General features: G+C 35.2%; 3 protein-coding genes and 1 long non-coding RNA gene across 11 annotated transcripts; all 4 read right to left on the minus strand.

Annotated features, from left to right (window-relative positions):
- Positions 1–70,248: 70,248 nt before the first annotated feature.
- LOC131031380 (serine/threonine-protein kinase OXI1) lies at positions 70,249–73,533 on the minus strand. 2 transcript variants are annotated; one of them, XM_057962485.2, is made up of 3 exons: positions 73,097–73,513; positions 72,926–72,986; positions 70,249–71,197 (listed from the first exon to the last, which is right to left on the minus strand). In XM_057962485.2, exons 1-3 carry the CDS (start codon positions 73,146–73,148, stop codon positions 70,381–70,383), a joined length of 930 nt encoding a protein of 309 aa, XP_057818468.2. In that variant the 5' UTR covers positions 73,149–73,513; the 3' UTR covers positions 70,249–70,380. The 2 variants fall into 2 exon arrangements, with proteins under 2 accessions (XP_057818468.2, XP_057818467.2); XM_057962484.2 differs by lacking the exon at positions 72,926–72,986 and having other exon boundaries at positions 73,097–73,533.
- A 12,232-nt stretch (positions 73,534–85,765) lies between these two features.
- On the minus strand, positions 85,766–92,963 carry LOC131859867 (uncharacterized). 7 transcript variants are annotated; one of them, XR_009359421.1, is made up of 16 exons: positions 92,590–92,963; positions 92,408–92,482; positions 91,468–92,199; positions 91,127–91,182; positions 90,880–90,967; positions 90,704–90,773; positions 90,546–90,623; positions 90,324–90,439; positions 90,063–90,152; positions 89,686–89,793; positions 89,099–89,186; positions 88,923–88,990; positions 88,434–88,517; positions 86,506–86,639; positions 86,113–86,186; positions 85,766–86,013 (listed from the first exon to the last, which is right to left on the minus strand). It is a non-coding gene; the product is annotated as an uncharacterized LOC131859867 (long non-coding RNA). The 7 variants fall into 7 exon arrangements; XR_009359420.1 differs by having other exon boundaries at positions 91,468–92,482; XR_009359419.1 differs by having other exon boundaries at positions 91,468–91,561; positions 91,844–92,963.
- Positions 92,964–93,247: 284 nt separating this feature from the next.
- LOC131860117 (uncharacterized) lies at positions 93,248–97,840 on the minus strand. Its single transcript, XM_059214485.1, has one exon. The coding sequence runs from the start codon at positions 97,838–97,840 to the stop codon at positions 93,248–93,250; it is 4,593 nt and encodes a 1,530-aa protein (XP_059070468.1).
- Positions 97,841–100,124: 2,284 nt separating this feature from the next.
- Positions 100,125–110,214, minus strand: LOC131070631 (replication protein A 70 kDa DNA-binding subunit A-like). Its single transcript, XM_059213779.1, has 4 exons — positions 110,076–110,214; positions 109,661–109,751; positions 107,452–107,536; positions 100,125–102,820 (listed from the first exon to the last, which is right to left on the minus strand). Exon 4 carries the CDS (start codon positions 101,832–101,834, stop codon positions 100,416–100,418), a length of 1,419 nt encoding a protein of 472 aa, XP_059069762.1. The 5' UTR covers positions 101,835–102,820; positions 107,452–107,536; positions 109,661–109,751; positions 110,076–110,214; the 3' UTR covers positions 100,125–100,415.
- Between the last annotated feature and the right edge of the window lie 33,965 nt (positions 110,215–144,179).

Here is a 144,179-nt window from a genome sequence, read left to right on the forward strand (position 1 = left end):
CATCCACACCGGCCATCTTGTCTTGACTATCTAGATTATTGACCATTATATTCATAGCATCAACAACCTTCTTGACAATTCTCTAACTATTGGACATAATGGTCATGAGAGTAGCCTGGATTTTCTTGTAATTCTCCTCAACAATGGAGAATCAATATTCAAACCCTTTATTCATACGATCAATGCCAACGATAGCTTTGTTAATACAATCCAAAACATATTTTTTCTCTTCCTCAGTCTACTGACCATCACCATTCTATTTATCTTGACAGGTAGGAGTGGGCATATCTTCCAGCTTGCTCCCCAAAGACCTCTTGTTAAGTTTGACCTCTTTGATTTCATGGAAGAGCCACTTAAAAATGTTGAAAGTATCAATAGCATGGTCTCTAGCCATACCCATGATGTCCACATAGTCATCCCTTTTTTCACTAAGCTCAACACACTTAGGATGAAGGTCCTTTTGAGTTGCAGCTCCAGTAGTATCGTTAATCTTTTGATTAGGAGACGAGGGGGGAATTTCAAAATTCTGACTACCAGGCTTCGGGCTGACTCTCTAATTGGTCACATTATCCTCAAAATTCCCTCTTTGACCATCGAAACCAAAGGCATCATTAAAAGTAGAGGTAGAAGAGGAGGATATAACAGCTTGCTTCATACCCTTCTTTCCCTTACCCTTAAGAGGTTTAGCTTTAGGAGAATTCTCAGTTTTAGCTTTTTTAGGAGGAGAGAAAGTCTCATCCTCCAACTTTGAGGAGGAATCCTCATCCTCAAACTCCCCAACACTAGTATTATCATTAGAAGAAGTGGGGTAGAAAGGGCCCGAACATGCTTATCAATTAACACCAACAACCCTTCATGAAGAATAGGGTATTTAACAGGATTCTTCCTATGATCTCTGAGACTAGCCCGAAGGGAAGACATCAATAAAAAAGGAAAAGAAACCCTAACATTATCATGGAAATTATTTAACAAAACAAATTGATGGCCATAAAATCTGGTGAAATGCCCATGAAGAGTGAAATAATCCATAAGTACCTTAAGGAGTTGGGCCCAGATGTCCTTGAGAACACTGATATCATAAAAACTAGACGTCTTCAACAACTTCCCCTTTTCCTTCTCCGATTTCAGGAATTTCTGCACTACAATATCAGTATAAGTCCTATCTCTGTAATATTTCATGCCATTAGAGGAAAGGCCTGTGACTACACCTATCAAGTTCTCATCCACAATAATTTTATACCCATGCAAGATAATGGTTCCTTCCTTCTCGTGCTTATCAAAATAAGTGGTGACATCCTTGTTAACCCCCTGCAACTTCTCAATGTAGGGAGTGACACCCCCTTTCAGAAGCAACTTCCAAATTTTATGGTTCTTCTTCAACTTCTACTCATAGCTTGGAGGCTCAACCTGCTTCACATCTCCCCCCATGATGCTTAGAAAAATCACATAAAATACATCAATCACCCTGAAACAAAAATAACAAGTAGAAGGGAAAACCACCCACAAATAATGCGACATAATAGCATCATAATTACATCGCTTGCAGCCAACACATACCAAAATAATAAAAAAACAATCTTTCTAGAATCACTATGAGTAATAAAAGCAATATTACTCATTGTCCTTACTACCTCGAATTCTATCATGAAGGATGAGCATGTATAGTTCAATATACACCCTGTCCTCATTGGTCCATGTAACTTGGCTAGCACTACGAACCCCTTTGTTATCTAGGTAGTCAACAACAAAATAGAATCCCTATAAATATGAGATATAATGCAATTTTTGAGAGAGTCAATAATATCCTTTTCTTTATTAATCCATATCTCCACATTCCAAGAAGGCTTAGATATACCTTTGAGGTATTGTATAATATTTTTAGAATCACCCTCAATCCAAACATGTTTAAAGTTATGTCTCTTAGCAAGATTAAGACCTTGGAAGGACCCAATGGCTTCAACTAGGTGGTTAAACTAAGTTCCCAACTTGGGAGTGCCACCGCTGAAATTAACATGCCATTATGATCTCTCAACACACCCCCACAACTAGCTAGCCTAGGGTTACCTTTGGCCACCTCATCAAAGTTAATTTTGACCCATCCCTATTGGGGCCTTCTCCAAGCTTGAATGAACCTTTTCTTAGGATTAGTCTAAAGAGTCAAAGAGATACCAATCTCCATCTCCCAAGACTTAGCAACCCTGAGATCATAGTCATTGTAGACCAGTCTATTATGAGGACTAGGCTTTGGGTTTAAAATAGAGAGCTTATCATTAATAGCCCGATTGATTTTTCTGAAAACAATATCTGGTTGAAGGTAGGCCTCCTTGAAAATGCGGTTGTTACACTCATTCCATATTCCCCAAGCAACATGAGGGAAAAAAAGACCATAGAGACTATAAGATGTGGTTCTTAGTCAGCTCCTTCCATTGGAAAATAAAATCCTTGACCAACTCAGGAAAGATCCAACATAATTCCCATCTTTGAAGCACTTGACTCTAGACCTCAATAGAAAATGGGTCGTGCAAGAATAGATGACCAACAGATTTAGCTTCTTGCATGCACGGATAACACATGTTGGGAATGGAAAAACCTCTCTTACAAATATTTCAATAGTAAGGATCTTGTTCAGGAGAAGGAGCCAGAAGAAAATATTGATCTTCAGAATCAGATGTTTAATCCAAACTTTAGACCACATAGGGGATGGAGAAGAATTCATAGATAACCACAACATAGAAGTTACCAGAAGAAGAGCATTTCCAAACCAACTCATCCTCAGAGTTCTCATTCTCCAAAGAAAAAGAGTTCAAGAAGACTATAGAGGCCCAAGGGTGGGATTGACCAAAGAGAGATTAACCCACCATCCATCAACCTAATAATCTACCACTTTCAAACCAAAAGAAGCAATACAATCATCTTTAAAAGCCCCAAAAGTGGGATCAGAATCCAATGAAGCCTTACCAATCCAATAATTATCCCATAATAGAATACATCTGCCAATTCCCAATTTCCAACAAGACCCTAGAAGAGAAACATCCCTCACCTTGGTGATATTGTTCAAAAGATGAGATCCATTAGGGAGATTTAGGGGATTGAGAAACATCTGAAAGTTCTAACAATCATAAAGGTATTTATTATGCCAAAGGATGTTCCATTCACTTCTACATCCAAAGGTCCTCTAGACTTGCTTAGCAAGAAGAACATAATTGAAAGATTTGATATTCTTGAGCCCCAAACCTCCATACCTCCTAGGTTTACACACACTCTTCCAAGCCACCAAAGGAATTCTTTTTTGCTCCTCCACCCTAGAGAAAAAAAAACATTTTTGGATTTTCTCAATAATATCAACATACTTAGCAAGGATCTTGAATAACCTCAAAGCATACACTGACAAATTTTGAAGAGTGGACTTTAGAAGTTGAACTTTCCCAGCCTGGCTTAGCAAGGCACCTTTCCAGCCTGCCAAATTCCTATTAAACCTATCAATCAGAGAGAGTTAGATAGAATCAGGAAGCTTGGGCCCCAAAGGTAATCCCAAATAGGTCAAAGGGAGAGTTCCAACTCGACAGCCAAGGATATCAACATTCTTTTTTAGTCTAGCCTCTAGGGTATTGATAAAGAATATGGAGTTTTAATTTCTATTCACCATTTGACTTGAAGCACATTTATAAAGACTTAGGGTAGAATTAATACCTCTAGCTTCACCAACAGTTGAGATCCCCATTAAGATAGTACCATCAATGAATTGCTAATGGGAACAAATCAGACTTGTAGAAGAAGGTTTCAAACCTTTTAAGGATCCATTACCCACCTGTTTCTGAATAAATCTTCCCAAGCTCTCCACCATAATAGTATCGCATCTCAATATTCATACTTCCATGCATGCTACAGGGGTTCATTAATGTTTTCTCAAACATATCCAATCATTTATACCTTTTCAAACCATTAAACTTCAATTAAACTTCACCATTTAGCCTGCTAGGGCATCAAATATCTCAACAAATACTTAACAAAATGAAAACAAGACCATACTCAAATGAAAAACCTCTGAGTCTACTTTCAGAATATGCAGGCCATTAATTTTTCAATGGTGAAATCACAAGATAATTACAAACCCTTTCCAGCAACTCCATTTAAGACAACTTAAAACCAGTTTCCACCAAAACCTTGATAACTTTCACAAATCTACATAAAAATGACTCAAACCAAAATAAAATAAAAGGTAATTAACATATATTTCCAATGAATCCACTTATAGGTCTTAACTCTTCCATATGCATTCGTACCAAACACTGCAACATGACTGTTCTCAGGAAACCTGGAAGTTGCAAACAACCACTTTCACCAAAACATGCATATCTTCTTTGTTTCTTTATGAAATTGACCCAAACAAAAAGCATGAGAAAGAGGATTCACCCTTCTATCTAACCATTGCTATATTACAGATTTTCCATGCCGTACATGACCATAAAAGGCTTGGAAACAGAGACTTAACACAAGAAACCTAACAAAATGCAAGATTCAAACACACCCAATTGTTCCAAAACTTTCTCCTCCTTCTCTATATGCTTTTGAATGACCAAATACATTCCTTTTATGCATTTTTTGATAGTTATAAACCATCCAACTACCCCTATGACCTTTCATCTTGCTTTTTACAACTTGTAGTGCATTTTTGCATTGTTTCATTTTATCTAACAACTTTTCATCTTCTTGACAACTTTTGTGACACTTTATAAAAATGACTCTACACTTTGTAAAATCCCCCTAAAAATTTCCAAATAACCTATTTAATACCTTTTACATACTTGATAGCCTTCTCATGGCCTTTTATACAATTTTGACCTTTTGACCAATCTAGGCTTCTAGTGGACAACTTTTGCAAAATGGCTTTATAGCCTTACATATGTTGGTTCAATGACCTTAGTAACATTATAACAATATCAAAAATGACTTGATTGTCTTCCAATATTCCTTTATTTCAAATCGACCTCCTAGTAATGCTCTTTTACCTAGGTGCTCTTGCACCATACTACCAGCCTTCAAAAGTTTCCAAGTCTCTTGGAAATGAGGAATACGACCTGCAAGAAAAATTAGACCAAAAATGTTCATCAGTTTTTTATGTCAACATTGCCTCTTTGTTTCTCTTTGTCTCTTTGGATTCTCTTGATGCCTTTGCTGCTTTTTTTTGTCTTCTACTTCAATCAAAACCCCCATCTATGGAGTTCATGTTGGCTACTCCTCAAGAAGTTGCTCCAAACATAAGTCCACCCTCAATGCTACACCAAACTCGCCAACTACTTTGCCTCACCCAAGAGTCCTTTCCTTGCCTCTCTCCCCAGGTCTTTTGGCAACCCACTGGACCTGTCCTTCTTAGGCCCCTTGGACCATCTCCTATGGCCCCATGATAGACCTTCATGTCTGCCTACTTGTAGCTAGTGGATATACATCTGCAACCATAACCATTAGCAAACCAAAATACCAATCACTTGCTCAACCCAGACCTTTTGCTGAGCTCTGATACCAATTTGATGCAGAGGTTCATGAAAAACCAACCAAGAACCCCAAATCAACCATGGAGTTCAAACTTAAACACAATATATTCAATATCAAAGGCATAAACATATTAAAATTCCTCATATTATCATATTAATTTCATCCAAATCCATTTCAAGTTCATCCAACACTCTTTATTAAGGTACTAAAACATCAAACTCATTACCATACTGATTTCAAGGTAATATATCGCATCTCAATAGTCATACTTCCATGCATGCTACAGGGGTTCATTAATGTTGTCTCAAACATATCCAATCATTTACACCTTTGTAAACAATTAAACTTCATTGTTCATTGAAAGAATCCAATTCACTATCATCAAAGTGATTGTCATTCACATGACATTTTTCTATACCTGAACTCAAACATTAAGAACTTTAAAACCCAAGAACATTTTCAAGATCTCTTTAGTGAGGTTGTAGAAACCTATTTTTCTAAAGCCATATCAAAAAATGAGAACAATCCAATAGTTCATTTTTGAGTTATGCCCCCCGTACTGAGACCTATTTTTATTGTCATAAACAACTCAGAAAAATTCACCATTTAGCCTGCTAGGGCATCAAATATCTCAACAAATACTTAACAAAAGGAAAACAAGACCATAATCAAATTAAAAACCTCTGAGTCTAATTTCAGAATATGCAAGCCATTAATTTTTCAATGGTGAACTCACAAGATAATTACAAACCCTTTCCAGCAACTCCATTTAAGACAACTTAAAACTGGTTTCCACCAAAGCCTTCATAACTTTCACAAATCTGAATAAAAATGACTCAAACCAAAATAAAATGAAAGGTTATTAACATATATTTTCAATGAATCCACTTATAGGTCTTAAATCTTCCATATTCATTTGTACCAAATGCTGCAACATGACTATTCTCAGGAAACCTGGAAGTTGCAAACAACCACTTTCACCAAAACGTGCATATCTTCTTTATTTCTTTATGAAATTGACCCAAACAAAAAACATGAGAAAGAGGATTCACCCTTCTATCTAACCATCACTATATTATAGAGTTTACAGGCCATACATGACCGTACAAGGCATGGAAACAAATACTTAACACAATAAACCTAACAAAATGCAAGATTCAAACACACCGAATTGTTCCAAAACTTTCTCCTCCTTCTCTATATGATTTTGAATGACCAAATACATTCCTTTTATGCATTTTTTGATAGTTATAAACCATCCAAATACCCTTATGACCTTTCATCTTCCTTTTTACAACTTCTAGTGCATTTTTGCATTGTTTCATTTTATCTAACAACTTTTCATCTTCTTGACAACTTTTGTGACACTTTATAAAAATGACTCCACACTTTGTAAAATCCCCCTAAACATGTCCAAATAACCTATTTAATACCTTTTACATACTTTATATCCTTCTCATGGCCTTTTATACAATTTTGACCTTCTTACCAATCGAGGCCTCTAGTGGACAACTTTTGCAAATTGGCTTTATAGCCTTACATATGTTGGTTCAATGACCTTAGTAACATTATAACAATATCAAAAATGACTTGATTGTCTTCCAATCTTCCTTTATTTCAAATGAACCTCATGGTAATGCTCTTGTTCCTAGGTGCTCCTATACCACTAGGATCTATCTCCCAAGAACAAAACCATTCTGTCGAGGAGAAATTAGAAGGTAGAATCCCAAGTAACCTTGTCATCAGCACCTTAGATATGATTTTATAGAAATAATTACACAAGCTAATAGGGCAAAAAGCATCCAAAGAATTGACTCCCTTCTTTTTTGGAATAAGGACAATGAAGGTAGAATTAAGTTCCTTAAGCAAAGACCGAGCCCTAAAGAATTCCTTGACAACACTAGAAACATCATCCTCCACAATATCCCAAAAGCTCTACAAGAAGAACATGGGGAAGCCATCTAATCCAAGAGCCTTATTGCCATCAAAGGAGAAAAGAACCTTCTTAATCTATTCATTAGACAGAATAGCAGCCAACATTCTATTCTGGTTAGTAGTCAAAATATTCAGGATGGAGTCAACAAGACTATTATGAGCCTCCATGTTCAGCACAAGATCAACCTTTAAAAGGTTAGCAAAATACTCAGCAAAAGCTTTGCTAATATCTTCATCAAACTCAAGTTTGACCCCATCATTAAGAATATGATCAATTCTATTTGTAGCTCTATCCTTCAAAGTAGTGATATGAAAGAATCTAGTATTTTTATCTCCAACATGTAACCAAAGAGACCTGGAGCGTTGCTTCCAAAATAACTCCTCTCTAGAGATCACACTATGATATCTTGACAGGATGTCACTTTCCTTAAACAAATAATTCCCTACATATCCTTCTCTTTGAATTTTCTCCTCGATAAGGCTCAGCTCAGACTGGATAGCTAATTTCATAATAAAAATGTCACCAAAGATCTCCTTATTCCATTTTTTGACCTTTTCCTTAACATTTATGAGCTTTTTAGCAACGCAGAATAGTGCAGTCCCATCAATCTCAACATCCCACCAATTCTTTACGTAATCATACAAAATTAGGTGAGAAAGCCACATCTTTTCAAATATAAAAGGGAATTTCCTTCTCCCTTCTTTAGGTTCCACCACAAAACTTATGGGATAGTGATCAGATCCAACTCTATGCATCGCCTTTAGAGAGAAAAGATAATGAAGTAGCCAGTCTGTAGAAATGAGGGACCTATCCAGCCTAACTTGAATAAGCTCATCACCAACCCTTCTGTTGGTCCTGATGCTCTGCAAAAAGGATTAGAAAACCTGTTTGATGGAAACACACACAAGAGCACAAGAAACAAACGTTAGTGTTAGCAACAAAAGATTATCCTAAACAGGCATATCAAGAGAGATATTAAGCATGAAATAGAAAGCATATAAACATAAAATGAAATAGCTAATCAAGATGCTCATAGTTGCTCCTCCCTTGTTCCTCTCCTCTCCAAGTCCCAAATGAGTGTAGCTCTCAGCAGCTTTTTGCACTATGGATGCTTATGGAGGATTGAGATTTAATACTAAGCTTCAAATATGAAATGAAAAGCTAAATACTATGCTAGAGTAGATAGTGATGCTATGAAAAAGCTCTATGCTAATGCCAGTATAACAACAATACTCTAAAATGCTTCTCTTTTGCTTGAGGAGAAGGGTTCTATTTATAGAAGAAATAGGGAAATGAAGGGTTAAGATTGAGCAATCTTAACAAGGGTTAGGATTGAAAGTTGGGGATCCATGTGCACAATTGGCACCAATAAAATGGTGACAAGTTTCAACATAGGATTGGGTTGAGAGAAGAGGTTGGAGGCATTAAAGGCCTGAGAAGACCTCATGGTTATCTAGAAGGTAAGGGTCAAGTCTAAATTAAGATTACCCATTGGATTAAGAGTTAATCCAAGGATAAACCTTTGTGCAAATGTTTAAGAGATAATCATGGTCAAAGCATTAATGGCCTAATGAGACCTTTGGGTTGGGTAGAGGTTGAGTCAAAACAAATGTTTTAACCATGTGGGAGGGTTGAATTAACCATTAATGGTTATTGGAGACTTTGGGGATTAAGTGGTTGAAGGTTGGAAGCCTTCAATGGTTATCAAAGACTTTGAGCCATTTAGTGGTTGAAGGTTGGAAGCTTTCAAAGGTTATCCAAGACTTTTAGGCTTTGAGAAGTGACTCCATTTTGCTTAGGAATGTGACAATAATTAGGGGATGGATTAAGCTAATTAGGAAGGGGTTAGAAGAATCTAGAAGGGGATTAGATTTTGCAAGTGGATTTGGTGGGTGAGGGAAAATAGGATTTTATTAAAATAAAAATTCATTTATTTCAATAAATGTGTGCAAGTTGTATTTGGATAAATGTTCAAATAAATATTAATTTATTTAAATGAGAAAAAGGAAGATAAAGCATTAAAATGCTTGAAGACTTTGAGGGCAACCATTAAAGGCTTGAAGACTTTAAGGAAAACCATTAAAGTCTTAAGAAGACTATAGAAGGAAGCCATCAAGTTTGAAGACTTTAAAGCCATCAAGTTTGAATACTTTAAGGGAAACCATTAAAGGTTTCAAGTGGGTGAGGATAAATAGGATTTTAAATAAATAATTTATTTAAAATAGTTGTGCAACTTGCTTTTGTAGGAAAATACAAGTGGGTGGAGGATAAAGGTGATTTAAATAAATTATTTATTTAAAATAATTGTGCAACTTGCTTTTGTAGGCAAATACAAGTGGGTGGAGGATAAAGGTGATTTAAATAAATGATTTATTTATTTAAATGTGAGAGGTGGGATTTTGGGGGATTTAAATAAATATTAATTTATTTAAATGTGAGAGAAGATTTAATTAAATAAATATGATTTATTTATTTAATTAATGGTCTGAATTTGGTTAAGTGAATTAAATCAAATAAATTGAATAATTTATTTAATTAATAGGAGAATAGGGTTAAGATGAATTAATTAAATATTAATTTAATTAATTATTAATTGATGGTTAAATAATCAAATAAATACTAAGTATTCATTTAATTAAGTGGACAGATTAATGTGACTACATTTGCCCCTCTTTGAGACGGTGCGGTTTATCGCGTCGTTTCAAAGAAAGAAAAATAGGTGTGAAGAAATGCCCCATAAAATGTAAATTTAATGGGTGGTATGCCCCCTCGAGAGATGGGCCAAATTTTGTTTTGAAAAATCGGGCGATCTCTCGAAAAAGAATGCAAAGTGGAGGGGAGGTAAAATAGAAGAAATTAGAACTAATGATGAAAGAATGGGAGAAAATGGAGTGAATATGAAGAAACAACAAGCCAACGAGTACCCTGAGGTCATGCAAGAGATACATAGCAGATGTAGTGTGGGGTTTTGATTGATGCTATACAATTGATCAAAATTGGTTGGACAATCTGGTGCAATCGGTTTAATTGCCCCGGTCAAGTCAAAGCGTGACAGTTGATGTCAGTTGGTCGCTTGGACATGATAAAGTCTGAGTAAGTGAATCAAAGTGACCTGATGGTGACTTAGACAATTGATGTAATTGCCCGATGAAGTCAAGGTATATGAAGCAAAATACTCGTTGAGACGTAGACAATTGATGTAATTGTCCGTTGGATTGTGTTTGATTGGTTGATCAATTGATAGTGTGTGCGTGTGATGGATGGTTGTGGGGAATCATGGCAACTCCGTTGAGACTAGGTCATTGTGATAAATGCCTGATGTAGTCTAGGATTACCATAATCGATTACCTGTTGAGACCCAAAGATACTTGATCAGAGTATCTGTTGATAGTCTAGGTGTGTGTGAGACGATGTATCTGTGCAGATAGAGTAACTTTCTTGACTTATTGGATGACTTAGGATAGGAAACACAATCCCTCCTAGTTAGAGATGGATGGTGATGAACGTGGCTTGATTAGGCTGATTGGGACACGATGTAGGGTATGTGATGCTGATTATTGAGATGGGGAGGGTGGGGGGGGGGTGCAATGTTAGATAGAAGAAATGGAGGACCTATTACATTCCTATGGAAGAAGAGGAAAATAGAGTATCCATTGTCATTACTATGTATGAATGATATGCAGCTATTTATGAATGTATGGATGGATGGAATGCAACGGAATGCAATATATACAAATGAGATGGAATGATGATCCATGGTGCATTATTGTTCATCATTGAGCTTTAAAATGTTGTAAGAAAATACAAGCAACTTGACATAAAGATTCAAGATGACCAGAGTCTTTCTTACATGGATTTTGATATAGCAAGTTAATACAAGCAAATTGATATAATGGATCAAGTTGACCTGAGTATTGCTTGCGGAACAGATAAGGATTATCTCCTTTCATGCATGACTTGGAACGTCCTCCTTGATCTTAGGCTGATCATATCCTGAGACAAGTGCATACCGTAATAAGAGATAAAACCTTTATCCAGTTTGGATGAGGTAGGAGGAACCAAAGAAAGAGCATTGTGCTTGCAAACAAATAGTATATACATAAAGAATAAAGAATATGGATCCTTGGTAATGGTTCATGCTCATATGGTCGAGGTATACGCTGTAGTCAGCAAGCCGTAATGATCTATGACTGCATTTTGCATAAGATCATGTAGCTTGGTGAACTTCCCACGTAGACACCATTAGTACATGCCCCAGTACTTCATCGGAAATAATGCGCAAATGATACAAAACAATGCTGAAAGATCCCGATACAGATAAACAAATGAATTACTCACGAATCAACCAAGTATTTGACAGCCTAACAGAATTTTCTTGTCAAAGAAAACGTCATCTTGTCTTTGTTTTGGTAAGGAAGGATGCATCCTTGTTTAAGACAGTTTGGATTGTTGATGTTGATTGTGTTGGTCGAGTGATAAGTGGTCATTTGTGTGAGTATTTTGTATCTGATCGGATGAATATGTACAAGGTGTTGTCATGTTTTTGTGTGATTTTTGATGGGTTTTCCGATGTTTTTTGGATTTTGTGTAATAGTTTTTGAATGTTTGTGGATTTTGAGAGTCATTTTTGAATGTTTTTGATATTTTCTGATGATTGCCTGAATGAAGAGCGTAATGAATCATATGAGACAATGTAGAATCCACTTCCTTCACGAGGGTAAGGGTATTGCCCCCAGTTTGTAGACCTGACTATGAAAAGGTGGGATGCTAGACGCATGGAGTATTTTCTTAATTGCAGATCAAATAACAAGCCATGGTTTGGATGGATGGATGTATGTGTGCATGAATGTGATCGCAATGAGCCTGAAAGATACTGGAGCCATTGCCTTTACGAGTGGCGCCTATTTGCCAGGTTTTCACCATTGCACTTACCCAAGGTGCCACCGGAGTGGTTGTTCACCGTTTGGATGCATGATTTTTCTTTACTTTTTTTTGTTTTGAATGGTTTTGTATTTTCTTTAGGACATTTTCTGAATGTTTTTGATATTTTCTGATATGTAGGGGAGCCTGATGCTCTGTACAGCTTATGTGTAAAACCGTTTGAGGTGCATGCTGTTGATTGGATCTGCGAGCGGTTCTCCTTCTGATGTAGCCAACTGATATGCCCCGGACCCGAATACAGCAGTGACAACATATGGGCCCAACCAGTTTGATTCAAACTTGCCTTGATGTTCTCTGTTTGGTTGGTTGCGAGGATTCTCTCGAAGAACAAGATCACCTACCTCAAATGTACGAGGTCTAACTCGGTGATTGTAGCTTCTACTCATGCGCTGCTGATAGGCTTTGAGATGGTTGTATGCAGCTTGTCGCTTCTCATCAAGTAGCTCCAAGTCCTGAAGGCGTGAGACTCTGTATGCGTCATCATCAATGAGATTGTGCAAGGAAACCCTTAATGATGGTATCTCGACCTCAATAGGCAAGATAGCTTCTGCACCATAGACCAATGAATAAGGAGTTGCACCTGTAGGGGTTCGAATGCTAGTTCGATATGCCCATAGCACTGGATTCAATTGAACATGCCAATCACGACCGGCATCATTGACTGTCTTCTTTAGGATCCTCAATATGTTTTTATTGGATGCTTCGGCCTGACCATTGCCTTGTGGGTAATAGGGAGTGGAAAAGCGGTGTTGGATATGAAATTTCTCACAAAGCTCACGAACATCCTGATTTTTGAAAGGAAGACCGTTATCTGTGACAATGGACATGGGCACACCATACCGGCAGATGATGTAATTGAGGATGAATGAGGCGATCTGCTTGCCGGTGACTTGGGTAAGTGGAACAGCTTCGATCCACTTGGTGAAATATTCGGTGGCGGTAATAATGAATTTATGGCCATTGGATGAAGATGGATGGATTTTACCCACAAGATCAAGACCCCATTGACAAAAAGGCCATGGTGTTGTGATTGGTTGCAGTTCTTGAGCTAGTGCATGTATTAGGTCGCCATGAACTTGACATTTTTTGCACTTCCTAACAAAGTAGTAGGAATCCTTTTCCATAGATGGCCAATAGTATCCAGCTCGCATGATCTTCTTGGCTAGTGATGGACCACTTGAATGAGTCCCGCAAATTCCTTCATGTACCTCTTCCAAAGCCTTTGTTATCTCACCTTGTTCCAGACATCGAAGGAGAGTACCATCAAGACCGCGTCGGTATAGGGTTTCGGCAATAATGGTATATCGAGCAGTTTGGCGAATGAAGGTTTTACGTTGGTTATTTGATTGGTTGGGAGGAAGGGTGTGATCGCGGAGATAGGTGTAGAACTCACCGTACCATGGGGATTCAGAACCAACAAGGCAACATATCATTTCGGATTCGGGGATATCATAAGCGGGAATCCAAAGCTGTTCTACCAAGAACTCGTAGCGTGTTGAATTCTGTGGAAGATCTAGTAGAGATGCGATGGTAGCCATGGCGTCAGCAGCTCGATTCTGATCTCTTGGTATCTGCTCAAAAGTGATAGTAGTAAATGATGTCTTTAGATTGTCCACCATTTGCTTGTATGGCATGAGTTTATCATCCTTGGTCTGATACTCATCTGTTGCTTGTCGAATGACTAGTTGGGAATCGCCATATACTTGCAGTTCTTTTAATTTCCATTGTATGGCTAATCTGAGTCCTGTGATCAAGGCCTCATACTCTGCTATGTTGTTTGTGCATGGAAATGTGAGCCTGTAAGACTTCGGGATGCTATCACCTTGAGGTGTGATAAACAGAATGCCTGCCCCCGAGCCGTGCCTAGTGTATGAACCATCAAAATATAGCTTCCATGGTTGTACTTCTGTGAGCATGAATATCTCTTCATCTGGAAAATTGGAAATGAGGGGATGATCGCCTATGAGTGGTGCATCGGCCAACTGATCTGCAATAACTTGACCTTTGATAGCTTTACGGTCCACATACTCAATGTCAAATTCACTTAGAATCATCACCCATTTGGCCAAGCGGCCTGTCAATGCTGCTTTGCTGAGTAAATACTTGAGTGGATCAATCTTTGCAATGAGTTGCACCTTGTGTGTTAACAGATAGTGCCTCAGTTTAGTGGCTGCCAAGATTACTGCTAGGCAAGCTCGCTCAATAGGTGTGTAATTGAGTTCATAGCCCACCAGTGTGCGAGAGATGTAGTAAATAGCACACTCTTTTCCTTCTGCATTATGTTGTGCCAGTAATACACCTAATGCTGTACTTGTCGCTGAGATATAAAGTAACAACGGTCTACTTGGATCTGGTGGCATCAGCAATGGTGGATTTATGAGATAGTCTTTAAGCGCCTGAAATGCTTGCTGGCATCTGTCATCCCACTGAAAGCGGATGATCTTGTGTAGCAGGTGTGTGAATGGGTGACACTTATCAGCCAATTGTGCAATGAATCTGCGGATAGATTGAAGCCGTCCTTGTAGTGTTCTTAGCTGACTGATATTCTTTGGAGGTGGCATGTCCATGATTGCCTTAACCTTTGCTGGATCGACCTCAATGCCTTTGCTTGAGACAATGTATCCTAGAAGCTTCCCGGAGGTCACTCCGAAGACACATTTCTTTGGGTTGAGTCGAACATGGTATTGTTCCAGTCTATCAAAGATTTGATCTAAGATATGGAGATGTCCTTCTCTTGTGAGTGATTTTGCTAGTAAATCATCCACATAATCTTCCATCATAGTATGCATCATGTCATGGAAGATGGTGGTCATTGCTCTTTGATAGGTCGCTCCTGCATTCTTTAGACCAAAAGGCATTACATTCCAGCAATATGTGCCCCATGGACATGTGAAGGCTGTCTTATGTTGGTCCTCTGGTGCGATCTTTATTTGATTGTATCCTGAAAAGCCATCCATGAGTGAAAGCATGGCATGTCCTGTTGTCAAATCTACTATGATGTCGATATTTGGTAGAGGGAAGTCATCCTTAGGACATGCCTTATTCAGATCTCTGAAGTCTGTACAAATGCGGATGCCCCCTTTTGGTTTGCCAACTGGTACAATGTTGGAGATCCATTCTGCATAATCAATTGGTCTAATGAAACCAACATCTAGGAGTTTCTTGAGTTCTGTTTTGACTAGTACGGCAATCTGAGGATGCATCTTACGAAGTTTTTGCTTGACAGGTTTGGCTCCTTTTGCTACTGTGAGATGATGCATAACTAAATCCGGATCAAGCCCAGGCATGTCTGCATATGACCATGCAAAGTTGATCTGACGCTGCTGGAAGAACTCTATAAATGTAGGTTGTTCCTCTGGAGTGAGAAGAGATGCCAGATGTATAATATGAGGGTTTTCAGGAGTCCCCACATTGTATTCTTTGGTCTCCTCAATGAGGATCGTTGATCGTTCCTGTTGTGCATTAGCAGGGAGAATGTCAAAACCTTCATCCTCAGGCGCCTCAGAGAGGTTTTCACCGTTGGATACGCTCTTTCTTTTTACTTTTATTGGATCAAACAGTGCCACAGTGTGGTTTTCACTAGAAGATCCATGTTTTAATGTTATATTTTTGCAGCTGAAGGGTTTGGCATCCGCCCCGAAGTATGCTGCGCTATTAAGTTCAATGGCGAATCCAGCTTTGTGATCCCCGCTTGGTAGATTATCCCTTAATTCCAAAAAGTCAATGATAGCCTCATCGTTTTTGGAAGAGATCAAGACATGGGGGATTTGATTGGTTCCATTCGATGAGTTCAGGGTGGATAATGGGCATTACTTCATCGATTAGGTTAAGTTCATTAGAAGTATCAGTGAGGGTTAAGACAGTGTGGTGAAGGTCATTGATGGTACTCTCCCTGTCAGAATCAGGCGTAGGATGAGACGTAGGGTCTGTGGAAGATGTTTCCAGCTCAGGTACCCAAGTGGTCTTTATCTGTGCTTCTCCGTAAACAGGAATGTCTTTGCGTGGCGGAGGTGGTGATGTGTCTTCCTCATCTGAAGTGTTAAGTTGCACTGAATCGAATTCCCACTCATGTGAGTCGGTCTCTGAATCACTTTCCAGCATCCGATTGCTATACCATACTGGGATGTCTTTGGAGTTAAATACTGCAGGCGTGATTGGTTTATGTACTTTTGTGGTGATCAATGCTGCAGGAACCGTGATGGGGTTTAAAGGATTTGTTACTGGAAGTATTGGTAATGGTGACTCAGTGGCTTCTGCTAGAACTACTGGCGCCATAGATGTTGCTGCGGGTTCTGATACAGTTGCTGCTGCTATTGGTGTTATTGACGGGATTACTGGTTCGTTTGATGGGATGAGTGACATTGGTGATGGTGGAGTTGTGAGCCTTGAGGGGGCAGTGGGGATAGTGCTTGATGGTGCTTTGATTATGAAAGGTATCCTCTTTGCAGTAGGTGGGCAAAATGGTTTGCTGGGTTTTCCTTTGAATCTGAGTTTAGGAAGGATCTCTTTTTCAAAGCCAAGGCCTGTATTACCTTTGGGCTTGAATTCTGGTAGTAGAGGTTCGTGTCATCCTTGTTTGCAGTATCCCAAAGCACTCTGACCATCATATCCCATTCTTTTCATAATGAGGAGGCCTTTGCCATATTGTTCCGTAGGAAGTGTAACTTGTGGTTTGTCAGTGGTGATGGGATCTTTATAGATCCAGTCCGCTAGGTCCTCATCTTGTGTTTCTTCCTCTTGACTCTTTCCAAGGATGAAAGGCGTTAAGGCACATGCTGGCGTGATTAGTCGTTGCTGGAGTAACTGCTGTGGTTTACCATGTGTTCTAGGAGAAGTGGGCATTTGTCCCACACAAAAGAGCTGACTCAAGTTATATTCTCCAGGACCTTCCTCTGCTACTTTCATCTTTAGCTTTTCTTGCTTGGGCATAGGGGTGTTTGAACTGGCAAGAGAGGCAGGATTTACATATGATGTGGAAGAAATAGCTTCCCTATTATTAGGAACGGTAATCTCTGGTTGATGGCTGATATTATGGCAAAATGCAAAGGGATTTGCATCTCCCAGGATTGTGATCTCGACCCCGTTATGTGGGAACTTGATACATTGATGGTAGGTAGATGGAACAGCTTGCATGGCATGTATCCAAGGTCTCCCTAATAATAGATTATATGGCAGAGGAAGGTCCAGAACCTGACAAATGATATGCTTTACCACAGGGCCCACTCGGATTGGTAGTACCACAGCTCCTTTGGATGAACGCTCTGCATCATCATAGGCTTTGATGGTGATCTTCTTACGAGGATCCACTGATTCTATTGCATATCCCAATGCTGTGACCAACTGTAGTGTACAAATGTTTAGGCCTGCTCCATTATCAATCAAGACTCGCTTGATCCTGTGTTGGTTGACAAAGCCTTCAATGTGGAGTGAGGCGTTATGAGGTTGTTGGAAAGAAGAGTTGTCGCTTTCAGAAAAAGTGAGACAAGGTGATGACTTTAGATTTCCAACCATGGCTTGAAATTGGTCTGTATTCAAGTTTGCAGGGACTGACGCCTCTTGGAGTGCTTGATCCAAGATAGTTTTATGAGATGGTGACAGGCGTAATAGCTCTAAAATGGATATAAGCGCAGGTGTTTTGTCTAATTGTTCCACAAGGTTATATTGCTTTGGGACGGAGGTGGTGCCTTGTGGAGCTGCCTTGATGGTGACTTTGCCGCGACGCGTAACAACATTGCAATTTGAGGTGGGATTTTTGAAGGTTATAGTTGCAATTTGTTCACTGGCATCATACAGGTGATTTACAGTGTAGTTATACGCAGCCTGTGTATAATCAGTGGTATCAGTGCCTCGCCGGGAAGTGGAAGGACCCCTTTGATCTTGTGATGGAAGTGGATTCTTAAACATTAAATGATCATTATTTGTCATTTTTGGATCATGTCCTTCAATCTCAATTTCTCCTCGATCAATAAGATCTTGAATGAGATCTTTCAATCGGTGACAATTACTTGTCTTGTGTCCTCGTCCTTGATGGAACTCACAGTGTTCAGTATCTCTCCACCATGCTGGTTTGACCTGAGGCTCATAATTTGATAACTTAGGTAGAGTGATCAAATTCTGAGAAATGAGTTGTCGCATCACTGTTTCAATGGGTTCCCCTAAGGGAGTGTATGTGCGTTTTTGTTTTTGTGGATGAGGTCTTGGTTCATCCTGAGATGTGATGCGACCTTGATTAGGAAGAACATTTGTGTTATTTTGAGGTGGAGGATTTTGTCCTGCAAACCGAACCACAGGTTGTGCATTTTGGACAGTCCGAGCATCCACAACTCCATCGTTAACGATATTCTTATTCTTGTTCCAGAAGTTTGGTTTATCACTATTGAATCGCGGGCGAGGACCATCTTTTGGTTCATTAAAGATTTTGATGAGTCCTTTCTTGATGAGTGCCCTTTCACATTTTATACCCTTGGTGATCATATCGTTAAAGGAGTCTGTGTCTTTGACATCCAGGTGAAATTCCATTTCTTCGTTTAAGTTGGAAATGAAAATTTCCACTAGTTCTCGTTCAGGTAACTGAAGAGAACGTCTGCTAGACATTTGGCGCCATCGTTGCAGGAATACTACGAATAATTCACCTGGTTTTTGTTTGGTGTTGCATAGATCAGCCATGGTGATGTCGCGTTCAATATTATAAGAGTAATGAGATAGGAACTTCTGGATGAGTTCCTCAAATGTTCTAATGCCACCTGGAAGTCGGGAAAACCATGATGTGGTTGTTCCTCCCAAGCTTTGGGGAAAAAGGCGCATTAGGTATGTGTCCTCATAAGCTACTTCAAGACAAGCAGAATGAAATTCTCGGACATGATCACGGGGATCCCCCTTTCCTCTATATTTTTCAAATTTGGGTGTTTCAAACCCGCGTGGAAAGGGTGGCATATAAAGATTCCTATCAAACGGATAGGGACAGATGTCGTTAAGTGAAAATTGATTGGTCTTAACACCACTATGAAGTTGTTGGGCGAGATTCGCGACTTGTTGCCGCAACATCTCCATTTCATTTGGAGGAGGAGGTGGTGGGTTACCTCGAGGGATGTTATATCTGATGGGATCTCTACGTCTTTCCTCCTCATGGCGACTTTGTCTTTCTGATGCTTGTCTTAATTGGGCAAGATCAAAGTCTGAGGGGAGTTTGGCTCCTTCTTGAGCAAGTCTTAAGAAGTGAGCATCCGCATTGCTCCTGAGAATTTCATCAAATAATCTGTTAAAGTGAGGGTTATGCTGAACCCTTTCGATTGTTGAAGGAGTGGGACTACTTGGGTTTTCATCATTTACATTTCCTCCAAGTGCTTCTTGAAATTCATTGAGGTTGTCCTCTTCTTCCTCAATTTCTATTTCTCGTTGCCTTGATCGCGATCGGGTTTGAGCCATTTTGTTTGCAAGTTTGTGTTGAAGTTGATTGAAGATGATGATGAGTTGTTCGATGAAAGATGGATGATTAGTGGATTGTAGATCTCTAGCACTCTAAAGGTAAATGTAACCAGAATTCTTTCTTTGAATTGCTTGTTTGTTTTGATGAGTTTGGATGTGATAAGGTGTAGAGAAATCTGAGATGTGTTACAGATTTTGACTACCTAGCAATGAGAGGATTCACTCATGAACTAGTTTTAACCTGCGTAGATGTGTCTCTTAGGATGAGCTTATCCTAGATGTAGAAACAATCTAAAAGTGATGTGATGTGTTTGATTTCAAGCAATATCTAAAAGAGAACTTGGGACAAGAACCTCTTAATGTTTTGAGAGTTTTGGGATGAATTGATGATGGAATAATGATGTATGAATGAGATGATGGATGTTTTGTTTTCAACTTCAATAAAAACTTTGTGTTACAAATGGAACAAACTCTGTTTCTTCTCTTTCAGGTGTTGGTGGCACTTCTCGAGCTGTGTTGTAGGTGATACAGATGTTTGGGAAGAAATTGGGATTAATCTTTCCTCCTTGATTTTTGTGATAACTCAGAGCTCTATATTGCATAAAAGCTCTGCGGTTCAATGATTCTGAATCAAACTCGTTTGTTTTACCTTGAAGGTATAGACGCATGCGATGTAGAAAGACTCTATGTGAGACAAATATTTGTCTATTGAGATAGAAAAAATTTCCTCCTTTTGATCAAAGCCTTTGAGCTTAGTGGTCTCCTTTTCAAGGTGATATTCTGATGACACTTCTTCTTTCGCAAGATGTGAAGAATGGTCATAAAAGTTGTGACTCTTTGTTGTTTGTACTTTGTTTTTGATGTGTTTGGTTGTTTTTGAGAAATGTTGGATGAGTACTTTGTTTTTGAAAGTGATTTGCTGATTTTTCTTTGACAAGAAAACAAAGTAAGCACACAAACACAAGAATGTTGCCCCCAAAGGCACAAATGAGTATGGGTCTAGATCAACCCAATCTTTGGACTTGTATATGACCCTTCCTTTAGATTTATTTTAAAGTGTATTTCCAAAGCCTGAAGTCGGCTCAATTCGCACTAGGTCTGTAAAACGAACACACTTCAAACACTTTTTATCCCTAAGGTCAAATGGCCAGTTGTGATAAATTTAGCCCACATCTTGATATTTCTTCGACTTTGGTACTACATACCTTATGAATCCCGCCGTGGCAGGTAAGGATGTGATATACTAAGTCTTGCACGAGCATAACAAATAGATGATCCCTATGATGGGGGAGTCACCACTTTTATCAAGCCACAAGTGACCTTTCAAAAAGCTATGTTTCTACTCAAGGAAATATGTATGGTGAGTATCTTGGGAGCAAAACCATCTATGCTCTTGCACTAAATTGTATCTCAAATATCCTCAATCAATAGAACGGGTGAGCTACTACTTAAAGGTGTTTAGTCATGTTCGATGGCTTTGGACATAAGTTCATTCTGCAGTGACTCACTTAAGAGCCTTGTAACTGGTGGTGGGGCCCATTTGTCCTTTCGGCCAGTTACACTGTAGGAACAGCTATACCCAAGGCTACAGCTTTCGCTCTCACCTGATTTCTATAGCGGCTCGAAGGATTTACCGCTCGAGGTCGTTCCCAAGAGTATCGATCCCTTGGCAGGCCTCTCTTAAAAAAATAAAATTTTGAGTGTTACTAACACTTTTCTCTTGCACCTAGGACCACGAGAGCCAAGGGAGAGGATAGTGTGTGTTAGAAGTAGGTCCACTCGACTGACTTTTGTGCACAAGCGTGCCAAACATAAAATTCACTTGTTCCTTTTAATTTGTCATCGCAATGATTTTCTATCTATTTGGAGATGTTGCTCCAACAATCATGGTGTTCTTTTTAATTTTCAAAGGCAATTGTTTGAGTAAACTAGAATTTGAAAATCCTGGTCAACTTAATGAAAAACACGTTTGCATGAAGTAAAATTGCTTTGAAAATGAGACAAGTTGATTGTGAATTTTATTTGCACCAAAAATGGAAGTGTGGATTGTGAGTTTTATCTTGATGCAAGAAATAAAATTTGCCTTGTTGATTTTAAGCACCAAAACGAAGTTTGTTTCCTAACTTGCAAAAAAAATAAAGTTGTTTTTGTATAAGTTTGTGGTTCTTTTTACCTTTGAACAATGAAATTCTTTTTAAGAGCCCCAAACAAATGTGTGATTCTTTTTTTAAAAGCCCAAATTTGAAATGTGAGGTTAATTTTAAACTAAAATAAAAAGTGAATTCATTTTTAAAACCAACTTCAAAAAACAAGTTAGTAAAAAATATAAATCTACTTTTTAATCTAATTTAAATCTGCACAAAAGAGAAAAATAGTTAGTAAAATCCGCCTATTTGGTGGGCTTCTACAAGCCTAATTTAATTTTTTTTTTTTTTTTTTTTTTTTTTTGGTTACAAGGTGATTTGTACAACGTTTTGTTACAATAGCGCTAGTCTGCGTTTGAACAGAGGCACTATTTAACACAAACGTATTAAAAGAAAGGGAAAGACAGAGAAGGGAAAAGCACTGAAACAGGGGGAATAGCGCCAAAATAATGCCAAACGCACCAAAACAGTGTCAAAATCGCAACCTGTGTGACATTTTCAACATTCAAACATGTTATTGGTTAAAAAAAAAAAAAATGATCCTTTTGGTGTTTGGATTCACGTCGGGTTCACCAAATGATGCTCTGCAAAAAGGATTAGAAAACCTGTTTGATGGAAACACACACAAGAGCACAAGAAACAAACGTTAGTGTTAGCAACAAAAGATTATCCTAAACAGGCATATCAAGAGAGATATTAAGCATGAAATAGAAAGCATATAAACATAAAATGAAATAGCTAATCAAGATGCTCATAGTTGCTCCTCCCTTGTTCCTCTCCTCTCCAAGTCCCAAATGAGTGTAGCTCTCAGCAGCTTTTTGCACTATGGATGCTTATGGAGGATTGAGATTTAATACTAAGCTTCAAATATGAAATGAAAAGCTAAATACTATGCTAGAGTAGATAGTGATGCTATGAAAAAGCTCTATGCTAATGCCAGTATAACAACAATACTCTAAAATGCTTCTCTTTTGCTTGAGGAGAAGGGTTCTATTTATAGAAGAAATAGGGAAATGAAGGGTTAAGATTGAGCAATCTTAACAAGGGTTAGGATTGAAAGTTGGGGATCCATGTGCACAATTGGCACCAATAAAATGGTGACAAGTTTCAACATAGGATTGGGTTGAGAGAAGAGGTTGGAGGCATTAAAGGCCTGAGAAGACCTCATGGTTATCTAGAAGGTAAGGGTCAAGTCTAAATTAAGATTACCCATTGGATTAAGAGTTAATCCAAGGATAAACCTTTGTGCAAATGTTTAAGAGATAATCATGGTCAAAGCATTAATGGCCTAATGAGACCTTTGGGTTGGGTAGAGGTTGAGTCAAAACAAATGTTTTAACCATGTGGGAGGGTTGAATTAACCATTAATGGTTATTGGAGACTTTGGGGATTAAGTGGTTGAAGGTTGGAAGCCTTCAATGGTTATCAAAGACTTTGAGCCATTTAGTGGTTGAAGGTTGGAAGCTTTCAAAGGTTATCCAAGACTTTTAGGCTTTGAGAAGTGACTCCATTTTGCTTAGGAATGTGACAATAATTAGGGGATGGATTAAGCTAATTAGGAAGGGGTTAGAAGAATCTAGAAGGGGATTAGATTTTGCAAGTGGATTTGGTGGGTGAGGGAAAATAGGATTTTATTAAAATAAAAATTCATTTATTTCAATAAATGTGTGCAAGTTGTATTTGGATAAATGTTCAAATAAATATTAATTTATTTAAATGAGAAAAAGGAAGATAAAGCATTAAAATGCTTGAAGACTTTGAGGGCAACCATTAAAGGCTTGAAGACTTTAAGGAAAACCATTAAAGTCTTAAGAAGACTATAGAAGGAAGCCATCAAGTTTGAAGACTTTAAAGCCATCAAGTTTGAATACTTTAAGGGAAACCATTAAAGGTTTCAAGTGGGTGAGGATAAATAGGATTTTAAATAAATAATTTATTTAAAATAGTTGTGCAACTTGCTTTTGTAGGAAAATACAAGTGGGTGGAGGATAAAGGTGATTTAAATAAATTATTTATTTAAAATAATTGTGCAACTTGCTTTTGTAGGCAAATACAAGTGGGTGGAGGATAAAGGTGATTTAAATAAATGATTTATTTATTTAAATGTGAGAGGTGGGATTTTGGGGGATTTAAATAAATATTAATTTATTTAAATGTGAGAGAAGATTTAATTAAATAAATATGATTTATTTATTTAATTAATGGTCTGAATTTGGTTAAGTGAATTAAATCAAATAAATTGAATAATTTATTTAATTAATAGGAGAATAGGGTTAAGATGAATTAATTAAATATTAATTTAATTAATTATTAATTGATGGTTAAATAATCAAATAAATACTAAGTATTCATTTAATTAAGTGGACAGATTTATGTGACTACATTTGCCCCTCTTTGAGACGGTGCGGTTTATCGCGTCGTTTCAAAGAAAGAAAAATAGGTGTGAAGAAATGCCCCATAAAATGTAAATTTAATGGGTGGTATGCCCCCTCGAGAGATGGGCCAAATTTTGTTTTGAAAAATCGGGCGATCTCTCGAAAAAGAATGCAAAGTGGAGGGGAGGTAAAATAGAAGAAATTAGAACTAATGATGAAAGAATGGGAGAAAATGGAGTGAATATGAAGAAACAACAAGCCAACGAGTACCCTAAGGTCATGCAAGAGATACATAGCAGATGTAGTGTGGGGTTTTGATTGATGCTATACAATTGATCAAAATTTGTTGGACATTTGACCATTTAGAGGGCATCTTTTCACCCAATGTCTAGATTTTTTAAGATTTTTTACATACAAAACAAACAAAAGGCAATGACTCATATTCGATGGCTTGAGAGAGAGATCCCAACTTAGACACTAGGTCTATCGAGGATGAGAGGTCCTTAGATCGACCAACCCCAACACAAATATGAGCATAGACCATCCTTTTCCTAGCCCCTATCATAGGATCAATTGACAATAGTTCCTGAAAGGTAGCAACAATACCTTTGAAGATATCCTCATGCCAATATTCCAATGGAAGTCTAGGGAGCCTGACCCACACATGCATAACTTCAAAGAAAGAGTCAAGCATATCCATATTAGGGGTCCATTTATTTAGGGTAAGAGAGGACCGCCCCATGACCCAATGTCCACCACAAAGAATGGTCAGGATATCCTCATCACAAGAAAAAGTGAAAGAGAGAAACCCCCTTGGAAGGGTCAATGTATCAACCTAACCCTTAACCTTCCATCTCTTACTAACAAACACCATGACCAAGTCAATATTAGGTCTCGGGCCCAAAATTTTTCCCACAAGGGTCATATCCATGACAACTATGTTATGATCAATAACTTGATCAGGAATCTCAAGAGCAACCTTACCGCTATTTTTGTCTGAAATAACAACAACCAGAGGAAAAGAGGATTTACCAGCCAGTTTAACCCCAAACAAAGAGGCCCACCGATTTCCTATTGCACCAGATAGAAAAGCCCGATTAGTTTGACCCAAAAAAAAATTCCATCTGAGGAGCTCGTGACTCACCTAGAAAGATTGCACCTGAATCCTTAGGCCTAGGGGCCCCATCACCCAGGTCCACCTGAAGCCTAGCTATCGGGTCCATGTCATCCTCAGATTCTTCTTCCCCATGTTTTTCCATACCGCTAGCAAGAAGAGGGGACTCAGAACCAACCCCCAACTGTCCCTGAGTTGATCTTTTTGCTGCTAAAATGACCAAAGATTCTCGCCTGCAACCCTCTTGAGACCCCTGCTCCATTCCCTCTCTCCAAATTTTTACATTACTATTTACTGTTACTTGTTTTGGTTAAAATATTTTAAGCACGTGATTACTATGTGAACTAGGTATGGTCATTCAGAGTAATGAATGCACTTGTAGCATTCATGAACTTGATGAATAATGTATTCACAAATTGCTTAGATAAATTTGTGTTGGTCTTTTTGGATGATATTCTTATATATTCCAAGAATGAAGAGGAACATCTAAAACACTTGGGAATTATCCTATAAAGGTTAAGAGAGCATAATTTGTATGAGAAACTCTCCAAGTGTGCATTCTTTCAAAATAAAGTACAATATTTGGGTCATGTAATTTCATCCAAGGGAATAGTAGTTGATCATGCTAAGATTAAAGTCGTACTTGAAATGGCCAATACCAAAGAATGTATCAGAAGTTCGATGTTTTATGGGTTTGGCTAGATATTATCGTAAGTTTGTAGCAAACTTTTCTAGGATAGTTTTTCCCATTACTTCATTACAAAGGAAAGGGAATAAGTTTGAGTGGTCGGAAAATGTCAAGTAGCATTTAACCAACTTAAGGAGAAGTTGACTACAAATCCTATATTAAGAATGCCTAATCCAAACGATGATTTTGTAGTCATCATAGATACATCAGGAGAAGGTTTAGGTAGAGTATTGATGCAAGAAGGGTGAGTCATAGCCTATGAGTCAAGGAAGTTAAAGCTATATGAGTAAAACCATGCTTCACATGATTTGGAATTAACTACAATTATCCATGCATTACAAATGTGGAGACACTATCTTTTGGAGAAACCATTTGAATTGAAAACCGATCATCACAATTTGAAGTATTTATTTACCAATCAAATTTGAATGTTCAATAAAGAAGATGGTTGGAATTAATATCGGATTATGATTTCAACATCTATTACATTAAAGAAAAGGAGAATAGAATTGCAAATTCCCTCAATAGCAAGAAGCATATCTCCTCAATGATATCTATCAAAACTGATTTGAATGGTCAAGTGTTGTAAAATCCAAGGGTAATGAGTATTATGAGAAAGTCAAGAAGGAACTCTCGAATAATCTGCAAGACCAAAGGTATGAGGGATTCCTTTCTGAACCTAATGGGTTATTAAGGTTTAAAGGAAGACTCTGTGTACCTAATTCTGGAGAGTTAAGAGATTTGGTATGGAAAGAAGTTCATACAGCACCTTATTTCGAACATCCTGGAGTAACTAAGTTGTTGGTTGATGTTGAGCTATTATATTTTTGGAAAGGAATGAAAAGGGATGCTACAAGATTTATATCAAGTTGCTTGGAATGTCAGAGGGTAAAAGTGGAACATCACCATTTTGTAGGATTGTTATATCCTCGTGAAATTCCAAAAAGGAAATGGGATTGTTCAAAGTCTTCCCTTGTGAAGGAATAAGCATAATTTCATTCTGGTAGTAGTGGAAAATCTTACCAAGGTAGCAAATTTTATTCTAGGGAATTTAGCTGATAGAGATGTTGTTATAGCACATTTATTTATTTATTCAAGAGGTATTTAGAATACATGGAATCCGTGAAGGATTATTTCTAATAGAGATGCTCATGTGACATATAGGTTTTGGAAAACCTTATTTTCTTCACTTCGAACTCAGTTGAATATGAGTTCTCTTATAATCAAGGAACACTAAGAGGGGGGGTGAATCAATGTTCTACCGGTTATTAAATTTTTTGACTTAATGTTAAACCACTGGAAGCATAAGCATGAAATTGAAATGCAGAAACTCAAAACAATCAACCACAAAATCATGACACCTAGATTTTTACATGGAAACCCAAATGGGAAAAACCATGGTGGGATTTGAACCCACAATATTATTCTACTATGGCCAGTAGCAAAACAATATTACATGAGGGGGAGTGCACAAGCATTTAGGCACACTGCCTAGAGCTCATTGCTCAATTACAATAAGGGCTACAACCCTAGAAGGCTCACTGCCTTACTAATCAATTACAGTGATGAAATACAATGAAAGAACTCCAAAATAGCATCTAAAAATGCCTAAATGAGTTTTGGGTAAGTGCCAAATGTCTGATTGTATTTACTTTGCAACTCTGCTCTATTTTCTGTCTCAGTTAGCTACCGGATCAAGAATGTGCACATGAAACTATGCTACAAAGAATTATCGATCACCACTCCCTCACATACGATCATATCACACACCAAAAAGATATTCTACATCGTTCTTATATATCCGCAATCACAAAATAAACAATTATCAAGTTGGCCTATTGATGTAACGTGTAGAATTGGGTCGGCTTGATCGAATAACAAAAAAAAAAGTGGATGATCAAAAAGATGATAAGATGATGTCTTTATGTTTGCCCTATCATCCCATGCACAATTCATGTCCACCACAATCACTAGAAAGCTTTCAGACCAAAACTGCTATGTCCAACCTGAAATACCAGTTCACTGGTTATTGGTTCACATCCATTTCCGGTTATCAAGATTTGTGATTACCAAATAGGATTCTCATGAAGCTTTGCCATCAATGACAACCCTAAACCAATAATCAAGCACCAAAATTCACCGGGTGAGTGTCAATTGTAAACAATCTCCCCCTTTTGCATTGATGGCAACACTCGTGAAAAATGACTAAGTGTTGAAACCTATACACAAGATCAAAATTGCTATCAATATTTCTAAGGCTCCCCCTTAGATTAAGAACTCAAAAACTAGCTTTACTCTCCCCCTTTGATAGTGATGCCAAAGATGGGGTGTTGCCCAAAACTTATATATAGGGATATCTACCGGAGACTGAGTTCAGTCTGCTAGACTGATAGACCTTGTAACCAATGACAATAGACAAATATTGCATCATGCTCTCAGATATCATCAATATTCATAGATATATTATCAAATTGCTCACTAGTTTCCTTTGTAACAATTGTGTTACCTACCTTCCTTAGATTCAATTTATCACCGGTTTGATGCAGACATGTGACTGCATGAATGGCTTGCTTAGTGATTTTGTTAGGCTTCTCTAACCAGATAAACTCATCATGCACATGACTAAGGATGTATCTAACCCACTCATCTTCATCGAACACAAGGAAATGAATAAACTACATAAAACCCTTCCTCTGCAATTGCACATATTCCAGTTTAAGATTTCCATTCCTATCCCAGAGGTGTTGATTGTAAAGCGCTATGATCACCTCATTACTGGTTTCTTCAATATTGTAGTGAATATAGGCTCTTACATCGTCAACATGCAAAACACCGTAGGACACGAACGAGAAGACACCATTTGGATTATCCTCGACTAACTTAAATGGGTAATTCTTAAGTTATGGCCTTTCTCTCTTAGAAACCTCAACTAACAAAGGAGTATTAACAGAAGATGATGTCATTCTAAGAAATTTAGAGTTAAGAGTGTTCTTCTATAAATACCTCTTGCATCTGTTAGATGCACATATACTCTGTCAAATTTGCTTTAAGCTCTTAGATTGCCTTGATAACTGGTTTGCCTTGCTCCGTTGCTTCAACTCTTCACTCACATTGTGAGAAATGATTCACATTTGCCCTTTTTAACTTCACAAACCCTAATTTCAAGTTGACATAAATGCATTGATAAGGTTCAACCGGATTCCCTGTTCAACATCAATCAACTCACCGGATTATCTAGAGATCTGGATAATCATCTCCAAGCATCTGCAATCTACCATGATCAATCACAGATCTCTTCAAGGGGGTTTTGCAAGATTTTTCTTGAAGATGCTACCCCCTAAGGCCAAATGCCTTAGTTACCGGATAAGGATTATACATCGAATTCAAGTAGAGATCCACTAGCTGATTCATCCTTTCTAATCCACATCTTCTCATGCTTTTCTTTGATCTCCTCTACCTTCACCTTTCCTTTATCATCAATTTTTTTCTTGTCTACTGTAGCACTCTTCTTGCTTCTACAATATTTTTCAATGTGACTTGTTTTATTGCATGCACAACAAACAACATTCTGCATAGGTCTAAATTTCATCTGATTTGGTTTTGTCCTGCACTGGTTAGAGATATGTCCAAACATCACACAAGCATAGCATCTCTTGTTTTGAATTTTATTCATTACTGCTCTACACATATTTGACTTGTGACCAAAATTATTGCAAATGAAACACTAATTGGTAAAGGTAGGACCATTGTTCACATTATTCATTCTATTATTCATCTTACTTTTGCATTGATTCACCATATGACCAAATTTATTGCAAGTAAAACATCTACCATTGAATTTACAAGAATTAGGCTATCTTACTAGAGGGTTCTTTCTTTTAGGTTTTGCATCACCTTGTCCAGATCCAGAGGATTCACCTTTCTAAAATCCAAGTCCTCGCATGTCCTTCCCATGTCTCTGACTTTCCATCATTTGATCAAGCCTTACTGAGCTAGCATTGAATTTGTCTTTGTATTCATTTGTAGTAGCAAGTTCATCTCTTAGGGTAACAATCTGCCTTTCAAGTTCTTGACCATTATTCCTTGATTGTGTCAACTCCAACTTCAACTAATCATTCTCATAGGTAATCTTGAAGCATTTATCTTCTCTATCCTTCAATGATTGAGTCAAACTTTCTTCATTCTTCTTCCGATCTTCAATCTCCTTAGTCAGCTTCATCACAATGGATTGCATCTCATTATTGAACACATCATTCTCTCTCTCAAGCTTGTCAACTTTGCCCTGATTCTCCATGCATTGATCTTCTTTCTCCTTCATCTTGTCCACTAGTTCTTTCCTCTTGTCTCTTGAAGTGTTCACCCGACCTTTCAAATCATTAATAAAGTCTTTTGTTGCATTCAAGTTTCTCTTTTAAGGAACTGATCTTATTTCTTGATGTATCAAGATCCTCAAGTGCCACAAAAAGTTGTTTCTAAAAATTGAAATCCATTGATTCAATCTCCCAGACCTTCCTCAAGTGATTAGGCTTCCTTAGAGGAACTAGGCTCTGATACAAATTGTTGGAATCAAGGAACACTGAGAGGGGGGGTGAATCAGTGTTCTATCGGTTGTTAAATTTTTTGACTTAACCTTAAACCATTGGAAGCATAAGCATGAAACTGAAATGCAGAAACTCAAAACAATCAACCACAAAATCATAACACCAGGATTTTTACGTGGAAAACCAAATGGAAAATACCACGATGGGATTTGAACCCATAATATTATTCTACTATGGCCAGTAGCAAACCAATATTACATGAGGGGGAATGCACAAGCATTCAGGCACATTGCCTAGAGATCACTACTCAATTACAATAAGGGCTACAACCCCAGAAGGCTCACTGCTTTACTGATCAATTACAGCGATGAAATATAATGAAAGAACTCCAAAATAGCATCTAACAATGCTTGAATGAGTTCTGGTTAAGTGCCAAATGTCTGATTGTATCTTCGCTGCAACTTTGCTCTATTTTCTGTCTCAATCAGCTACCGGATCAAGAATGCACACATGAAAATGTGCTAGAAAGGATTCTCGATCTCCACTCGCTTGCATACGATCATATCAGACACCAAAAATATCTTCTACATCAGTCTTATATATCTGCAATCACAAAATAAATAATTATCAAGTTGAAATGTTGATGTAACATGTAGAATTTAGCCGACTTGACTGGATCACCAAAAACAAAAGAAGATCACCAAAAAGATGATAATATGATGTTTCTATGTCGGCCCTATCATCGCATGAACAATTCATAACACCATAATCACCGAAAATCTTCCGGACCAAAATTGCTATGTCCAACTTGAAATACCAGTTCACATCCATTTCTGGTTATCAAGAGCCATGATTACCGGATAGGATTCTCATAAAGTGTTGCCATCAATGACAACCCTAAACCATTAATCAAGCACCAAAATTCACTAGATGAGTGTCAATTGCCAACATTTTCAACATACCATCTAGAAATCGATGGTCAAACTGAGAGGGTAAACAAGCGATCCCACAATATTGGGTTACATTTTTTGGTACATCCTATTTTTTGTTGCAATCAAACATATTTTAGAAAATATTAACAATTTAAGCTTTAAGAGGTCCCATTTGAAGTAATTAATCGACAAGAGTTAGATCAAAGGCTCTTAGATCAAAATTTCTTGGATAGCACCTCTCTACTTTTAAATCATACCTGCAATGGAGTCTCCTTTGCTCCTATCAAAATGATCATAAAAAATCCACTTTTACATTAGCTTTTGGGGGGTCAAATGAATTCATTTAGAAGTTTTGGTTTTTTAAATATTTAGTCCTTATTATAAGCTTTCTAAATAGTATAACTTTTAATATATTTAATTTCATTAATATATTTATTTTTTATTTCTTATGAATGTAGGTTTTTCATCGAACATTAAGGATTGTGTTTAACACGTGGAAAAATTGAAAATAGAGATTTTTTTTTAATAAAAAATATATTTTTTGGCCCAAACTTCAAGAGAGAGAGCTCTGCAACCAAGGCACACAAACTATCCTTGGCTACAGGTCGGCTCTCTGCCCAGGGGCTCCCAGACCTAGTGGGAGGCCCCCGCATTAAACTTTACTCGTGCCTCCATTAATGGAGAGGAAAACTAGTGGTGAAGGGATTAATACCCACAAAACCTCTGCTAATGGCATGAAATCATTTAGTGAAGTTGTTCAAGGGTGCCACACGTCCTTCTTGGACGAGGCGAGGTTCAAACTAGAGACAAACCAAGATGCAGCAGCAAATCCCGAAGAAGGTGAGGTTGCCTCAGCCCCGAGAGTCATCATTAAACCTAATTCCTCTATGACTAAATGTATTTCTAAAGAAATTGCTAGGCTTAGGGATTCTGTGATTTTTTTAGCAGCCCTTGATGTAGATAAAATGCCATCTAGACAATATCTTAATAAATGGTTTCATGATACTTGGTTTGTTAAGTTTAGAATTCAGTTTTCATTCTACAGAATGTTACAAGAAGGTTTATTTCTTATTTTCTTTAATGATAAAGAGATGCAAAAGAAGGTTATTGAAAAATAATTTTGGAGTATAGGCAACGCCTGTTTTAAGGCCATCCCCTGGACTCTGCTTGCTTGTAATGAAGAAATAATGGTACTCTCCAACCCTAAATGGGTAGTTATTAAAAATGTCCCCCCATTTTTATGGAAGTATATTGCTAAAATCACAGAGGCACTTGGAAAGGTTATTAAAATTGGTTCCTCGGCCTCTCTGCTACCTCACATGGATGCGAGGGTTCTAATTGCATTCAACCTTGGAGTAATCCTCCCCTCGGGTATTGACATTTGTATAGAAAAACAACTCTTCTCGTGTCCCTTAGAATACTTAGGAGGGATAAATGCATGTCATAGATGTAGAAGAAGTGGACATTATTTGAAAAACTGCCCTCTGATGGTGAAGAAAAATGGTACCTCCCTCAAGAAGACTTCCAGTAGAAACTGCCTTCACTCGGAGTCAGAAGAAACTAATAAGACTAACCCTATTCCCTCTACATCTCCACCCCTTGACCCCTCCCCCCAACCTAGGGTTGTTGAAACTCTCCCCTCATCTGATCCTTCTCCCCCCCTGTCTCAACCCCAAACCCTCCCTTGTGCATCCACTTCGCCTCCCTCAATTGCAGAAGCTATTCTCAAATATCAGTTGGCATTAAAAGAAGCTAATCAGACTATTAGTGAACCTGATGTACTAGAAATAGATAAGAGCAAAATCTCCATTCCTACTGGTGAACCTAGGAAGCAAAATGCTTAGCAAATTGTCCTTGAAAAGCTGAAGATTGCTGCAGATCATAGAAAACAACTTGAACTAGCATTAAGTAATCAAAAAATGGAAATTGAGTCATGTACCATACCCTTCCTCCAAGAGTTGATCGGAGGGGAAGATGGTGGGACTCATGTTGCCACCAGTTCTATCGAGAAGGTTAGTCACTCCCTTCATGGACCTAAAATTAATATGATTGCCCCCACAGAGGATATGAGCATCCCTCATATGGAAAATATTACAGAAGAGACTAAGACAAGAGGTGAACTAGAATCCAGAAATCAGATTAATATAACCTCTGATAACACTGATGGGGAGGTGGAGCCTACCACTTCTCCTTCTGACCAACCCCTTGAGAAAGGGCATGGTACTGAACCTGGAGTACAATTGGCTGAAACAGTGAATAACAATATTGTGAAGGGAAATTCATTTTCCCCTGGTCCTAGAACCTTTGAGGCTGGAGCCAATGATGGGGGAGAAGACCTAATTGGTAATTAAAAAAAAAAGGAGAAAAAGATCTCCTAAGGTTGGTAAAGACAATTCAGCTAGGAAAGAATCCTTAGGACTTGATCAACTCTCTGAACTCAGGAAAAAAAGAGGGAGACCACTATCAATTGTGGCCTTTGATGCCAGCCACCTCTCTAAATCTGAGGAATGGCCCAAATGTTTTGAAGGGTTTAAAGCCCTAGGGGACAATTCTGAAGCAACCCCTTAATGATGAAAACCATCCCATGGAACATCAGGGGATTAGAGGCCCTTGACAAGAAATATATGGTCAAAACATTCCTAAATATGCACAAGGAAATTGATTGCCTTATGCTCCAAGAACTAAAATCAGTAGGATTTTCTCTAGAAATTGGGCTAAAATCCATCTGGAGGGAAGCCACCCCTTTCTTTACCAAACACCCTAAGGGTAAGGGTGGAGCTGCAATATTGCTAAGTCCTAAATGGAAGAACAAGATTATCCAATGGGGACAATCCCCCTGTGAAAGGGCAGTATGGGTTATAATAAATAATGATAATGAGACATTTGGTCTTTTCTCAATATATGCTTCTAATGACTACCGAGAAAGGGGGGAGATGTGGGAATGGATTGCAAAATTAGAAGACATCCCCTAGCTCTTGGGAGGTGACTTTAATATGGTTCTCGATGCACAAGATAAACAAGGAGGGAACAAGGTGGAATGGAAAGGAGCAGAGAGGATTCACTGGGAGAGGATGGTCAACAAGTTGAGGTTGATTGACCCAATAGCAGGAAAAAAAGGAGGATACAATTCAATATGGTACACCTGGTGTAACCACCAACAATACAATAAGAGAGTGTATTGCAAGCTAGATAGGTTTTACTTCAACAGGGACTATTTTGAAATTATTAAGAATGAGGAGGGTGTTAAGTATGTTGTCATACCATATACACTATCTGATCACCACCCCATTATGATTGGGCTAAAGATAACGAATAGTAAAATGGCCCTACCTAGCCCTAACTTGAATTTTAGAATGAACACTAGCTTGCTAAAAGATGGTGATCTCAAGTGTGCAATATACTTGGTTAGAATGTATAACAAATGTGGAAACAACAAGCTGTCAAACATTGAAAGGTGGAACCAAAATATTGAAACCTGGACCTCACTTTGTCAGGTGGTAGGTAAAAAGAAAGCTAAAGATACCAGAGCAACTGAGATGCAAATGCACAATGCATTACAAGTGGCAGAATCTGAACTACAAGGTGATCCGGAAAGTGCAACACTCACTTGTCAACTCATCAGGGCCAAAAATGATCTTAGAAGGCTACAAAACTAGAAAATTAAAGGTTGGAGAGCAAGAGCTAAGATTAACTGGTTAGATGCTGGGGATCGAGGATCCAAGTTTTTCTTCCAAATTCTCAAAATGAAACAAGCAAGAGAGAATATAGATTCCATATGGGAAGACAATAGAACACCTGAACCAAAGGAAATTCTAGAATGTTTTTCTCAGTACTACAAACAATTATTTTCTGTAGAACCACTTAGGAAGGAGCAGGACAATGCAAGGAAATTAATCATGTCTTTAGTCCCCAAACTCCTTGATAATGAGGATAGCAAGATTCTTGAAGCTGCTATTTCCAAGGAAGAAATCAAAGAAGCTATAGATGCCCTCAGTAATGACAAGTCCCTTGGACCTGATGGATTCCCAGTAGAATTTAACAAGGATACTGTTGAATGGATTGTGGATGATCTCCATGAGTTATACTCAGAGGCTATTCACAAGGGATCCCTGGGAGAAAATATAAACCAAGGTCTGATCAAACTCATTCCCAAAGAGGGTGATAGAACCCTTGTTAAAAATTGGAGACCCATTACATGATTAAATGTATCATATGAGATATTAGCAAAGTTGACAGCAAGCAGATTGGAAAATATTCTACCTAAGATCATCAGTACTACACAAACAAGGTTTGTCAAAGGATGCTATATATTAGAGAACTTAACCACATGTTGGGAGTCACTCCATTGGGCTAAAGAAACAGGTCAAAATGGGGCCATGCTACTCATTGACTTCTAGAAAGCCTATGATAGAATAAAATGGGAATATATTATTCAGATGCTTCAGACTCTAGGATTCCCCCTAGGTTCTATAAACTGGTCAAAACACTATTATGTGATGCTAATGCCTCAATTGAAGTAAATGGAATAAGATCCCCCAAATTTGCACTTTCCAGGTTAATAAGGCAAGGTTGTCCCCTTGCTCCTACCTTATTTGTCATAGCTGTTGATGCAATGGCCTATTTAATCAAAGACTCCTCTGTCACTCCTCCTGTCAGGGGCATATCCTTACCTAATAAAAAGGAAATATGTAATGTCCAATTTGCTGATGATACTGCAATGCTAATTAAACTTGATGAAGAGAACCTTACTGCTCTACTAGAAAATATAAATGTTTTTTGTCTTGCCTCTAGAAGTAAGATTGCTATGCACAAATCTGACCTACTTGGCTGGGATGACAGCCCCCTAGACTGGCTCAAAAAATTCTCTCTCAATTGGTTGGGTCCTTCCCATATGGTTAAATATCTAGGTATCCCCTTCTTTGTTCTTTGAAACCTAAAAGAAATGTGGGAATGGGTAAGGAATAAGATAGAGAAGAAACTCTCCAAATGGAATAGTAACTATTTATCTCTAGCTAGAAGATTTCAGGTCTGTCAAAAGATCTTGGCATCATATAAAATCTATTTCTCCACTGCCTGGCTCTTCAAGAACTATCAGTTTAACCATATCCAAAAGAAGATAAGGGCATTCCTTTGGTCTGATGGGAAAGGCACTAGGAAGAAACATGCAGTGAAATGGGAGTGGTGTACTATGCATAAATTGTATGGTGGGATGGGACTAAAAGATTTTAGAACTCAAGGGATAGCCCTCACCTCCAAATGGATTCTCCAAGCCATAGATGGTGAGGAGCCATGGAAAGTCCTAATAAGAAACAATATATCATCCTCAATTCCAAAAAAAGCTAAGAAGTGGAAAGGCCTCCCCATGATCGACCTTCTTCTTGGACAGATAGATGTAGCCCCAGCTAGATCAGGGGCCTTCAAATCCCTATGGAAAGCTTGGGAGCAGGTAAAACATTTGGTGCAATACAATCTGAAGGGATGTAAACAGGGCCAGTTCACTAGTGATAGATCTATCTAGTGGAATCTAAATTATCATGGAAAACCATTGGCAGCCCTTCAAGGTTGCTGTGCTCTTAAATGGAACAATATGAGAATTAGGCACTTTGAACAGATTCTGGAGAATGGCCAACTAAGAACATGGGAGGATCTGCAACTTGCCTTCGCTATTCGGGTATCCCAGAGCATAACCTTTAACATGCTTAGGTTTGCCTTAACCAACGCTCTTCCCCAACATCACCTTTCTCACTCCCTCTTCTCCTCCTCTACAATTAGTTGGGTTGATGGCACACCTCTTTCCTCTCTTAAAGCCAAAAACATTTATGCATCACTCACTGAGGCATATACCATTTTTCTTCACCTAAATAATTGTTGGGAGTGAAACTGGGACCTTGGGGAATGGAAAGACATATTAGGTAGATTTTGGATGACTCCAAATGAACCAAAACAACAGTTCTTTGGCTGGAGACTGTTGTTAAATAAACTCCCTATTAAGGATAAGGAAGGTAACCACCTAAACTGCAAAATTTGTAGAACTCCCGAGACTGTGAAACATATCTTTTTTTACTCTCATTTTGCAAAGGAAATCTGGAACTTGTTCGGTCTAAATCTGGATGCTAATTGTGTTGAAATCATTAATGTTGTTTTAGGCTACATTAAGGGTTGTAGGAAAACTGCAAATATCTTCTGGTCTTGTTTATCTTTAGAAGTTCTTTGGATCATTTGGAAATATCGTAATGATGATGTCTTTAATAACAACACCAGGCACCTCACTGAGTCTCTTAAGAGACTCATTTTTCATACTATCTCAATGCATGTCACTGTGGTCATAAAGCTAGACTCAGATAAGTTTGACAAATGGATCAAGGAAGGAGCTACCACTGTCTACATCAGAGAGCTATCTCACAGCTTCACATGGGAGAGAGATGAGCCAGGAAAGGTGGCATTTGAGCAAGCACTCATGGCCTTCATGAGACAGATTGACCACAGACATCTACATATGGAAATTTCTCGAGAGGAAGCTAACCTGATTCATCAGAGCACCTCACACCCTCACAGGCAAGACATTCTTGATGGTCGTATGGAAGTATGGCAAGATGGAGATATGGGCTGGGTGGCTTGGATCCCACCAGTGGGAGTCAACTCTTCTCCAGAGTCTCAAATTTCTTTTATATAGGCTGTTATGACTCTTTAGTTTGATCTGTTTTATTCATATAATATGATGTAATTGTTGTTATCATCTCCCCATATGTGGCACTACTCATAGAATATTAATTTTTTGATGACTGCACCCTCCTATGGTGCCTTGATGTGGTTATGCCCAGATAGTTCTTGTGATATGTAATGGATTTTTGATATTTAATCAAAAAAAATAAAAATTCCCTAGGTATTGATATCCTCATTTCAACACAAAAAGAATAAGTTAATTCAAATACATACAAAAAAAGTTATGCATTACAGAATACACCTCTATCCAAATTACAACTACTATGTCTTTAAAAATTAACTAAAAAATATATATGTAACAAATATTGATGAAAAAATATCAATTCAATAGATATTGGTGTGACAATTCTATATTTCTAAAATTAGAATTTCCTTCTTACTATAAAAAATGTTATGCATTACCTAATAAATGTTACTTTTGAAAAATGTTGATTACTACAAATATTGAGTTATGAAAAGTTACATAACAATATGGACAATTAATTTCTAATTATTTAAAAATATATATATTTAGAATCTATATGAAAAATCTCACAAATTAGTAGTTTACATCATCTTCAAATTCTTAATCGTTTAGCTGCTATAGGTTTTAGAAAGTAAAGATCTGATGCAAAATGTTGATTCCAGTGTTAAAGTTGGTCAAAAAGTGTAACCCAGTATTATAGGATCACCAAAACCAAGTATTGGAAGTTTTACTGAGAATGTATTGCATGGATCAACAGTACAAGTGGGAAGATTAGTTTGCTAGAATTTGTATATAACAATTCTTATCATTTTTCTCTATTTGAAGCATTGCACGTTAAATCTTTGACCTAACATGCTAGCAGAAATGAAGAAGCAAATTGGTATAATAAGAAGAGAGGTTTTGCAATGCAAGGTCCAGTGTGATTAGTATGCAATAGATTTTGTTACTTGGGATGATTATTCTACAATGAAGCAAAAATTTTCTCATGTTTTGCTTGAATATGAAAATTCATGAAAACAATGCTACCATGATTATAGTTTATGCTTTATGACATTGTTGATACTTAAAATCATCGAGGACGATGATTCGCAAGGGGGAGGATATGTTACACCCCATTTTGACATTACTATTTACTGTTACTTGTTTTGGTTAAAATATTTTAATCACGTGGATATGCTATTAATATATTTATCTTGATTTGGAAATCAGAGAAATGAATGTGAAATCATTCTTATATTTTGAATATTTAAAGATGAAATATATGATATTTTAATAACAACTGACTACTATTGTAATGTGTTGAGTTGGATGTAGGAAATGAACAAGCCTCCAAAAGGGAGGAAGAGTATCACTTAGGAGAGGAATTTGGTTCGGTAATCTTATATATGTGCCTTATTGAGCTATCATACACTCACAACCTAGTTGGGTAGCGATAAGATGCCTTCTATCATTTGGGTGATGTTTTGTATTGGTGATGATTAGTGAAGTGTTGTAATGTCTTGGTTTGAATATACTTGTTTGTATTGTTGGATTGAATCTCTTTGATAGTTTTTATCTTTGCGCTTTCTTATCTATATATCTATCTATATATTATCGATGAATATATATATATATGATTATTGTATGTATATATCGACCGATAAATATAAGTACTATTTGGATATTGAATAGTAGATTATATATGTATATGATATATGTATATATATAAATATGTATAGACTATATATACATAATTATATATATTTATAATGTTTAATTGTTTTGATTTAATACTTTTTTAATTTGTCATATAAATATATACATATTAATATACCTATATATATATATATATATATGAAATCGGGTTGCATGTTATTTATTTCTGTTTGACTATGTCAAGGGTGCGCATGACCATGCAAAGGTGGTTGACCAAACATCGACCCCATTTATTAGAGCTAGCACCTATGTAAGCCGCCACCTCAAAAAGTACGTAGGGGGAGAGTTATTGCCATGCACACCCTACTCCAAAGGGCGGGTGATGGTAATTAAACCCGCCACCCTCTATAACCAAGCATGGGGGAGTCAATTCCAAAAGGCGCTTGGTCTTTTACTTTGTCAACCCCATGTTATCATGGGAGTAAAGTGTTAGTGCTATCCATGGGGAATCGCATAAGTGTTATTGTATGCCAAGTGTAGGTATCGACCCCTATTTCAAGAGGTGGTCACTTGACCCATTCAATCAGATGTGAATTAAGTATTAAAGATACCCTATATTAAGGGGCCTGCAACTATTCTAGCTTCAAAATGGCACTGTTGTACCATGGAATATTAGTAACACGAACATTTAACATTGTTGATCGCACAAACAATGACTTTGATTTTTCGTTAAAGTCAATAACACATGTTTTATAACCCTGTTTTGGAGCAAGAATAGCTGCGTCCAAGGGAAAAATATTAAGGTAAGTTAGTTAACTAAGCTATTAATGGAAATACTTATATTTTAATAGGAATTTAGAGATAGAGTTCTATTTGTATAGATAAGTGTTGAGTTTGATTAATCATCATATTTTGACTTAGTAAAGGGTGACTCATAGTATTATTTTGGTGGATTGTTATGTGTCGATCATGGAGCTAGAGAGTAGCCACATAGTATTAGTGGTAGTGGTGAGAGAGAGAGTGGTGGAAAAAATAGAGAGCTTAATTGTAGCATTAAGTCTCCCAAATTTTATGTATAAATAGAGGAGCATATCTCATCTTTTGGAGATCATATCATCTCTCGCATTTTTCTCTCATCTCTCACATTTTTCTCTCATCTCATCTCAGCTTTCCATCTCCATAATCTCTTTCCAATTGCTTATTGTTCTTTGTTTCATAGTTCTTCATTGAGAGAAGAGAATAGTTCAAGAGTGGTGAGGGAGTTGGCTAGTTGCTATTATTGAAGGCTTTGGAATTTATGCGTTAGTGCATATGTTGTGAAGCTAGCGTCATTGGACGAAGGAATCGATATTGTGTGGTAGCTATAATCTAGGCATGCGGATTCTACCTTTCTTTTATATCGATATGCTATATATAGATTATGTTGTTGCATAGGCTTAATTGAAGCTATGATAGGAATTGTGTTACTTGGAGTACATGTATTCTTGAGTGATGGAAAATTTTAATCTTATGAATAGATTCATGTATGTGATTGATAGGCTAGAAATATGCTTTATCAAAATAATAATTGGAATTGAGTTTCTTATAGGATATGCATTCTTGAGTTGATAGAAACTTGATAATCCTTAAGATTAGATTTAAATATATGTATGTAATAGCTATGATAATGCTATGCTAGGGTGTGTATCTTTAGTATATAGGAATGATTGATTTAGTTAATCCTAGGGTTAGGATAATCTGTGGATGAGAATAAACCTAGATAGTCATTCTATTATTTGACCTTATGCAAAAGGTATGAGAGTAAGATAAATGGTTAGTTTACTATAATAGTGCTATACTATGGTGTGTATCTTAGTATGCAGGGATGATTGAATTGGTTAATCCTAGGGTTAGGATAATCCGTGGATGGGAATAACCTAGATATTCATTCTATTATTTATTCTTATGGGAAAGGTATGGGAATAGAATTAATGGTCACTTTACCAAATAGAGTAATGAAGTGGGTGGACATACGACTCTCACTCGAAGTATTGGGTGATGTCCTTTGGCCAAAGTAGTGTAGGTCGCCATTGTCTACACTATCAGTTCACTGTGATCTAGGTTTACATATTAGACAAGGAACGTCATACATGTAGGTTATAGCCTATGGTATGGTAGCTCTATTTATGTAGGAAACAACACTATGCTTAAAAGGCTATGTTATATTGTGAGGTTACCAAACCAAACTCTTCGTTGAATGGTCAGGCCGCTTCAGTTAGAAGAGGCATGGGGGATTGCTAAGTCTTGGTTGGGTGGAAAATCACTTGAGTTATGCTCTTCCTCATGCAGTTGGCAACCGATATTTGAGGATGTATGCCAAGAAGGACATCTTGACCACTATGTATTACTTATGTACTCTATAAGCTTAGTTGAAGCTTTATTTGTATTCAAATATTCTTAAAGCAAATGAAAGTTTAAAAAGGATAATGTAAATGCATTCATATGTTTATGAATATGACATTGTATATATTTCATGATGAATGAAAATGAAAAGAGATTTATTTCAATTATGTGTCTTGAATTGAAAAGGAAAAGAGAATTTTTATTACTTGTATTTTGGCAATGTATTTCTTTCACTTGTGGGTTAAAACTTGGTAAATTGAAAGGGTAGAACAATGGTGATGTTACAAAATTAATCTATTATTAGCCTAATCTAAGAAAAGATAAAAGCAAATAAGTTTATCCTAAGTGGATAAATTAATTAAATGACCAAATTAATTAAATAATTAGACAATGTTCTAATTAACCCAACACCCCCCTTAAGTTTAACCTAAGGATAGGTTGAATAGTTAACGATGAATACAAAGATGCAAGTGTGAATGAGTCCCAATAGCAAAGGCCTGATCAAGTACTCATGTACAAACCAATGCAACTCTCACAAATGGAGAAAAGGAGAAAAATCCAATGGGATAAAACTCCTCTCCAAAAGAGAGAAAAATAAATGAAAAAGAGTACATGTGACTAAGCATGAAGGACTCTAACTGTCCCCCCAAGTATTGAATCAGTCACATAAGTATGATCAATATCCTGCTATAGTTGATAGAAAATGAAGCTATGAATTCCCCCAATGAAGAATTAGCTCATGTGCCAATGATGAAAAGCAACTCCGATAAACTAGAAGAAATAGGAATCCAAATCCAAATACTATGTGCCTCTAGAAACTGCTCAAATATTGTTGAACTTGATGATGGATGAGGATGCCACAAACCAATTAGGTACATGCCCAGTCTAGGACTTTACAAAGATTGATGTAGAACAATCTCCATGGGAAATCAAAATGTGTTGACAACAATGATGTGGTTATCAACAAAGAGGAGATGAATGTCCTCCAAATCTGCAATATGAGACTCCACTCAATCAATGGGGGTCATTCAAGATCCAATGCTATTCTGATCAAGAATAATAAAAGATGATGAATATTGAGATGGTGTCTCAATATGACGAGTGAGAACTAAGAGATAAGTCTCTAATCCATCGAGACATGAAAGACTTATGATATACTCAAGCATCTCAAAAGTACCATTATCATAGGGTATGTAATTTGCATGTGCAAGGGGAATTAGAAAATCTACTACATGATCCTCTAGAAATGAAGAGATATGAGGGTCTCCATAGATCTACCAAAGGTGAGTCCAAAGTGTGTGGGGAAATTCAATATCCAATAAAGCACACATAGTGTCAAAATCAACACTAGAAACAATCACTCCTACAACATGGTCATTAATGATTATCCAAGCATGCTTACCCCTCTCTGAGGTCGATTGAGGGATGAGTCCATAGAGATAAGAAAAAAAATCAATCCACTTAAGATGTGTCAAGATGCCCTTTCATCAAGACTCATGATTTCCCTTTGTTAGGCTGATAACATAAGGATGAATAGAAAACCCATGACACTTACACAAATGAAATACTTAGACCCAAAAAATTAGTATATACAAAGAAAATAAAATAAAGCCATCTCCAACAAACTAATCCATTTCAAGCACCAAAACATCCAAGTAATTGACTAGATAGTGAAAAGACCAAAAATTAAATAAAATATACTTGGAGAAAAATCTAGAAAAATTGCATATAGGGATTTGAAGAGCACAAAAGAGGCTTTCCAACACTACAAGAATCACAAAAATTGGAGATATTGGTGAAAAGGTATGAGCTAAGAAGCTAAAACTGAAGATCTAAATTTGACTAAGTGTAGCAAAAGTTTGAAGCTAAATTTGATGATGATACCACCAACATTGGAGAGTGCTCAAAAAGACCTTTTGAACGATATCATGTTTGCACAATTTTGACACTGTATGCAAAAGTTATGACAAAAAAGAAGAATAGGCTAAATCTATCCAGCTGACAACCAACAACATGTCCCTTGCAATTTGATTTCTGGAAAATTTATTAACTTCCTGCAAAATCAGATAGATACCTAGATAGTTTATTGAGATGAAGAACCCAACCTCGAAACCTTTTATCTCAAAAAAATCTAAGAAAAATTTATGGCCAAATGTTAATTTTTTGCTTTTTTAATGCTATGTTTAGCTTCTTTTTTGTTTTTTTGACTTTCTCACAAAATATGATGAATCTTGACAAACTAAGGGTGATTGAAATATTTTTTTATGGTTGTAAATAGTACCTAGAAATTGTTTTTCTCCAAGGTGAGCTAATTTTTCTCCTCAAGGATGGATCTCTTATAAAATGCATGGGAACTTAGTAGATTTGGTACTATGATACGATGTTGGAGTTATTTGTTCAACCCCACAAGCACATGAATTACTTGAAAGCAAAATACCTATCACATAGAAAGAGAAGAAGCCATGATTAATGCTATGCAACCTTGAGAGAGATTGATCCAAAGAGGAATATGATAATTAGATTAACTTGTAATGAATTCAGATAGATTATGATGAATGAATGACTTTCTTTATAGAAATCAAGAGAAACCTAATCTAAAATTAGGAGACTAAAATTAGCTCAAGGAACTAAAGATTAACTCAACTAAGTGAACTTAATCTATTATTAGCTCAATCTAATAAAAGATAAAAATCACCTAAGTTTAGCTTACGTGAATAAAGTAAAATTAAAGGACCTAATTAATAAAAATAATTGGTTAACTTCCTAATTACTCCAACACATCCAATGTTAAGTACCACCATGCAAGTGCATAATTGACAATAGATTCATCAATCCAAAGCCTATTATAGCTATCATCCTTGCAAGTTAACCTATACAATAAGGAAAACAAAGACATTTCTTGAGATTCATAAAATTCACAAAATCCAAAATCCATAAGCACCATAGCCCCTAATTACATCCTACTAACCAAAGAATATTATTAAGGGATTGCATCAAAGGACTAATCAATATAGGGGATTTTGTTCAAGAAATGTAAATTAGATCCATCTTGTCCAAGAATAAATTATGGCTATGTCAAGATAATATTTCCCTATGGGACCATAACATATAATTTGGACACAATTTGAATGAACAAGTATATAAACTAAAGATCCCACAAAAATCCATACATCACCATGTCACAAAGTATAGACATGCAATATCAAATCAAATTCGAGTAAAAAATTAAAATCACTACTAATGTGGATCTGCGAATAGAAAAATAAGAAAAAAGAAATATGAATCCCAAAGAAAAGAGAAGTAATAAATCAAGGGGGAACACCTATATATACATTTCCAAAAATAATCTGCATCTTTAAATTTAAAAACTCACATACCAATAAAAATATCTAAATTTTATGCTTACTTCCCAATCTAAAAAATTTCATCCCCTATCCAAAATTAAAAAAAACCTAAATTCAAATCTAAACATCCTCATCCTAAGGTGAACTCCATTTAGGACCCCAAATCCCAAAATTAAACATATAAAAATTTGCATTCCCATCCAAGATCTAATTCCCCATCCATCTCATCATAAATCTCAATCCCTTGATAATTTTATATATTCTTCCTTTCACCCTTGTTTCTAGACTTGGTTTTCCTTGTCATTGGTTCAAATATTGGGACAATAATTGTATCTAGTAGTAAAAGCATGAGACAACCTAAAAAAATCCATCCAAGTACAAGAAAAGCACATTTGCACGGCTAATCTCGAATCCAAATCTTCAAGCCATCTAAACATAGTATCGAAGAAGAAACAATCCAATAAATTGTCTCTTAGAAATCTAGCACCCATCCTAGAATCCATAGCCTTTGTTCCTCCTCTTACTAGAAGCCTTATTTTATTGGCAAATGCACACTCCAATGAGATATTGTAGGTGATTGAAGGTATTGTCATTGATGGCAACCTTACAATCATATGATATCGGCAGGCTCCGACACCGACAGACTCTACACTAGCATACAGATCACCGACACCGAAAAGGAAGATTACCGACACCCTGGCCGATAGGAATTTTGGATAAATGTATTTTCTATTTAATTGTAAAAACTTTTGTAAGCCGACTTGGTGGATTGTAATATGACTCACATAAGTATGAGATCATTGTAGATCATTTAGTAGAGGAATGGATAGAAGGATTAATGCAGACCTAATATGTGAATTAAGGCAGATATTGAATAAGGGTTTATGTATATTGTAGAGCTTAAACCGGTACTGAATCTGGCATAGTAGATGCTGATCTAAAGCAGTACAACACATTGGATTTGTATAATCCAATTTTTGTAAGTCAGTGTGACTTCTTTTGTAACTGAGCAGTGAGCTCTAGGCACATGGCCTCCCTACATGTGCAGGCCCCTATTGTAAACAATAATATTCCCTTATTGGCCAGTAAGTGAATATTGTGGGCCACAAATCCCACTGAGGTTTTTCCCACACTTGGTTTCCTCATTAAAATATTGTGTTATGGTGTGTCTCTTATGTTGTGGTTGTTGTTCTTATTTGCTGCATTATTTTTGGTTTACCAATACACAGTTTTGAAGTGCTTTTCATGTTATAATTCAAATCAATTCTTACACCGGTTAGATACCGATTCACCACCCCCCCCCCCCCCACTCTTAGTATCTTTAGGAATCCTAACAATTGGTATCAGAGCCTGGTCCTCTATTTTCAAAAGCCTAACAACTTGAGGAAGATCTTGACACCGGTATAGATGGAAAACTTGAGAAAGCAATTGGAAATAGCTCTTTCAGACTATGATGCAAAAAAAGTGAAGAATATCAAACTTGAAGATGATCTGAAGGCTGCACAGGATATTATTCAAGGACTACAAGAAAATTTCACTATTGCAAGGAATAAGAGAAGAGAACTTTGTGAAAAGATGTAGAATAATGATGATGAAAAGGAAACTCTTAATGATCTGGTAAACAAGCTAAGACAAGAAAATAGTACAATGAAGAATGAGATGCAAGATATGACTATGAGATTTTGTAAAGAAACTAAAAATCAGAAGAAGAATGAAGAAGACTTGGTTAGAAGATTGAATGATGCTAGAAATGAAAACACAAGACTTAGTCATGAAAATGATATGTTGAAGACAGACTTGATGCATACACAAAATGACACAAATGAACTCATGAGACAGAAAGGAATCTTGGAGAGTGAATTGGCTGTTGGAAATCAACACAAGGAGAAATTCAAGAAAAGTTCAGAAGAACTTGTTGACATGCTGAAGAATCAAAAACGTAATGGTGATACAAATGGCCTTGGATTTGAAGTTGGTGAAAGCTCTGGTACTGCAAACAATCATGATCATAGTAAACCGGTAAGACAACCTAATGCTTACAAATTTAATGGGAAATGCTTTAACTGTAACAAGTATGGTCATAGAGAAAATCAGTGTAGATCTAGAAACTATTAGAACACTAATATACCCATCGGTCAATGTTCTAAATGCAACAAAGTTGGTCATAATTCAGAGAATTGTAGAATGAATGTAAGATGTTATGTTTGTGGAAGATTTGGACACTTATCTAATCAATGCAAAACACAAACCGGCACAGAATATGGGAAAGCTATTCAAAAAAACAATGTGACTTGTTATTCTTGTAACAAGATTGGACATATTGCAAAATTTTGTAAAAGCAAGACATCACCGGCAAATAACAAAGGACCTAGCTTGAAAGGTAAAGAAAAAGTTGAAAAGGTAAAGCAAGAATTCTCAAAGCAATGGATCAGAAAGTCAGATCAGAATGTTGATGGGAATACTCCTCCACCGGAAGAACAGAGTATCACTCCACCGACAGGAGACTCTTCATCTAACTGAAGGAAAATCCTTTGGGGGTTTAGCAACTAATTGAAAAACATGCTAATATACCCTTGGTTGATGGTGAGAAGTTGAATTACTTCTTTACCAACAGATGAGTTAAGTTGTGACTTAACCGGCAAGCATTAAATGTGGTAGTTGGAGAAAATAACATTATAAAGTAAGTGTTTTGGCTCCTGTTTTCATTCACCGAGCATTCAAATCTTTGAGAGTGTGAAATTCCTGAGCGAAGGCATCCTTAGCAAAAAAGTGAAGCAGTTCATCCAAGCACTCATCCTTAAGGCAGATTGAGGTATTTATAACTATGGCTTCCTCATCCACACCTGAATTTATTGCAAACCCTACTGTGATTGAAGTTATCAAGCACCCTAGACCCATATTCAAACTTGTTCCTGAAATTGCGAAGAAGGATGATACCATAGGTGCATTTTCAAAAATACCTAAGGGAGTAGTTTATGCAGAGGATCCTAGGATACACATACATTGTCATATAGAGGAATTAGGAGATGAAGAAATCAAGAACATGTATAGGATTGTGATTTGTGATGTAAATGGCAATATCAAACCGGAACACAAGGTAGTAGAAACCCTAAGTTTTGCGGATATTCTTAGCATTCCTAACTTTCTAGAATATGTGATAAGATTAGTCCTAAGAAGAGTCCATGGCGAATTCTTTTGGTTGGATTCCATCCATAAAATCACCAAAGAAGCAGTTAGGGCAGTAACAGGCTTACCTTCCACCAGTAGCAGGCCTGACAGGACTAAAAGGGTCTCAAATGACACTGTGATGGACCTAACCGGTTGCAAATGTTGAGATTAAGGTTAGCACAGAAAAACCTACTCAAACAGAGCAACCGATAGAGGACACCATTGAGAAACAATCAGGAAAACCGGAAATGGATAGTGTAGAGGTGAATACAAAGAAACCGACAGTACATACTAAGACTACATCAGAAAAACTGGCAGTTGAGAGCACAGAGAAACCCTCTGAGGCATAGATTGAGAAACAGGAAAAGAAATAGGCTGAGGTACAGATTCAAACCGAGACAGTGCCACCGGAAATAGATGAAAAGCCTAAACCTTTGCTAGTAGAAATGCAAACACAAACTGGCCTATCAAAGGTCGAAACAAGAAAAGTTATTACTACAACCAGCAGTATGGAAATTGTGAAAATAGTTGGGCAGACATCTGGTACTTCAATGATAGAATTCAGACCAACGAATGTGACAAAGGTATTATTGGATTCTATTAAGAAAATCATAGAGTGTAATGCACAAGCCTATAAGGCTATTGATGACATAATTCCTATTCTTAAATTGATAGCACCCAAGTGCATTTTGGACAATAAAGATTCTTTAGGTCAACTAGACACATTGTCTAAACACATCACCGGTAACATTTTGACAATTGATCAGATAAATGAAGACACACTAAAGGAGAGATTGAATAAAGAGAAAGAAAAATTCTTTGAGGAAATAGTGAAGAAGAATAAGGAACAAATGGAAACCTTATTACCGGCACTAGGAGAAACAATTTTGGAATTCAAGAAACTGTACAGAGATACCTACAAAACTAATATTTTGACAGAGGACATAGATTCGGAGATCAGCAAAGCACAAGAAGAAATTAACAATATTGCTGACAATTTAATAGGTACATCAAATTCATTCTTGAAAATTGAAAAGAATATTGCAGATCTTGAAGAGAAAATAGAGAAGTTAGAAAAAGACAAAGAAAAGATAAAGGTTAAAGCAAAGAATTTAAAATGCAAAATAGGTCCTAAACTAGATTACCTCATTTCTTTGAGAAAAGAAATTTCTAAGGCTCTGGTTCCTGGACTTAAGACACCAGAAGAGAAAATGCACATATTCACCGGTACAACTTAGAGAATTGAAGCGACATTAAAGGACAGCAAAAGGTTCAATGACATTCTAAATTTGGTATTGGCAGATCTTTTCTAGATTGTAACCCACCAGTTACAAGGATCTAGGCAGGAACCACACTCCATTGACAGCGAATGACAACCTTTGTCATTGATGTCAAAGGGGGAGTAGTGTAAATGAGAAAAATGATCAGACCAAAGACATCATCAGCTCAGGGGGAGCATACATTTTTGACAACACAGTTTTGGTAAGATATTTTGGCAGATTCTTTTTGGACAACATTTTTGGACACTTTTTGGATTTTTCTCATGAGTGTTGCCATCAATGCCAAAGGGGGAGATTGTTGGCAAATGCACACTCCAATGAGATATTGTAGGTGATTGAAGGTATTATCATTGATGGTAACCTTACAATCATATGATATCGACAGGCACCGACACTGGCATACAGATCACCGACACCGAAAAGGAAGATTACCGACACCCTGGCCAACATGAATTTTGTATTTAATTGTAAAAACTTTTGTAAGCTGACTTGGTGGATTTTAATATGACTCATATAAGTATGAGATTATTGTAGATCATTTAGTAGAGGAATGGATAGAAGGATTAATGCAAACCTAATATGCAAATTAAGGCAAATATTGAATAAGGGTTTATGTATATTGCAGAGCTTAAACCGGTATTGAATCTGGCTTTGTAGATGCTGATTTGAAGCAGTACAAGACATTGGATTTGTATAATCCAATTTTTGTAAGTCAGTGTGACTTCTTTTGTAACTGAGCAGTGAGCTCTAGGCACTTGGCCTTCCTGCATGCGTAGGCCCCTATTGTAAACAGTAATATTCCCTTATTAGCCAGTAAGCGAATATTGTGGGCCACAAATCCCATCAAGGTTTTTCCCACACCGGGTTTCCTCGTTAAAATATTGTGTTATGGTGTGTCTCTTATGTTGTGGTTGTTGTTCTTATTTGCTGCATTATTTTTGGTTTACCGGTACACAGTTTTGAAGTGCTTTTCATGTTATAATTCAAATAAATTCTTACACCGGTCAGATACTGATTCACCCCCCCCCCCCTCTCAGTATCTTTGGGAATCCTAACATATTTAACTAGCACTTGCACCTGAATGAGGTGCAATGGGTAAGCCGATAGTAATTTATATAACTATAATTGTGGTAGAATATTCATAATTGAATGTATGAATATCTTCTCAGGTATCCAGAAGTTGGATCAAAAGTTCTTTTTGGGGGAAATAAATTTGTGTGAAAGATAGATCTTCAACACGCGTGAAAATTCGTTTCCCCAATTTTTACAGAATTATTTTTCTTCTTAAGACCTTTCAAGCCTTACACATAATATTTTGCTTCATCGGGTTTAATTTTACTATATTTATGAAACAAACAAAATATAAGGCCTTTGAGTTTATGCAAAAAGTAGATTTCTAGGAATATAAAGCTTTTCAGTTGACTTACTAATCAAATTAATAAGTTTTCTAAAAATAATGCAAGGTCGAGCTTCTACAAAGAAAGTTGCAGGGAGTGTCATGGAAAATGTTTGCAGTATCGAGAAAAGAGGAACACCAAACATCCATGTAAATTTCATCAAATATTTTATATTATTTTCTCTAATCTTTATGCTTTTGCTTGAGAAAAATTGTGAATGAAATGCAAAATCACAAACATTCTTGATGGTCAAATCCTTACTATTTACTTAATATTTTTACTAATGAATGATTTGATCTTGGCTAAATGATAATTTATAAATGCTTGTTTTTTTGAGCTTGAAAATGTTTAAATTAATTTTCATGAAAATAGTTGACAGCTTTGACTAAGAGCATTGGTAACAATAAACAAAGTGAGAAAATCTCTAAGGAAGATGTCCATGTGAAGAAATTTGATGTTTTTGTAGAGACTTATTTAATAGAAGAATTCATCATAACAAACAATGGGGAGATGGCCCTAGGGGCTAATGACATATTGTTCAGTATTTGATTGATGACAATATTCTTGACAACTTGCATGTTTATAATTTTGCAACTGCAAGTTTATAATTATGCAGCGGCAAATGATGAAAAGTTTTTAGAGGGAATTCCCACCATAGTAAAATATAGTTTTTTGATATTAAAAGTAGTAAAATTAAGGGTGCTCACTCTATAAAAATTTTATGAAATTTTTTTAGAGGGAATGTCCACCATAGTAAAATATAGTTTTTTGATATTAAAAGCAGTAAAATAAGGATGCTCACTCTATAAAAATTTTATGAATTTTTTTTAGAGGGAATCTCCACCGTAGTAAAAGCAGTAAAATAAGGGTACTCACAATATAAAAATTCTATGAAAATGTTTCAATGAATTAAGGGAGTGCCCATAGTAAAATATAATTTTTTGATATTAAAAGCAGTAAAATAAGGGTGCTCATTCTATAAAAATTTTAGTTGATAATTTTATTTTCAATATGTTATATATTTTTTAAAATTTATATAATTTTGAATTACATTTTTTTCCTTAAATTCTCATTGAAATTTTACATTTTTCTATTTTTAAATTTATTTACAAAAATTAGTAAAGTCTACACTCTATATTCCATATTTAAATTGGGCTCTATACTTTAATAATCTATTTAAATTTTGCATTTTGATATTTGCATTTTGTTTATTTTATGTGTTAAATTTATTATATTTGAGAAAAAAAATCTATTTACATTCTATTTAGGATAACAATTTTATTTTTTATTAACTGACATAGTTTGTAAATTAATTTTTTTTTAAATAAGCAATTTGTATAGTGATCAGTACAGTTTAAATGCAAACCCAAAATTAACCTAAATTTTAATATTATTGTATACAATATATCAAAAATGTTCTTGTCTTATGGAGGTGTTTGTATGCTATCTACAAGGGCCTCCCAGATTTATTTGAAAAACTTTAACTGATTTTTCAACAAAGCTTTAATATTAATTATAAGAAGATGGAGCCTAGGTAATTTTTTTTAATATCAAAAAACTATATAGGTTGTTTAGGGGGAGCATGTGCAATTTTTCATTCTTAGGGAAAATGTATACATTCATCCATGCAATTATAAGAAGTTTAACCATTGGGTTATAGCTAATTTGGGGAAATACAATATTTTTTAGAAAGAAAGAACAAGCATTCCTCGTGTGTGAACTAAGTGTACAATTAAGTATGGTTTTGTGGGTCACATGAAGGAAAACTTAGTATAGGTTTGTATTTATGTTAATGATTCTCTTCATTCACTCATTTTCACATTATAAATTTACAAATTTTGAACTATTGAATAAATGTTCAAAATTGAATATAAATAAAAATATAATAATTAAAATTCTATAATTAACATAAAAAATATTAACTAAATAAAAATAAATATCACATCATAAATATGACTTCCCAATATAATAATATAATTTTTTTTTTACCAAAAACAAACACAAAGTTAAATGAAAAATCATAATCCATGTAGCGCACAACATTATGCCAAAGCTAATACAAAAACAATAACAATAATTAAAAAAAATGTGGAAAGTGTAGTATCTGTCATGTCAATCTTAATTTGGAGTTCTTATTTGTCCTTGAATTCCATGCATGGAGCTCATGTTCTACTCATTCATCTAATGTATATTATTTAATTTGTATTCTATTTTAAAAAATTGGACAAAATTTATTACGGCCACGAAAAATTGAAAAGTCCCAGGTATTCTGGAAGTTCCATGTGAGACACTATTCTGGTGCGGGTGCCCCACAAGATTACATGAATGAATGAAATAGTATCTAGCAGAATGGAGCATAAACATGTGTCCAACAAAATGGAGTGTAAACATGTGTCCAACAAAATGGGCATAAACATGTCGGAAACAACTATCGTTTAACAACAAAAACATGTTCAAAAAGTTGTTTTAAGGCAAGCGGTGACATCGTGAGACAATTTTCTGGTGGGAGTCCCTCCCACAGGGAATAGCCTATTGGCTAATTATATATAGATAATTAATTCTTGATATATATTATTCATATATTAATAATGCTTGATAATATGATGAAACAATAAGGATCCAGTCAACTACTAAGAGGGGGGGTGAATTAGTAGATAGAAAACAAACTAAACTTTCACCAAACTTAATCCCAACTCATAAACAACTTACAAAACTAACTGGTTTAGATATTGTACCAAAACTGCAACTGCACTGTCAAACTTTACCGGTTGACCAAAACATCAATGATACAATGTAACAGATCTATAACTTACATACCATTTAACCAAAACATTATAACACTTTACTAACATCAATATTATCTCATTTCAGATCACTTCTGGTCTTCTAAACATATTGAAGTGGCTTTACCAGTTAATCATATCAACCATATCAAAACATATCCACAAAATCATTCACCACTTAACACAATGATTTTTCACGTGGAAACCCAAATGGGAAAAAACTACGGTGGGGATGAATACCCACAAGTATTTTGAACTCTTCTGAAGTTCACCTTGTTAGGAGCCAAGCCTTGTTAAAAGCTTGTACAATAATGTCCTATTAAGAACAAATCCTGTTAGGGACCACCCGGTTAAGGGATTGACTACAATACCCTGTTAAAGGCAATACCCTATTAGGAGTAACCTCGATAGAGGATTTAAAATCCAAGCTAATGGATGCTTAGTTAGAGGATTTAGACAACACTAAGCCTGTTAAAGCTTACCCAGTTAAGGGATTTAACTGTTGTAATGTTTAGAGAACAACAGGGTCTTTGTTGATTAGGTAATAGCACTGCTCTGCTTAGTCAGATCCTTTTCTACTCCTACCTACCTTCAAAACATTATGTAGACACTCCTTTTGGTTCGACAACAATCACACTACCACATTGACCAAAATGCCAACATAATTACAAACAACTCATCGACCTTAAATAAAAATACAAAAGGTCAATAACACAACACAAAACCTACAAATCTCATAGAGATTACAACATATTAGTTCAATCATAACCATTGGATTACATAGAAATCAACTACACATTGTTCTAGACAACTTCAACCACTCCTGGATCACCACACATCGAATCTTGTAACTCATCATGTGGTTATCACTTCATGCTATACATTTGCTCATTCCCAAGATAAACAGTTATCTTCAAATGCCAAAATCACTTTGAAACACATCACGTGCATCATGCATACATGGCATCTTCATCTCCAATCACCATTTGATCATAGATCATCATAACTGATTCACCAAGCTCCATCGGTTAGGGTTCGCATATCAACTGGTTAGGGTTACCGGTTGATCACTCTGCTTGAATAACAATATTGGTTTCCATTCACTGCTCTACTACTGGTTACATTACTGCATCACTACCAGTTGCAATACAACTCCATTACCAGTTAGTATTGACATCAATGACAACACTATACTTCATCAATGCAATCTTCATGCAATGCCAACAATCTCCCCCTTTACCATTTATGGCAATACAAATATCAATACCCGTTGATTGTAATGATTAAGAGTAATGCACATACACAGGCATAGGAATCCTGGTTTACATTTTTCCATATGCTCTCCTTCAATTGTATCTCCATGTCTTCAGCTAGTAACTGGCTATCAATCATATAAAGTTCTTCTCCCCATCAATCATACAGTTCTTCTCCCCCTTTAATAGCAATGCCAAAGTGAATACCAATATCAGCTGGTTAACCAATCCATACTTCATCAATTAGAAATAAAATGCTCCCCCTATGGAGTAGCTCCACTCTACACCAATCCTGCTTCAAGATCTCCAATAAGCTCCGAGACTGATGTCTTCCACATTTCCTTAATTGACTTCATGTAGGGGTACAACCCCTAACTTACCTCTAAGATACTCAAAATTAGTCTTAGGTAGAGGTTTAGTTAAGATATCGGCTAACTATTCCTTAGTAGATGCACGCTCCAATGACACATCTTTACTTTGCACTTTCTCTCTCAAGAAATGATACTTCAACTCAATATGCTTTGTCCTAGCATGCAACACTAGGTTCTTAGAAATGTTTATTGCACTGGTGTTATCATAGAAAATCCTTACTGGTTCTGATATCTTCAACTTGAAACCTTCCAAAATGTGTTTCATCCAGATTGCTTGGGTACAATTCATATATGCTGCAACATATTCAACTTCTGTAGTTGATTGTGATATACAACTCTGCTTCTTGTTGCTCCAAGATAGTAGTCTTCCTCCAAGAAAGAATGTTCCTCCAATTGTACTCTTCCTATCATCAAGATTGCATGCCTAGTCTGCATATGTATAGAATTTTAAGTCAAAGTCTCCTGCATATGGATACCATAATCCATAATCAATTGTACCTTTCAGATATCTAAAAATTCTTTTGGTTGCTACCATGTGTGTCTCCTTCGGGCTCTTTTGAAATCTAGCAACCAATCCTAATGCATGAGCAATGTCCGGTCTATTGTGGACAACATAATGTTTTTTTACTTATCATTGACCTGTACTCCTTTTCATCCACTAATGCAAAATCATCCTCCTTAGACAGTTTACAACCTGTAACCATTGTTGTTCCAACTGGTTTACAGTCTCCCATTACAAAAGTCTTCAATACTTCTTTCACATATTTGGATTGTGTGATGAAAATACCATTCTTCATTTGTTGGATTTGCAGACCTATGAAGATTTTTATCTCACCTACCAGTGACATCTCAAACTCATTCTTCATTTCACTAGCAAAGTCATGACACATATCATCATTTCCTTCAAAAATGATATTATCCACAAATACCTCACTTACTAGTATCTTGTCACCTTCTGACTTGAGATACATGTTACTGTCTTCATTGGTTCTCTGAAAATCTATCTTCACCAAGTGAAAGTGTTGTCTTTTATACCATGCTATAGGTGTTTGCTTCAGTCCATATAATGTCTTATGTAATTTGCACACCATGTTCTTTTCTACAGTTAAAGCATAACCATTTGGTTGTTCAATGTATACTTCCTCTTCCAATATTCCATTTAGGAATGTTGACTTCACATCCATCTGATATACTTTGAATCCTCTGTCTACTGCAAATGTAAGTAGAGTCCTTAATCCTTCCAATCTTGCAACTGGTGCAAATGTCTCACCATAGTCTTCACCTTCTTCTTGTGCATATCCTTTGCATACTAGTTTGGCTTTATTTCTGAATACTACTCCATCTTCATTCAGTTTATTCTTGAATACCCATTTTGTACCTATTACATTCTTGTTCTCTGGTCTGGGTACCAATGACCAAGTATTGTTCTTCTTTGTCTGGTCAAGTTCTTCTTCCATTTCCTTGATCCATTCTTCATCTGCAAATGCATCCTTTGCAGTTCTAGAATCAATGGTGGAAATCATACATGAGTTCTCTCTAAGCCCCGTTCTTGTTTGCACACCTGCATTCATGTCACCAATAATCTAATCAAGGCTATGATTGAGTCTTACATACCTTGGAATGACATGATCTTGATTTCCAGGTTCTTCTTCTTCATCTTTGCTTTCTTCTTTTGTTGGACCTCCATGATCCAGTTGAGCTGGGGCTTCTTTTTTCTATTCTTCAACTTCTGGCTTCACCGGTTTCGGTTCCAAAAATAGTGTGTAAGGTTCTTCTTCCTCCTTCTCCTTACTGGCTTGTCCTGATTTCTCAGGAAACTCATCAACTCGGACATTAACACTTTCAATGATCTTCTTGGTTTGGTTGTTGTAACACTTATAAGCTTTGCTCTTGGTGGACTAACCAAGAATTATGCCTTCATCACTCTTGGCATCAAACTTACCAACATAGTCACCTCTCTTGATAAAACATTTGCTACCAAAAATATTAAAGTAACAGACATTTGGTGATCTACCATACTAGTACTCATAGGGAGTTTTATCCTTACCTCTTTTAACCAGTATCTGGTTCATTGTGTAAATAGTTGTGCTGACAGCTTCTCTCCATAATGTCTTTGCTACACCTCCTTGTATTAGCATAGTCCTAGCAGCTTCAACAACTGACCAGTTGTTCCTTTATGCTATACCATTCTGTTGTGGTGTCCTAGGTGCAAAAAGTTGCCTCTTAATTCCATTGTCTTCATAGTAACTAGTGAATTCCTCAAAAGTAAATTCACCCACTTGATCATTTCTTAAGCACTTTATCTACTTTCCACTTTCATTCTCAACTAAGGCTCTGAATGCCTTAAACTTGCTAAATGCTTTTGTCTTGTCTTTTAAGAATGTGACCAACATCATCCTTGAGCAATCATCAGTAAAAATCATGAAATACCAATCACCTTGAATACTCCTAGTCCTCATTGGTCCACATAGGTCGGTATAAACCAAATCTAAAAAATGTTCTTCTGAGAAAGATTTTCTCTTAAAGGTAGAGGATGTCATCTTCCCTAACTGACATTCCTTGCACAAAGCATTCATCAGTTTGTCCAATTGTGGCAAACCTCTTATTGATTTGGACTTACTGACTTTTACAATGTTATCAAAATGTACATGACAGAATCTGTGTTGCCAAAGACAACTATCTTCTACTTTTGCAATTAAACAATTGTTGACTTTAGAAATTAAATGAAACAAGTTACCTCTGTTTTGTTTGCCAGTTGCAATCAGTTCACCTTTGCTTCCATAAATCTTGCAAACTCCATTCTTGAATTCCAGTGGGTAACCTTTATCATTGAGTTGAGCAACACTCAAAGAGATGCATCCTTTCCCTTTCACCAAGCAGGGTGAGTCATTCCCGAATCTCACAAAACCTCCATTAAACTCTCTCAAAGAAAGAAACTTACTTTGGTCACTGGTCATGTGGTGTGAACAACCACTATCTATAATCCAGTCATCAAAATTATCCATGCGAGATACTAATGCCTTATGATCTGATGTCTCTTTTTTAATAGCAACAAAGACAATGTCCTCATTTGCATCTTCTTCAGATTCCTCATTTGTAATTCCTCCATCCACTGCAATGAGACAATATCTTTTACCTTTTCCTTTATACTTCTTATACTTCTCACCTTTTTGCTCATTATCTCCATTTGGACAGTTAGCTGCAATATGTCCAATCCAGTTACATGCAAAACACTTCAAAGGTAATTTACCTCTATACTTATCGGTACCTCTGGGTAACCACTTGGCCAACAATGCTTCAAGCTTAGTCAGACTTTCTTCATCATCAACCTCTATGCTAGATCTAGACTCATGACTGCAGCTAACTTGTCTGCTTTTCTTTACCGGTGGGTTTGAAACTAAGGCTCTAAATGCAGATTCTGATCTCTGAACACTTTCATCAAAACCATTTAATTCAAATGCAGTTAATTTACCAATGATGGAATCAAGAGTTATCTTTGATTTATCAATAGACTTAAGTTCCTGAATGGCTGCAACTCTGATAGCGTAGACTGATAGAAGGGTTCTCAACACCTTGCTAACCACTGTGGCATCCTCCACTATACCTTCAACACTTTTGATCTCTCTGACTATCTCCTTGATCCTCTGACCATACTGTTGAATGTTTTCTCCTTTAGTCATCTGCATATCATCAAATTTACCTCTTAGACTCTCTTCTTTGGCAATCTTAACATGCTCATCACCACTATAGATATCCTCAAGTTTCTTCCATACTTCATAAGCAGTCTCCAATCCATGGACATCAACATACTCTGAATCGGACAAGGAACTGACAATGGCCTCCAATGCTTGATTGTTCTCCTGTTACTCCTTCTTTTGATCATTTGACAAAATCCCACTAGGCAAGTTATATTTAGTAACAACATGTTCCCAATATTTAGTTACTAAGCTCTTGATATAGATGTTCATCCTATCACTCCAGATTCTGTAGTTTTCCCTATTGAATTTCGGACCTTCTTTCTTCATCATGTTCTCCTAGATCTTTACCTCAAGCTATTAGGCTTAAACACAAGAGAACCCGTATTGCTCTAATACTAATTGATAATATGATGAAACAATAAGGATCTGGTCAACTACTGAGAGGGGGGGGGGTGAATTAATAGATATAAAACAAACTAAACTTTCACCAAACTTAATCCCAACTCATAAACAACTTGCAAAACTAATTGGTTTAGATATTGTACCAAAACTGCAACTACATTGTCAAACTTTACCGGTTGACCAAAACATCAATGATACAATGTAATAGATCTGTAACTTACATACCATTTAACCAAAACATTAAAACACTTTACTAACATCAGTAATAGCTCATTTCAGATCACTTCCAATCTTCTAAAAATATCTAAGTGGTTTTGCCAGTTAATCATATCAACCATATCAAAACATATCCACAAAATCATTCACCACTTGACACAATTATTTTTCACATGGAAACCCAAATGGGAAAAAACCATAGTGGGGATGAATACCCACAAGTATTTTGAACTCTTCTGAAGTTTGCCTTGTTAGGAGCCAAGCCTTGTTAGAAGCTTATACAATAATGTCCTGTTAAGAACAAATCCGGTTAGGAACCACCCAGTTAAGGGATTGACTACAATAACCTATTAAAGGCAATACCCTGTTAGGAGTAACCTCGATAGAGGATTTCAAATCCAAGCTAATGGATCACCTAGTTAGAGGATTTAGACAACACTAAGCCTGTTAAAGCTTACCTGGTTAAGGGATTTAACTGTTGTAATGGTTAGAGAACAACATGGTCTTTGTTGATCTGGTAATAGCACTGCTCTTCTTATTCAGATCCTTTTCTACTCCTATCTACCTTCAAAACATTTTGCAGACACTCCTTCTGGTTCGGCAACAATCACACTACCACACTTAACCAAATTGCCAACACAATTACAAACAACTCATCGACCTTAAATACAAATACAATAGGTCGGTAACACAACACAAAACCTACAAATCGCATAGAGATTACAAACATATCAGTTCAATCATAACCATTGGATTACATAGCAATCAACTACACATTGTTCTAGACAACTTCAACCGCTCCTGGATCACCGCACATTGAATCTTGTAACTCATCATGTGGTTATCACTTCATGCTATACATTTGCTCATTCCCAAGATAAACAGTTATCTTCACGTGCAAAAATCACTTTGAAACCCATCATGTGCATCATGCATACGTGGCATCTTCATCTCCAATCACCATTCGATCATAGATCGTCATAACCGATTCACCAAGCTCCATCGATTAGGGTTTTCATATCAACTGGTTAGGGTTACCGGTTGATCACTTTGCTTGAATAACAATACCGATTTCCATTCACTACTCTACTATCAGTTGCAATACTAGATCACTACTAGTTGCAATACAACTCCATTACCGGTTACTATTGACATCAATGACAACACTATACTTCATCAATGCAATATTCATGCAATGCCGACAATGCTATCATCATTACCAATCAATCTTTAACATTTAGCTTGACTAGGGGCAAAATCTTGTTTCCTTTTTACATTATTGTTTTCTTTATTTTTGTGTTTCTTTCCTAAGTTTTCCTTGATTTTGTGTTGGTTCTTGGGAAACTCATACAAAAAACATCATAGTATTTCATATTGTGGTTTCATATATCACATGCCTTTTTTTTTTCTTTTTTTCTTTTGGGCTAGTTCTACAACACATGATAAAAATGTCATCATGGTTTATCATTACATGGTGCATCTTATTATATACTATAAAACCACCAAATTTATCAAAATAATTAGACCACCATGCAAAATTCGTCATATGTACCTCGACAAAAATTTTTTATTGATCCTCCATCATATACATCTCTTCATCATCTACAAATAAAAAAATAAAATAACCATTTTATCTCTCACCTTCATTTGTACATCATTATCATTGATCATTCATATTTTTCATACCTCTCCCTTCCATTTATCACTAGCATTTATACTCTAACTCTATCTATTACCACTAATCCCTTTACCCATCATTAACATTGAAACCCATCTATATTTTCTATTCCCCTATCATTTTATCTTCTATTTCATCCATTTTGAGATTAAGAGCGCACTAGTGCTCTTGAAAGCCATACTTCCTCTCAAGGGGCATCCATAAACCATCACTAAATCATAAAATTAAAATAACTTTTGGGGCATGTTACGTAATTCCTACCAAAATACCCTAGAGAAATATAACTATCATGCCAATAGAGATAAAAAAGTTTAACATCATCTAATGCAACACATATCCCTAAATGCTCATATGCATTAAATAACCATATACAAATATGCACGTACTCAAACTAACCATAATAATAATAACACATTACGCAAGAAGATTAAACACAATACATCAATGACATTCCCTAGGGTATCTCAACACCATTACTTAAATAAACATTAAGAGCATAACATCACAATCTCTACCATAATCATATCCATTTAATCATTTCATTTACTTAAACTTATCAAGAATACAATCTAGCATTACTCATTTACCATTAACCCCCTTTAGATTCATTTTAAGATCACCAAACCAAGTGTTCCTAACACCCCATTATCTTACTCCTATTCTAGCATCATTAACCTTACTAAACTTCCCTATTCATTTCCTTAAATAAACATATACATTTAACAATACTAATTACATATCCACATCCAAGGATAATAACATAAAAGAACTAACTTTATTCCATTCAAGCCTAATCCACTAATCACCTTTTATTCTACCATAATTCCTTTCTATAAATCATAAAGAACAATATCTACTATACCACATAGATATATCAAGGATTATAATCAACATGCTCAATTACCATTATCATAGTATCAATCCAATTACATTATCTCCATTACATAAGGTTACAATATCCATTACATCAAATGACTAATACTCATCTACAAATATATCTTTCTCATGAATGCCACATGAATCATAATACATAATTCCACTCCAAGAATCCATCCAATAGCTGAAAAGATAAGAATCCACTTCCACGCACAAGAGAATCCATTGAAGAACATCCCAATGGAAGAAGGCATCAAACCACCCGACCATGTTGAACCTAAGGAACCACCCCCATGCTAAGAGATGATACAAGATCCCACACACACTCTAGATCTAGGTTGACACCTAAAAACCAAAGGATCAAACCTCCTCAAATAAAAACCACAAGGAAAATACTCCAACACATCACACGACTAAGACAAAGCATAAGATATCAGCATAAGACCTCCAGAGGCATCTCAATCAAAACAATGCTTAAGGTGCTAGGATGTACATGTAGGGAAGGAGTGTCATCGCATTCCACCATAAAAATGGGAACCTAGGCACCTATCCCGACATCCATGATAATCATGTGGAGTTGTCTCGATCTTTGAGGATATAAAGGGAGTTTGACTTAGTAGGGTTACCAAGACCTTCCCAGTCCTATCCTGAATCCACATTACCAACCCTGGGCAAGGTATTAGGGCCACAATGTTTATTTCTTATCTTTTTAAGATGAGTTACTTCTACCCAACCCACCTAGGATTAATTACTTATGTTATCACTTGATTACAAGGAAAATTACCAATGAGCTATCCTGGTGGTCTATACCCTGGGTAACCTGGCTGTCTAATCCCCATGACCCCAGTCACTCATATGGAAGCTCACTCCCCCTAGCATCAACCTAGACCTTAGGGTAACGACAACACTCATCACATAAAAAGGGCTCTCAATGCAACATAACCGGGTAACCAAGGTAAACCATCAACGATAATCAAGAGACATGAATAACATATGTCATAATCACGGCCTCACCTAGGCAACCAAGAATCACAAACATTCAAGAATCTCAAAGAACACTTATACAACATGAGCCCAAGAAGTAATAGCAAGGTATCCACCTCTTGCTTAAAGAAAAAACACACATATAATTCATTACAATCACTAAATTGATCCTTGGATAGCTTCAGGAACACATAAACCAACATAAAACAACCTCTGGAAAGTTACAGACCAGAAAAAGTCAACTTAGACTGAGAAAAGACCACACAACAATAAACAAGGCAGTCTTGCACATTTGCCTAATTTTTCTATGCATATGATTAATTATGTAGCTCATTTGATGAATTTTGTTGCACTTTTGATCAATTCTGTTGCACATATGATTAATTATGTGGTGCATATGATGAATTATGTTGCACATTTGATCAATTATGTTGCACATATGATTAATTATGTGGCGCATATGATCAATTCTATTGTGCATTTAAAACAGAGACAAAAATAGACTACAGATGGAAATGAAAATTCACGACAATGCTCAGAGATACATAAGCACTCAAATTCGACTCCAAGCCAACTAAAATGAGCGCAATACAAATATAACCAAGGAGCTATATCGTAAATAAGTAAATAAACAAACTTAAGACATAGCAAATGATTCTAAATCACTCACATGATCTACTCCCGACAAGGCCAAACATAGGGAACAAACTCCCAACAACAAAATAAGGTATGAAACTTCCAACACTCACAAAGATACTGAGATTCCAACAAATTAAATTAACATATACAGGAGAAATGTGGCAAGAGCAACTCTAAATCCTCCCAAGACATATACCATATAGTAAATAGGGATCTCACGACAATCATAGGGAATAAATACAAAAACCATTCATGACAAAGCTCAACAATAGTTTGCATAAAAATATATTAAATCCCCATACAATACATTATAACTTAATAAATAATATTTTCACAGCTATCCTCAAAGCTCTCCCACAGACAATCTTTTCATAGACACAACGCAAACAAGCTTTTCAAAATCAAATACAATAATGGACAAAATCTCCAACCTAGAAGTATAGTAGTGATGGCAAAAGAATTCGATGAAGCTCAATCCCAAATCAAAATCTAGCCAATCCAAAATCATCAATTGCATAAATTTTCCGAGAAGGCCAACCCCGACAAACTCACAACAAATTTAATATATAGAAAATTCAAAACCAAACTATAGAATATGTCGACTAGATTGAAAATGATTAGAAAATATAATAGTTCAAACCAAACCTCTCAAATACCAAGGTAATAATATAAAATATTATTTTATTAACTCACCCCAATATACTCAACCAATAGTAAAATATAGTAGGTAGGATAAATACTTAATTAAATAACCCAAAAGGGTAAAAGGGATAAAAATAATTTGAATAACCAATTAATCCAATAAATCAAGTTACAATAAAATATAAAGGCCCAATTAAATAATTAAACCATAGAACCCAAATAAATATTTAATCCACAACTTAATAATTAAATAAATAATAAATAATCAATAATAAATATAAATCCCAAATATTAATCTCTTATTAATATTAAATATTAATGTCAACTATCCAAGGGGTTGAGCTTAACTGGTTAAAACACTGGGTTCTCACTATGGAGACCCAAGTTCAATTCCCAATAGGGACATCTAAAATGAATTCTAAGTTGTGACTCTTGGCCTTCCATAAAAATGGGGAAGGTCTAGGGTCAATCTAATCAAACATAATAATAATTGTTGGTGTAAATAATTATTCATCATGGATATTATTACACTTTACTTAAGTTTATTTAGGAAATGCATTTCATAGTAGTTTGGGTATGAGACACTTGGGTGTTTGTGCCATATTGGGATAGTGTGTGTAGGAGAATTTCCACCTTTTATGGTGTGATCTTGTTGTTACACTCCACATTCAGTGGGTGATCCACCTCATGTGGACTATTATATTATTTCTCCTACCTACCCACACCTATTTCCTACCTACCCTTGTTTCTTATTGAGCCACATGTCATGTGTGTGTGCTCACATATCCCTAGCCTTGCCTATATAAGCAGGCTCATCTACATTGTATGTAACGAATGCTTAATGATCCAGTTGATCATATTTTTCATCTTGATAGAATACAATTTATTTCTATCATCTATTTTGTTCTCTCTTATTTGTGCTTTCCATTGCCTCTTGATCTTGGCAAAATCTCACAATAATAATAATAATAATAATAATTCAAAATACAGCAGCTTCGGCCTATTACCTACCAAAAAAAAAAAATATTAATGTCAACTATTAATTTAATTTATTATTATAAACTATATGAACCAATTAATTAATTGATAATTTAATTAATCAATAATCACAACTCCTCAAGACAATCCAACATAGGATAACATAAAATACCACATGACATTAAATGACGACTCAACTTAAGATACTAGATTAACAAGGGTGTCAACTTAAACCTAGAGTGTAGATTGGGATTTCATGTCATCTCCGATCAACTTTCCATTGGGATGAAGGCATGCTCAAACCTGTGAAGCTAGGTGGAATCGATGTCTAGTGCCTGCAAACCTGTCACCACGTACAACAACATATACAATAACATATCATGAAGTAAACATACAAGTGAAATAAAATTACAATGTCATATCATGCTCATGAATTAGTGGTATGGCACTGTCCCTCACACAACCGCAATAGAAGATGATCAAGAACAATCATGGTCATCATAAAAATTACAGCCACTAAGTGAGGTTAGTACATAGTAAGATACCATCAAATCGCCATAAGTGAATATGATCCTCACATATATGGTAAGTGCATATAGATCATCAAATAAGAGTCCATAAATATCATCATCCACATGAAATCATGATGTCAAGTGCAAGTATGATATGTCTATCATCCATTATGAAGCACCCAAATCATAGATAAATCCATAATCATCAATCAAAAGCATCATAAAGTAGTCTAAGCTATGTCAATATAGTCTATCGATGCACAAAAGAAAGATAAATCAGAGAAGGGCACTACATGTTATCTTATCCCACCACATGCCTATGCCTACTTTCTTTGAAATGATGTCACCTCACAATGTCATTTCAAAGACACAGAAAATATAGACACTAAATTGTCTTTGGATTCTAGAGCTCTTAGTACTTCCATTTTTTTGTGATTGTTTTATTATTAAGGCTTGCTAATAGTGTTTTTTTTATTAAGTCCTTGCATTTGAATGAGTTACATCTTATGAAGATAGTATATACATTGTATGTTCCGCCTAAAATCACATCTTAATATTCTTACCATGGCAGCTCCCCTTTTCATTCACCACTAATAATCAATTATTTAATTCATATTATTGGTGTCAACATGAGTATTTTCTATCTAGTTCTCCCCTTTGTAGTGTGAACAAGGCACATTGGCTAACTAGTTAAATTAGTTATGACCTCTACACACATGTTCAAATGTAAATTTACTTAGGGAGTTAGGAATGTTTTTTATAAGTCTCTAGCATACATGTGATCTTATCATTATTTTTCATAGGATATAGGATTAATAAATTTATCTTCATCTTAGCTCTCAACCTTGTCTTATATACAAGGCATCAAATGTTCATTTTGGAGCCTCTTGGATTTTTAATGCACCACAATCAAGCACTATTTTTCTTTTGCTACTCTCTTGTAGAAGGATTACTTTCATTTTTGAGGTGATCTTTGGAGCTTGATTCTATTGGTTACTCTAGCATGTTATTAGATAATTAGATCTATAAGCCCCTTATTAAAGTTGGGAGAGAATCAGGTAGGACCCTTTTCCCGTTTGAATGTTCGTGAGTAGATAATGATTTAGATATGAAAATGCAAGAACTCATTAAATTGATAGGAAATTAACAATCGTCGGCATAAATAGACAAATACAAAACAAAAAGTCAAGTCAGAAGTATAGCTCTAAAAATGAGGTGTAGAGAGGAACCCGTGTTTGAAATTTGGGCCTAAAATAGGAGGACTATGGAGCAAGGCACTATAGTCCAAACAGGTGTCAGATCTAGTCTTCAAAGCCTTCAAACTACCTTCCCTCCAAATTTTAGGTCAAAATGGCAAGACTATGGAGTTGGGCACCATATCTAGGACTTTTTTGCTAAATTTTGTCTGGTAATCTTCGTCTTAGTTTGCTTGGTTATCTTATACTTAAAAACTAGGTATGAAACCTATATTTGAGCCTACAAATGCATAAAAGAGTAGGGAAATGGTTGTGTTGTATAGGGGCTTTCCCAAGTCAAACCTTGGGTAGGTGCTAACCTCCACTACAACTATGATCAATTATAAAGGAGAGCTTATGAGCCTAATAGGGAAAAGGCTAAATCTGAAATAAAATGTTGAATTGACAAGATTATACCTTTGGATTGATAATAGTGGTGATTTAATGCTCTTTAGATAAGTCCCCCAAGTGTTGATGCAATAATATGATAACTCATAACAAAATCCATCATGAAAACATACTTGAAGATAACTTGTTGCAGCTTGTTGCTCCTTGTACTTAGATATGCTCTTGAAGAAATTCAAGAATGCTTATGAACAAGAAATATAATAAAATGAATGAGATGATGCCTTTATATAGGGCACTCAAGGTATTTTTGCATTTAGGATGACTTCCAACAATCATATAAAAAAATCGAGATCAAATTTCGCAATGTCAAGGCCAACACATTAATCCCCCAAATTTTTGTCAAAAAAGACTTGGTCACTAGAGAAACGCTTCGGAGACCTGACCAAATAGGCCTTGCTTTTGTAGGAAGCAATATATTAGGGCCTTGATATTAGATCCGGTCCTAATTTTTGAATTGATAACGATTGAATGTGGAATAAGATGTCTTGAAATTTAAAATAGGATAAGACCCAAATAAGCTTGAAACAATATAAGAGAGGGCACATTAAAGAAAGGGCCCAAAAAGCAGTGTGAAATTGTAAGAGTTTACAATTTACTATACTACAACTTGTCCTCACTACTAGATCTTGGGGAGTTGAAGGAAACGGTGAAGTGCATGACCATGACATTGATCAAAAAATAGTTTAGAGGAATTCTAGATTTGTTATTGAAGGTGGTTCACTATGAGTCAAGTGTCCCTCTACCCTCACACTTTCACATAACTATAGTTTGTGAGAGGTGGTTGAATAGTATCCTTTTTTATGTGCTCCCACCAACTTCAATCGTTATGCATTGTCAAAAGACCACCAAAGGGGTGAATTTATGGAAGAAGATCATGGGCCTAGTGGCATCAAATGGTGTGGAGTAGTTGGTTGAATTTTTCTATGAAATGTGGATGCATAGTAGGTTCTTCTTCTCCATAACTATATATTAATTACTATGTTTTTAGGTTATCAACATTGAATATAGAACAATTAAGTCATCAATATGTGGCTGAGGTTTTTCTCATGACCTAGCCATTGTATGGGCTTATTCCATTTTTTGCAACGCATTAGGAAAACTATGTAATTTTCAAAATATTTTTAATACAAAGGGAGTCAACTCCATGGTTGTAGTTTACCAAGGAAAAAAAATCATTATATAAAATAATTAATTAAATTATATATAATATTATATTGGAATGAACGTGCCCCTTTCCCAATGACATATTATCTAGTGGGGTTGTTAGATGTACCTTCACAAGTTGCCCCATGTTGAAATGGATATATCATCACTAATTAATATTCAAAGAGTTTATGTTGGGATAGTCATCAAATGATTAATCCTTGTAACACATAATTCATTTTTCACACTTTTTCCTCTATCATCTGACATCATTACCATATACATTATAGAGAAGTGGATTGAGCATTAAATTTATCATGTTATTTATTTTCTTTTTTTAGAAAAAGTTTGCTTTGTTATACCTAGATTCATTTAATTTCCATGTGGTGGTAGAAATGGGTAGTCAACTAGAAATATTGAGAAACAAACTATGAATATTTTATGAAAATTCGTATGCATATTATTAGACTATTTACTATTAAGTTTCAAACATACCAAAATTTGAGTGGGAGATTTGAGATGTTTCTCTACCATGTAAGAAACTCTCTAATTTTGCATATAACATGCAATGATATTCGATCTCCATATCACATACAAATTTATACTCATTGAGATGTATGTTCTCACTAAACATTTATAGAACCTTCCTTGTATGCCTTAAGCATTGAACACATTTCCAATTTATTAAAAGTTGTAATTCATGTTTTAGAAGAAACCATTAAGTTCATAGCCAATGGGAAGTAGAATTTTTGACAATGGTCATGGGGTACAAGCTCTCATTTTATTTTCTTTTAATTGAGAAAGTATTGAAAAAAGAAAATATACTCTTCTATCCACTTGTTGAATTTATAGACCTATGAAATTTGCAATCTTGTAATGTACAACAACATATGTGTGCCATGATGTGGCCCCTATTCAACAATACCATTTTTACAATAATTTAAAAAAAAATTATATTTACATTATTGTACATTTATATTTACAAGTTCCATCCAACTAGCATGATGGATGGCTTTCATAATATGAAATATTGTTATTTTCTTAGTAGCATTTATAACTTATTTACTCTAGAAGGATTTTCAAAAAGTTTCTATCTTTCCTTTCATTTTTGAATTGCCATCAATCACATCTTCTAAATTATCAAAACTAAAAGGTGGGGGAACAAATGGTGGCCTAGACACAAACTCTAACTCGTCCCACTTAACACCATTAAAGAATTCATGGTTCTTAATTTCATCAGCATCGTTGTTGGATCCTAGCCTCTTACTTGGCTCCTTCACTAACAAACGTTGAAGCAAGTCCTTCAAGGGGGACCAATGTTCTGATAATTGTGGCTCTTTACATAGAACATTGTAAAATGTATCCTTCCTTGTGGATCCCTTGAAAGGGGTCTTCCCATATACCATCTCATACAACAATATTCCAAAAGACCACCAATCTACAGCATAGCCATGCCCTGTGCCCCAGAGGACTTCGGGAGCAACATATTCTTCAGTGCCTACAAATGAATGTGATTGGTCGTAAAATGATCTCCTTTTGATATTGTCAAGCCAATTATATTTATGCTCTTTCAAGCTATTGGCCTTGCTAATTGATCTTCTTTGTTCCTCTTGTCTTGGTACTGAGTTGAATGAATTTGTGTAATTTTTAGCTCCAGTGGGGCTCGACTTGGATAGAAGGGGCTTGTTGGAGATTGCCTCACTTGTCTTCTTATCTTCTCGAAAGGATCTCGACTTGAGCTTTTGAAGATTGTTATTGATGATGGAAAGGTCAAAATCAGTGAGCATGATATGACCATTTCCTTGAACCAATATGTTTTCTGGTTTCAGATCCCTATATAATATTCCATGTTGATGAAGATAGTCAAGGGCAAGAACTACTTCTGCTGCATAAAACCTACACAAAATGTAACAATGTCAATAGAATTAAACATTATATTATGGACGCCTTTATAAAATATACAAAAACATTTTTTTTAAAACCTATAAGAAGGCCCTCTTCATAATTTTAAGCTATAAAGTTACTCATCAATCATTAGACTTTTTACACTAGCATATAGATGGTATATAGATAGGAAGTGAAAATATAAAGCTTCTCTCCAAATTTCCCAAAACATCCAATATCTAGGCCTACTATCAAATAAAAAATATAAGTCAAAGTTAGGACTCTTTTCCCCAACTTATCTAATAAAAAACATTATATGACACAATTTTGAAATACTAAATTATGATTTACTTTATGCTATCAAATGAAATAATAAGTCAAAATTGAAACTCTTTTCCCAACTTATCAAATCAAAAACATTATATCACACAACAAAATGAATGAAATCTAATTGATTGATATACTTTAAAAATTTATAATTACTATATAAATAAAATAAAATTTAATTCTAATCAATTTCTTCAAAATATTATTTTAAATCAAATTCATTTAAAATGTGTTTAAAACAAAGTCATTCTCTACTATTTATTTAATAACTTAAATAAATTAATATACATTAAGATCCTCATCTAAGTGACAATGCTAAGATTATATAGAAGATTATTAACCTATAATTTTTATAAAACTTCTTTGTATTGCTCTTGGCTCCTGTATTAAAGAACTAACTATAAAACCAAAACTAAAGTAATGTAAGAATTTTACTTCAGAGTTTATACAGCCCAGTTGTCTGTGGATGGTGATGGTATTTTTGGAATCGAAATCCCATTTCTTTAGACAGTTCTGAAATAAATCTCTAAAATCATAAAAGAAGACAACTTTCATTTGTTGTTTGAATGGCATCTATCTAGTTAAAAACAGTCTATTAAAATTATTATTTAGTTTTTAAATTTATTTTTTTATGTTTTTGTTTGCATCAACATTCAAGATCACACTCAATGATTTTACAATGATTTTATTAGTTCTTTCATCCTGATGAATTATCTTACAGTTCTTTCATTCTGATGATTGATGATGGGTGATAATTGATGATGGAACGTGATCCGAAACGTTGGTGCAAACAAAAAACTTATACACTATAATCTAAAAACTAAACAGCAATCTACATAATTATTTGGATCTTCATTCTTCACTAGTAGAGTTTTTCTCAGGTCTGTGAGAACCCTATTTTAGTAGAATTACAGGCCAAATCACAGATGCTTATCAATCTCAGTGCATATTTCTCTTGGAAGAGGCCTATTTCACCTTAAACATCTCACAGGTAACTATCCAATAATACACTAACAGTGACTATCCAATAATACACTAACAGTGTGCTGTAATAGAAGCTCTAATAGACAAGAGACCACTTTGATGCAATGACCATATAATGCCAAAGAAATTACAGAGACCACTTTGATGCAATGACCATGCAAAGCTAAAGAATTTACAGAGACCACTTTGATTCAATGACCATGCAAAGCTAAAGAAATTACAGAGACCACTTCGACTCAATGATTATATAAAACTAAAGAAACTACATTCTGTGACTGTTGTGGAAAATTCTCACACAATCAAATTTAGAAATCACAAATTATCAAACACTGAAACATGGAAATTGTCAAACACTGAAACATGGAAAAAATTATCAAACACTGAAACAAGGAAATGCTGTGCAATTATAAGTTACCATAGCTTAAATACCTGATACTGTGTTCAAGTCTCTCTGAAGAGGAGATCAAGTTCTCCAATGGTAACCTCAGAACTTCAATCAATATAAAAAAAGTTGTGGGGTATTAAAATTGAGATGCAATCTTAACAAAAAGAACTGCAAAAACCATCTAAAACAGCCCATTAAAGCAGGGGAATGATTACCTTGCAGCAGACTCTGAAAATCTGGTATTCTCCTGGTTCTGTCTGAGCACATTAAGGTCCCCTCCAGAGCAATAGCTCATCAGAAGATAAGAATAGTGTCTGGACTCAAACTTAGCAAACAATCTGGGCAGAAAAGGATGATCTAGCCTTGACAGAATCTCTCTCTCCATCTGAGCCCTCTTGAAACTCCTCTTCTTCTCCACAACTTGTTTATCAATCACCTTCATAGCCACAGGCTTTTCACTGTGCAAATGCATTACCAAGAACACAGTCCCCATATCACCATGACCCAGAATCCTTATGGGCTTAAACTCCTCCACAGACTCTGCAGATCTAATGCTCCAGTCCTCCATATAATCTAATGACAAACCCATTTCTGATTCTGCTCCTCTCCCAGTTTTTTTGCTTTCCTTCTTTGGATTTTTTGTGCTAAAACAGAGACTATTTGTACTCCATTTGGGAAAAGGGGGGTTTTCAGTGAGATGAAGATGGGTACGCGTGGCGCGGACCTCAACGGCACTTTTGGTTTAGTTGAAGGGTCAGTGTCAGGGGTCCAGTGTCGAATTGACGCGTGGTCATTGATATTTTGCCACGTCATGTCTTCCCGTGACGTGGGCAAGCGACTTCACTGGTCAAGGAAAAGACTGCGTGACACGCTTGCGGACCATCTTTCCACGTGGCGTCTTTACGCGGAGTGTACAAAAGAATGCAGTGGTGTCTCGCACGTGTGCCACCGTTATTATTGAATTTGCGACCGTTATTATTGAATTTGTTTATTGTTGAAAGCAGGTCATTGTCGGGGAAAAATATCAGAGCTATGTAGCGGTTAAGAGCAGTGTCACGTGTGAGCGTTGGATTCGGTCTATTATAAGAGGAGTGTCACGTGTGAGTGGTGGATTTGGTGTGGATTTTTTTTATTTTATTTTTTAAATTTTAAGAAAATAAAGATATTATCTAGCATGTCTTTGATTTTATATAGGAATCATAATTTTATGATGGAGTATATATTTAAATTAGAAGTGGTCTTTTTTTTGAATTGTAGTAATAGAGAGGTGTCATAAGAGGAGTGTCAAGTGTGAGTAGTGGATTCGATCTAGATTTTAATTTTTAATTTTTAATTGAGTTATATGGATATTAACATGGTTGGCATCAATCATTTGGGTGAATTACAAGTAATAAAAAGATGGCATAATGTTTTATTTTATTTTTCTAATTTTTTGGTTCATATGTCATTGTATATGAATTTGGTGATTTCTAAAATTTTGAGTTTAATGGATACCCCTCATTGTTTGGCTCTTAATCGAAGAGGTTCAACTTAAGGCTCATACTCCCTTATCGGATAGCTAATATGACTTTGTGGATGAAAAATCCCCCATAAAAAAAATTGTCCTTAAACAAATTGTGTAGTACTATTTGGCATACCTTTTTCAATCATAAATTGTTTTTGTCAAATTTTGTAGTACATATTTTAGTCATTATTATATGAACTTTCTTGGAAACTTCTCAATTTTAATAGTGAGCAAAAAAATACGTCATGCATTGTTCAATCTTTTTTTTGTTGACTTTAGTAATACATTTTGTCATTATTATATGAACTTTCCTCATAACTTTTGAAATTTAGTGGACAATTAAAAAAGTATATAGTACTATTTGGCATGCTCTATTCAATTATGATTTTTTTTTTGTCAAATTGTGTAATACATTTTATCATTTATCATGTGAACTTTTCAAATACTTCTAACATTTATAATCAACCAAAAAAAACATATAGTACCACTTGACAAACCCTACTCAACCACTAACACTTTTGTCAAATTTTGTAGTACATTTGTTTTAATCATTAATAACTTCTAAAATGTAACAATTAGCCAAAAACAAAGTATGGAGCACTATTTCACATGACTATTTTGTCGAAATTTGTAGTACAATTTTAGCCCTTGTTATATGAATTTTCTTGATAAACTTTTAAAATTTGGTAGATAGAAAAAAAGTATGCATATGACGAGGCATGCACTATTTAATTATGAATCTTTTTGAAGATTTTGTAATACAATTTGTAATTGTTATATGGTTTTTTTTGGTAACTTTTTGACATTTAATTACGTTGAAGGCGTCTCTTATATGAAATGGACAGGTTGATTTTAAAAATCAATGGTTCACAACTTGCTAAAATGAATGAAAAACGATTCAAGCTCTTTTGTCCATTGATTTTTTTCTCCTCCATGCCTATACATGTAGTGTGCATAACTTACGAGATGAATGAATGAATACACAGTTCTCATTCACTATTTCTCACGTGGTTTCATACATAAATATGCTTGCTCTGACAACTTTGTAGAGATTGCATACGTTTTTATTTCCTAACTTGTGCAATCAATGGCCTAGATGCGTGGAAAAACATTGCAAGAAAATTGCAATACGTCCAACAAATTTTTCACTCTGGGATGAACACATTGCTTTTTCACCATTGCTCATGTTTTCCTTGGGATTACAACTTTGCAGTTCAACTCGCTCTGCATTTTTGTGCATAAATATTTCTGGGTGCCCAGAAAAAGGGCACCGAGGGTCAAGAACCCCCAAATGTTTAAGTCTAGAACCCAAAGGCAACCCCTGAAAAATAATACACCAAGAAAAGTGTGCAATCTTGGGTTCAGTGGTGGCAGACCAAATAGAAAGAAACCTAAGTCTCTAGGATTTCTGAGAAGACTGCAAATGCCATCGCTGGTTAAGAATATTGACCATAGGCAAGTGTGGCACCAACGAGAGATAACCCATTTTGGGTTTGTAACTGGTGAGAGGAGTCCAAGGATACCACTTCCAATCCTTCCACCAAAGTCTAATAGACTGAATGCCAAGCTTATGTAACATGTGTGAGGGCAAGGCCAACACCAGGAGGTCATATGTTTGTCGATCTGGTCGAGACAGAGGAAACTGGACCTAGAGGTCATCCCATGACCAAATACTCATAGAAACTCTGGAAAACAAGTCCTTAGGTGTTTGAATGTTGCGTTTGTGAAAACGCAGAGCACTAATACCCTGGATTTTAGCTAGTGAGAACCCTTGTACATGAAAAAGAGGTGACCACTAAAGGTTGTGTTGATTCAAGGAAATCCCATCACGAAAACCATCACCAACCCACCGAAGCTAAGGCTTAATAGCTTCCCAAGATTGCCAAATAATTTTAACAACAAAAGTACCCTAGATCTGAATTGGGTCTTTCATAATGAGAAGGGTTTGAAAACCAATCCCCTTCCAGGTCGGCCTATTGGCAGGAAAACCAGAAGAAATACAATGTTGAAGAAGGATTTTCCAAGCCTCGTTGCTAGATAAGGCTCTGATGATCCATTTAGCACATAAAGAAAGACCTTGCTTGTAGGTAGAAAGAAGGACGAGCCCTCTAGATTCCTTGGGAAGGAAATAATATTCCCAAGCGACTCTGTGAAAATCTTGATGGTCGAAACCAAAGGCCCAAAGAGAAGCCTACAAAAGTCTTTCCAAATTCATGTAAGAGGCCTTGGAAGGAGCCCAACATGAAGAGTAGTAGACATGAGTGGTAGCCAAAACCTTCGAGCAAATTTGAAATTTTTTGGCCAGAGAGCAAGGCTTGGTTATCCAGTAGGCTAATTTATTCTCAATCCTGGCTAAAACAACACTCCAACGATCCATAGGCGAAGCTTGAAAGGAAAAAGGAATGCCCAGAAAGTGAAATATTTTGCCATGATGAAGCCATTTCCAGCCATATTGAAGCATCCAAGGTGGGGTGGGAAGGAAAGATTGCCTATAACATTGCGTCTTGTGCCATTGAATGGTAGAGCCGGAAGCCAAGAAAAAAGTGTCAAGACATTGAAGAGAAGCTTGAACATTTTCCTCTTCCTCAATGAGGGTGAGAAAGGAGTCATCCACAAAATGGCCATTGACAAGTTGAGAAGGTGACCCAGGCAAGGAAATTCCACGGACATGACCAACATAAATGGCGTTAGCAAGCAAATACCCAAAACCCTCTGCCGCAAGAACGTATAAGGCAAGAGCCAAAGGACAACCCTGACAAATGGATCTGAAAAGGCCAAAAGCCTCAGATTGACGATCATTGATGGTGATGCAGGTTGAGGCATCTTTGAATAACATCTGGACAGACTGAATGAACCTAGGGCCAAAGCCAAGAGATTTGAGCATAGCCAAAATAGATGGCTACTCAATGCAATAATACACCATAGCGAAGTCAATCTTAAGAAAGATTGCCCACTGCTTGGAGCATCGAGCCCATTCCATCCCTTTCCAAACAACAATAATATTATCGAGAATAAACCTGGACTTGATAAATCCAGTCTGCTCTAGTCGAACAATCAAAGGTAGGAGATGACAAATCTTGAGAGCCAAGGATTTGGCAATGATCTTTTATGAGACATTGAGCAAGGTAATAGGCCTCCAATTGCAAATATCCTTTGGATCCCCAGCCTTAGGGATAAACTTAATGTTGCCTTTGATAATAATCTTTCCCAGGGACTAGGAATGAAAAGCTTTAAGGTAGACCTTATGAAGGTCTATACCAACACAAGGCCAAAAGGCTTTGTAAAACTTGCAAGGGAAGCCATCACACCCTGGGGCTTTATCATCCACCATAGAGAAAACAACATCCTTGAGGTCATGAAAAGTCAACAATTGATCGCAAAAAGTTTGCTGAGCCTCTGAAAGCCTTTTGGGTACAACAGTTAAGCAATCTTGCAAGTCATGGTCTCTGGATGGAGAATTTCCCTATGTTGTGAACACCTTATCATAATTTCAAACAAAATCTTGAAGAATATCAAGTATCTCGATGAGAACAACATGACCCTCTTTGATTTTATTAATCCCCACAGAGGTATGACGAGCACACAAAGCCAGAAAAAATTCTTTGAAGGTTCTGTCGCCCACCTTAAGCCAATGCAATCTAGCTTTGATTTGAGCTCCTCTGGCAGAGTAATTATCTGCAAGTTGTTTTTGGTGGCAGAGCTAGGCTAACCGAAGTTGCAAGTTAGAATCGAAAGAATTTGAAGCCAGAGCCTCTATGGCAGCACAAAGATCTTTGGTGATTGCATCATATGAGTGCTTGTGGTACATGGCAAGATGTCTACCATAAATGCGTAGAAACCTCGTAGAGAGGGTAATGGCATCATTCCACCATGCAGTCCAACCAGTGTGATGATGTGGCCTGGGTTCCAAATTCCAAACCCTTTGAATGTGGGCCATCGTGGCCCGATGATGCAAGAGAGACATGTTGAGGTAGAACTGTGTCTTGGAAGGACACATCCTAGCTGGCTTCCATTCAATGCTAAACTTTATGGGGAAGTGATCAGACAACGTCACATCAACGATTGGAGAGATGGGCAAATCTTGATCTTCAGAAAAAGTAAAAAAAAAATTGCGCTGTTATCATGGCACGATCAAGCTTTTTAAAAATTCTATCAGAGCCAACTCTAAAATTAGACCAAGTGTGCCATACCCCACCTGAGCGGCGATGGTTGGTATTGGGATAAAAAAGACCCAATTTATTACGCATATAGTACCAGGCTTCTCTCTCGCCAGTTGTCCATCAAAAAGGAAAAATCTCGTCCTTATCTAATGCCATCTCAATCATATTAAAATATCCACACATAACCCAAGTTGCAGGTGGCAGAGCATCTACAATCCAACTCCATAAGAGGGATCTTTCGACCACATCATTGGGAGCATAAACATTAACTATCCCAACAAAATGATTGTCAATTGACAACAAAACCCATATAGCTCTCTGCATGGGGTCAGAACTGTGAGAAATATATGCAGAAAGCCAATGAGGGGAAATGAGAGTAGCAACTCCACCTCGACCAACCTCATGTTGGGAAGAAAAAAATAGGCTATCTGACTAAATAACATGACATGCATCAGTAAGCATGAAACCAACAATTTTAACTTCCTTGAGGTAGAGAACATCCAGGCTAGAAACACGTTGACAAGCATCTCTAACATAATACTTTCTGGTGAGGTCTGTGAGACCTCAAACATTCCATGAGATGTAATTCATGAAAAATATTTCATATCATCCTCGTCCCCAAGAGAGGAGAAGTTATTGCACAAAAAATATGAATTGAAACCAGGAAGAGAGTCCCCACTGGAAATAACTCTTCACTTCAGAACCACCATCTGCAATCTTAGCATGCCTAGAAGGGTTGCGAGACCGACACAATGATTGTGGAGCAGAAATCATGGATGCATCCTGAGGAGTGCGGACCCAAAGGGGTCGAGAGGCACCCTCAAAAGAATCCTTCCCCTACTAGCTAGGGGTTGAAACCAAAGCGGACAACGTAGAGACCACCTGGGCAGATGGGACCTGCGGAGGAGTCTCTACCGTCGACTGAGAACTTGAACCGATGAGTTGCTTTTGGGTAGAATCCATAGAGTTCTTTCCTTTGTGAACCACAGTGGTCCATTCATCCTTTTTTTCTCCCTCCACAGGTCGAGAGTCAGTCTCCTTAATAGGGGATTTCGTCTTTGGCACAACCAAAGGACAATCCTTGATTTTGTGCTCCACCAACCGGCATCTAAAATAGGTGTTGGAAAGATTCAAATAAAGCACCTTCTGGGTGACGGTATTGCCACCAACTTGAATATCAATAGTTTCTTTGAGGTTGCAGGAAAGGTCGACCTCAATGCAAACCCTCTTTTGAGGGCAAGCATTGAAAAAATGGTTGGTTCAAGACGAATAACTTTGCCAACAGACTGAGCAATAGTTTGCATGAAAGGCCAACAAGGCAAAGGAAGACCAAGGAACTCAACCCAAACCGGGACTCTCAACTTTTTTTCATCTGAGATAGAAAAGTCTCAAGATCAACGCTAGAAAACTAGGAGGGAAGACTAGACGGTCCATGGCCCATGAGAGAGGATAGCCTCAACATGGGAAGAGTTCGAGAAGCAAAACAAAAAAAAAAACCCTTGGTGAGGCTTTGAATACCATCAAGCAGGACCCCATGAGGAGTCTAGGCTTTGACAACCCATTCATGTAGCATGCTTTCAGGAGGGATCCTACCCACAAAATATCCTATCAAAGTGAATTTTTCAAGCCACTCACAGGCATTATCAAAATCTTGAATAGGAAGCACAACATCAGGGCAGGACATACCTCGTGAAACACTTTCGAAACAAATTTGCGAGGGCATTTTTGTTGGGGTTCCATGAGTATCTGTCACAAAAACTCCAGCACCAGCATCAATTGATGGGCTAAAGTTGGCCAAAGCCATAATAAACTCTAAAATCTCACAGTAAATGCGATATGACACGTAAGAAATTTTTTCAGAAAAGCAGTACACAACCTAAAACCATAGCATAGCCAATATCTTCCTATTTGCATGATCATTTCTATCTAATTCTCTCAAATTTGACATTGGAAATAAAAATTTAATATTTTCAAATTATTTCTCATGAATAAGCTTTTCTTGCATTAAAAAAGATATTTAATTTAATCTATAAAATTATTTCTCTTCAATAAGTCTTGTGTTATGTGATATTTTATTTTAATTTCTATAAAATGAACAATGTGTATTGCCCAAATGACCTACCAGTTGACCCCATGTATTGTCCAAATGTATACAAAATATTGAACAAATTTTTTCTTAATTGACTTTATACACTTTTTCGGCATGCCCATTGCACATGAAGGTGCAATTGCTAGTAGTTAGCCAAAAAGAAAAGTATGAATTCTACTTGGCATGCTTTATTTAAGGATGATTTTTTTATCAAATTGTGTTGTACATTTTTAATCATTATTATAAGTAATTTTTTGATAACTTCTAAAATTCTAACCAAAAAAATGTGGTACTATTTTATATATATATATATAGTGAAGAAAGAAAAAAGAAATGAATTACATAGCACCAACAATATTTAGAAACAATAACACAAATAGATGCCAAGACAAAATATTATCAAAAGAATTATGTAATAACTACAACAATAAAATATGGTCGAAGATCCATAGTAATTAAAAAGCATCTTCTACGACAAAATTACAAAGAACATGAGGAAATCACTTCTTAGAATTGTAGAAAACCAAAACATTCCTCATTTCACAACCATAGGAGGGCACAACAATCACAAAGGAGAGAAATCTTGGTAGCACAACTGCACTATTACACAACTTATCAAAAAGAAGTAAAATCTTTATATGGCTGGAATGCACCACACAAATAGAAATTCTCCGAACATAGTATCCACTTTGAATCAACAATTTCTTCTAGAAAAACTTAGCCTTCATTTTAGGAAACCATATAGGAACGTGAACCTTTTCACAGGATGCACCTCATTACTTCAAAGCAAGACAATATATTCATTAATCACTTGACTTATTTCCCTGTCCATCATTCCTACATTCAAAGGTAAAAGTATAAATCCTCAAAAGCATTGTATTGCACTTGAAGATTGCTAAGAAATATTTTGAGATTTGGGTTACTCTAGGTGATGGATTGCAGAAGTATGAGATGGGGGAACCAATTAGATCAAATCATCAAGCATTCCATTTGAATGGTATAGAATATGAGAGAAGGCAACAAGGCACCAAAATTTTTAAATAAAATTTAGGATGATTTGCTTGATGTATGAGACACAACATTGTAGTATGAGGAGAGGCCAAGGAGGGCATATTTTCAAGTTCAATTTTGTGGGTAGAGAGATGGGAGGTTGGAAAAGAGATGTTTCCACAAGCATTGAGCATGTGAGCAAATGCAATAAGAATGTTTAATCGTTTCCTTTTTAGCATAGAAAGGACACGACAAGGAGGGAGATGTGTAGGATAGGTGCTCTCCAATAAAAAGCTTAATATGGAGAATCTTCTAGGTAGTCAATTGTGCTTGGGCATCGGTTTTAGATTTCCAATTGAGAGCACTTAATTTATTCCACTCAGCATGGTTGAACTTGCAATGCCATTTGAGGTTAAGGCAGATGACAAGGATATTGTAGGTAAGAGTTGTTTATAATGTAATTAGGAGGGAAATCACAAAAAAATTAATTATTAGGCTCCAATCAATGAGAAAGTTATCATGACAAGGGTTGGACAACAAGTAGGTAAGTTTAGACTCTCAAAAGTTGTTGAGTACATTGAATGAGAGGTTTGTCAGTTGTGGAGAGTCTAAATTTGGACTTTAGGCACTGCCATGGTTTCTAATTAAAAATAATCAGATCTCATAAGTCACAAAAGGTTTGAATGCCTTTTTAAAAAATATTTTTACCCTTCAAAGTTTCCTTGACAACTAGAGGAGCATTTTCAAGTTGAACCAAGTGATTCCACCAGATGGAGGAAGATGCAAGACTTAAACAATGCCTTAAGGATTGATCATACCAAACTAGTTTGTTTTATGTAATTTTCCAAACCTTCCAAATGGAGTTGAAAGGAGCAAAGCCATGAGTCTTGAATAAGAGAGCAAACAACAATTTATCCATCTATTTAATTGAATCCCTTATGTACCCAACTATAGCAGTTTGGATACAATCATGAATCAGATGTTTCCAAGGGGCATCACCATCCAAAGCTCTAATGATCCATTTAGTAGTGAGACAAATACCTTGGGCGTAAGGATCAATGATACCTAAGCCCCCTTATCTTTTGGCTAAATGCAATGGCTCCAAGAAGTAATAGGAAAGCCTCTTTTATTACCCACTTAGCCCAAATGAAGCTTCTAATAATTCATTTAACTATGAACCTTTTTTTGTCAAATTTTGTTGTACATTTCTTAGCCATTATTATATGAATTTTACTGTTAAATTTCAATGTCTTAGTATTACAAGATTGTGACATTAAGTATAATATAGGAAATTTCATACCTTTACAATTTCATGTTATATTTTGAGAGTTTTGATGTCCATTCCCTTAGTATGTTTTAAAGATTATTTTATTCTTAGCCTTGCCTCGTTTTTCATCTCTAGATTTTTAAATTTCTTTATTACATTCGAATTATTCTCCCTAACTTGAGACTATGTGTTAAATTTTGAGTGATTTCTCTAGGATGAAAGCACGGCACATAGATGTCCACATAATGAGTTAACATCTTGTGAGTTTCTAAAATTTTAAACAATGCTTCTTGCCCAATTACTTAATGTCATATTATGTAACACTTTTTGAACAAATAAATTATCTCGTAACAAAATCTATATACCCTTCGAAACTTCCAAGGAACCATTTATGAAAACCTATCTTTAATTTTCATTTCCTTTCTAACAACAAGAACTCCCTCTTGGTCATGCTTTGATAAATGAATCTCCATTGTTAAAGCTTGCTTGAGCTAAATATTGGATTATCATTGACAATTTCATGTGCTCACTTCTCTCTTCTATGCCATACTAGTAATATTATTTCAATAAATTATATATATGTCTAAATGATACTGTGGCTCTTCTTTACCATTTTCTTCTATATTTCTATTGAAAAATCTCTTGGCAACCTTCACCACCCTCCATCCAATATCATACACACTAATTTATCAATCATTTTAGACATGATTTATTTTTTTATAGTTTTATTTTCATTTGTAACTTCTAGTTTTATATTCACTTAGGTTAAGCACACACATGCATTTTCTTATTTTCCATTCAATTATTCATGGAGGGTGAAAGACCAAAATAAGGGCTTGACCATTCTTATCAAGCTCCGAAGCAATCTCAAGCATTTTCTCTTTTCTCCAACTATAAATATTTGAGATATTTTAATTACATGGAGATTTTACCCTCTTTCTCTCTTTCTTGTCATTTTAATCATTTATTCATTATAATTTTAATTTATTTTTTAATTTCCATACTATCTTTGTTTTTCATTGTATAAATGAGTCTAAATTTTACAACTTTTTTTGACAACAATGTAAGGCTACAAGTACATCACTTTCAAGAAGTGGATGACAATTGGTCATTCAAATATCCAAACATTGCACTAGCATCTTGAACAATGCAATCCATCTCCTAATAGGTTCCTCTCATTTTTCTCTTTATAATTTTGAATCCAAACTTTCTATCATGTAGTTCAATTTCTCATATTTGAACATTTTTCAATCCAAGTCTATATTTTAACTTTATAAAATGTGTGTTGTAAAATAAATATATTTTATTATTATTTTAATATTATTTTATTCTTTATGTAATAAACTAATAACAAAAATATTCCTTAAAAAACTATTTTTATTCTAGTGTAAGGTTTGAAAATATTAACTTAAAATTTCAAATTTGATGGAGTGGATACCCCTAATTGCTTGGCTCTTAACCAAAGAGGTTTTAGCTTAAGGCTCATGCTTTCATATTGGGTCGCTGATATGACTTTATGGATGAAAAATCCTCCATAAAAATAAAAATAAATTAGTTGTCCCTAAACAAATTGTGTAGTACTATTTGGCACGCCTTTTTCAATCATAAATTATTTTTGTCGAATTTTATAGTACATATTTTAGTCATTATATATGAACTTTCCTCGTAACTTCTAAAATTTAATGGACAACTAGAAAAACATATAGTACTATTTGACATACTCTATTCAATCATGTTTTTTTTTTAAATTTGTACCCTACTGGTACCCTTCCCCTACATTGTCATTTATTATCTGAACTTTTTCATAACTTCTAAAGTTAATAGTCAACCAAAAAAACATGTAGTACCACTTGACATACCTTGTACAACTACTAACACTTTTGTCAAATTTTGCAGTACAATTTTTGGTCATTAATAACTTCTAAAATGTAACATATTGGCCAAAAAAGTATGGAGTATTGTTTTGCATGACTATGCAACCATGAATTTTTTTGTGAGATCTTGTAGCCCTTTTTATATGAGTTTTCTTGATAACTTTTTTGATGAATAGAATTTCTCTATTAATTAAAAATATTAAAGTGCATATTCACAAAAAAAGGTCGGGGGATACAAGATCAATCCGCGAGAGTCACACGGTCAGAAGCCGGAGTCAAAAAACAAAGCTATTTATCAAAAAACTTCCTCAAGCACTCAAAGCAGAGACACTTCATCAGAAAACTTTGGAAAGATAGAAATGCAATTCTTTTACTCATATATTTTTGGATATTAATGTCTCGCTTTATGCTAAAACTTGCATGTGTAATAATGTATTAATTCTTGATAACTTTTAAAAATTGGTAGCTAGTAAAAAAGTATGCTTATGATTATGCATGCCCTATTTAATTATGAATCTTTTTGAAGATTTTGTAGTACAATTTTTAATTACACTAAAGGTATTCTTTATTTGAACGAGACGAGCTAATTGGGACAATCGATAGTTGACATGTTATGAATTCGATGCAAGATGATTAAAGACATGCCAACATTCGGTTTTCATTGAACAGTAATACTAGCAGTTGCACGCCAGTGTGCGTGCAACGGGAAGCCGATAGGTAAAATGGTTTGGGGAACTGGTTTTGTTAATGAAGCAGAAATATGTGCAGTATTTTTTTTAAAAGTGTGTATTTTCCAAATTTCTTTAATCTATGTTTTACCAAATCACCACCAAAAAAATGCATCATAGCAGAAATGAAACTTTGTATAGAAAGTAATAATATTTGAGTGATAAATTTGCACAAGGGTGAAGAGAAAGCAGCAAGTTATGTTCATTCATTGAATTCAGTTGTTCAACATAGTGGATTTCAGCAAAGGGGAACATTGAATGAAATGTAGCAATGATGGAAGAGAGTAACATAAGTAAGAAACCGTGAATGTTACAATGTCAATAAGTGTAAGCAGTCACTGTGGGAGGCTAGATCTTAACGACTCTTTAAAACATGATATGGTAACGGTGTCGTCATCTTGAACATGTTAATATTTGAGAAGATAGGGCTGTGAGATGTAAAATAGCAGGTTTGAAAGAATCAAATAATTTGAAAGCTGTTGAAAGCTGCAAGATGTGTAATGGCTGATGACGGATTGACCTGCAGTGCATGGAAATCAAGTAAGTACATTTGTCAGCAATAGAAAGTGTTACAGAGAACGAAATGTGCAAGGTTTAAACCGAAATGAGAACAACTTACTTCTTGATGAGCAACAACATAAAGGCAATGCGATCAACTTGTTTTAAATTACAACGCCTGCTGAGTTTTAAAGCCTGCAAATTGTGGAAAACGGTAAATTTTAAAGTTGTGTATCAAAGTGTTGTGCACATTTAAAAGTGAATTTTGTGTTTCAATGAATGAAGTGTCAAATATATTATTTATGTCATGTTTAGTAGTATGGAGTGAGGAAATGACCTGGTAAAGTAGAATAAATATACATTAAAATTGCAGTATAGAAAGAGTTTTAAAGCTTGTAACTTTGGAATTTTTCAAGTGTTACTTTTATTGAATAGTACAATGCTACAATTTATAAAATAATTTAATAAATAGAAAAAAAATTTGGCATGTGAAAATGAGAGTAACAAGTAATACCTGACAAGAAAGAGGAACTGGCAATATATATTTTGCTTATCATGGTGAGGAAGGTCATGTATATCAAGCAAGTCAACCTTCATAGTTTTGTAAGAGGCAATTTGTAACTATTGCAACTTGAATGAAGTGCAATCCTGTAGAGAGAAGTATGTGAAAAAATTAGGCAAAGTGTGTCATATTCATAATTAGGCAGAAAACAATGATTTAATGTGAAAAAATTCTGTTTTCTGAATCACTAAATTAGAACAATGGGAAGTGGGCCTTGTATGATGAAGTCTAAACAAGTGAATAAAAATTCTAAGATGAGGATTGTTCTGAAGCATTGAGCATACAAGGTGGAACTACGAGTGTTGTGTTGATGTCATTTAAAGAAATGAGTAGCACAAAGTAGAATGGCTAAAATTAAATACCATTAAAATTCTCAATGAGACATTATAACAAACTATGCAAAACGCTGCAAAACATTTTGACGTAAGCAAAATGTCGAAAAAATAGGAAATTCGAATATAATAGAATCAAGAAGAGGCAAAGATTTGAAAACTGAGAAGAGTATAAAAGGAGATTGTTAATCAAGCATTTTGAAATATTTTAATATAGAAAAGCAATTTTCTTGCAATAAAATGGAACAGTGGGAAGTGGACATTGTATGACGAAGTCTAAACAAGTGAATAAAAATTCAAATATGAGAGTTGGTCTAAATCATTGAAAATATAAGTTTGACCTGTGGAGTGTTGTGTGGATGTCATTTAAAAAAAAGTGTAGCACAAAGTAGTATGTCCAAAATTAAATATCATTAAGATTGGCAATGATGCATTGTAGCAAAGTATGCATTTATAGAAATCAAACTTACAGAGAATGCTTCATTTATCTCATAATAGTCTATTTATTTCCCAGAGAGTGGTTTTCCAAATCCCCGGAGCAGTTTCAAAAAAGAAGTTTCAGTGAAGATTATAAGTTACTGGAATAAAAAGTATATTCATTTAAAAGCGGCTTTTATTAAATACAGTAACATTCTACTTGTATGCCTAGGCACAGCTACATCATGACCAAAACCAGAAGCAATTTCCTGAAGTGAAGATAAGCACCCATTGTGTATTTGAAAAAGAGGTTATCTATGAACAAAATATAATTAAATACTCTCGGTGCTCACCATCTCAAGTAGTTTGTTAGACTTTAATGTGGTAATAGAAATCATTTTTCCAAGCATACCGATTTATAAAATAATGAACTATTGAATTGATGAAACATATAATTTTAAGTGCCAACCAAGTTTTAATTGCTAATGAATGATAGGATCTTTTGTTTATTTATATCTTAAGGATTCTATCTGACCATACAGTATGCTGTCCTAAAATCATCTGTAAAGATGGAGGTATGTTCGTTACCATTTTAAATGATAGGTAGGTACATCACATTTGCAATGTGAATTTATATAGCCAGAGAAGGAGCATTCTGAGAATATTTAAATAATTAAAATGGAGATTGTTGAACAAATAATTCTTGAAACAAATAACATCTTATTAAAAAATTACAAGTAAAACTTATATGGGAGTTGGAATCCACTAAATGATGAACTCCACTAAAAAAAGAGAACAGTAAAGTTAACACATGGGACTGAGGTTTGCATAGTATGATAATATCTTGACATAAGCAAAGCGTTGTAAAATAGGAAATTCGAATATAATAGAATCGAGAAGAGGCAAAGATTTGAAAACCGAGAAGAGCATGTGGTGGTGGTCATTCACAAAAGAGAAAGGTTGAGAGTAATGTTATTTGTGAAACAAAATGACAATAATTAGTTATACTACTAATAAAGTGAGAAAGGAAGTAGTGAATTGAAATAGGGAACATCATTAGCAGAGCAGAATAGTTAAAAATGAGAAAGAAGAATGCAAAGAATGTTATTAATGCAAGGGAGAACGGCATACCAGTTGATTTTGGTGTCGGAGAGGGTGTTAAGCATCAATCTCGGGAATCTGTTGTATGAGATGTGCAGAACTTGTGACATCCACCTACAATTGTGTGTCAAAACATTCATTAGAAATCATGTATAAAGTGGAAATATAAACACGATTGAAATGTTGTACTGTTGATTAAACAGAAAAACAATTGTATTGTGAAATGCTTACATAAAGGCAGCCTCATATAACTAAAGAATGTCTGCTGACCACAAGCCAAAAAGTGCCTTTACCATTATCTATAAAGTAACATCTCACTAATTATCCAACCTTTGCAAGTCTTATACAAAAGGAATATAACTTGAAATATGGGGAACAAAATGAACAGATATTGGTGAAATAAGAAAGCTGATTTAGTTTGGTTGGTCAAAGGTTTTGCTTGCATTGAAGGAAGCGACGTTAGAATGATTAATTTGCTAAAGTTGGAAAGCAGCTATAAAGTATAAATTGGGAAATGACCTGAAAATGTTTGTTTGTAATCGGCATGGAGTGCAATCATGGGTATGTTGTTGTCTGGTAATATGTATCTGTACATCAAAAAGAAGAAATATGGTTAGTTTCTGAAATTCAACATATATACAATTCATGTGCCAAAAGAACTGAAGGGGCGTGGCAAAGGGAAGTAATTGTCATACTTGGGTGAGCTGTTTATGTTGGAGCAGTGACTTTTGAATGGTACAGACACTTTTGTAATGAAAGTCACCAGAGGACAATACACAAGCGCTATAACAATGAGAATAATAAAAGCTGTTAGAAATGTTTGAGTTGTGTAAAGTTTAAAACTGATTAGAAATATTTTCATGTGAGTGTTAAAAGTGGTAGAAAGTTAATTGTATGCCTATCTTTCTCTTTAGGGTTCAATCGGATGTATCGTATACTAACTTGTGCTTTGCAAAGTAGCATTTTGGTATGAAGTCACCTTCATACCTTTTAATGCTGGGCAGGAAAAGAATCTTTTATTATTCAAAAAGTACCAATGTACACTATGTAACGTATAATCAAACAAAACAACGTATGAGAATCTTTTAATAATTACTTCATATCTTGATATGCGTCAGTGGGAAAAGAATCTTTTGTCATTCAAAAAGTAGCAATGTACACTATGAAACATAAATTCTAATGAAATAACGTATGAGAAGCTTTTAATAATTAACAAGTTACAATAATGCATTTTCATTGCAAATAGAAAATTGGGCTATGGTTTTATATTATAAGCCGTTACCTGCCATGCTGCAATCCTCAAAACTGGCATATGGAAATTGGAGGCTTTGAGATTGGCTCAAGTTGCCTGGTGTGTTGCAGGCCTTGGATCCTTCCGTTGAAATCACAGCTGGAAAGTATTTGCAAAACAGAAGTTTCATATGAGAGGGAAAGATGTAGTGATCCACAGGTTTTATGTTGTCTTCTATTTAACTGTGAAATTGTACAGTGAAATATTTCTGATAGTGTGAGATGGAGCTTAATATTGGTGTACATTGAAAGAATTTTTTTGTAGCATATACAGAAACTTAGATAGTATTATTTCTTTCTTTTCTATCTATGCATATTAAGAAAAACAAAGAAAAAGAACAGACCAAGTATAGCATTGTTATGTCATACCTGGGTGAGTTGTTTATGTTGCAGTAGCGAGTTTTGAATGGAACAAATAGTTTTGTAACAAAAGTTATCAGAGGATAATACACAGATGCTCTAACAGTGAGATCAATAAAAGTTGTTAGAAATGTTTGAACAGTGTAAAGTTTAAAACTGATTAGAAATATATTTATTTCAGTGTTAAAAGAGTTAGAAAGTCGATGTTTTGCAAAGAAAAAGTACAGAGTAAGTATAGCATTTTTTTCTGTGTATAACTTTGTAACTGACCTGATTAGTGTCATAAATCTGGAATGCAGTGAAGTTTGAAAACACCCTAATTTTTTTTGTTTGTTGTCTGCAATTTTTGCAAGGGCAACACAGTGATAGATTCGAGATATTTAAATCTGTTTGCAATGAGGAGATAAAACATTAGAATAAAGAATGGGAGAAGTGGTCAATAGCTATAATGGTCAAATGTGAATTATTTTAAGAAACCAAAAGGAATATGACCTGAAATATGGGGAACAAAATGAATGGATATTGGTGAAATAGGAAAGGTGATTTAGTGTGGTCGGTCAAAGGTTTTACCTGCATTGAAGAAAGGCATGTCAAAAGGTTTAATTTGGTAAAGTTGGAAAGTAGATATAAAGTATAAATTTAGATATGACCAGAAAATGTTTGGTTGTAATCGACATGGAGTGCAATCATGGGTATGTTGTTGTCTGTTAATATGTATCTCTACAACAAAAAGAAGAAATATGGTTAGTTTCTTAAATTCAACATATATACAATTCATGTGCTAAAAGAACTGAAGTGGCGTGACAAAGGGAAGTTAATGTCATACCTGGGTGAGTTGTTAATGTTGCAGTAGTGACTTTTGAATGGAATAGAGAGTTTTGTAACTAAAGTCATTAGAGGATAATACACAGGTGCTGTAAGAATGAGAATAATAAAAGCTGTTAGAAATGTTTAAGCAGTGTAAAGTTTAAAACTGATTAGAAATATATTCATTTTAGTGTTAAAAGAGTTAGAAAGGTAATTGTATCTGTATGTTTCTCTTCAGGGTTGCATGGAATGCATCCGGTACTAACTTGTGCTTTGTAAAGTAGCATTTTGCCACCAAGTCACCTTCATATGTTGACATGCTCTGGCAGGGAAAGAATATTTAGTTACTCAGAAAGTGCCAATGTACAGTATGAAACATAATTTGTAATAAAAGAACATATGTGAATCTTGTAATAATAACTTTGTATGTTGATATGCATTAGCAGGAAAAGAATCTTTTATCATTCAAAAAGTAGAAATGTACATTATGAAACATAAATTCTAATCAAATAACGTATGAGAAGGTTTTAATAATTAAGAAGTTACAATAATGCATTTGCATTGTAAATAGAAAATTGGGCTATGGTTTTCTATTATAAGGTGTTACCTGGTATGGTCTAATCCTGAAAACTGGTATATGGAAATTGGAGGCTTTGAGATTGGCTCAGGTTGCCTGATGTGTTGCGGGCCTTGCATCCTTTCTTTGAAATCACATGTGGAAAGTATTTGTAAAACAAAAGTTTCAGATGAGAGGGAAAGATGCAGTCATCCACAAGTTTTATGTCGTCTTCTATTTAACTGTGAAATTGTACAGATACATATTTCTGATATTGTGAGATGGAGCTTAATAGTGGTATAGATTGAAACAAATGTTTCATAGCATATATAGAAACTTAGATACTATTATTTCTCTCTCTTCTATCTTTGCATATAAAAAAAAAAAAGGAAAAAAACAGACTAAGCATAGGATTGTTATGTCATACCTGGGTGAGTTGTTTATGTTGCAGCAGTCAGTTTTGAATGGAAGAAACATTTTTGTAAGAAAAGCTATCAGAGGACAATACATAGATGCTCTAAGAACGAGATTAATAAAAGCTGCTAGAAATGTTTGAGTAGTGTAAAGTTTAAAACTGATTAGAAATATATTCATTTTAGTTTTAAAAGAGTTAGAAAGTTGATGTTTTGTAGGGAAAAAGAACAGAGTAAGCATAGCATTGTTTTTTTTGTGTATAACTTTGTATAATTGACATTGAGAAGACTTTTTAGCTACAACCAGTGCTAACTTGAAAAGTGAGAAGTGTCCAAGCATGGGTATGTGGTTCTTTGTTAATATGTATCTCTACAACAAAAAGAAGCAATAGAATTAGTTTCTTAAATTTAACATATATACAATTTATGTGCCAAAACAACTGAAGTGGCATGGTAAAGAGAAGTTTGTTTATTAATTGATTTTATTTGAAGATTTGTTAGAATATGCCTTGAAAGAATTACATGGCCACATAAAAAGAAGAGAATGTAAACTATATGTGTTGGGTAGGTATGCATACCTTCAATTTGCAGTAGGAAATTTAGACTGAATGTTTGATTGAGAAGGTTTGCACTGGAGAGGCAATGTACTGTAGCTGGCGCACAAGGAGGGAAGTTAGTTAAAAGTGACAGAGAGCAATGTTAGAGCAATAAAAGGTGTCAATAAAGTATGCTTGAAGCCAAAAAAATGTAAATATCATACCTGGGAGAGTTGCTTGTGTTGTTGCAGTAACTTTTGAATTGAAGAGACACTTTTGTAACAAAACTTATCAGAGGTATAATATATAGTTCCTCTAACAATGAGATTGATAAAAGCTGTTACAAATGCTCGAGTTGTATAAAGTTTTAAACTGATTAGAAATATATTCATTTTAGTGTTAAAATACTTAGAAATTTAATTATGGGGTGAGGAACAGATGTTTTGCAGTCAAAAAGAACATACTAAGCATAGCATTGTTTTTATTGTGTATAACTTTGTATAATTGACATTGATTAGTATAAAAGTTTGTTAATAGAGTACATTCTAAGCAATAAAAGTGACATATCATACCTGAGATAGCTGTATATGTTGGAGGAGTGAGCAATGTGAATGCGCAATGCATTGCAGTTGTATTATACCTGAGATATCTGTAGACAATTATTGAAGCGTGTATAGATAGGAAGGCTTGTGTGTGGTGTTCAATGTAGCGTGGAGGATGTCTTAGAATGAATGAAATCTAAAATGAACAGCGAGGGAAAAAGAGTTAGTATGAGGGACGATTAAGAAAGTGCATGTTGTGAAGAGGTATGACAATGTAAAATTGTAATTACCTTGTTGAAAGTAGTGGAATGTAAGAAAGATGGTTTTGGAGCAAAAGTTTTTAAGGTGAATAGATATCTGTTTGCGCAGAGAGTAGCTGCAAACGAGTTTCTTCTTTCTTTCTAATGGTTGTGTAAGGATTATTTTGCAGTTTGGAAAACCTTTCAAAAGAGAATGGTGGTTCGATCCGTATTCCATCAATTGTCTTGACTCTGGAAATAGCTGTGAATGTGAGGCCTTGCTTTTCAGTATTACCTATGTCAATGGTAGCTGTATCTAATGTAAGACCTTGGGATTTGTGAATAGTGATGGCCCAAGACATTGTTAAAGGCACTTGCGTACGCCTACCTCGCGTTATTGGCAAAATGGGTATATCTTTTGGATGTGCTATATCCCATGGAGGACCATTATAATCATTGAATTGGACAACCACATATTTTGGTAAGTCTGGTGGTTTTGTATTGTTTTCATATACAATTTGTTTTATGAGACCAATAGCACCATTAACAAGGCCAACTTTGATCCACAAGTTAGCTATTAACATCACTTGCTGATCAATAGAAAGTAATACTTCCAATGGTAGCTGTTCATTGGTGTCATATTCAGTATTTGTTTGCTTAGCAATTTTAGCTAAACTTAGAGCGACAGGCAAATTTAATTCTTTGAGCATTTTCCTGTTATGCAAGCGTGCAGATTCATTTGTTGCAAACAAGTGGATTGAAGAGTTGAAATCTTTCTTTTGTTGAATAGTTAATGTTGCATTTGTCTGGCACATTAGAAACTGCCAATCATGTTGGAGTGCTTGAGCGTTTCTTAAGTTGTGAAGAAGTGCTCTGAATTGTTGTTGTCTTATAGATGCACCTTGCTGGCGGAAAATAGTGTCCAATGTTATGACAATAGTAAAAGAATGCCATAAACTGAGGGCTGTAGAGTGTGAAGCATATATAGGTTTATCCATAACAGGGGGAAGCTGAGCAAGATCACCAACAAGAATCATGGACATGCCACCAAAGATGTCATGTTGTTTGTTAGGGAATGCTTGGCGTAAACGGTTATCTATCTTAAGTAGTAGTTTCGGGCCCAAAAAGCTCATTTCGTCTATCAGAATATATTTGATATGTTTCAATTGCTCTTGCAATGTCATTAATGATTGCCCTGTCAAAGGATGCATTTCTCTTATAGGTATGCGCAACCCTGCATGGATTGTTGTCGCTTGTATATTAAAAGCAGCAACTCCTGTTGGTGCTAAAACAAGTAATGGGTTTTCCGCCATAGGTGGAGATATGTTTAATTCTCTTCTAATACAATCTATTAAAAATGATTTACCAGTGCCAGCAGTGCCTTGAACAATCATTCGTAAAGGTGTTGTTGCAGATTGATTATTATGATGTTGTAGAATGATGTTGAGCGCAACTTTTTGCTGAGGCGATAGCTGGTTTTTTTTTGTGTCTTGGCTGGAGATTTGCATGCTAGTGTGTTGGGATTTTAGCTTGCTTGTAGGTATGAACTGAAGGGCAGTGGAGTCTAGTTGATCAACCACAACAGTTGCTCCCCAAAAGTGGCTAATATCGTAATCACGACGGCCTAGCATTTGCAGATCATTCTGGACAAAGTTATTTGAAGCTCCCATTTGTGAGAGCTGCTCCCACTCGTACAGATTTGTATCATCTTGATGTTGGGAACCATTATTGTCACTGTCATCTTCGTTTGGAAGGGTGCAATCATCTATAATTTGTTGATTTCCCAAACGGTTGTAATTTGTCTTTTTAAAGTTTTTCCAATTTTTTATAATTTGTTCCTTTGAAGCTCCTATTTCAGTTGGGATGTCACGGAATGGTTTGTATAGCAGCAATTCAGACAAACAAAAAATCTCAAACTGATTGGTATCTTCATTTGGAGGCTCTGTAAACTGAGGATATACAGTCACAATTGCTTTTTTATCCCTGATGTGCCATTTTGTTTTTTTGCGTTGAGAATTATAGGAAAACCCTTGTGCTGATTGTAGCAAATTTGTTGCATTTAATTCAAAAGGGCGCTGCATATAAGCATGGATATAAGTTGTGGAAAGGTCAGCTCCATTATCTGATTTTATGACACGGTGCAGTATTTTTCTGCCAACATTTAGAGAGACAAATTGTCGGCTACAACTTAGAAGAGGCAATTTCTGTAACATATGGCAAGTTTCTTGTGCACTGATATCACGGTCTACTACTATGCCCATCATAAATTTCTGATATGTTAATAAAATGCTATCTTCAGATTTACTTGTATTTAGTATTGTTTTCAGCATTTCAATATAGGATTGCGATTTGTTTTCTGATTTTGAAGCATACTTTGAAATGTATTGGAGGACAGCTTTTTTTGAAGTGACTGGTTGACAATCGATATTAGCCCTCCATAGTGAAAGCATCCAAGGATTATGAATATTTAAACGATCATCATTCCTTGCAGGTTTATAGCATGGGTTGTTGTCATTGTCAACTGTCAATGTAGACATCTCTTGTTGAACCCATGGAGCTTTGTAACGACATTCAAATGTGGGACCTTTTTTCTTGAGGCATGTTTGTTCTGTACATTTTGTGTGTCTCTGTAAAGTATTAAGCAATGCTTCATAATCCAATGCAGCATCCATGGTGAAGTTTTTTTTTGTATCAGCTAGGCAAGGGTCATCCATTGCAGTGTACGGCATTGCATTCATGCGGTCTGCTGCAATGCGAGGGTTCCAAGCAGAAACATATTGGTCGAAGAAAGTTTTTGCCATTTGCACCTCATTATCATCTGTCCAATTAATGGTCTCCATATTTGGTGCTCCAGGGAGCCATAAGAAGCCATGAATATGGGCTGAGCCTCGATGTTGCCATTCATACCTATACCAATGATCCTTTGCTTGGAACAACTTTTGAATAATTTCTTCACGAAATATTGCAAATCTGTTGTGAAGGTATAATGCTGTTATATGTGGATTGCAGATCACATGGTCTGTAAGTTGTTTTCTTGTAAACTGTGTGGTTTGGCCATCATTTTCAGAGAAGAGCCTATGCAAATCAGGCCATTTGGTATCAGCTGAACTTAATGTAAAGAACAGTGTTGGGGGCCCCAATTGGGAGATCATTGCAGCGAGCTCTTTTCTAGATTTACGCCAATATGCACGGGTGCCTCGAAGAGTTGCGCCAAAGCGCAACAATTGGTTAGGCAGCTGATCATCAGGAGTGTTTTGCAATCGTCCATGGAGTGCTTCGATAGTGGTTGGGACAGACTCTCCCAAATTAGTTTTAATGAAGATAGCTGCAGATTGTTGCGAACGATGTCTCATAATTAGATTGTAAATATAATACCGGAATCTAACATGCTGCCCAAATCTTTGATCAGCATATCTAAGTAAGTGGAGAGCATATTCATGTAAATAAACATGCTTGATACGTGGCTGTAGTGGAAGTGCAACTCCAGATGGGAAAAGGGTTGGGAATGCCATGCCTAACAAGCCTATTGTATTATATTCATTTATCGGAGACAAGTTTATTTCAGGCCAAGGGATATTATTATTAGTATCAACATCTAACTGCAAGGTTCTCTTAACTGTATCTAGTTCGCGGGGTGGAGGAGGCAGTTTTGGAACAAAAGATGATGACATATTTGCATCATATTCATTGTAATTGTCCAGGAGGTCTTCTGTTGGTGGAATACCTGTTACATTAGTATGCTCTTCTAAAGAGCGTAGCATATTTGATATATCTGTTGTAGTATTAGGAAGCAGGTTGACAGCATCAAAGTCTATGACAACATCATTATAGTACTGGTCATGTTGTATTTTATAGCTCAATGCATCCATAACATGGAATTTATTCACATAACAATCATATTTTGTGCCTTGTATATTACTTCGATGGACAATAAGAACTTCAAGGTCTTTTAGTCTTCGTGGCAAAAGCTTTGCAATTTCTGAAATATCTTGGGGGAAACTTATTGTGTGACCAGAATATTTGTATTGGCCACCTTTTCCATGTCTGACTTGCAAAAGAGGAGCAACCCTAGCTATAAGCATCTCTTCTACTTGGGTAAGTTTTTTTAAGACAACAGGTTGCTCACCTGGGTCTAAGTTATTTGCCAAGGAGAAACGATGAACACCATTTTCAGAAAAGCATCTTGAACAAATAATGGGTTGTTGGTTCCTGCATAGCAGCATTCCAATATATCTTTCCTTACAAATACTACATGTTTGAAGCATGGACAGCGAATCAATGCGATGGCGGAAGGCTTGCAATGCTTGAATGTACTGCACAGAAGAGAAACAATTTGTTGTGCATTGTTGTGTTGTTGCAGGCTGCAATATTGTCTGATGGTGTAGAGGTTGCCTGTTTTGTGTTAGATGTTTCTGTTGTAGCTTGCTACTATGAAATGAAGGTTGTTCTATTTGCTCTGATACAATACTGGTCTGGCCAGATGAGAAAGGAAGGCTTTGATTCAAAATAGGCGAATCTGAATTGATCATCTGTGGGGTGTTGCATGGTGGAGGTGTAGGCAAGAGCATTTTGTGTTTCATTCGCTCCAGGCGACGCTTTTTAGAGATTTGTTCTCTATGTTGTGCATAATAGCGACAATTCTGTTCTCTTTTTTTCGCTTTCCTAAGATTGCATCCTTGTGGTGTGTTCTGCATTAATATTTAAGAGAATTTAAATGAACGCAGCATATAAGATGTTGAGTGTGCAAGAAACAACCGGTAAAGATAGTGTCTATGGTGTAATCTATATAGTTACATTTGAAACTTCTGTTTGATGCAATCTTTTAATTGCACATGTTAAATACTTTTGCACAAAGATTAAGCACATGACCATACAGGTAACTGTACATGCATTGAGACATGTATGCACATAAAAGAATATGCCTAGAGACAAGGTTCCTTACATATGTAGGTACATAACTTTGAAGAGACACAATGTTGTGTATGTTGATATCTATGCACCGTGAGTGGCTTCCTTTGTGTGAGCATGTTTATAGGTGTGTGGTACTTTGCAGCTATGTCAAAATGTGTTTGTATGGTTTTCCTTTATAAATGTATATACCAATTTTCATGATATACACATACATGTGTACATATTTCTATACAGAAGCACAAGCACATACATACAATCATTTATGCAGTGGTGCATACATGCACATAAAAAAGATGTTGCAGATGGATTTACTTGTGTATGCAGGCACATAACTTTCAAGATATATAAGATTGTTCATGTGTATATATATCTGTTCTGAATGCCTTCCTTTGTATGTACATGTATAGAGATGCATATATGGTTGTATGTATGTGAGTATGCAGCTGTGGAGGACCATATGTATGCATGTATGTGTATGGAAATATATGTAAATGCACATAGAAATCTATATGTATCTTTGTATATCGTGATACATAAATGGGGATATTTATCTTTATGGATGGCAGTAAAATATTGGAGAGAACATATAAGGCAACAAACATTTACATAAATTGAATGAATACAAAGAAGAATACGAAAGTTGTTGGAAGCTCAAAACTTGCATTTTAATTTACAGTTCAACATTAATGAGATGCATAAGTGTGTCTGGACCAAGTATCAAAACGTATCTAAAAGGATTCAAAATATTACAATAAAAGAAAGAGACAGGTCAAGAAAATGCTTTGAATATATAATAACAATAAAGATAAAAGAACATTGTACAAGATATTGAGTGTGCAAGAAAGAACCGGTAAAGATAGTGTCTATGTTGCAATCTATATAGTTACATTTGAAACTTCTGTTCGATGCAATCTTTGAATTGTACATGTTAAATATTTTTGCACAAAGTTGAAGCACATGACCATACAGATAAGTATACATGCATTGAGACATGTATGCACATAAAAGAATATGGCTAGAGACAAGGTTACTTACATATGTAGGTACATAACTTTCAAGAGACACAATGTTGTGTATGTTCATATCTATTCACCGTGAGTGGCTTCCTTTGTGTGAACATGTTTATAGGTGTGTGGCACTTTGCAGCTATGTCACAATGTGCTTGTATGGTTTTTCTTTATAAATGTATATACCAATTTTCATGATATACACATACATGCGTATGTATTTCTATACAGAAGCACAAGAACATACATACAATCATTTATGCAGTGGTGCATACATGCACATAAAAAAGATGTTGCAGATGGATTTACTTATGTATGCAGGCACATAACTTTCAAGATATATAAGATTGTTCATGTGTATATATATCTGTTGTGAATGCCTTCCTTTGTATGTACATGTATAGAGATGCATATATGGTTGTATGTATGTGAGTATGCAGCTGTGGAGGACCATATGTATGCATGTATGTGTATGGAAATATATGTAAATGCACATAGAAATCTATATGTATCTTTGTATATCGTGATACATAAATGGAGATATTTATCTTTATGCATGGCGGTAAATATTGGAGAGAACATACAAGGCAACAAACATTTACATAAATTGAATGAATACAAAGAAGAATATGAAAGCTGTTGGAAGGTCAAAACTTGCATTGTAATTTACAGTTCAACATTAATGAGAAGCATAAGTGTGTCTGGACCAAGTATCAAAACGTATCTAAAAGGATTCAAAATATTACAATAAAAGAAAGAGACAGGTCAACAAAATGCTTTGAATATATAATAACAATAAACATAAAACAACATTGTACAAGATATTGACATTGCAGATTATAATGTGAAATGGGCAGGGAAAGCGTGGTGAAATAGTACAATATAGAAATCATGATTTTGAGATCAGGAAATGTGTTAAAACAACATAGGTTGGAGCTATTGGTTCTTGTTTTAATGTTTGCGTCAATGTGTAATCTGTATGGTTTGTTTCTTATCATATTTGTACAGCATAGTATAAATATAGTTATAAAAAACAAGTGTTTTTGGCAAACATGGTTGTTCAATAATGACATAACATAAAAAGGTACAAAAGGATCTAAGATAATAAGCTGGAAAGAAGGGAAACTGCATTTGATTTTTTTTTGTATGATTGGTAGCATGACAGAACAAAAGCAATGTCAAAATCCAAAAGTCCTAGGCAGGCCAAAAAGTACTTTAGATAGTGTCGATATAGACAATGACTGATAATTTAGTTCTGTTTGTCAATGACCACTAAAAACTAGGAACAAGCTATATATTGTATGAAGATCAAAAGGCACGTGGAAAGCATCACTATCCAATTGGTTTGGAACTATGCAGTTGTAGTCATTTGAGCAATCTCTGCAAGCAAAAGAGCATTTTCAGTCTGGTAATCAATTCTGGCAACTTTGGTTATCGTTGCTTTGAGCCTGGGTTCTGAATTGTACATGTCTGTTGTAATAGAGAGTGTGAAAACAAAGGAAGACAAAAGGACATGCTTGATAATGGACTGAGGCGTTTTTTGTGTAGTCAAATCGTACTGCAGCATGTAAAGCTCCTTGGCAGATATTTGCAGTATATTTGTGCCAACCTCGTCAAAGGCAGTAGCCCAAAGAGCCCCTGTATGATCTTGGAGCTTCATCTGCAATAAGTATTTGTAATTGCATTCTGGCACAGCAGTTTGACATCTTGAACAAAACCATTGATTATCACTTTGCTGGGTGCATTTCTTTTTACATTCTTTTCCATTAAATTTCAAAGGGCAGGCTGGATAGCAAAAAGAATCAGTTTTAATGATTCTCACAACAGCCCTAATAGTAGTTTCAACTGTTTCAGAGAGAACACTTGTACGCTCTAAAACAGCTGTGATTGTCATTCTACTGTACTGTGAGTTAAGCTGGCCAGCAACACATGATTGCGGTAGAAGGGCATCTGAAATCTTTCCTCTTGACATAAGTGTCTCTGTTTCAGGTATAGAAGGGTTTATATTTAGGGTTGTTGCTGTGGTTGTGTTGACCACCTTTCCATTGAAATAACCAACACGAGCATTTCTGACTGCAAGGACAACAGCTGCTTGGGTTGTGTGCATGCTCTTCAAATCTTCACCTAGCCCTTGCCATGTTTCTCCCCATAAGTTAACATCGATAGTAAAAGCTGAGGCATCATTTATTTTTACAATTCTCTTTGTTACTTCGCTTCCATCCTTCCTGCGAATTAATGAGGGTTCTCCAACAGCAACTACAATACCAATAACATCAACTAAAGTGTTGTTGGTGCAGTATGTAATTTCATTGATTGGTGTGAATTGAGAATTATTTGCTTCACATTCAACAACATCATCACAACGCTTCAATATTGAATTGTTGTCCAAAGTTATCTCAAGATGGCTGTTAAGCTTATTCCATTTAGTGTTAGCTTCTTTAACGCAACCTTTTGACACAGTATAATATGTTCCTGGTTCAACCCTATGATAATGCATTTCTGCTACATCGCCAAAGCAAGTTATCCTAATTTCAGTACCTTCACTATCTATCATGTCAAAGCTAAATACTTGGCCAGTGGACTTTGGTGTACTGTATTGATGCATCTTCCTCTTGTTTGTCACACGCCCCTTTATTGTCCATTTATTTTGGAAGGGGTTCAAGGCTTTAATCGGGCTGATATTAACAGAAGATTCGTGCTGCACAGGTGGGAGGTGAATTCCAAATTTAAGGGATCGTTTAGTTGTGGCAGGTGCGTCTCGACCCAACATTTGTTGTTCTTGCTCTTTAAACAGATATCTAGGTTTCCCAAGCAATGGAGAATTGGTAAATTTGACAGCAAGGCTGAATATTATTATAGTCCTGTAAAAAGAGCAAAATAAGAGGTTGAATAAGCTGGATAGTGTGGAAAGGGGGATTTGAAAAGGCAAGAAGAAACCAACATAACATATAGAGGGCCATACCTTGAGTTCCAAACATTTCTACAAGCATAGGCTGTCAATGATAGGATAGTGCCAATCTTTAATGTCTCTGAAAGCAGCAAACCACTATACTTAGGTGGGAGGATCGCCAATTGCATGTGTGTGGCATCAGACAAAACAACCTTATATCGGGCATTGTCATTTTCATCGTCTATCAATTTTTCAAAAGACAAAAGCTGAAGCAGTGGAGAGGGGACATCATCCCCAGCGTTGATGCAGAGCAGTGCATGTGGGGTCAATTGTAGATGTTGTTCCACTTCCTACAAGGATAATAGAAGACAACCAAATAGATACACAAGGTCATGTACATTCATACGCATTGGCATGGGCATGACAGCCCTTTTTTTGTTTAAGCTTCCAATTTGTATTACTAGCTATGTGTGTTTTTGTTTACAGGTTTTTTTTTGTGTGCATGGACAGATTATAGATTGATGTATTGGAGCATACAAATGCACAAGGACAATGTAGAGAACATCTGTTTCAATCTATTTATATATATAAATACGTAAACAGGTGCAAAAAAATAGTTCAAGCAGCGACACATGTTGGTATATGCACTTGCATTGATGGATGAGAAGTCTACGGAAAATAAAAGAACAAATAGAGATATAATCTTTGTAAATAAGATGAATAAGAGAAAACAAATGTATAAACAAGCTCACCGAAGTTTCTGTAGAAGGTTGTTGCGAGGCAGCAGGAGAGGCCATCGGAGATGACATGGTGGCCACTGTGTTTGAGAGATGAGGAATGGGGTTTTGAACGGTGAAATAGTGAGTCTATGTCACAACAATTAAAACAAGCGAATATATTTTAACGGTCAGCACAACTCATATTGTACTTGGGATCAAGAGAAAATCTGCAGTCCAACGAGATCGCAATGAAATTTCAAAGTTACAATCAGCAATGTATATGTATAGTTTGAAGACAAGCTCTTATCAAGAATACTTGGAATAGGTTTGTCTGCTTTCAAAGAGTTTTAGTGAAAGGAAAAATAGAAAACGCTCTAATCAGTGATAAAACAAGTGCTGCATAGATACAATAAATGCTTTTTAGACTCCAGTAAATTTCTAATTACTTATATATGCACAAATGTTCAATATTTAGGTTTAGTTGACTACATCCGTGTTGGTTACTTCGTGATGTATTTATGGCACATTAGTATAGCATATTTGTCTCAAGTGTATTTTTTGATTCGATGAATTCTCTAAATATGCGTGAAAAAAACAATTATATTCCGACGTGATAAGCTACATCAGATGAAATTAATGAAGTAGAATGAATTTTGTATTTGGTGTTGCGAGCTATTTAAGGATGCACATTAAATGCGAACAAAGTTAAATTTATTCCATAGCTCGCTAAATGTACGATGTTCAGAGTATTTAGTTGCAGGGCCAGTTTCGTAGCGATCGATGGGTATAATTAATTCACAAATCTTAAGACATGCAATGCTGTCCGAATTTAAAATTAAATGGTCAATAAGTGTGCCTTTTGATATTCTGTATTTTTTTTTCACTGGAAGACATACGGTTCAACATTACAGAGGTATAAGTGGCAAATCCTAAAACTCTTAATTCCTTGTCCATTCTTCTTCTATAGAAATATTCCTTCATGCTTTAACTTAAGCAGATTTTCACAATTTAAAACCTGCAATCTTCGGAGTCATGGCCATTTCTAAGAAGGAAAAGAAAATGGAAGTTTACGAGAACTTGGAGAAGATTGAGCAATTGGAGAAGGAACTTATGGTAAGGTATACAAAGTGAAGGACATTAACACAGGTCAGTTTTTTGCGCTTAAGAAGCTCAAGATCGAGAATAATGATGAGGGAGTTTCTGTCAGCACACTAAGGGAGATATCAGTCTTAAGGGCACTTTCTAATAGCCGTTACATTGTAAGGTAAGAAATGTATACACCACCTCAATGTAGACTGTGAATTTGCAAAAAAAAGGTACACAAATATTTCAAAAAAGATTGTGTATGAGCTTTGGGTTTCACAAACAATGAATTGACTCTGCATTGGATGTTCTATCAGATTGGTTTATCGCAAGCTTTACTTTTTTAGTTGAGAGGGACGTAACCGACTTGAATAACCATTAAAAAGCTTATGTCAAAACAATGTAGAAGAATTGAAATATGATGTCATCTTACCATCTTAGTGACCTATTATCATGTTTAAGTTCTGTGGTACTGAGTGCTTCTCTAAAATTTAGTGAGCTTAACAGTCATAAGTATCAAGATAACCATCGTCAAACGAAATAAAATAATAATCAAAGTATGAGAAAATTGGCATAGAAGTTAAACCACAGGGCAATAGTGGCGGATTTAGCCATCGATAAAATCGTAAGAACAAAGGTATCTGCAAGCTATGCAATTTCAAAAATTTACTAAACATGCATGTTTTAAATTTGCCTCTTATACAGGAATGTTAAACAGAACCATACAGATTTTATTATCACAGTAGAGTATATTAATTTGTTGGGTGATAGAATAGTTCATGGAAGTCTGTTGCCTTCATGGAGACCCTGTATTAAAACTTGTTAATAACATTGGGGTACATCCCTGTTGGTTATTTTGTTGCAGTTTACAGAAGAGAAGGTAACTGCACAATGCCATTTTGCTTGCTATGGTTTAAACCCATGTCGTATCAGTGGGTGAAATTGCAGCAAACCTAAAGAAAACCCAAAAACATCGGTTTAATTCGCTCGTTTGCATTTTTATTTTGCTTTTTCGTGAATGTGAAACACTTAAATTATGTAGTAGTAATTATCAGACGTATTGCAGTTTAGGGTTTGCAGTCACCAGATCTGGAAATCTGTAGCCCGCCATGTGCAACCGCCATACCAATCTTGAAGTTTACTAATTCTTTTTAGTCCTAAGGAGCTTTGAACTCAGCGATTTAAGCCCCACACCAATGTCTTAAGTGTGCTTTTGATTCAGCGAATCCTGTAAATATGTGTGGGGAAAACAATTATATTTGGATGTCTTTGAGTTTGACAAATATCTCTAAATTTAACTATGTTCTATCATCTGTATTACCAGATATGTTTTCTTCCCTCCAAAAGCATTGATCTCTTCATCTTTAAGCATTGGCTATTTTCAGAGGTAGTTTTGACGTCATACCATTTTTAGGTTTCTAAACTTTTAGCTTTACCTGTAGCATCACTTATTCTTGAAACTGTTCATTGTTTGCCCCACTCTTAAAACAACTTACAAATTCTTTAGTATATGGAATTATAAAGCTAGGCATTCTAATAGGTACCATGCATTTAGGTTGAATAAATGCATGTCGTATCAGTGGGTGAAATTGCAGCAAACCTAAAGAAAACCCAAAAACATCGGTTTAATTCGCTCGTTTGCATTTTTTATTTTGCTTTTTCGTGAATGTGAAACACTTAAATTATGTAGTAGTAATTATCAGACGTATTGCAGTTTAGGGTTTGCAGTCACCAGATCTGGAAATCTGTAGCCCGCCATGTGCAACCGCCATACCAATCTTGAAGTTTACTAATTCTTTTTAGTCCTAAGGAGCTTTGAACTCAGCGATTTAAGCCCCACACCAATGTCTTAAGTGTGCTTTTGATTCAGCGAATCCTGTAAATATGTGTGGGGAAAACAATTATATTTGGATGTCTTTGAGTTTGACAAATATCTCTAAATTTAACTATGTTCTATCATCTGTATTACCAGATATGTTTTCTTCCCTCCAAAAGCATTGATCTCTTCATCTTTAAGCATTGGCTATTTTCAGAGGTAGTTTTGACGTCATACCATTTTTAGGTTTCTAAACTTTTAGCTTTACCTGTAGCATCACTTATTCTTGAAACTGTTCATTGTTTGCCCCACTCTTAAAACAGCTTACAAATTCTTTAGTATATGGAATTATAAAGCTAGGCATTCTAATAGGTACCATGCATTTAGGTTGAATAAATTTATTTAGAAACATTGTGTATAATTCAAAGCTTGATAGATTGATATTATTATGTTTTTGGTTCAGCTCTTCCCTATTAGTTTGTGCAAATTGAAGGTAAATTTTTTGCCTTTTAATTGGCTTGTTATATTTTTCATGGTGCTAATGAAAAATAAATCCCAAAACTTAAAATGTGTAGCTATTTAAGGTATGCTCACACATACACATTCATAATTGCAAATTTTATTCATTTAAGCTGACAGTAGCTTCTGAGGTCAATTTATATAGTAATCGTTGCATTATATTATTCGAAGTTGTAAACAAAAGTTCTTGACTAACAATTAAAAATCTGTCATTTACTCTTCTTATTTTCTTGGGTTGCAGTATTAGATTTTACAAGCGAGGCGGCAATAGATGATGCTTGGATGCCATTTTCTTATTTGAGTGAATTAAATTACCTTCTTGGTGGTAGTAATTTTCATATTCGAAGAAGAGGATGGAGTTGATTGAAAAGTTGTTCTTGAATCAATATCTGGATCTGTCATGACTTGTGGAGTTGTGTTTGGAGATTCTCATGCTGCACCTCCCAGGCAAATCTTTCAACAAGAGAAGGAAGGTGGTTGCACATAATTCCTATAAAATTATTTGAGTCATCTATATGGCAAAGAAATGAAATATAAATTTATGTTTCCACACCTTAACTAAATTGATTGACTGTCAGAGGTGCATGGTATTAGGTCCAAGTTTCTAAGAGTCCAGATCTTGTTTTTAACTGTATGGCTTTGGTTTGCCAGTCTTGCACTGTGCACTACATCAGTAAACTTTATGACTTCGGCTTGCCAGTCTTGCACTGTGTACTATATCATTTACTGATATAGGAAAACTCAATGGTTGAGTAATTAAAAGTTTTGGACTTGAATAAATCATAGTGAAATCAAGTCCATGTTAATTTATGATAAGATCCATTGCAAAAAGTGTTCAATTATATTGAGTTAGAAACTTGGGCGAGCAATACAACATGGGTATGGCAATTTTCATTGTGTATTTGCAGTTTTCAAATTTAAAATATATCAGAAACTGGAAAGAGACTACTCTGGAAAATTGGAATGATTTCAACCTTGAACATAGAAAATACATTTTCTAAGGTTGATTTTTTGTATATAGATTGAAATGTTCTCAGGGAGATTGGTTTCCAGTGGACTTCTTAAGACTACTTGTTTATCCGTTCTGGCTACTAAATACAAACTAGTTATGCAGGTGGTGGGACAACCAGCTTTCCATGTGCAGCTAGAATCTTTAAGAGTCTATAATGAAGAATGGGATAACCAACATTCGGATTATGTAGAAATAAAAGCACCAACTGTTTATAGCTTTGACGTCTCTCTAGTTAGCGAAAATTGGAGATAAGAATAGAAAATGCACCTCAATGGGTGCTTAAAATTGTTTTTTGCATTGTTCTAGAGGTTAATGAAGGAATAGGAAAAAGAAAAGCAGCGACCATACCTATAGCCAAAGATATGTGTTCAAAAAGTATTTCCTCAAGCATGAATCCTAGTAATATTGTATATTGCTTGTACTTGTTGTGTACCTACACACATTATACAAACTGTGTTAGTAGAGACAAGGCACACCATTTGTTTTTTGAATGTTGTGTAATGAATAAAACACAAAGAAATTCTTTTAATTTTTTGGAAGGATTTATCAGCTAATTTTTAACAATAAATTTATAGAATGCCAGAAAAAATATAATGAATAAACAGTAAATGCTAGTTATTTTTGTTTTTTTTATTGTTAAAAATCGATGAGAAAACCTTATGGCATTCAACAAATAGTTCATGTGCCTCGTCTCTGCTAACACATTTTGTATGACATTGGTAGGTATGGTGACCGATTTTCTTGTTTCTATTTCTTTTTCTAGCTCTATTAGATCAGTCGTTCGATTTCATAAGTTTAGCTCTATGACTATTTTTAGTTTTATGAATTTCTTCATTTTGCTCTTCCATGATCTATAGTTCAAACTCTACATTGTCACTATTCTACTATCCAAACAACTTGTGATTTGTTTACAATATGAAATAATGCTAAAATGTAGACATTAGCTTGCTTCTACAAACAATACTGTTGATAATCACAATTCAAAATCAATTGCATTACATCTGTTGTACTTCACAACTACATTAGCTTGCTTTGTCAAACAACACTGCTGATAAGCACAGTATTGCATTGATGAATTAAAATACAATCTTTATATATAGAAGAAATATAGTATTCTTGATTAAATTCTTCTATTGTTGTGCATAGGAGATCCTTGGTGGGAGATCACTTGTCGGTTATGTTGAAAGTCTATCTATAGTGGTTACAGAAAACCTAGTTGAATGGAATTAACTTAAATGAAAAATTATAGAAAACCCCAAAATTCAAATCTGTGGAAGACACGTGTGATATTGTAAAGCTCAATTGACTGGAATGAAGCTGAATGCAAAAGTATAGCAAAGCCCAAAATTCAAATCCTAAAGGCATGTTAGATATTGATACTTGAGCTGATGAAAACTAAATGCAAAATTGTAGCAAAGCCCCAAATTCAAATTATCATAACAGATGTTTAGCATTGAAAGCCTACTTGAATGGTATGATATAAAAAAACAAAACATAAGTTACGGTAAAACCCAAAATTCAAATCCACAGAAAACTTGTCTGGTATTAAAAGTTAATTGAATGGAATAAACATAAACCTAAAACTATGGCAAAACCCCATATGCAGATCTCCACAAGACATGTTATGTACTGGAAGAGCCACAGAATCTGCTGTAAATCATAGAACTATTCCAACTTTATGTGGCGAGGAAAGAATTCTCCGGCTCTTTGAATCCACTCAAACCTCAATTAAAAATAAGTCACCCTCTAAAGATTTCGTGCTTTAAACAAATTTTCAAACTAAGGATCCAAATGCCGAAATTGTAGAAGACAAGGATCACAATATATATATTGTGTTTCTAAATCTTGGACTAGAAAGACTTCTGCACAACAAAGTCTAACATGAACGAATTGGGCGGATTATAGATTCAACATAACTCAGAATTCGGACTCAAAATTGAATATAAATGCACACATATTATAATCAAACTTGTAGATTTGCAGGAAATTAAGCTCTAGCAATGATATCAGGCAAACAATAAACATAAGTTACGGTAAAACCCAAAATTCAAATCCACAGAAAACTTGTCTGGTATTAAAATCTAATTGAATGGAATAAACATAAACCTAAAACTATGGCAAAACCGCATATTCAGATCTCCATAAGACATGTTATGTACTGGAAGAGCCACATAATCTGCTGTTAATCATAGAACTATTCCAACTTTATGTGGCGAGGAAAGAATTGTCCGGCTCTTTGAATCCACTCAAACCTCAATTAAAAATAAGTCACCCTCTAAAGATTTCATGCTTTAAACAAATTTTCAAACGAAGGATCCAAATGGCGAAATTGTAGAAGACAAGGATCACAATATATATACTCTGTTTCTAAATCTTGGAGTAGAAAGATTTCTGCACAACAAAGTCTAACATGAACGAATTGGGCGGATTATAGATTCAACATAACCCAGAATTCGGACTCAAAGTTGAATATAAATGCACACATATTATAATCAAACTTGTAGATTTGCAGGAAATTAAGCTCTGGCAATGATATCAGAGAAACAATGAACGTAACCTGTAGTCAAAGCAGGGTATGTAGCGAGCTCCTGTCGGTAGTTGTCGATGAAGCTGGCGACGTATAGAGTCTGGTAAAGGGCTTGAGCGTACTGACGCCAGCAAACACAAACAGAAGAAGAAAGTTAAGACAATACAACAACATCTAATGTGCTCAATGTTTTATCCTGATTCTAGTTGCAGGGTTTCGCAGACAAAATGCATTAAAAAAACAGATTCTAGTTACCTGCGTATGAGGGGAAACATTACAATTTATTTTCCTAATTGTTATAAATCTACAAAACGAAATCTGAGACAACACTGCGCCTTTAATCATGGAAAGTAAAAACCGTAATTGCAGGGTTTCGTTGATGAAATGCAGGAAGACAAACAAAAACTTGCTTGCGAATGAAGGGAGAATAAATTTTTTAAGTTACCTGTATGTACCTTCTTCAATCTGTTTGAGCTTTTCGAAGAAATGTATGCTGTGAGAACACCATGCAAGGGCTTGCTTCAAATTGAGCTAAACAAAAAACAATACGAGCTAAATCCCTACTCCGTGCTTCTTAATTGTTACATCAGGAAATGATGAACTGGCCTGCACCTGCAGTGTACAGGGGTTACGAAGATAACACGTGAAATAAATGCCATTGCCCAGTTGATGCCCGGCGAAATAAACCCTTCGAGTTTGCAACATGCGAAGTAATGTTTCCAACTGCCAGTAATAAATGGTATTTATGAATGTGTGTCCGGTCAAATAAATATCGGCTTAACAAGCAAGCGGCAACTTTCCGACAAGCGAACTATAACCCGCCTTTTTTCCCGATGGCTTTTCCGGATGGCTGACACTTTCCCGGCAAGGAAACCCCCATACAAAAAGCCTATCGGCTTAAAAATTTATCAAGTCAGGGTGAAAATGGAGTGGAATCCGTGACATTTTGGTTCGCTAGGTAAACATCACCGAATCTTCTCTTTTAACCGTTTTACTTGATGTCCCTTCAAGTTTTGATATTCTAAATTTCCTAGGTGTTCATCTCTTTTAAACATTGGATCATGAAGTAAATAGAAACATATTTTTGAAATATACACAAGATAGAATATGTGGTAAAAATGAAGGATAAATTTAATGTATGGTAAAACAAATGGGTAAAACTTTAAGTATCTTTATTATTTCTTTTTACAGTTCTAGCTTTATGTCTTATTTTATTTTTTAAATTGATTTTACTTATCAAAATTAATTCAAATTAAGGGTAAAAGTAATAAGATTTTATTTATAGATTTAAAATAATGATTAAAAATTAGATTTAAGACTAAGTTGTTAATTAATATTATAATTGTGTAGATTAAATTACACTTTTTTTTTTTTATTGGCATAAATTACACTTATTATTAATATATTTTAAATTAATTTTTATTTAAATTATAATGAATTAAAATATATTTAATTAATTAAAGTAGGATTTGATTTTTTAAAATTAGAATTAAAATTATATAATCTTTGTAACGCTCTGACAAGAAACCCTAGAGGAACTAACTAACAAACATTTCCAAATAAAAGAGAATTTTTTTTTTTACATTAAATGTACATCTTAGGACAGTAAAAGGTTATTATTAAACTTAATTGCATAAAAGGAAGAAAACTATTATCTTAACCTCTAAGGTCTCTCAATGTTGTTGCTATTCTATACATACAACATTTAAGGAGTTTAATCTAAACAAAGATAATATTTGATACATATACGAGCATATACAAAATAACAACTAAAGCATTACATCCATACATAATATTGAACCATAAAACTAAATTGAATAAAATTTAATGTCTAAGCTACATTCATCAAATAACCAATCCCAATAGTATAGTACTGAAACATACAAAGTAATGATTGAAGAACATGAAAGCATTAAATTACATAAGATCAATGTTCCCATATGCTAATGTAAAACATATCTCCTAAACCTAATTTCACTTGCATCGAATTTACTCATAGATACATCATAGTTGCATCATAATTATATCATTTGGCATGTAGGCATGTACATACATATTTACAACTGATTTAAGCATAAGTACAACATGTTAGAAGCATAAAATATCCACTTGACTCACTGAGCTAACCAATTCCAAGAGTAGCAACAGGAAACTGAACAAATCCAATCCACGCAAAGACATGAGGAAAATCCTCGATGGAAGAAGGCAACTACCACCTGACCATGTGGATCCCAAAGGACCACCTCCCGTGCTAGGAGATAACATAAGGCCCTCAAACATACAAACAAGGAAATACAACACATGGTCTAAACACACTTCTATCAGGTAAAGACACAATGTAGTACCCCTGCCCTAATCAGATTCTAATCTCAGTTTGACTTTGGTTAATTTATCATGTTATAATGTTATAGTCAAATGTTTTGATTATTGTGCATACCAGTTAATGTGGTTTTCGTATCAATTCGTATGCAAGATTATTAGTTCTCCTGATTCATGTTATTAATCTCGGGCTAACACTTTCATTATATATATGTATGCATGTATGATTCTTAGTTGCAGGAGATTGTAGGTACAATACCACATAGGTGCGAGGTTCATCTCCACCTGGATTCTCAGGTTTGTGTGTTCCTCATTGGCCCTTAGAAATTGGATTAGGTGGTCGTGAGACCCTCGTTTGACCATAGTCGTGCTCAAGTGAGCGTCGCCAGTCGTCCGTCAGTATCCCCTTTGGTGGGGTATGTAGGTCGTCTGTCTGTTTGTCTTTCTTGGGTTGCGTGTTTTGTGTGTGGTTAAATTAAGTATTTAATCCTTAGTATTTAATTTGATTAAAAGTGAGTTTATGCATTAAAAATTAAGGGACTAAATTAAATAGGTTCCCTTTATGCAATTAATCATTAATTAGAATTGCTCAATTAAAGTTGTTAGCAAGTTCGATTAAATGGTTAATTTTAAATGATAAATTTATTTTGTTTATGCTTTTGGAAAGAAAAGATTTAAATTTATTTGAAATCGAATTAATTTAAATTATTTGCCCTTTTAAAAAAAAAAAAAAAAAAAAATAGAGTTAAAACTATTGCCTTAATTACTTTTAGAAAAGTTAATTAAATGTCATGAGAAAAGAGAAATAAAATAAATGATTTTTACAAATAACTTTCCCATTTACTTTTTGAAAATTAGAAAAATAATTTCTTTTATTATTAAATATTATAATTTATTAGAAAACATTTTTCAACCTAAAAGTTGAGGTTGAATATTTTTCTATATTATGCCTGTGAGTTCACGGGAAAAAAAAATGCATATTTTTGGAGAAATTTTTGGAGGCCAGATTGGAAACCAGAACTGGAGCTTGGAGATTTGATTCAGATTGTTTGCAGAGTATTCATCTAGGATTGTTGTCACAGGTTGGGTGTTTGTCACTCTTCTTTTTGTTTTGAAATTTTGAAATTTAGTTTAAAAAAAAACACTTCTCCGTATATTGATTTTTCTAAAAGATCTCTGTTTGGAGAGTTTTTAAAGTTGTTTAAATTTGAGATAGGGTTTCCTGGTTTGGGAAAGGGTTTTGTTTTTCCTGTTGTATGAATTTGCAAATTTGTGGTGAAAGGAAAAGTCATGCTGGTAAATTTTTTGGGAATTTCTTCTTTCTGTGTATTTTTGTGTTCTACTTGTGTATGGAAAAAATTAGAGATTTTTGGTTTAATAAATTTCCCTTAAGGCTTTGTGAAAGAAAGATTTAGGAAACTTTATGTTTTTCTCAAATCTGGAAACTTTATGTTTTTCTCAAATCTCTCTCCTATCACAGACATTTTTTTTGGTTCATGGTATAAATTCTTTTTCAGAAAATAATTTTATGGATGGCTGTAGTTTATTAAACATTTTTATTTAAACAAAAATAGATTTGTCTATGATTTTATTAAACTTTGTTTTCTTAGAGTGTTGTAAAAAAAATAAAAAATAAAAGATATGTTTTGTTGGGTCTGTGAATACCCAGAGATTGGGTATTGTATTTATTAGTTTTAATAAATTTTTTTAAAAATTAAGTGTTAATTGATAAAAGTTTATTAACTCAAAAAATTTGAGTTTGCTGTGAACACTCAGAAAATTATAGTATTCCCATGTCCCTAGAAATGCATTTGTTTAAAAAAAAAATGTATTTAATGCTTAAAAAAAATATATAAAAATATTATAAAAAAACATGTAAATAAAGTTTGTTTATATATATATAAATGTGGTTTTAACTAATATTTAATTTAATGAATATTAATTCATCAATGTGGTTTTAATTAATATTTAGTTTAATGAATATTGATTAATAAATGTTGTTATTAATATTGTTTAGTGAATATAATATTATATATATTTATATATTCTTTCATTAGTGGATATGTATTTATATTTATTTAAATTAGTGGATTACATAATATATTATTTGGGAACTTGGAAATTATATAATATATTATGTTAACTGAGGAATTTCAAAATGGAAAAATGGAAAACAATTAGATATAGTTGGAAATGAAATTATATTTCCTTTTTGCTGTTATATATATATATTCATGTAAAATGTAAATTGGGTTTAATCATAGAAATGGAAAAATGGAAAACAATTAGATATAGTTGGAAATGAAATTATATTTCCTTTTCGCTGTTTTATATATATATATATATATATATCTGTGTGTGTGTGTGTGTGTGTGTGTGTGTGTGTGTGTGTGTGTGTAAAATGTAAATTGGGTTTAATCATAGAAATTAAATGATTAAATTTGATTGGTTACAATCGTGATTATATTTACGTTTAGACGATATGACTTTTATTTAAAAAGGATTATTTTGATTTAAGTATCGAATTTAGTTTTCACATGTATTTTAAATATTATTTTCATTAACTTGAAATTCGAACTTAAATAATGTTTGTGATAACCAAATTGGTATTAATTGAAATGAATTTATCATTGTCTTTAAATGATGGTTTATTTGAACGTATGTTTACTTAGATTGTCTTCATGTGTTATTCCATATTGTGGTGTTCTTTTCATTAAAAAAAAGTCAGTTATTGAAAATTGCAAGTAGAGGATATTAGTGTTTAATTATATTTTGAGTGAACGCGATGATTCCTTAATATGGATGAAATTTAGAGTATAAGTAGATTTGTTTGAGTGTTTACCTGAATGGTGAAATTTTGATGTTGATTTGGTTAGTCATTCTCATGTCATGATGGAATGTTGTTGAATGTAAGTTATTGTGTAAGTTGAATTGGTTAAGTGTTGGTTGTGATCATCCTTGCCTTATAGTGGTTTTGGTCTTGTTTTGTGGATAGACCAGTTGTTCGTTTCACACCTCCAATTGGTCAATCTTGGTAGAGGGTTTGTTTTATCATGTTGTTCTTCAATTTTCTTTTTGAACTACGTTTACTTGACCTTGTGTATTCCTTGGTTTAGGAGTTTGCTTGAGTATAGTCTAGTGTCATTTGGGAAAGTGGCTTTCGATTGGGGGTCGCGCCCAAAGTGGTTACTGGGTAACCCATCGAAAGTGTGTCTAAATAAGTGATAATTTAATAGCATATAAGAGAGTTAGTTAATCAATCACTAAGTAAGATAATTGTACCTCACGCATGGGATGAGTGCTAGCACAGACTCGACATGCAGTGAGAAGGCCTGAAATGGCAAACCATCAACCTTGTCTTCATGAAAGGTTGTGTTGGGTCCACATGAGGCTTGGATGGGCCAAAGGTTTGGAATAGATTGTCAGGGTAAATTGGTGGATGGGGCCAGAACCTATGAAGACTTGTCATGGTAACCATACCAGGTTATGTGATTACACTTGTCCCTTATGTTCGCTAGTGTGTTCTTTTGTTGTCTTGATAGGAGCATTGTTGGGGAGTCGTCCTCATGTATATGCCCTCGTGAAAACCTGATATCATGTTAGACCTTGGGTTGCGAAGATTTAGTTTCGTTGATGCTCCAGTTGATCTTTTGTAATTTCTTCTTATTATGTTCAGTTGGATCATTTCCTATTGAGGGATCATTCATGTATTTATTTGACTAATGGGGTCGTATGTATTATTGGTTATGTTCGCCTTGATGGCAGGATTGTAAATGATGTGAACCTTATGTATTCTTCTCTATTATTTAATTATCAGAGGGTTCTTGCAGTTGAGCAGACTCGGAGATGTAGCCCACTAGGGGTGAACTCCGAGATCAATTCAGTGTTATGTCATGTTTTACATTCTTATGTTTCCTTTTAATTTAGCATGTATGGATGGCATTATGTTACTATGTATAATGTGGATTAGATAAAGTTAATCTAAAATGCATGTATGTAGTCATCTTATTAAATGCAGTAAATTGAATCATGAAGAATGTAGATTTGAATAATGGAATGTATTTAGTTATTGATTATGCAATTAAGTATGCATGGAAATTATTCATTAGTTTATGATGAAAATTAAAGTACGTTATAAAATTAGATGCATGGCATATGCTTAATATAAGATTGTACATAATGCTTGGTTAAATTTTATTGGATGAACTTAACCATGTCACCTATACTTTTAACCTCAATGGATGAACCTTATCATGTGATCTATATTTTTATCTTACCAAAATAAATTATCCTTGTTTAAGTATTATCTTGTCATTAAGTTAATCAGCTTAATTGGATTAATTAATGTCAGTTGAGTTAAATGTTGAATTAAGTAATCACGTTGGGAAACTCTTTAGGTGTTATTTAGTCTTCTGCTATAGTATCTGAACTTATGATAACTCGTTGTACCATTGTGTTGTGTTTAATTTAAAAAAAATTTATTTGCACTCTATTCTTGTGTTTTAGCTTAATCCCTTCAAGGTTTCCTAGCAGGGCATTACACAAGACAAACATAGATAAAACTCTAAACAAGAATACTCCAAAGGCTACAAACATCTGGCAGGACACTAGTACACATAAGGGGAGAGTGCCATCACATAGCTTGATATGGGTTATCCTGGCAAGTCTCCATAGGCCTCGACCCCCCATTTTGGGTTATCTTGACAACCTCTCCCAACCCCCGACCCCCATTCAAGTCTCATGCGGAACCAACATACCTTTCAAGAGGACAAGGTAGTTGATTATGCCATTCCAGGCCTTCCCACCTCATCTTGAGCCTAAACAAGCACTCAAGCCATGAGCGGGGCATACTTAATCTTGTTTAATGTGTTTGAATACCCAACCCCCAAATACATTAATTAGGTTATAACTTATTAAGCAACTCTCCCGATGGGTTATCTTGGAAATCACTTTAGGATACCGACCCCCATGGAGAGCCACTCCCCCTTATGACACTAAACTTATACAAAAAACATTCCAAGGAACAAATGAACCACAAAACATCATCAAATGCATCTCATGATATGATTTCAATGAGTCTCATAGTAGAAATATGTGACATCATCACATCCATAAAATATTGAATACCATAACCTCCATCAGAAGCACATCAAGGCTCAACCCCATAAGGAAAATCAATGACATAAATCCAAGAGACTGTGAAACCACCATAGACATCCACAAATACATCTCATACCAAAAATCTAAACATGATTCCACTAACAACCATCCAAAATGAAGGATAAAATATCATCCAATATTGCATCAAAGTGAGTTTCAAAAGGGATCAAAACCAACATTAACAACTTGGCCTCACTAGATGCACTATAGGATGAGCACACTAAGGATCACAAAGATGACAAATTAAAAAAAAACCAAACCACAGTTGGGCCAATGGAAGAAACTAACAATCAATTTATCAATACATGTGCAAATTCCATGAATTGTGAAAAAGAACATACAAAATTATAATCAATATTGCTCCATTAATTAAAATTATTGTATTAAACTTACTCCATTAATTAATTATCATCATTTAATAAAATAATTATTCGACATACCTAAGTTTACAATTTATGATATTTTCCTAATATAACCATACAATGAAAATAGGAATATAATCACAGAATATACAGTCCAAAATAACTAAATAACTATTATCGAATATTACATGGACCCATCAATGGAACAAAACCATATAACTAAATATTTTACAAATTAAAACAAAATATCCATTTTAATATATTATTAGCACAAATTAAATACTATCCAATCTAAATCACATAAATAAAATAAACCCAAATAAAACACACAAACTAAATCCTAACAATTACCTACACAACCAAATCTTACTCACACAATTAGGAATAATACAACATTTATATCTAGAAAGGAAATATGGCCATTGGGCAGAAAATTAAGCCAAATAGTAGGGATAAGGAACCTTAATCACAAAACACTATTATAAAATGAATCTACAAACAAGAGTTTCCCAAACAATATTCACAACAAAAATAAGCAATCAAAAACAAAAATAAACTATAGCAAGATAAACTTTATACAAGAGGCAAAACCCAAATTTGCTAGGCAACATTACAATATAGATACTAAATGCAACAGGGCCAAACTAAATGGTTGTTGGCTGGGTGAGAATTTTCCATTTCTAGGCAAGGGGCACATAGACTACCAACTTGGCAGTGACTGGGCAAGAGTGAGGGGCGTGGTGTGGGTCCTTCTCCCCACGTTGTGGGTGGAGGAAGACTCCTCCCATCGTGGGGAAAGATCTCCCCACACTGTGGGTAGAGATCTCCCCATGATGTGGGTTGAGATCCCCCACACTGTGGGTTGAGACCCCTCCCCCATCGTGGGTGGAATTCTCAGCCACTCCCAAAACATAATCATCGAAAAAACATAAAATAAAATAATTAAAAATATAAAAAAGAAACAATAAATTAACAAAGGAATAATCCATTAATCCAGTCATCAACATAAAGCGACAAGGAATCAACAAATGAAATAACAAACCTCCATAATTGAATCATACATAATGTATACTACATTGATAAAAAATCACAGAAGTTCATTTAGATTATCGAATGGATTCCTGCATGCGAAATCGCATGATGGATTCATTTTATAATATAAATACAATGGATCTAAGAATAATTCATTCGAAATCCAAATCCATAATATAGATAAGATACATTTTTGAAACACAAGTCAATAGCAGATGAAACCCTACCTCAAAATTGCAACCAGATATTGAAGACTGGATAAGCACAAATTTCAAATTGAAAATGAGAACCACATGCGTCATTTTAGCCCAAAAATCTAGTAGCGCCCTATGCAAATTCACCTTCAAATCCCACAACCCAAAATCACTATCTAAAAATCCAATTCCCATTTGTTGTTCAATTTTTTTTCTAGAAACCCCTAAAAAAATGAAAGAGAAAAAGATCCCCCTTCTTCTGGAAATTTTCCAGATAATAAAAATTTCCTTCCAAAATTTCCCTTCGATGAAAAATGGAAACTTCCCCTTTAAATTATTTTTTCCACAAAAGTTTAATAATATACACTTCTAAAATGTTATTAAGTTTATTTTATACTATTAAATTAATTCACCCTTTAAATAATAACTTAATTTATTGACTATTTAAACTTTTATATTAACTTATTTATTTAAAACATTAATATTAATTTGTTAATTAATTATCAAAGTAATATTATTCAAATACATATATTTATATTTATATTTTATTTTATACACACAATTAAATATATTTAAATAAACTCATCTCAACTAAATAAAATCCTTATGATAAAATTTATAATTAAAACCCTCCAAAGACATTATGACAAAATTAAACCCTCAAGAAACACAAATGTAGACACATACATAGCATAGCAAAGACATCGAATTTTGCCTATGTGGCGCTCCAATCAAGAGGACTCTAGACATGAGACATTTCTCTATTACTGAGCAAAGGCTAGGGTTTGAGAAGCGAGCCTTAAGCTATCTCCCATAACTTCCATCGAGGATTATGTAGGCATGCTCATACCTGTGAAACTAGGTGGAGTTGATGCCTTATACCTGCACCCTGCATAACACCAAACATTTGCAAATATGTATATACATATAAAAACACTCAAATAGGTGAAAGAGAATGGCAACATCACATCTCGCTCACAAGTGAGTGATGTGACATCATCCCATTCACCCCCATACAGTCATAGAAGAGATATAACATATATATATTATCAAATGTAATCATATTCATTTAACACAATCATGAAGTAAAGGTTAGCACAACACACATCATCATATTCCAAGATAGTAAATCAGACCTATTAAATCACATGTAATTATGAATGAATCGACATAAAAGCCTAACATCAGGATTATGTCCTAAATATATCACTAACCACTTTAGGAGCATAATGCATTAAATAACATCATAAAATATCTCAATCAAGAGAAATCCAATCATTAATAAGGAAGTCAAAAGAACACATGAGATTCATTAGCATCTACATAACTATCATAAGAATGATTCTTGGAGGGGCATTACAATCTTATTTTAATAAAAATAATTATTCAATTTTAAGGTTGGAAAATATATAGAATATCAAATATAATTTATTAATTATTATTTAAAAATTTACAATAATCATGAAATAAATATAAATATTTTAATCAAATATAATATAATTTCAATTCTACTTAATAATTATTTTAATATCTACAATCATTAAATTAAGAATTATGAATTAGAGTTATTATAATTATAATTGTTGGAATCCAAGAACACTGCGAGGGGGTGGGGTGGCGTGGGGGTGGGGGTGTGAATCAATGTTCTTACCGGTGAGATCAATTTTAACCTTATTAACAAAGTAATTTAGCAACTGATAACCATAAAAGAATATAATAGTAAGTAGAAATGATGCCGCCACAAGAACATACACCATAACACAAAGATTTATATGTGGAAAACCTCAAAGAGGAAAAACCACGGTGGGATTGGTGACCCACAATATCTATCCACTGGCCAAATGAATAAATATTACAATAGGGGCTTGCACATGCAGGAAGGCCAACAACCTAGAGTGCACTGCTCATCACAAAAGGAGCCTCACTAACTACAAACACCAAATACAGGTTCACAAACAAAATTATGAACTTAGAGAATGCATCTGCTATGTTGGATGAGTTCCTGTTCAAGCATTGTTTGTACCGGTTTTCACTGTGTCCTCCTTTACTGGTAACTTACTTCACATCCCAAACCTCTAAACCAATACCAAGAATGACTACAGAATAACTTTTAATAATTTAAAAATATATATTTAATAATTTTTTAATTTAAACAATATTTTTTTAAATAACCTAACCGGATTTATTAAAAAGAAAAAAAACTATAATTATAGTGAAGTTATACATCTAAAGATTTGATCTAAATAATGCGAGAACATACTCTAACTAACTACATTATGCATCATTTAAGCTATGATAAATCTTAGGGTTAAGATTTGGATTGTGATTCAATTAATGTTAAAGATGTTTGTAATCTATTAATTATATTTTTTAGGTATATGTTTTATTAATATTTTAGATCTAATTAATTTAAAAAAATATATTTAATAATTTTTAATTTAAAATATTTATTATTTATTATAAATAATTTTACTTATTATTTATATTAATATTTGGATTTTTCATATATTTTGGCTTTGCATTTAGTTTATTCTATTTTAATTTTTGTTTTAGATTTAAGTTTGAAATTTAGTTTTAATTATCTATGTCTTTTTACAAAATTACAAAATAATAATTAAAAGTTATTTCAGAGTTAATTTAATTTATAATTATTTATCTTATTAAAAATTTAATTTATTATAGAATAGTTATATTTTGAATTTTTCTTTAAATTTATATAATACATTTAATTTATCTCTCTCTCTCTCTCTCTCTCTCTCTCTCTCTCTCTCTCTCTCTCTCTCTCTCCCTACCTCTATCTCCTTACCTCTTCATGCATCTCTCTCCGTCTCACTCCCTCTTTCTATCCTTATCTCTCCCTATCTATACTTCTCCCTCTCTCTACTCTCTGCTACTCCCTCTTTCTATATATCTTTGTTTCTCTATCTATCTATCTATCTATCTCTCTAAATATTTTCACACTCCATGTTACTCCTCCCCATCTCTATCTCAATATCTTTCACACTTACACACACTCCTTGTTTCTCTCTCTCCTTCTCTATCTCTTCTTCTCTCTATTACCTCATTTATCTCTCTCTTGCTCCCTCTAGCTTTGTCTTCCCATCTCTTCCTCTCCCTCTCTATCTATATCTCATTATCACTATCTTTTTTAACTCATGTTTGGATCCCTATAACTAGATGCATAGTTCATTTTAAGCTATAACTTCTTGATTAGACCTTGGTTGTACAAATAACATCAATTTTTAAATGGCCTACCAATTTAACTTACACACTAAACAAATGTATGCAAAATACACCAAAATTATCCCTAATTGACCTTCCATACCTTTTCGGCATACCTATTGCACACCAAAGTGTGATTGCTAGCATAATTATATTTAAGGTTATTTTAATCAAAATAATTTAGTAAATTGAATAGTATATTATATTTTATACAATATTAATTTTAAAATAATATTATAATTATGAGTTTGTGTACCAAGATGGTGTGCAAAAAAGTGGACACACAAAAAAAAAGTTGAAAAAATAGTAACCGCATTCGCGGTTTTAAAATTTTAAAAAACCCCGTACGCGGTTAGGTTCGCTGTGCTCGAGCCTAAAGGGACAAAACCATGTACATTGTCCTTTAGAAAATAAGACCATGTGCGCGGTCCTTTAATAATTTTAGTTCCTCATACTCGCTCTCATACGTGGTTTTAGTTCCTAAAGGACAGCGTACGCGGTCCCTGTCAATATATTTTTTTTTGATAGTCAACTATACTATTTTCTTCTGCGACCGAGAGTGAGTTTTAGGGGTTTTTTTGTTCCAAACCACGCACGTGGGCTACATATTTTCATACCCAAATGCCATGGAAAGAGGTCAGTTACACATCTTTTTTGTTTTTTTTGCACATTTGATAAAATTTTATTTACATTTTCAATTTAAATTCGTTGATTTTGGTTAGTTTTTTAATTTTTTGTTACCAATATCATATTCTAAAAATCTAAACCCAAAACAAGACGCACCGCAAAACCCATAAAAAAATCCTCAGGATACACTTTCAGCTCCTCCTTTAGACCATACAACAACTACATAGGAGGATTTACTTAATCAATTAGGGCAAAACACTGCTAAAATAACTAGACTGATTAATAGATTGAAAACATTTGAGCTTGAGCATCATTTATCCCTTTCCACTAGCCTAGAAACATTGGCTAGTGGTGCCACTGCAATTTCAAGTCAGATTACAAAATGGGGAAACTATAGGGATAAGTGTCACACATATTATGCTAATGGGTTATCATATGATGCAATGAAAAGAAAAAACATAAGTAATGCACAAATATATGCTCTTTTTGTTGATCCTAGAACTGGTGAGTCCTTACCTCTTAATGCAAATAGGTTTTCCATACGTTGGTGTACCAATGTGCAGATGAAGAATCTTTTTTGGAATAGGTGGTGGATGGTCTTTGATGAACCACCTTGTAATAATTTTGAGGTTCCATTATATTTTTTGAGGAAAGTATATTGCAAGTTTGTCCTCAATGAGCAACCTAATTATTGTGATATGAGAGAGTTCCACGGTAGAGGTGGAGGCTCTGCCCAAGATAGACCTGGAACTCGCAGGGTAATAGACCCACAGATTCGTCGCCCCCTAGCACCCAAACTCAAGGTGCATGCGATGGTCCCAGTAGCTCTTGAAGAGTCGATGGAGCTATAGACTCTTAAGGTGACCATATCATTGACTGATGCAATCATCCAACATGGGACACAGTTAACACACCCTCTTGGCTTGGACGATGATCCATTAGCTGAGGCAGTTGGCGCTGGTCAGCCCATTGAGCATGTGTGTCTCACTTGCTCAGGCATATGCATAGGGATGGATGTTAAGGTCAGTGCAGATGGTTCCATGTCCCATCTATGCACAATTTGTGGGAGCAGATGTCAGACCCGCATGACTGAGGATGTGGCGCTAACAGATGAATTGATGGACATGTTGTTTGCTAGTCAGTCGTAGACACAGGTGTGTTGATTTGAATTCATAACATTTTATTTATCAGTCACTTAAAATTTGTAATTGTAAATGAATTTTCAGTTATAGATCGATTAAAATTTATACAAACAATATGAATTTCAGGATGCAGAAGTGGGTGTTAATACACCATGTGATATTCCTCCCACAGTTATTGCAACTGCAAGTTCGACACCTGAGGTATAGCTTTGGAACATGTTAAAATAGAATAGTATTTTGAATTCAAAAAAAATTATAAGATATACTAACTCTCTTTAATGCTTGACAATTTTTTGTTTTGTAGGCATTGACAGGGGACCAAATGTCCCACATTGATGATGTCACACTCTCAGTGATCGATTTTGGCCTACAAAGCTATGCGGTATCATATTTTGTACACCTTATTTTATGTATTATTTTGATGGAATATGCAAGTCATTTAATTTTAGATTTGTTAAGTTATGTTAAATATATTATCTACTAATATCTCGTGTTAATTTTGTTTGTTTTAGGGTATCCCCTCTGTTTCTAGGCCTCGTCCTCAGTGAAAGAAATCCTCGACGATGCCTAAACGTGGGAAGAAGGTAATTGAACAGATTTTTAATTGTACAATTCTTTGAAAAGGTTGAAATTGTCTTAGTTGTAATTTGTAGATTGATTAGTGTTTTTTGTTTGTTTTATATATAACGACCATTGGGCTTTGTAGAATTGTTGAATGCACCTAATATGCCCGAGGATCGAGAGAGGGCAGATGTATGTATCTCTACTTTATTTCATTGATTTGATGATTATATTCACGTGAACATGTGATAAATTGTAATCTTATCATTTTTCATACAAGAAACATCCATAGCTGCTTCATCAATGGCGAGCCCTCCTCCGTGTACTGGAGAAGTGTCTCAGGCTCTGGTACCCTTTTATTTTATATATTGCATTAATTGTATTTAACCTACAATACTTGTCATTATATTAATTGTATTTAATCTTTAAACATTTTTTGTATAGGTAATAGCAACATCTGCTCAATCAATGGCGAGCACTCCTCAGTCTACTGGAGAAGCATCTGAGGCTCCGCTACACTTTTGTTCTCTATATTGTAGATTTTTAGTGTTTTTGATCTATATATGTTAGTACATTGTATTAATTGTATTTAATCTACAATAGGCCCCTTCACGGTTTGGCCATAACTTGGATCCTTTGAAGTTTGTGTTCAAGAAAACTCCTCAGATTGTCAAGGAGAGACAAATAAGACAATAGATCCTAGATCAACAGATGAGGTAATCTACATTTCAATTGCAAAGAAATTATGGTTAAATACATAGTTATGTTGATAATTGTGAACTATTTTCTAAAAAAGGATTCTAAATTGGCTTTTGAATTGTGGTTGTGTAGCTATCTACAAAGCCGCAAACTACATCAAAGAGGCTCAATTTTGATGATCCACCACAAGTATAGGATGATATAGTGTTAGTTGTGGTCATTGAATAACCAATACATGTAGATATATTCTACATTTTTATTGTATATCGATTTGGACATGGCATATGCCACATTTTTATAAAACTTGTATTGACTTGGCATATATGCCTTTTTTGATATATATAAATGTTGATATTTGATCCAATAAATGTGTATTGTGTTCATTATTGTGCATTTTGTTGATATTGATAGGCATATTCGATGCATACATAATTTGTTCATTGTGTTGATTATTGTACATTTTGATATATATAAATGATTATTTATAATTGATATGGTTAATTTTTGCTCAAACTATTCGATGTATTTGATGGCTTCCCCTTTACAAAGTTAAATCAATATTTGCCTATGTAATCAACAATATGAATATAAACAACAAAAATTAATGATATAAAGCATTGCAATTGTGGAATATGATTTGATAAGATTTCTAAAATATTGAATTAACCCTACAAAACTCCTAGTGTCAATCAAAATGAAATTCAATGGTAATGGCCAGATTTGATTTGTGGTAATGATCACTGGATGCTTTTGATTCCTTTCGTTTATATTTGTCAATGTGAGTGGTGCGAGAGCACCCTCATGCTTGCAATGGTCAAATTTAGGTTTTTGTCTTGTTTTCCATTTGTTTTATCTAAATAAGGTGATTTGGGACCATTAATGATCATTTGAAGTCATTTGTTAAAGTTTGGAGTCATTTGGATAAAAGATGTAAAATTTGCTCAGTTGTTGTCAAAGTTGCTCAATTTTTATCAAAGTTGTCAAAGTTTCATCATGGGCACAAACCAACATCACAAGCATGCCCGGGTGTGCAGGTTTATGCTAGGCATGCTCTTGTTGTGCCTCCCAATGCATTGAAACATCAAGAGCCATACCCTACCGGTGCGATCTCTCAAGTGCCCTGAGTCCAAAAAAATTGTCAAACTTTGACGAACAGTATGTCGCAATCTAGGATGCATATGATCGATCTGTTTGAACCTATAGGGTCACATGAGGTTTTTCTATAATGACCTATCTCAGTTTCTAACGACTCGGAGCCATTTTCAAATAGTAGCATTCTTTCACCTGCTACAAAAACCATCAGTGGCATGCAACGCAAAGTTGCAAGATACGTTAGATTTGATTTCGTTCATCGGGGGCACAAATCAACATCATCAGCGCATCTGGGTGGGCAAGTTTATGCTAGGAATGCTCCTATTGTGCCTCGAAATGCGCTGGAACTTCGAGAGCCATACCCTACCAACACGATCTCTCAAGTGCCCTAAGTTCAAAAAATTGTCAAACTTTGATGGACTATTTCTCGTAATCCAGGACACATGATCAATCTGTTTGAACCTATAGGGTCACATGAGGATCGTTTACAATGATCTATCTCAGTTATCTTCCTGGTCATCGCTAAATGCTTGTCAGCCATTTAGAATCCTGCTACTATCATGGCACCCTCTACAAGCCCATTCCTAACAAACTATTCTAATATGAGGGCGAAAAGGAACAAAGAGAAAGAGGGAGAAGGAAGGAAAGCAAAAAATTTCTATCTATCCTCCATTCTCACTCAGTGTCTCCAAAGGGTGTTTTCTCTTGTCTGAGCCAAAAAGAGGCCTTTTTCTCTTCTGGCCCGCTTCAAACAATCCAAATGCCTAATTTTTTCTCCCCTCCCTAAATCTCCAATAGGAGAAATTCATGTCGGCCTATTCTATCCCTAGGACAGCTGCAACAACATTTTGTCAAGGCAAAAAAGATACAAAGAGTCAAGTACAGTGATACTAATATATATAATTTATTGTAACTCGGTAGGACATAACCAAAAGTAAATGGCGTTAGCAGCTGATGTGCATTCACGAGTTTTAGGGCTAATGCCAAAGCTGTGGCCTGTACAACTCTAAAAAATTTCCTTCCCAAGCTCTCTAACTGCAAACCCACCACTAGAAAAGCTAAAACTCCCACTTCCAAACATGGCTTATCTCAATGCCAAAACCAACCCAGCCAGCCCAATCTCTTTCCCATCATTATTGTTCAAATGTACTATACCACAATATCCTAACCCAAATGATAGTGAAACCAAATTGGTGAAACTTTTAGACGCAAGGATCTAAAGATGGCAAAGGGTTTTTGGATGAAGCTTGGACAAAAGGTTGTAGCAGTATCAACTTGGACAAGTTTTTTTGGATGAAGACCCGTTATCTTCTTGTTGGGCACATTATTATAGAAAGCAATTGAAGGTTGGTTGTGGTCGGTTGGTATGGTGTTTCGGGTTAAAATATTTGGTCTTGAGTGAATCTATGTTGTTGTGACCTATTTAAAGCATCTTCCATGATTGGATGGGGTTTGTGGAGTAGGAGTGTGTCATTGGTGAAGCAACTTTAAGTATAATCAAGAATGGTCATGATTGACCTTATCACATGACATAAACTCAAAACCATTAAGATATTCAAAACATAGTCACATATATTCAAAAAATAGTCACAAAAAATAGTCCCATATATTCAAAAAATGTTTTGTGAATCATCTCATTGGATTTTATACAAAATTTAGAACAAATATGTGCTCTTTTTGTTGATCCTAGAATTGGTGGGTCCTTACCTCTTAATTCAAATAGGTTTCCCATACATTGGTGTACCAATGTGCAGATGAAGAATATTTTTTGGAATAGGTGGTGGATGGTCTTTGATGAACCATCTTGTAATAATTTTGAGGTTGCATTATATTTTTTAAGGAAAGTATATTGTGAGTTTGTCCTCAATGAGAAACCTAATTATTTTCATATGAGAGAGTTCCATGGTAGAGGTGGAGGCTCTTCCCAAGATAGACCTGGAGCCTGTAGGGTAATATACCCACATAGTCATCGCCCCCTAGCCCCCAAACCCAAGGTGCATGCGATGGTCCCAGTAGCCCTTGAAGATTTGATGGAGCTACAAACTCTTAAGGCAGCCACATCATTGACTGATTCAATAATCCAACATCGGACATAGTTAGCACACCCTCTTGGCCTAGACGATGATCCATTAGCTGAGGCAGTTGGCCCTGGTAAGCCCATTGAGCATGTGTGTCCCACTTGCTCAAGCATATGCACATGGATGGATGTCGAGGCCAGTGCAGATAGTTCCACATCCCATATGTGCATGATTTACGGGAGAAGATGTCAGACCCACATGACTGAGGATGTGGCACTGACAGGTGAATTGATGGACATGTTGTTTGGTAGTCAACCGCAAACACAGGTGTGTTGATTTGAATTCATAACATTTTATTTATCAATCACTTAAAATTTGTAATTGTAAATAAATTTTCATTTATAGATCGATTAAAATTGATACAAACAATATGAATTTCACTATGCAGCAGCGAGTGTTAATACACCATGTGATATTCCTCCCACAGTTATTGCAACTGCAACATCGATGCTTGAGGTATAAATTTTGTAACATGTTAAAATAGAATAGTACTTTGAATTCAAAAAATTTAATAAGATATACTAACTCTCTTTAATGCTTGACAATGTTTTATTTTGTAGGCGTTGACAAGGGACCAAATGTACCACACCGATGATATCACACTCTCACCAATTGATTTTGGCCTACAAAGCTATGCGGTATCATATTTTGTACACCTTATTTTATGTATTCTTTTGATGGAATATGCAAGTCATCTAATTTTAGATTTGTTATATTATGTTAAATATTTTATCTACTAATATCTCTTGTGTTAATTTTGTTTGTTTTAGGGTATCCCCTCCGTGTCTAGGCCTCATCCTCAACGAAACAAATTCTCGACAATGCCTAAACATGGGAAGAAGGTAATTGAACACATTTTTAATTGTACAATTGTTTGAAAAGGTTGAAATTGTCTTAGTTGGAATTTGTAGACTGATTAGTGTTTTTTGTTTGTTTTATATATAGTGGCCATTGGGCTTTATAGAATTGTTGAATGCACCTGATATGCCCAAGGATTGAGAGAGGGAAGATGTATGTATCTCTACTTTATTTTCTTGATTTGATGATTATATTCATGTGTACATGTGAACTTGTGATAAATTATAATCTTATCATTTTTCATATAGGAAATATCCATAGCTGCTTCATCAATTGTGAGCCATCCTCTGTGTACTAGAGAAGCATCTTGGGCTCTTGTACACTTTTGTTTTATATATTACGTTAATTGTATTTAACCTACAATACTTATCATTATATTAATTGTATTTAATCTTTAATCATTTTTTGTATAGGTAATAGCCATAGTTGCTCCATCAATGCCGAGCACTCCTTAGTCTACTGGAGAAGCACCTAAGGCTCCAATACACTTTTGTTCTCTATATTGTAAATTTTTAGTGTTTTTTTTATCTATATATGTTAGTACATTGTATTAATTATATTTAATCTACAATAGGCCCCTTTGCGGTTCGACCATAACTTGGATCCTTTGAGGTTTGTGTTGAAGAAAACTCCTAAGATTGACAAGGAGAAGACAAAGAAGACAATAGATCCTAGATTAGCAAATGAGGTAATCTACATTTCAATTGCAAAGAAATTATGGTTAAATGCATAGTTATGTTGATAATTGTGAACTATTTTCTACAAAGGATTCTAAATTGGCTTTTGAATTGTGGCTGTGCAGCCATCTATAGAGTCACAAACTACAACAAAGAGGCTTGATTTTGATGATCCACCACAAGTATAGGATCATATAGTGTTAGTTGTGGTCATTGAATGACCAATACATGTAGATATATTCTACATTTTTATTATATATCGATTTGGACATGGCATATGCCACATTTTTGTAAAACTTGTATTGACTTGGCATATATGCCTTTTTTGATATATATAAATGTTGATATTTGATCCAATAAATGTGTATTGTGTTCATTATTGTGCATTTTGTTGATATTGATAGGCATATTCGATGCATACATAATTTGTTCATTGTGTTTATTATTGTGCATTTTGATATATATAAATGATTATTTATAATTGATATGAAAAAATTTGCTCAAACTATTCGGTGTATTTGGTGGCTTCCCTTTTACAAAGTTAAATGAATATTTGCCTATGTAATCAACAATATGAATATAAACAACAAAAATCTATGATATAAAGCATTGAAATTGTGCAATATGATTTGATAAGCTTTCTAAAATATTGAATTAACCCTACAAAACTCCTAGTCTCAATCAAAATGAAATTCAATGGTAATGGTCAGATTTAATCTGTGGTAATGATCACTGGATGCTTTTGATTCCTTTCGTTTATATTTGTCAATGTGAGTGGTGCGAGAGCACCCTCTACTTGCAATGGTTAAATTTTGGTTTTTATCTTGTTTTCCATTTGTTTTATCTAAATAAGGTGATTTGGGACCATTAATGATCATTTGAAGTCATTTGTGAAAGTTTGGAGTCATTTGGATAAAAGATGTAAAAGTTGCTCATTTGTTGTCAAAGTTGTCAAAGTTTCATAGTGGGCACAAACCAACATCACGAGCGTGCCCGGGTGTGCAGGTTCACGCTAGGCATTCTCTTGTTGTGCCTCCCAATGCGTCGAAACATCAAGAGCCATACCCTACCGATGCAATCTCTCAAGTACCCTAAGTCCAAAAAATTATCAAACTTTGACGGACGGTTTCTCGCAATCCAAGATGTATATGATCAATCTATTTGAACCTATAGGGTCACGTGAGGCTCGTATACAATGACCTATCTCAGTTTCTAATGACTTGGAGCCATTTTCAAATGGTAGCATTTTTTCACCTGTGCAAAAACCGTCAGTGGCATGCAATGCAAAGTTGCAAGATACGTTAGATTTGATTCCATTCATCATGGGCACAAATCAACATCACAAGCGTGTCCGGGTGGGCTGGTTTATGCTAGGCATACTCCTATTGTGCCTCACAATGTGCCAGAACGTCGAGAGCCATACCCTACCGACACGATCTCTCATGTGCCCTAAGTCCAAAAAAAATTTAAACTTTGATGAACTGTTTCTCACAATCTAGAACACATATGATTGATCTATTTGAACCTATAGGGTCACGTGAGGCTCATTTACAATTACCTATCTTAGTTATCTTCCTGGTCATCCAAAAATGTGTGTCAGTCATTTCTAATCCTACTAATATCATGGCACCCTCTACAAGCCCATTCCTAAGAACCTATTCTAATATGAGGGCAAAAAGGAACAAAGAGAAAGAGGAAGAAGGAAGGCAATAAAAAAATTGCTAGCTCTCCTCCATTCTCACTATGTCTCTCCAAAGGGTGTTTTCTCTCATCTGAGCCAAACAGAGGCCTTTTTCTCTTCTGGCCTGCTTCAAACAATCTAAATGCCTAATGTTTTCTCTCCTTCCTAAATCCCCAATAGGATAAATTCATGTCGGCCTATTCTGGCCCTAGGGGAGGTGCAATGACATTTTATCAAGGCAAAAAAGATATAGAGGGTCAAGTATAGTGATACTGATATATATAATTTATTGTAACTTGGTAGGACATAACCAAAAGAAAATGGTGTCAATAGTTGATGTGCATTCACAAGGCTAATGCTAGAGTCGTGGCATGTACACCTCTAAAGTTATTCCTTCCCAAGCTCTCTAACTGCAAACCTGCCACTAGAAAAGCCAAAACTCCCACTTCCAAATGTGGCTTATCTCAATGCCAAAACCAACCCGACCAACCCAATCTCTTTCCCATCATTATTTTTCAAATGTACTATACCATAAACCAAATTGATGAGACTTTTAGACTCAAGGATCTAAAGATGGTAGAGGGTTTTTGGATGAAGCTTGGACAACGCAGTATCAGCTTGGACAAAAGTTTTTTTGGATGAAGACCCATTATCTTCTTGTTGGGTACATGATTATAGAAAGAAATTGAAGGTTAGTTATGGTCGGTTGGTATGGTGTTTGGGGTTGAAATATTTGGTCTTGAGTGAATCTATGTTGTTGTGACCTATTTAAAGCATGTTCCTGATGAATACTAAAAGGGGGGGGGGGGTGAATTAGTATGCCAAAAATCTCTGCACTTAAACACTTTGCTAGACTAACAATAAACCGGTAAAACAATTTAGTAGACAAACTGGTTAACACACATGCAAACCAAATAGAAAATAATGCATTTATCCACAAAAGCACAAACACCATAACACAAGGGATTTTGACGTGGAAACCCAAATGGGAAAAACCATGGTGAGATGGAACTCACAAGTAACTATCTGCAGAATAGGAATCAAACCGGTTAAGGTCTTACAATGTTCTTTACCAGAACAGATCCCGTTAGGAATCTCAATCTTTGTTAGGAGATAAGTCCGATTAAAGACTACCTTGCTAGAGGATTTTAGATTCACAGATGTGAAACACCTTGTTAGAGGATTTATAAAAGGCTTTTGGGCCTACCCGGTTAAGGGCTACAGACTTGTCAAAGATGTGAGTAATCAACAAGTGAGTGATCTATCAAATAGCACAGATTGCTTGGTTAGATCCTTGAAAGCTCGTTCCTAATGCATTCTAGCATTACTTCAGTCTTCAATACTTTCACACTCTCCAAACACTTGTCAACCACCTTAAACCCTAGCAACAACTTCAACTACAACAACAACCTAAAACCCTAGACATGATGTCCTTATAAAGGAATCTGATTTCATGTCAGTCCAATAGGATTACAATACAATTTCCTAGGTTTAATGTATCTGGACACATTTGGTAACACGACATAATATGCACCGCCAAAGTGTCAGCACCGTCAAACAATCGGTGGATGGTAACTCATCACAAAATGACGGTTGGTAACTCATCACAAAGTTTTACCGATTCATACAAATTACCGGTTCAAGTTGAATATCGGTTGCCAGTTTGACAAAAATGAATACTGGTAAAACTATGTTATGCCACTTTGATCCCTCATACCGCTTGAGATCCACGAACCGCTTGGGGTCGACATGCCGCTTCAGACCGTTAAACATATTCTGCAAAACACCAATATTTTAAAGACTATAATACAACATACCCGTTGGAACAAATACCGGTTGAGCTCTAACTCATACATATAAAGGAGATCACAATGCAAGTGTGTGTCCATCAATGACAATCACATCATAAACAACAAAAATGCCAACAGTTCCATGATTGGATCGAGTTTTTGGAGTAGGAGTGTGTCATTGGTGGGTTGAAGTATAATCAAGAATGGTCATGATTGACCTTATCACATCACATAAACCCAAAACCCTCAAGATATTCAAAACATAGTCACACATAATCACATATATTCAAAAAATAGTCACAAAACATAGTCACATATATTCAAAAGATGTTTTACAAATCATCTCATGGGATTTTATACAAAATTTAGCATTTAAATATGTGCGAATCAACTCAGCACCATTTAAATATACAAAATTTGGCATCTAAATATGTACAAATCAGCTCATGGCTATTTAAATATACAAAATTATGCCCCTAAATATGTACAAATCAGCTCATGGACATTTATATATACAAAAAATGAATATAGAACAATTCGCCGATGATATATACAAAATTCTCAAAATGATTCTACCCTGAACCGTAGAATCAATCAAGTGAGCCTTCTGGATCGCCTCTAACCTGTATTGTGTCAAGTATTGCCTCGTACTCAGATTCATGAACTTTCCATAAAATCTTGTTATGAGGTCTACCACGACACTTAATCAAATGAATATTTGTTGCAACAACAAGGTTGGAGAAATGAAGAATATGTCTGTGTGTTTCAAAGTCCTCAAACAACCAAACATCATAATTCTTGATAGGGTATCTCCTAAGCCATGTGTCTATCATGACAAAAAAACCTACTGGATACTCAATACCCTCTCCATCAATGATTGTGGTTGTCAATTTTCTCTTAGGTTCAATACAACGACACAAAAAGCAATTCGTTCCTTCTTCATTGTTCTCTTCTGCAACAATTGCGTACACATGACCTGCATATTATAGAATGATAATTAATACCAAAAATAATGTTTGACGTAACAAAATGAGCCAAAAAAATTTCCTACAATAAAATTTACCCAAAAAATCACCTGGTTCCACTAGGTCGGATGCATGATCGAAATCAACTGATGCTTCCATCTGGTTCAACTGTAGTGCTCTGGGAGTTTGATGGGTATCAATGGGAACCAACAATCTACAATACCATTTGTCAACCCACTCTTGTGATTCATATTCTTCCCACAAAAAATACATACATGAAAAGAAAAAACATACGATCTATCTAGTATAAATTACCAATGAACTTGCATTTGAACATCGAAATGAGTGCATGTCACTGGATCCTGCAACTGTACAACAATCTTGATAGTTTTCAATGTCAGATTCAATGATCAACCAAAAATACCTATGAACCATTGACATACCTGCATTACCTGGTTCCATTGTAGAGTTACATCATCGCACAATTGTTGTTGCATCTGTCAACTCAGCACCACCTTCGTACTTCAATTCTTCTCTATCTAGGGATCTTTTTACACATGCTCCTGCACCATCGTTCTCTCCCTTTCCATGTCCATCCTCAGTGAAATTCCAAAAATATTGTACAACACTTGTTACATACATCCTACTCAACCAATAGAACATCCTTGCATTTTTGAATTGCGAGGTGCAATTATCTAACAATATTATGTGTTGCTTGTATCATATGTTCCTTTCCCTTAAAATATCATTAAAAAAAATGAAAGCATCCTTGCACAAATTATGAAGAATGTGTACGATCGTCACTTATGTAGAAGTGATACTCTCTTACAACCTTTCTATCCTCCTTTGTGCTAACATTTGTATGCATGAATGCTATGTGTACAAAAATAGAAACTTGTGTAGAATGGTAATACATAGATTGCACTTCATTTTGAGGTTGTAGTGTATAATTTTCAGCAAAATCAACTATAGAGACAATGGTACCAAGAGGAAATGTGTCCTTGCATAACTTTAATTGCTCATCTAACCACCGAGCTCTATGTGTATGCATTATGTACTTATAAACTAGTTTCTCTTTAAACATTCTCATAAAATCAGCTACACATATATCGTTTTTCACTAACTCACATCTCTTCAATTCTTTTCCATCTTTAACCCCATATGTCGTTGTCTTGTAATTTCCAAAAGATACTAGTTTCTTACCAATTTCATGTGTGCTATCCAAATGTAGACATCTTGGCAAATGTTGCAAACCACCACATGTAGCACACGAACCTTTCAAACACATCATCTTATAATAAATGCAACCATCATCTCTTTTACATAACACACTTGAAATAAATTCTCTTGGTGACTTAGGAGGTGGTTGTATATTACATTCCTGCAAAACATCGTTAGTGTGCAAATTACAACATATATGACGATAAATATCATAGTGCATGGAAAATTCAATATGAAACCTACAACAACACGTGGTGCGTACATGATTGATCTTAATATAAAAAGCTTTTGCCATTGCAAAAAATCTTTGACTAATTCTTATTTGAGGAAACTTTTGAAGGAATCTTTCATAAAATTTTGTTTGAGTCATATCCAAATAGTGTTTGGCATGTGGCTCGTGATTTCTAGATCCAATTCGCCTTCTAACAACATTCCTTTGGTTAGGTGAAACCCTTGTGTTGTCATGCCAAAAAGTTTCAATTAATGAACTTAGTGCATCAAAAACAACCTTGTCTTTGTGTGGTAGTCTACCCGAGAATGCCCAAAGAGAATTATTGTTAGGATCCTCTATTTTCTCCCAACTATCTAATACTTTACGTAATGTTGTTCTACTTATGTTTAATGACTTACTTGTTTTGCTTATCAAACGCTTTTTTTATTTTCTTGTTCATTATGGTTGATGTAATAACATGTCGAGTAACATTAAAATCTTTAGTAAGTGATTTTGAACTAGAAGCTCGATATGCATCAAATAGATTTCTCACAATATTTCTTTTGCTATTACTTTCAGATCATCTTAGGCCTAGAATTTTCATTGTCTCTCTAAAATTCAAATTTTTAATCATTTCAACAATTAATTGGCATCTTGTAGTTTGATTTAAGTTTTCAAAATAGTTTTGCCATATTATTTTAACCATTCTCCTACAATTTTGTTCATTCATTTTACCGGGCATTGGCTTCAAAATATTCTCATCGATGTCAATTAGATACTTTGGGTTCCTAAGAATGATTCTAGGAGGTGTTAACATTGGTGCATTGTGTGCATTAGGTACATTCATCACATCAAATAGAGCCGGTGTATGTTCATCATTTAACTAAAAATTCAATGTGGTCTCTTCTTCAATTGCATTAAGTTCATACGGTAAATCAAATGTTGTTGGTGCATCTTCATCGTTTGTTTGATTATTCATTGTGATCTCTTCTTCAATTGCATTATGTTAGTTTGGTAAATCAAATTGAGATGTTGAGGATGACATACCTTCTTGTCCCATTGTTCTTATGTCACGTAATTTCTTGATATGTTGCCTTTGTCTTTCATTTTCAGCTTCTCGTTGTTCTTTCCCATAGTTAATACCAGTTGTCCTAAATAGAGTCATATTACATATATATGTAAACAAAAGTTCTTAAATAATCAAATAACCATAAAATTGAGCATTATCATTATTTTTTTAAATCAAAACTATTAAACAATCATAATAACATTGGCCAAACTAATAAGAACAACAATTTAATCATTTGAATTTATGCAAAACAAAATTTTCACTTACTTCTACATATAAAATTGTCACAGAAGCGCAGTAATAGTTGCAGTGGGGCCTTCAACGACCTCAAAAACTTCTTTTTAGGTTCTTGAGGCTATTGGGAAACTAAAATTATGTCCAAGAACCACATACACGATATGTTCAGTAACCCCATGCACGCTTTTAGTCCCTAAAAATGCTCAACAGACCAACATTCATATTCCTAGTACCCGTACGCGCGTTTAACTTATCAAAACCCCATACATGTTACTTGTAGTAAAGAAAATGTGAAGGAAAAGGGAGGGAGGAAGAGGGAGAGGGGGGGAGAGGGAGAGAAAGGGTGAGAGGGAGAGGGAGAGAGAGAGAGAGAGAGAGAGAGAGAGAGAGAGAGAGAGAGAGAGAGAGAGAGAGAGAGAGAGGGGGGGGGGGGGAGAGGGAGAGGGAGAGGGATGGAGAGAGAGAGGGAGAGAGAGAGAAGGGTGGGGAGAGAGAGAGAGAGAGGGAGATAAAGAGAAGGGGGGGAGATAGAGAGAGGGAGAGAGGGGCAGGAGAGAGGATGGAGAGGGAGAGGGAGGGGGAGAAAGGGGGAGAGAGAGAGAGAGAGAGAGAGAGAGAGAGAGAGAGAGAGAGAGAGAGAGAGAGAGAGAGAGAGAGAGAGAGAGAGAGAGAGAGAGAGCTCAGATTAAGGAAATTCCATTATCTTTTGTTTTATAATATATTGGCAAGTGAAAAGGTTAGATGTTTCTTGGCCCATGTTTGAAGGGGATCTGATGGTTCAAAAGAAAGGAGTGATTGTGATAAAGGAGGTGAGAGATGATATTATTATGTTCCAAGTGGTAAATAACGAGATGGGTAAACATAATATAGTGATGAAAGAGGGGGGAGGAGAAAGTATTGTGCTTCAGGTTGTAGGTTTCATGGAGCACAAAAGAGTAGAAGTGATAGTGGAGGAGGTAGGAGGAGAAAGCTTGAAAATGTTTCTAAATTTTCTCTACACAATAAAAGTAGGTGATAATGAAATTTTTCCAATTACAAACAACTTGCGAGGCTTGCAACCAATTTTCAGATAAAGAAGTTGTTTACCAAGTTGAATTTGTGTATGGAGGAAGGGAGAGAGGGGGAGCATGCTGGTTTGTTATTTTTGTAAGTAGTATTGGTAATGCTTTTTATATTGTAATAATGGTTCATCTTGCCACCTTAGGAAACCATATGACCCATTAGGACATCATATGCTCCTAAAGGGTCATGTGGTGTGCTAAGGGGTCACATGATGTCATTCAGTATTATATGGGGTCCTAAGGGAGAGGGGAGAGAGGGGAGAGAGAGAGAGAGGGGGTATGGGAAAGTAAGTGAGATAAAGGGGGGTAATGAGAGATAAAGAGTGGGGAGGGAGAGAAGAAGAGAGAGAGAGAGAGAGGGATGGGGTATGGAGGAAGGGATAGAGGGGGAGCATGCTGGTTTGTTATTCTTATAAGTAGTATTGGTATTTATTTTTATATTGTAATAATGGTTCATCTTGCCACCGTACGTCACCGTAATTCCATCTTGCCTTCTTGACCCCTTAAGACATCATATGCTCCTAAAGGGTCATGTGTTGTTATGTGGGGTCCTGAGAGAGAGAGAGAGAGAGACCCCTTAGGACACCACATGACCCCTTAGAGAACCACATTAGGGTCATATGGTGTTTTTAGGGGTCATATTATGTCCTATGACCCCTTAGGACACCATATGACACCTTAAGACACCATAAGGTGTCGTTATGGGACATATGATGTCCTTAGGGGTCATATGGTATCCTGTTACCCCCTTAGGATACCATATGACCCCTTAGGTGTTGTTATGGGTCATATTGTGTTCTAAGGGGTCATATTATGTCATATGAACCCTTAGGACACCATATGACCCCTTAGGTGTCGTTAGAGGTCATATTGTGTCCTGAGGGGTCATATAGTGTCCTATGACCCCTTAGGACACCATATGACCCCTTAGGTGTCGTTATGGGTCATAATGTGTCCTTAGGGGTCATATTGTGTCCTACGACCCCTTAAGACACCATATGACCCCTTATGACACCATACGGTGTCATTATGGGTCGTATAGTGTTCTAAGGGGTCATATAGTGTCCTATGACCCCTTAGAACACCATATGACTCCTTAGGTGTCAAATTTTGTAAGTAGTATTGGTAATGCTTTTTATATTGTAATAATGGTTCATCTTGCCACCTTAAGACACCGTACGACCCCTTAGGACATCATATGCTCCTAAAGGGTCATGTGGTGTGCTAAGGAGTCACATGATGTCATTAGGTGCTATGTGGGGTCCTGAGAGAGAGAGAGAGAGAGAGAGAGAGAGAGAGAGAGAGAGAGAGAGGGGCGAAAGTAAGGGAGATAAAGGGGGTTGGGAGAGAGAAAGAGTGGGGAGGGATAGAAGATGAGAGAGAGAGAGAGGGATGGGGTATGGAGGAAGGGAGAGAGGGGGAGCATGTTGGTTTTTTATTCTTGTAAGAAGTATCAGTATTTCTTTTTATATTGTAATAATGGTTCATCTTTCCACCTTACGACATCGTAATTCCATCTTGACCCCTTAGGACATCATATGTTCCTAAAGGGTCATGTGGTGTTATGCGGGGTCCTGAGAGAGAGAGAGAGAGAGAGAGAGAGAGAAACCCCTTAGGACACCACATGACCCCTTAGAGCACCACATTAGGGTTATATGGTGTCGTTAGGGGTCATATTGTGTCCTATGACCCCTTAGGACACCATTTGGTGTTGTATGGTGTCTTTATGGGTCATATGGTATCTTGTGACCCCTTAGGACACCATATGACCCCTCAGGTGTCATTAGGGGTCATATTGTGTCCTATGACCCCTTAGAACACCATATGACCCCTTATGACACCATAAGGTGTTGTTATGGGAAGTATGTTGTTCTTAGGGGTCATATGGTATCATGTTACCCCTTAGAACACCATATGACCCCTTAGGTGTCGTTATGGGTCATATTGTATTCTAAGGGGTCATATTGTGTCGTATGAACCCCTTAAGACACCATATGACACATGATGTCATTAGGGGTCACATGGGGTCCTAATTGAGCCACACATGTGTTACAACACCATATGACCCCTTAAGACACCATATGACCCCTTAAGATATCATACATGGTCTGAAGGGGTCATATGACATCATTGGGGGTCATGTAGGGTCATAATGGGGCCACACATGTGTTAGAACATCATATGACCCGTTAGGGAATCATATGGTCTTAAGGGGTCATATGTGTGCTAAGGGACCTTACATGATGTCATTAGGTGCTATGTGGGGTCTTGAGAGAGAGAGAGAAAGAGAGGAATACAATGTACAATAAGATATCAAAATATAATATATATCAATATATTGCATACATACGTCATACACATATTATATACATATACATACATATTACATACATACATACATATGTGTGTGTGTGTGTGTGTGTGTGTGTGTGTGTGTGTGTGTATTATTGGTATTGTGTTCTCATTGATGTTAACAAGTATTGCAAGTTACCGGTAGAGTGTGTCAACCGGTATGAAGAAGATTGAACTGACATAAAGAAGAGATGTATGTTCTAAGGTGACAAATGATATCACCGGTGTTGGCACACTTGAGTGATAACTGATAAGGGATAAACCAGTATGATGGCTAGATATTTGTTTGTGATGAAGAGGTGGAATGTTAAATGAATCACAACAACACCCAGTGAGAAGAACAAAAAGAATGACATGAAGACATATCGAAAGGTAAGATGCATTGTCAGGAGGATGTGATGTCGGTAAGAGTGATTGTTTAGTTTATTGGTTATACCGGTAAGGTAAATTGAACTAGTAGTCAATCTTGGTCAATGAAGAATGTCAAACTAACATAACAAACCAAGCAAAGGTGGATGTCGACAAAAATGATAGCTGGAAGCTAGGTGGTGATAAAGCATAGGTTGGTGAAGTGTACATCGACGTAACAGTAAGCAAGTAGGTCGACTTTTATGAAGAACCCACAAGTCATGGAGGATGTCAGAAGATTGTGGCTCGAGGAAGACAAGTTGGCATGTGATTGAACTTATCCTATAAGAATATTTGATCTTCATACCCATTTGCTGAAGGAAACTGCTGAGCCATTAATGGCGTATGATAGAGAAAAGAAGAAAAGCATGGTGCAAACCTCTAGTTTTAGAAAATGCACATTGGAATTCAAGGCATTGGTGGTGTTGATCGATGACATGAAGATCATCTCCTTGGAAAAGCAGATCAAATGAAATCCAATATGGATCGAGTTGATGAAGGCAAAACCTAACACGACACTGTTTTAATGCGGTTTTTGGCAGGAACCTTAGATGATAAATATGTGAGCTCAAGATAGAAATGATTGATGCTTGATGTGAAGAAGGAGAGTGAAGAGGGATTGAGCAAGGAAAAAGATAATCTTTCTTAGAATTTATTCTAAGAAAGTTGCAGAGTGAGTTAGCAGGTGAACCGGTGAGAGGGTTTATCCGACAGAGACATAGGAGCTGGTAAACTATTGCAGGTCTAACAATTAAGCTAACTGGTGAGGTGTGATTGATCAAGAAGGCATTCAAGTGTGGTCAAGTGTGAAGTGAATCTAGCAGTTAGAGGGAGAAAAGTTTTTAGCAGAGTAAGAATCAACATAAAGGAATTGTTGTAGGGTGTGGATTTTTCACAGACCGGTAAGATTGAAATCGATAGAGCAGAGTATTGAAGGGTTACAAAACTTGATTTGTAATAGGGAATTTATTTGTGTATTTGAATCTTCATATTGTCTTCACTAAGTAGGTGCTTAGTGCAGGGGTTGTAGCTACTTTAGGTTGTAGCCTATAAATTGTTTAGGGGTTGGTGATCCTTTGAGTCAGTGCTCATAAATCAAGGGTTGGTGCTCCTTGGGTTGGTGCCCTAAAATTGTAATCAGATCATTTTCATTTTGAGTCTGGATTGGAGTAGAAGATCTCCAACAACTATTCTCACTGAGGTTTTTACCACATTAGGTTTTCCTTTTATATCTAGTGTTATGTGATGCATTCTTGTGTATGTGTTATATTGATGTTATAGCAAGTCCTTTCACACACTTAGATTGCATTGTTTGGTTTACTGATCAACACTTTGTTTGTTTTATATTGTACCAATATATCCCTGATTAGGAAAGAAGTGTTTAAATCACTGATTCACACCCTCTCAGTGATCCATTGTGTCCAACATGTATATATATATATATATATATATACACACACATATTATATATACATATATACATACAATATCTACATATATACATATTATACATATACATATATGTATGCACACACGATATTTTCTCCTTAGAACCACGTATGCGGTGCTTATTCAAAAGAAACCTCATAGTGGTTCTTATTCAAAAGGAACCCTGTATGTGGTTCTTATTTAAAAGAAACCCCGTACATGCTCTTTTCTGTTTAGGCTTGTGAATAGGCTTGGATGACAAAGTTGCAGTTTGAAAGTTTGATTTCCCTCCATTTCCCTCCTTTTCGACGTGTTTTGTTTTATGAACTTCGTTTCTCGACTTTGTCATCATCAGGTTTACACTTCATCAAGTGGGTATTTCTAAAATTTCCATCATATTTTCACCCATCTTCTGAGCTTTCTAACCATATATTTTTTTAAAAAAATTTGAAGAACAATAACATATTATTATTGAATTTCTTTTACCACTAACTCCATAGTTCTCAGAGACATGCGTGCACCATTTTTTTAATAATTTTGATCTACTTATCCAAATTTTAAAAACTTTATATATTATTGTAGTGCACTTGATTCTTTACAATTTTTTTTTGCATTTTCGATTGTTTTGGTGCAAGTTATGCTTCACTCATGAACCAGTACCTGATTTTCAGGATGTGCTCGATTGAAAAATCATTAAAAAAAATACTCAACAAAAAATTACAAAAAATACACAACTTCTAGTGCTCACTATTAACTATCTTTTTGCCAAAGGATTCGTTAAAATACTAAATCTAACTATGACTTTTTTGATGCGCATGTCAGACACTATGTTATGTTTTTCAGAAAAAATAAGGGTCTATTTTTTGTGCTCGAAGGATTTGACCCCCTTAATCTTATTGAATTTTGAAAAAAAATTAGTAGTTTGGAAACTATATTCAAAGTACTACAATCTTTGTTCTTTGAGTATATTCATAATTTGAGTTGATGACTCTCAACTTTTTCCTTCAAGTTTAGGTTTACCTAATTTCAGAAGAAAAAAAAAGTGTCCACTTATACCCCACTTTTTGCACACCATCTTGGTGCACTTACCCTTATATTTATTTTCCTCATTATATTCTATAATAGTGATTAAATGTAGTGATTATCATTTATATAATTTTAATATTATATATTATATTATTTAATTTAGTCGAATATATAATTATGATATTAATTTATACAAAGTTAGAAGTACTTATTAGAGAGGGGATAAGTTGAGAGAGAGAGTGTGTGAGAGAGAGTACTTGCTCCGCCATGATTTTAAAAATGCCTTCATTTTAAGTCCTATTAATTCAAATCTACTTTAATTCAACCAATCATTTTTTAGAAACTCTGCCTTTTTTAGTTATTTCTCGCCAATGATTTAGAATTTTTACCTTGTTTACAGTTTAATTAATTTAATATTTATCAAATCCTTTACAAAAAAATTCACTTTAGTAGCTCATTTGACGTTTATCTTTCTCTCTCACAATCACTCATTATATAGTATAATATATAATATAATATTATACAATAGAAGCTCAACTTGTAATTTCAAATAATAGATAAAATATCATGAATATAGTAAACTAATAATAATCATGAGAATATTAAAAGTCATATGTATTAAAATTTAGGTTTAATTTTAATTTTAAATTGTATATTTAATTATATGATTAGAATTATAATTAGTTAAATATTTACAACACATTTTAAATAAAATAAGTTATAATTATTCTTATTATTATAATTTTTTTAATTTAAATAATAAATTTAATGATAAGTTTAAAGAACATCATATTTAAGAATTCAATAGAAGTTTAAGTTTAATATTATATTTGAAATAAATTTAATGGTGAGTTAAAATGAATATTATATAAATATAATTAAAATAATAATAATTAAGTATCAGATTTAAGGTTAAGTTTATTATTATATTTTGTTATAATTTTTTTAATTTTGTAGATTAAGTTATAATTATGAATATATAATTTCTTTATCTAAATTAGAATTCTTGTTATAATTAATTAGAATATATTTAATTAATTTAAGTAAGATCTAATTTTATAAATCAAAGTTAAAATT

The sequence above is a fragment of the Cryptomeria japonica genome, chromosome 11, assembly GCF_030272615.1.
Source record: "Cryptomeria japonica chromosome 11, Sugi_1.0, whole genome shotgun sequence".
NCBI lineage: Eukaryota > Viridiplantae > Streptophyta > Pinopsida > Cupressales > Cupressaceae > Cryptomeria > Cryptomeria japonica.

Excerpts from the sequence above, each read along its gene's own strand:
- LOC131070631 (XM_059213779.1), bottom strand. The coding sequence starts at position 101,834 with ATGTTGGGTCGAGACGCACCTGCCACAACTAAACGATCCCTTAAATTT.
- LOC131860117 (XM_059214485.1), bottom strand. The coding sequence starts at position 97,840 with ATGCAGAACACACCACAAGGATGCAATCTTAGGAAAGCGAAAAAAAGA.
- LOC131031380 (XM_057962484.2), bottom strand. The coding sequence starts at position 73,470 with ATGGGTTTGTCATTAGATTATATGGAGGACTGGAGCATTAGATCTGCA. Across the intron at positions 71,198-73,096 it reads TTTTCAGAGTCTGCTGCAAG|GTTTTATGCAGCAGAAGTAG; the intron begins GTAATCATTCCC and ends CATTTTGTGTAG.